This window comes from Falco rusticolus, chromosome 17 (assembly GCF_015220075.1).
Source record: "Falco rusticolus isolate bFalRus1 chromosome 17, bFalRus1.pri, whole genome shotgun sequence".
Classification (NCBI taxonomy): Eukaryota; Metazoa; Chordata; class Aves; order Falconiformes; family Falconidae; genus Falco; species Falco rusticolus.
This window is the reverse complement of record NC_051203.1, coordinates 1,797,176-1,902,342: the sequence shown is the minus strand read 5'-3', so window position 1 is coordinate 1,902,342 and position 105,167 is coordinate 1,797,176. Positions and strand designations below refer to the sequence as shown.

Sequence of the window (105,167 nt, the reverse complement as noted above, 5' to 3'; positions counted from 1 at the left end):
CACCGGGCAGGATCAGGCCCCAAGGACATCTCCTTTACCCAGTGAGAGGTGAAAGTGGGGGGCAGGCAAGGGAAGCAGAACAAATCCATTCTGCCAGGCACCTGCTCCCTGCCTGGCAAAAAAATGCCGACGGCGCATCGTTTGAGAGCGTAGCCTTTTCCGCTTAGGCACGGGGTTGTCTTCCACTGTCCTTTTATCCTTGGCTAATTAAAGGCAATCGCTGCTGAAGGAACACAGTTCTTCATAGTTGAGCCTTAATAACTAGAAAGTGGCTGCAAATGCTGGGAGGCAGCTGCAGAAATCCTGGGCAGAAATAGCATTTTTATCTTGCAGCTTACCAGCTTTGGCTGCGGGGATAATAAATTTCTGAGTTGTAGAAGGAGGCAACAGCGGATACAGCCCCGTATTGTCCGAGTTTACAAAAGGATCAGGTGGATGGACCGACTAAACTCCCAAGTCCTCCCCGGGGAGGACCTCCGAGGCGATGTGAGCATGAGGTCCCACCAGTCCCCAGGGATGCTGTGGGGAATGGCTTGGGTGAACCTGGTCTGAGCAAATGGAGGTGACTGCAGGTCTCTGGACAGGTGGCTCTAGGTACAAGTCCTCTCATCGCCAAGGAGATGTCTCCAGGCAGCTGGATCCCATCTGGAAAGGGCATCATCCCGCTCTAGCTGCTGTTGAGGAAGGTGAGAGAGGCTGGTCCCAGGTCCCTGATGTTGGGTGAGTTCTTTGAAATGGGTCCTGGGCGAGCACAAACCCAGGCTGGGAAGGTGGAAAGGGCAGAGGGAAGATGGGCCACTGCTCTTGTCTTCCCGTTCTGCTGCGGCCGCTCCCTGCCCCCTGCCCCACCGCGCGGCGGAGGGACTCTGCTCCCAGCTTTGTGTTTCATCTCCACGGGAGGGCTGGGCAGGCCCAGGGGAAAGGAGCAGGGCTGGAAGCTCTTTCTCCAGTGTCAGCTAAACCCAAGCTGTCTGCTCTGCTGGGGTCACCTGGGGCTCCGTGGAGAGACTGGCACCTTGGAGGGACGAGGTTCCCCTTGGCTCTTGGCCTCCCTCCAGCAGCCGCACAGGGGGTCCAGATGGCTGCAGCTTCTTCCACTTCCAGACGAGTCCGATCCATGCTCTTGAGCATTGGCGTGCTGGTTATTTCCACTCTTTAAAAGGCAGAAGGAGAATTTAACCCTGAAGGACCTTCATCAAACAAGAAGAATGCTCTGCACTTGTATAACAACTCCTAGCCAGGCAGCCCAGAGCACTTTACTCACAAATGTTTTTAAAGGTTTTGGCTTACTGTAATGCCCTGAAACCCTTCAGGATGAAAAAAACCAGCAGAGCATTTGGAATAGCAAGGCATAAATTTATGAAGACAGACACCAGAAAAAAAAAGAAGGTTGTGGCATCCAATAAGGCTGGCAAGAAACAGGCATTGATAGTAACTATTATTATTCTGATGATGATGTTACGTGGGTCTTACACAGTGCTTTTCATTAGTAGCTCTAAAGTGCTTTAGGAAAGAAGAAATTCTGATGTCTCAACCATCTGCAGTGATTTCAGCGGAGGAGCACAGGCAATGGTCTTATGCAGAAGCTCTTACTGCAGTTTTGCTGGTTGCAGGGGCCTCTTCTGCCCAGCTCCCAGCCACCCTAATGGCAGTTTATTTACTATTCGGCTTCTAGAAGTCTCCCTGTGCTGCACAGCCCAGGGACATGGTGCTGACAAAGCAGCACAGAGCCAGGAGGACACCCCTCTCCATGAGTAACCCCATCCCTTACAACCCCCACAACATTTCCATTCACCTGCAATGAATGCAGCAGACTGATGCTAAAATCCCAGTATTTTTGGCCATTTGGAGATTTATGTGAGCAGCAGCTTTCCCACGGTGGGAAGGGATGCAAGGTCCTTGGGGGGCACATCCCCATGGCTTGGTCTGCCACCCTGGAGGGCTTTTCTCCACACAGACTGTGCAAGGACGGAGAGAAAGGGCATTGCAAGACCTCCCTGGCACGGCTCTGCGGTGCAGATTCTCCTTCGATCATCCCTTCTCTGGCTGGGGGCCAGGCAGGTAACATTAGCCGCCCTGCACCATAGCCCTGCAGATGCGGGTAGAGCTTGGGCTCCAGGTGCCTGGGACCATCCCTGAAGTGGGAGTAGCTCCATCCTGGCAGCATCAGGCAGAGCAGGCTCCTCTGGGAAGGTCCATCCTGGCAGCACCGGGCAGAGCAGGCTCCTCCAAGAAGGTCCGTCCTTGCCTTCACGCTGCCTGCAGCATCCGTGGGCAGGGAGCAGCGGCTGCAGGTGAGCTGGCCTCACACACCGGCTCAGGAAAAATATTGCTTTAAAAACAGCAAAAGCCCAGCCCCAAGGCAGCTGGTGGCTGTCCCTCATTTTGGGGGTCCCTGGGTGCGCGTTGAACCCGTGTGAACGCTGCTGGGTGCTGCTGGCATTCAGCCTGCGCTGGAAGCAGCTCCAGGAGCCCCAGTTTGACATCAGGCAGCACACAGGCGCTGCTGGCTGTCTGGGGGGGGTGGGTTGCAGTGGGCTCAGCCTCAGCCAGGGGCTCCCCACTGCACGTAGCCCCCCACCACATGCAGGACCCCAGGTTTTGGTTGCCTTTGCTGTTTGGCTGCTTTAGCACTGGAGAAATCTCTGCGTTGGCTGGCTGGTGTGTGCCCCAGCGGTCCATGACCATGGGACGTGTGTGTGGACACACTCCCTTCCCCATGGACGTGCAAATACATCCATTAAATCCCAGCGAGCACTGGTTTCAGAGCCCTTACCCTCTGTGCCCCTGGTTCAGCCTTAGTGATGATGCTGTAGGGGAAAACAGCTCATGAGTTTAGCTCAAGCAGTTCCCAGGTGGGATGGTGGCACCTTGACCATGGTAGGAGCTGTCACTGGAAGAAAACAGCCCCTGACAGCTCCAGAAAGAGAAGCAAAAGCACATGTGACCACAACACAGGCTTTGCTTTGGTGCTGTGCAGGATAAATGGGATGGCACTGGGATGCTCTGCTGGAGGGAGGAAGGTTTTCTCGGGTGGCTTCTCCCTGGCAGGGGCTTGGGGGGCGGCTCGACTGGGTTCTGCTGTGCAATGTGGCTCCCACGAGCTCGTCCTCTCCCTCCCCACCAGCATCAGCAGAACCATCGGCTCAGCACAAAGCTGCAACGTCGCAGCTCAAGGATTAGACATTCATTTGCCATAAATAGAAAATTGGGGGAATGTGTTTTAGTGTATTAAATATATTCTGAGAGGTTGCTGATGCACAGGATGATGACTGTCCTATCGATCCCTGTCCTTATCCTGCTCCCCACCTTCCTCCGGGCAGAGAGGACCCAGAGCCTGATGCTGTGGCCAGGAGCTGAGGATTTGTCACCGTGGTGGTGCTCTTTGGGAACGAAGAACCCTAGAGCCAGGCTCCCCATGGGGCTGGTCCCTGGTGGGATGTCTCATGCTTAGGGAGGCATCCTCAGGAGGACCCCTGCATTCGGTCTCAGTGTTGGGAGCCCCGTTAGGGTCAGCAGAGAGAAACTCCTCCGCGTGATTCATCTGGCTTAATTTAGCCATTTGCCTCAGGGCCAGAAGAGGCATGCCTTAAAAGAACCCATTTTTCTGCATTCACGGTGAAAGGCATCAGGGAAACAAGCTCAGGGGGACGGTAGATGCTGGTGCAAGGGATGCCACTTGGATTTCCAAGGCACTGGTGCCTGAAACTTATGAAGACCGAGCTGTTGGGAGCTGTGTGGGATGGGATGGCTTTGAGATGTGCCCAGGCAGAGCCGTGCTGAGACATGGGTTCGCATGGCTGTAACTGCTTCCCATCACCAGCTCCATGCCTGCATCCATATTTTCACAGCGAAGCCATAAGGCCGTGCCCCCCGCTCTCTCAGCTGGTGCCTTTCACACCTACAGAGAAGAGAGAAGACCTCTCTGGATGCTCTTTTCTGGGCTGCTTGCCTTTGGCGTGCTGGGGATGTGCTTTCCCGGCTGCCTGCGCTCCCACCGTCTGCTGCGGTGGCACAATGCCTGCTCACGCCTTGGCCGAGCGGTTTCCCAAGGCGAGCTCTTGCCAAGCGAGGACGGGTCGGATGGCCAGCCAACACAGCACCCTGGGTGCCACCAGCCTCGGCGGCGGCACGGGGCTTGAAGGGGTTTGGGGGGTGATAGAAGAGCAGGGGGTCCTCCCCTGGCTCTGCTGAGCAGCATCCCTCGCACCAACAGCGGGCACCTGGGGTCCATCTGAGCTTGCTTCCCTGCCTCCCTTCACCGTGGATGCAGAGAACTGGGTCCTTTAAACTGGCCTGAAGACAAATATCTAAATGAAGCTGGATGATTGATGTGGAGGAGGGCCCCTTTCTCTCCTCAGAGGCATCCCCAGACGGTGCCCTTGGCAGCAAGACCCCATGAAGTTCTCCTGGGGATGCCTCCATGTGTGTGAGAGACGAAGAGATGAGTCAAGGGGCTCCAGGTTCCCATGGGTGCTGTCTTTCCCCCCCGCCCCCCGGCCCCCCAAATACAAGTCATCTTCTCATGTCCTCGAGTCATCAGTGCTTGTAGCAGCCGTTTCTGGCGCTGCAAGAGGAACCCAGAGGAGCACCAAGGTCCCGTGGCAATGCAAGGGTTGACAGGGCTTGGTGGCAGCTCAGCGCTGTATTTTATGAGGGGGTTCACCCCCAATGGCACAGCTCAGACCGCCTCTGGTTCCCCGTGCCCCAGCACCCCTCTGCCATCGCTCCAGTGCCCTGACCCTGCACGTGTCCCTGGATTTACTCCAGTTTTATGCCTGATGAAGCTCAGGCCTTACGTTGCCAGTTAATGGACCTTAAAATGCCTAGAGGTCCTGGTCCTGCTTCCCTGACTTCATCGAGGGTGGAATTTCGCTGCAGGGGGGGACGGCGAGGGTGTAGGTGCCTGAGTCCCATGGGAGCGGGGAGGCTCATCCCCACGGATCCCACAGAAGCTCTACCTCTGCCTGGAGGTGAATATTGTGCGTGTGTTGCCATGCAGACTCCTAAGTAGGAGCTACAAGATGTTCTTTTCCAGGGTATCCTCTATTCCTTGCTCTCTTAATGTTGGCTGAAGGCTATGCCCATGGGAACCACCCCGTGGCTACGCATTCCCAAGCCAAGAAGATGTGTCCTCTCCACCAGATCTATCTACACGAGGCTTGCCATGCCCAACAGAGGAGCAAAAGACGCTGCAGTGGACCTGATGAGGCATCCACAGGGACATCAGGCTGAACCTAAGTATCTCGGGAGTCGAGAACGTCCTTCTCAGCATGTCCTGCTGATTTTTCCACCCTGGAGCAAAGCCACTCCTTTTCAGTGACTCCCTGCTTGGTTCATAAAAGCATTGGGAAGGATGGGGAGATTTTCGGTGGCCTTAGGGGAGACAAGAAGTCTAGTATGGTTCTTCTCCCTATTGATCAGACCCTCCAGATAAGACCTTCCTCTGACAGCTATTGCCTTGCTTGTCCATTTTTCCTCCAAAATCCCTTTGCAACGACTGTAGCCGGCTGCTGCCTTCAGCGGTTCAGCTCACGCTCGCATCTGCCATTTTTATAAATAAATGATGAGTGGATTGATTAGTCACTTCCCTCCGACTCCAGGCCTCTCACCCCCGACCGTTTGTTGGCTGTAATGGAAACTTCTCCAAACTCTTCTAGACGGTACCAGAGCGCCATTCCCCTTGGGATGAGGTGGGAGTGTTTAAGCATCAGAAAAGTCTCTCCTTCATATTTTTCCCCACCTTGCTTAGACGTAGGGCTGGTTTTATCCTTGCTCACCCACGCACCCATGGGGTCCCACTCCAGACCACTGAAGTGGGGTGAAGAGGAGGTGTTAGTGGGATGGATGCGCCCCGTCTGGGGTCCCCGCTGATGGGTCGTGGCCAGGGTGGGGGGTACATTGAGGTAGGGTCATGGCCACAAGCCAGCCCCATGCACCACAGGGAAGGATGCTCTGCCTCTTTCCTCCCCCCTGCAAGGTCTTGGGCAAGTCCCTTCGGCACAGACCCTCCAAGACAAAGGGCTTGGTGTCCTGCGGGTGCTTTAAAAACTCCATCCCCCTGCAGCGTGTCACTGCCCCTGGTTACCTACAAGGTGGTTTTATTCTGGATTAGAGGGAGTGATTACTGGGGTGTCTCTCCCCATTAACCCCTCCCCTGTTGCGAAATGTGCTTGCTGGGGGAGAAAGGAGGAAGGGGCGAAGCCAGCAGCCCCTACCTCTGTCCCCTGCCTCCCTGTGCCAGGTTTGTACCCTTCTCGGTGTGGTACACCGGCAGCTGCATCCCCCTATTTAGAGGAAATCTATAAACCACTTTGTACAGAGTGAACCCACCAGCCTTCCAGCAGCCTTCTGCGGAAAATTGATCAGCCAAGGGTTTAATCCTGGTGTTTTCCTTTTTTGCCCCCTTTCTCTCTCTTTCTCTGTTTTCCTGAAGCCACCTGGGCAGCCCTCAGCACCCAGCACCCTGCGGGCTCCATCCTACTCCCATCTCTTGTGCAGCAGCACAAAGCCCCACAGCCAATGCCCCGGTTCTCAGGGGGCTGCCCCCATCACCCCGGGGGTTCTGGGATTCTGTTTGAGCCTGTTCAGTGGCCAAGGTCCCATGAAGCTGGTTCCTGAGCTGCCTGTGGGCTCCACTGCACTGGCCGCGCTCCCAGGGCTGAAAGAGGATGACATTCCCCCATGGGGTTCTTCTGTCCATACAGACTGGTAAAATCTCCCCAGTGCACGGAGATTTCCCTCTCTCTTTATTTCCAGAGGTGGAGAGAGCAACGAAAAGCTGGGAAACCATCCTCAGCTGATCTGCACATCGGTGCTTAGTCCCTCTGCACGCTCTCCTTCCCCTTTGCAGGCTCCAGAGTTTCTGGAGATGGGTGGGATAAGCCAACCAGGCAAAGCCTGCAATGCCAAAGAGGTTGTAGATCTTGCCATCAATGTCAGAGGAAGGAGCAAACCCTGCCCAGATGATCTGAACCTGCACCTGCACTCAGCAAACCCCACATCTGCCCAGGACCCACCACAGCTGCTTTGGCTGCAGGGGCTGGGGCAGAGATTAGAGCCATTCCTGAGCAGGAGCTGGGGGAATGTTGATTTTTTTTTCACAGAAAAATGATGACTCATTGACTGAATGCCTTTGTTGTTGTTGTTGTTGTTGTTGTAGTGGGAAACATACTGTTTTGATTAATATCTTGGCTTGGGAACGTAGATGCGGGAGAAGATTTGGAGTTTTCGAAGCATCCCATCGGGAAAAGAAAAACTCTTTTGTTTCAAATGTTCAGTTGATTGGGAAAAGTGAAACACTTGGCTTAAGAGCAACACTCATTCAAATATTCAAACTGCAAATTTTTTTTGGTGACCCAAACTCTTCATTTACTCTAATTCTGGGGAGGAAAACCAACCAACCCCCACAAAGTGCCTCCAGAGGTGCGGAAGCTGTTTCCAGCCCAGAAATTGTCTTTAAAAGAAGGATGACAGGGTCAGGCTCTGTGGAGGTACCTTGAAGCTGTTTTTTGTCCAGGGATGGTCCCAGCACCGCTGCGGCGATGGAGCTGTAGATCTGAGCCGCTGGTGGTGGCTGGTCCCTCCTGCCTGGGTGACAGCTTGGTGGGACTTCGAGCAAGGGCTGGAGCCAGCAGTAAAAACCCTCCTGGAATTTTTTTTTTTCCCACATTTTCACCGAGGATGATGAAGGGATTTGCAACCAGAGCCTCTCCAGGAGGAGGACCGACAGCACGATGAGCATGTCTTCACCCGCACGGGCTGGTGCAGAGAGAAATGCAAGAGCGAAAGGCACTCGGCGTGTTTAAAACTGCTCTTGCAAAGCTGGAAACCCCCAAACCTGGTCAAACCCACAGCATCTCCAGGAGGAAAATGCTCAAGAGTTTCAGCAGCCGAGTGCATCCCCAAAGGGGATGGGAGGCAGAGCCTTGGGGGGATGTAGGTTCACTGTGCGTGGGGAGGGGACGGACAAGGTGGCCAGCCAGGGACATGTCAGCTGAGGAGGCAGGAGCACCAGGGCTCTGCAGACACAGTGGCAATAATTGCTCCGAGCCATTACCTACGGGAAGGAATGCAAAATACCAAAGTGATGCTGAAGCTGAAGGAGACGCTCAGGCACGCAGCAGCTTCCCAGGGACGTGCTGTTCTCCTACACGTTGCAAATAAAAAGAAAATAAAACCAGCGTCAGCATGAGGTTTGTCCCTGGAGGGGATCCCTGATTCCTGCAGTGGGCTCCCAGATGCTCCCAATCCATTGGGATTAGGTGAATATTGCCAGTAGCTGCCCCTCATGCCTGGGCTGGATGCTGCACCGGGAGACGGGAGCTGGCACTGGGCCAAAAGTGATTTTCCTGCCAGCCATTGTTTTCTTGTTTTCCAGGTGGAGAGCCGAGCGCAGGGAGCTGCAGACCGGAGCAGAGGGGATTTGCTGATCGGTTTTTTTTTGGCAATCATAAATTCAGGTGAAATTCCACTGAGGTTTTGAGCCAGGGGAAGGCAGCGGAGGAGAGGGGAGGGGAGCGCCAGCAGTTGAACCATCTCCTTTGGATACTCCTTTCAATAAAACCTTCACTGCTTTCCTAGAGTGGAAATACCTCCCTTTCTGAACTGCCCTGGTTTTGGAAGGGCAGAAAGGCTTGGGTATTTGCTCCTTACCAAGATAAAAATATTTTTTTTTCCCTTGGGACTACCTGCCCCAGCGTACACACAGCCAGACGCCCCATCCTGTCCCCCCTGCCACCCTCCCCGTGCTCCATCCCCAGCTCGCCCCCCACCATAGGGCTGTCCCCCAAGCCGGGGACTCTGCTCGGGTTCATCTTCTTGAAGTTCAGCTCTAGACATCTTGGTGCTATTTAAATATTTACAACAGACGGTGGTAAAAAAGATTGAAACATGAATTATTCACAGCTTCGCTTTTATCTTGGCAGGGGCCGTTGTATTTAGCAGGGAGGATTCCTCTGGCGGAGGGAGGGGCCGTGGCTGGGAAAGTGGGGAAGGAGGGAGGGTCTGGGGGTGGCTGGGGGGAGATCAAGTGGGCACATATGGGGCACAGGGAGATGAACCTGGTACCAAGGCCAGATGTATTTTTTCCTCCTGGCGCATCTCTCGGAGTGGCACGGGGCTGGTGCCCCAGGACGATGCGCTGGCACCCGGCTGGAGGTCCCTGGGTGGGAGATGCTCTAGGACCGGGTACGGCTGTAAGTCCTGGCTCCAGGCTTGTCCCCAAGCTTGTGTGTCCCTGTGCCTCAGCAAGGTGGGGGGTGGGGGGTCAGAAGCATCCCACTGAGCTGCCGTCACTTTGGGCATCCCTGGCACCAGGCGGTTTTGCAACCCAGCCTGCATGGCTCGGAAGGGAGCGGTTTTCTGCAGGTAACTGCTGACCTAAGTGGTTTCTGCAAGGAATGTGCTGCAAATCCGCAAGGAATGTGCTGCAAAACCCTCCGTGCTCCTGGTCACCCCCGAGCAATTTACCCCAAGGATGCTCGAGCAATTTACCCCAAGGATGCTCCTGGAAAGCGTAAGGCAACCCCCTGCAAGACACTTTTTCTGGGGACTCAAAGGCTTCAGTCACACCCTCGAGGCAAAAATAAGTGTTTAAAACCTCAGCTGCACAAGGGGGATGGAAAATCCTCTTTGCTTTTTGTCCCTGGCAGCTTCTCCCCATCAGGACTGACTCCCACCAGCCTGCGGATGAATTTTGACACCGTTTTGGATCTAAAGGGGAGCAGGTGACGTAAACTGGAGTCGGTTTTTGGAGGGGAGGAGTGGGGGAGAAACACACTGGGGAAAAAAAACCCAACCCACAGCCCTGTGCCTCCTTTCTCTGGAATCAGGGCTTCTTCTCAAGCTGGTGGCATCTTGTTTGCAGCCAAATAAGCCTGAGCCCAGTGCCAGACTAGTCTCACCAGTATGGCCATGCAGGAGAAGCCAGGAGCATCCTGCCTGCGATGGCAGCGCCTGACCCAGCAGCCCAGCACGGCAGGATGATGCCCTGTGCGGGGGGAGGGGGCCAGCACCTGCTTTGCACCAGGACACCCCTGGCCCTCAACCCCACCGACCCCCACGGCGGGAGGATCTGGCCTTTTCCACCTTCCCAGGCTGTTGCGTTTTCTTTGCCTGCAGCGGGAGGTGCGGAGCGAGGCTGGTGGGTTTGCAGCTCTCTTTCCTTCGCCATCCCTGGCGAGAGCGAAATGAAAATGGGGTTTTATAGCTCCTGCCTCCCCGCGGAGGCTGCAAAGCCTTCACCGAGCGGCACCAGGGGAGCGGGTGGCCAAGCGGCAGCTCGGAGCAGGATCGGGCCCCGTGGGGCTGCCAGCCGGTCTCTCCTGCCAGTCTGCCCAGTGTCAAGCACCGGAGGCTTTTCCTAAATGATGCTTTCCCATTTTTCAGCCTAAAAACTTCCCTTCTGAGCCATCCCTGACCTGGGGGCCAGCCTGACTTGCTGGGAATACCCCGTGTTACCCCCTTCGCTGGGGATGTGGCCCCTCGACTCCACAGCTGCAGCTGGGGGGGGGGGGGGTTGCACCCTTTTGCCCCCAGGCTCAGCTCCCACGGCCCCACACCGGCAGAGCAATCCCTCTGTGCCTCAGTTTCCCCATACCCGAAACAACCACCATAGAAAGTTCTGGAGGATCAGTTTTGGAACTGATGGCAACACGGGGTATTTTTAGCTTTTCCTGGGAGGGTTTTTCCTTGTGTACATCCCCAGGGAGGAATTAAGGGCCAGGCAAGGGAGCACCTGGATGCCCGCACCCCGAAACCTGGGTGCTCTTACGGAGCAGCACCAGTTGCATGCACGGTTAGGGACTCAGCACCATCAGCCTGCAAATGGAGCATGCCCTGGGGTTTTTGCAGGTGGGAAAATCTGAGTTTCCCTGAGTGGGCACATACTATCACTGGCACTTCCCGAAGAGGTTATTCAGCCATTAAAAAAAAAAAGAAAATAAAAATTTAAATGATTGTGCATAATGAATCCCATGGAGATATCCCAGCACAGGCTGTGTTGTGCCAATGGGGTGGGAGAGTGGGATCATTCCCACTTAGCAGACGGAGAAATGAGGTGTGAGGAGCTCATTCGAGGAGGAGAGAAATTCAGAAGGTTACACCGAGTGTTTGCCCAGCCTTGTAATTAAGGGCTATCCATTCCCTGGGAAAGACCCATAATTATTTCCTTGCTCCCGGAGGAGAATTAGTCATTGTTGGCTCCAAAAAAGATATTTCTTATTTTGTCCTTCTCATCGCCAGCGAGGATGGGGGAATGCCCAGGCAGCTGCCCGAGAGCTGTCCCTGTCCCTGTGCCCAATTCAGAGGCAGCTCCAGGGAGATGTGGGTGGGATTTCATGGGGCTCCCCCAATGCCCACCCCCCACCCCCCCCAAAAGGCAACCTCTGGCTAGCCAAATTTCAGCCCCTCCTCAGGCTTTCAGCACGCTACATCACAGCTCTGTCCCAGCCAGGATTTCCTGGGGGAACAGCTTTAATATTTTGCTTGAAGTCTTTTCTAAGAATCCCCCCGGCTCTGGGGGATGGTGGCAGGTTGCAGGGCTGAGCGGGGTCGTGGGCTGCTATCGCAGCAGGTCATGTCAGGGTGAAAAGGAGTGTTTCTCCTTAATCCCAGCAAAGAAGGCCAGTGCTGGAGAGTGGACAATGCATGGAGCTGTTGGGAATTGCCTCTGGAGGCTCCCCAAGGTTTAGCTCTCCGAGGGGTGCAGCACATCTTGCAGTTTTATGGGTGCAAACGGAGGCTCATCTACCCCCAGGATCCTCCAGGATCATCCACATCAGCTGCCTGTGGAAGATAGGGAAGGGGACAGTATCTCCAGACATTTCCCACATCACATCTCCAGGGATGCGCGCCCTGGGGACAGCGCTGCAGAGCCCTGCCTGGTTCTGTGACGATTTGTCCCTGCGTGTGATGTGGGGGGCAGAGAGGATGGGCGAACCCTCAGCTACGGTCCAGCATCTTCCAGCGATGGTCCTGCATCTCCCTGCGATGGTCCAGCATCTTCCAGCGATGGTCCAGCATCTTCATCGCTCCTTTTCACCCTCTCAGCAAAGCAGTGGGGAACAGGGAGGGAGGGTGCTGCAACCAGCACCACATCTAGGGTCAGACAGGGTGCCCAACATCATGGGTGCTGATCACTTCCAAGATCCTTTTCCTTCCTATTCCCTGCCCAATTCCCAGATTTTCATCCAGATTTTCAGCCCAACCGGCACATCTGGTACCAACCAGCAGGAAAAGCTGCTCGTTAGCATCATCGGGGAGCTGCAGCCTCCCAAAGCTGTGGGCTAACTGGGCACCTGGGGGCTGAGGCTGATAATCTGGTGAACAGCTCCACCTGCCTGAGGTTACAAAAGGACCTTTGGCAAAGGCAAACCAGTCTGGGACCGTTGCTGGGGCTGCTGGTCTTACTGGGACAGCCAGATGTATGCTGGTCTTGGGTAAAAGCAGGTGAGCAAGGCTAGGCAGAGCTTGGAGGGGAGCAGGGCTTGTGTTTAGAGATTTAGACAGAAATAAAACCCAAGCTGAGACTATTTGAGGGTGAGGACCCGTATTTCGCATGCAGCAGTGCTGTGGCTGTTGTGACAGCTTTCTGGCAGCTCCTGTTCACATCGTCCTCCCCTGCGGGATCTGGGGAGGGAGAAGAGGTTTTGCTCATGGAAAGGATGAGGAGAGGTGGGTTTCTGTGGGTTGTTTTGTTTTATGCCAGGGAATTTTGCTGACTTGTCTCAGGGCACACGCTGTGGAAGCGGGGGTGCGGTGCTGCCTGCTGAGCTGGCAGGAGCAGGAGGGTTGGGGGGATGGAGGGGACCTTGCTAGGGCAGCAGTGAGAAACCAGCCCCCAGGAGCCTCCTGGAGTTAGGAGCAAACAGCTTGTTTATATTTTTTTCAAATGCTTATTTTTAGTATTTTACTCCAGGAAGGCTGTGGGGTACAAAGGCCATTGGGCTGATGAATATATTGATGTCCAAGAGCTCCTGGTGAGTGTATCTGTGTTTAAGAATGTCTAAGCGTAACCTCTCCCTGCTCAAGGGACTATATGAAGGTGCCAAGTGGGTGGGTTTTCCCTTTTTTTACCCCAAAGTGGGTAAATTTTGCAGAGAGCCCTTGTACCCCTTAATTTCCAGGAGCATCCCTGCACCGAGGCAGGCTTACGGCAGCTGAGGACCCACAGTAGGTTTCTAAACATCACATTGGGGATGGAAAAAGGAAAGAATGAATGAAGGGGAGCGAAGGGGCTTCTGTCTGTCAGGTCTTTTCCCATCACTTCTGCTCACTTGTGCTCAGCCACGGAGGGGACTTACGGAGCAGGATGTGACAGGTCATCACACCGATTTGCCAAGCTCTGGGATTTCTCTGAGAACTGGGTTTTGGATGGCAAGAGCTGAGCCTGGGGAAAGAAAACAGCATTTAAGGAGGATGCTGGAAAGCCTCACCTCCACCAGACTGTTCCTGAACCATATCTTTGCCCTTTGTGTCCAGCATCTCATCTCCATCATAGGAATGAAGTTTCGTGATCGAACGTGTAGTTGTCACCAAGGAGAGGGCCGGCCTTTCTCCCAGCTCTGGCACGAGCCCACCTGAGCTCTGAACCAGCAGAGAGGTGAGGGTTTTTGCAGCAGGTGAGCAAGCTGGGGGGGCTGGGAGAGGGGAAACAGGACCTTCCAGCACCTTCAGCAACCTGGCTGATGCAGGCATTGGTATCCATCACCATGCTCTCCCCCTGGCCTGGAGGAGCGGGGCTCAGAAAACACTTGCTATGGGACAAACCTGGCTTTTCATCCCAGGGATGTATGATTTTTAGAGGAATATATGTAGATGTGAGGTCCAGAATATGAAACAGCTGCGAACCAACCTCTTATTTGAGCTCCTGAGAGCTGGTGCCTAAACCCCTGCGGCATTTTGATCCCAGGTCCCTAAATACGGTGGTGTTTGTTAGCAGTAGGGTCCCTCCCTGTATTCCTGCCTCCCCAGAGTGAGAAGCATCACCAGGAGCCTGGTGCATGAGTGGGGCCTGGCAGGCTTCTAGCTCTACTTTCACCTAAACCCCTCAGCTTTTTAATTACAGACAAGAAATTACCTTGGCAGCCTGCGCCAGCCCCTCTGTGGTGGGCAGGTCTCACCTTTGGGGTCAGGTAACCGCAGCTTGGGGTTAGGAATATGCGTTGACATGCACGAAACAGCTTGAATACCTGTTCCTATGTAATTATACCCATATGCATATTGATATGTCAGTGTTTACATTCTGTTTTTTCTCTCTATAGGTGTGCAGGTAGAGGAATATATGCACGTGCTTCATCCCCTTCCCTAGGGAGCAGTGGCACCAGTGGAGGCAGCTCGCTCTACACCTTCCCAATCAGCCCAGTAAGTCTTGTTTTCATCTGAGGTGCAAGTTTTCCCCCAAAAGACCAATTTTTTTAGTCCCTAGGCTCAGCCTTTCTTGCAGCACATCCCTGCTCCCCCCCACACGCCCCCAAGAGGCTGTTGGAGCTGAGACCTGCTGCAGCCCACATCCCACTCAGCATCTCAGCGCGGTGGCTTTACCCGTATCTGTGACTGGATGGGGGTTTGCCCCTGGGAATAGCCTTGCCCCCCCCCTCAAACCCTGCTGTGTGTGTCGGAATGGGTGGGGTTTAATAGCGAAGAGGGCAACTAGAGCCCTTAAAATCCCCCCCCGGTGTGCCCATAGGTAGCGCATCCTGAAATAAAACATGTGCACCACTGTCCTCTTCTGGCTGGACCTCTTACATCCCAGCCGCTGCAGGACCGTTTGGGTTTTGGGGGTAAATTTGCCATGTGCCATCGCTCCCAGATGGGACTTGAGGAGGGGGTGGGGGGCTGACTTCAGCAGCACAGCCCTGGGTTTGGGCAGGGAGGGAGGGGGCTGGACACAGCCACGGGGTCCTGGAGACCATGGGGTGCACTGGTGGGTTGTCTCCCATCCTGGTGAGGTTTAAATAAATGCTGTGGCATGCTGTAAAAAATAATGTCTTGCTTTAAGCTGCCATATTTCCATCCCCCAGACAGGGGCACTCTTGGATTTATTTCCTGGTATAAGCTATTTTCATCTTTTTTGGTTTATGGTCCGCTAGAACTTCTCCAGGAGGGGCACAAATTCCCCTGCGAGGTAAATTTAAGATTACTGACAGTAACTTTAATTTTCTTGGTCATTTTTTTTTTTTTTTCAGAGCCAGCCTTATGCAGCGAGACCCAGTAACCACAGAGCAGACAGAAACCGCTGCTTTGGAGACACCAGCAAGCGGTTCCCAATGTCACCAGGCTTTGGCTGCCGCAGGGACCACATCTGGAGACTGGGATGGAGTAACCCGCAGAGGCAGAGCTGCTCCCTGTGGGTGCTGAGTGGGGGGAGCAGCCCCCCACCCCCCTCACCACCCAGTGCAAAGGCATGTTGTGGCATCTCAGCCCTCCTGTGTGCTCTGTGCCTCAGTTTCCCCATATATAACTGCACGTTGCACAGGGGTTTGAGGCAATAAAGTGATGCCGTGCTCGGCCTTTTGACTCTGTAAAGGCGGGATATCTGCTTGGGATGGGAGTTGCCTTATCCTCGTCTCCTGCACTTCGCAGGAGGGAGCCTTCCCCTCTGGTGAGCTGGTTACAGGGCACCGGAGCTGTCCCCTCGCCTTCCTCCTGGTTGTCCCCATCGTGTGCAGGGAGGAGAAAGGACCTAGCAGAGGTCCTAATCCCAGGCTTTCCCCCTTGTTCCTCCCTCTTCCCTAGTTTTCAGGGGCACCGAAGAGGAAGCATTTCATTACCACCCGCTGCAGCCTTTTATTTTCCATCCGTGTCTCTCTCTTTCCCTGCTTGCCTAAGAAGAAGCCATCTCCCCCTCCTTTGCTTCACTGCTCACCCCAAACTGTGGCACAGCCACATCTCCATCCCTGCGTCGGTCCAGCGGCAGAGACAAGGTGGGGGAGCACATCTCCTCCTCCCTTCGCTGTGGATTTGAGGTGGGGGGTTCTCCCCCTCTGCTCTGGTGAGACCCCCCTGCAGTACAGCATCCAGCTCTGGGGCCACCAACATAAGGGGGACATGGACCTGTCAGAGCAAGTCCAGAGGAGGCCACAAAGATGCTCAGAGGGCTGGGACACCTGTAAAGACAGGCTGGAAGAGTTGGGGTTGTCCAGCCTGGAGAAGAGCAGGCTCTGGGGAGACCTCCCAGTTCCTAATGGGGTTTGCAAGAAAGGTGGGGAGGGACTTTTTAGCAGGACCTGATGCAATAGGACAGGGGGTCATGGTGTTAAACTAAGAGGGAATCAGACTAGATGTAAGGAAGAAATTTTTTATGATGAGGGTGGCAAGGCACTGGCACAGGGTGCCCAGAGGTGGTAGATGCCCCATCCCTGGAACCATTCAAGCACAGGTTGGATGGAGCTTTGAGCAACCTGATCTGGTGGAAGATGTCACTGCCTGTGGCAGGGAGCTTGGACTGGATGGCCTTGAAAGGTCCCTTCCAACCCAAACTGTTCCACGATTCCCCATCCTTTGGCTGAAAGAAAACAGGCAAGGAACGGCCCCTTCCTGGCGGAGGCTGCTGGGGGTTAAGTGCTGGAGAGGGATGCTTTGTCATCCTTCGTGGATGCTGGGGTGAGATGCTGCTCTCCCCAGGGAGGAAGCAACGGTGTGAGCAGAGATGTGCTGTGGTGAGAGTTTCTTATTACTGATACAGAATAGCCTGATTTCGGTGACCAGGAGCTGCCGTGACGTGGGTTAGGGTTATGCAAACCCGTCAAGAAGGTGACAGGCGTGGAACAGGAGCTGGCAGCATCACGTTGGGCAATGGAGGCCCACAGGGTGGAACTTCATCGGGGTCAGCGTGGGGTCTGGGGTGATTAGTGACGGTGGATATAGCCAGCCTGATGAGGGGGTGGGGATCAGATTGCCCAGCACCGCCCAGGCACGAGGGATAGCATAGCACGGCCTAGTGAAATCAGAGTGGGCAGTGAAAGCGATAACGAACAATTAGAGAAGGGGGGGATTGCTGGGCGAAGGGGGCCTCGGGGTGCAGGGACAGTGATGGTGGGGCCATCATCTGTGGGCTGAAGATCTGGTCCAGGGGCTGGGATGCTGCTCCTGGCTTTGCCCTAACTGCTCTTCGCCTGCTCTGTGTGTTGGGGATGGGGCTGTACTGCAGCTCTGCCTGAGACCCCAACTCAAAGCCATACGGGGGGGTTGGCCCTTAGGAGCATCCCTTATTTTCTGTGCTCCTCTTGCCGCTGGGGGCCAGCCCTGAAGCACAGGGGCATGGTAGGCTCCAAGATGTTTAAGAAAATGCTCGTTCCGACAGACTTTGGCTTCCTCTAAAGGTGCTGTGTGTGTGCTCAGGAGCAGCAGGTAGAGCTCAGGGTGGCACCGAGCCTGCCCACAATCCAGAAGGGAAAAGCGGCTCAGGACGGCAAGAGGGGAACTTGCTGCTCCTGTTGAGATGGGAGCGGGTGGCAGCCCTGGCCAAGCGGCTGCTTGAGCCCCCTGGCACGTTATCCCGGCTGGGGCTGCGCTGTCAGGCAGATCTGTGCCTTCCCAGGGATGGGAGCAGCGGCTGGACCAGGGACATCCCCAAACCTCCTCTTACCGAGTTACCCTCAACTTTCCCTTCTCCTGCTCTGGGTTCTTGGTGTGCTGGGGACCCCGAATCCTGAGTGCATAGAGCAGCCCCCCCTCTTTCTCCACGTGCCGTGCCATCTCCCAGCTCTCCCCTTCCCTCTCTGCTGCCAGGGACCTGCTGGAGCGTGGCGGGCGCTTGGCTGCCAGCACCACCGGCTGCTCCTGCCAGCGCTGGGCAGATGGCAGGCAGGGCAGGTCGCAGCCACGGGGAGAGGCTTTTGTTGTGCTGCCTGGAGCTTCTCGATCAGGTTCAGCATCTCCAGGGCATTGAGGGTGCTCTGGGAGTGGGAGCAGCACTGGTGTGATGGGGGAGTATCTGACCCTGCTCAGAGAGGGCTCAGGGTGGCTGGTGGTCCCTTGTCCTGCTCTGGGTGGATGCAGGTAGGTGGGACCCTAGGGAGAGGCTGGATTCAACACGACAGCTTGGAATCTTTCAGTGATGAGCAAACGCACACGAGTCCAGCAAAGTAGGAAAATAAAGGAAAAACCAAGTGGGACAGAAACCAGGGAGAAAGGAGGTGATGGAGATGGCAGGATGCAGTGAGGAGGAGGAAACACAATCCACCCAAGTGGGTACATAATTTATTTGCCCATTAGCTATTAATAAGGTGGCCTTTTGTATCAAGTCTCCTGACGTCCTTGTAACAACTTCAGGCCTTTCTGTGGAGCATCACCCTTTCTGGGTGTTCCTGTGCCACTTGCCATGCTAACATGATTCTTGATATGTCCCGTGCCTTCGTTACCACCATTCAGCTGAACGAGTAATTAATGAGATTCCCCATTACTGCAGTGTAACAGGAACCTCTGGGAAATACCCACGAGGCAGTACCATCTCCTAGGGATACTGGGCATGCATGGCTTTGGGTGGTGCTTGAAGGGGGAGGTAAGTCTTTGGGGCTTCCTTGTGAGTTGGGTTAAAGCAGAACGGCCAGGGTGATGACTTGGGCAAGCCATGGACCTCTCCTTCCACCACCTGCTGTCCATGGTTACGGCGAGGTTGGATGTGGTACCTGATACCAAGATGCAAATCAGCTCAGCATAGCAAGGAGATGTGGAGAAGACCCATCCATCCTGGTCAACAAACCCATGGCTACCCTGCAGCCTCCAGCATGCACCTTCCTCCCACCCTCCTCACCAAGCAGAAGATAGATGGGCTGAATCCATCCCATGTATTCTTGGGATAAAGATGACCAGGACACCATACCAGAGACTTGGAAGGACCCATCAGAGCAACCACAACCTTCTACAGCTGGTTCTCGGTGGCTCAGGGAACGAGGTAGGTCTTTGCTAATGGGAAGCCCCTTCCCCAGCATCACCTGATGCTGCTGCTCAGAGCTGAATGCAGGGCTGCTCTTGGCGTTTGCCCACAGCCTGGGATGCTCAGCCTCTCCTGGCCACCCCCTTGAAAGGCTCCCAGGGCCTCCCTGGGACACGGAAGGACCACACATCAACATTCCCCAAAATATCGGCTTTGTTTCCCTCAGGCATCACGCGGGGAAGAGCGGTGAGGCCAGGAGCCAAGGCTGAAGCCATGCAGCTCCTGCAGAGGCAGCGATGCCCTCGGTGGGACCCCCATCTGGGCAGGTCAGAGCTGCTGGTGCCTTTTAGTCTTGCAACGTGAACGTCGCTTCTTGAAACAGATGTTGCTGCCAGGTGGGAAGCTCTTCATACCAAGGTGCATCCCTCTCCCCACATCCCATTTGTCCCCATGGAGCAATGCTGGGGACAGATCTGCTCCCAAGTAATGAAGCTATCACCTGGGGGGGGGGTTCAGCTCGGCTGCTGAGCTTTTGGGGGTACACCCCGGCTCTCAGGGCTGGTTGCCAAAGGGTTTGGGGTTGTTACCCCCACATGTGAAGGTGCACCACAGCCTTGCTTGCAGCACCGCGTTTCTTCCCCGTGTTTCCTTTAAAGCCAAGGACAGCAAGGCGAGGTAGGGTTTCACAAGGGTATAGAATTTCCGAATCTGAGTCTTTCCTGAGACAAACTCTTTCTAATCCTTACCTGCGTGTCGGAGAGATGCAGGCGCTGGCCACGTCCCTGCCCACCCAAGAGACTCCTATTGCTTGAGGAAGGGCTGTAATTTAGCCTGGCCGAACGGGGCTGCAGGTGAGTGACCGGGTTTAATTTTATTTACGGTGCTTATAAAAGTTTGTGTAGCATTGGTGATAGAAATGTAAGTGGCCCCAACACCCGTGGAGAGTTCTCACCTGTATTAAGCCAGTCCTTTTATTTTACTTGATTATTGCTAGGATGTAGAAGAATCACCTGGTTGAAAATTATCACCTGGTTTCCATTTATCTCCAGCTAAAACAGCGCTTGGCTCATGGTTTTATACCAAGTTGTGCTGATACAGGATTTCTGGATGCTCTTGGGTTTGTGCCTGAACCCAGATACGCTCTGTGCTTTGAGCATTTACAGCCTTTGTTTCTCTTCCAAGTCTTAAATAAAGTAGTTACTCTTGGCTGTGATCTTTTTAATGGGTTTGAATGCTTTGCAAGGCTTCCATTAGAAAATCATCAACCGTTGCAATCTGCTTTATTGGAGCACATGCAAGACATGTCGAAGGCACTGAAACACATGCAAGGTAAGATCAGTTGCCTTCAGCCTGCTCGAATTAAACCGTGAGGAGCTGGAGTGAAATAACTCATCACGATTTCTGACAGCCTGAAATCTACGGCTGCCAAATAGTCACTTAAAACCTAAAACAGTGGTGGGAGCATCCGTTCTGCGGGGATGAATTAAATGGCGAGGGGATGAGATGCAGAAGCAGACGACGTCGGCTTCAGACTGCAGTAATAATAAACGGGATCTTTCTTTTTTGGTTGGCTTGGTTTTGCCTGGAAATGAAAGGGATGTTTTAGGTGATCCCGAGGGACTGAGCGTGGGAATCCCCACTGCACAGAGCTTACCCCAGTGATGTAGAGCAGGCTGTGGAGAGGGTTAATGGGGATACTGGGTCAAAACGGCTTCTAGTTCCAGCGGATTCAGTATGGTTTGCATTTAGTGGTGAAGAATAACATGTTTTTCAGAAAGTCTGGTTTAGGTCGTCTTCCCTGGTTTTGTGTGTTGGTGCAGGAGCGCAGATGGAGCTGCTCCTGGCCCTGCCTCGGTGCTCACTGCAGCTCTGGTGCTAATGAACGTTTCTTTCCTCCAAACACTAATGAAAAAGCCCATGGAAACCAGTGACCGGGGGCGAAGGTTGGGTGGAAGGGCTCAGAAGGGGCCGAAGAGACTTTCCTTGGTATCAGGTCTGGGTCCAAGCAGGCATCACCTCAGAGTTACTCCATAAAGTTGTTTCACGTTTGATGTGTGATGAGTTTCAGGGTCTTAGGGGGGAGGCAGTCTCTACAGAGATCATAAAAGTTTCCACATGAGCAAAGCCTCAACCAAATAAAGCCTAACTTTTAATGGGGGGAAATATGATTGCATTGCTGATTCCCAGAGAAATATAGTTTGGCTTCCTCAGCTGAGCTGTTCCCTTTGCATCTCCCCCAGCCCTGAAGTGGCTGGTGTGTCTGTGCCCCCGTGAATGGTTTCCCATTGTATCCCGGGATGAGACTGAGCTCATGGCACGTGGTTAGGGAAACCGTGGCTTTGCCATGGTCGCTGGAGCCCTGCCCTGGACACAGTGGATCTGCACCCCTCTGGGCTTGGCTGCCCTGGGGCTCGGCTGTATCCGTTTTCAAAGGTCATGGGAAGGAGATCGGGAAATTTCTCCGGGGCAAAATCAGCTCCAAAGCAAAATCAGCTCCAACTTTGCACGAGGAGCCTGGGGCTGCTGGGGGAAGATGACCCCAAGGGGCAGCTTTTTGCTTTGCCTGAGCCTTGAGATCTCCTTTCCCCACAGCTGGGGGGATTTTCCAGACCTGATTTTCCAAGATGTTGTTTTCTTTTTATTTCCTTGGTTTATTTCTTGAGCAGCACCTCAGGGAGACCTCGACTTCGCACACCCCGCTGCTGGGATGCTGCTGAAAGAGCTCAGTGCCGGCTGATCTCGATATTTGCCTTTCGCAATTCAACAGCGCGGCATGGAAACCTGCCCCAATTACACAGGCTGGAATAAAGCTTGAGGGAAAGGCTCAGCATCCTGAGCTGCTGGCAGGAGGATTCAGGATGCGGGTGAGGGCTGGGGCCAGCTTTTGGAGGTCACTCGGGAAATACCCTGGCTGGTACTTGCTCCGTTCCTGTGTGATAGGTCCCTTTCCAAGGTGATGCTCTTGTTTTTGCCTTTGCTTGTGAAGTTTTGGGGCAGGGAGGGAAAGCAATGCTCTCTGCAGGGGCTGAGGGAAGAAATGGAAAGGGAAATAGCTGTGGGTTCATCAAATCCTGCTGGCAAAGCAGCCTGAGGCTTGAAACAGCAGCTCAGATACCTTTGCTGGAGGCAGTAGGTGATGCTCACGGTCCCGATGGCCCTTTGGACTAAGAGGGGGGTTATGGCTGAATCCAGCAACCTCTGCTCTGCACGTGGCTGGGGTACGGCCAGGACCCAGTGTTGTACGGACAAGTGTGAGCCTTCCCCACAGAGGCTTGTGGAGGAACAGGCACACTGGCCATACAAAACCGGGATGGAAAAAGCACCTGGGGGGGCAGTTCTTGCTCCTGAAGCTTCGCCAGTTTGGGAGCTCCCCAAACGGCAATCGCAGGCTCCCAGGAATGGATTTTTTCCCATGCACTGAAGCTGAGGAAATGCATGGCTAAAGGGACCTGTGGCCGGAGGAGCCCTGGATGTCTCTGCCCGGCTGGTACCTCAGTGTGCAGCCGTGCCGGCAGCAGGAGCAACGGAGGGTCCTGTTTTCCCAGCCTCTCTCTCCTTTCAAGCAGGTGCAAAGGACCAGGGTCCCTGTGAAACTGGCACTGTCCTGGATGGTGCGGCAGAGCATCCCAGTGAGCAGCTCTGCGTGGAGGGGACAGAAACAGTCGTGTCTGAGCATCACCTCCTCTTCCTCTGCTCCGGGCTGCTCCTTCCTCACCCTCGCTCAGACAGCGAAGGCCGTGCATGCATTTGTGGACACAAAAGTGGTGGGTTGGGGTCCTGGCTGCTGCTGCTGCTGCTTATGGGAAGGACCAAGCGAAGGAGCAAAAACCCATTTCAGGCACAAGGAGAATGAGGGCAAGGAGTCCCACCGGGCTCACGTGGGTACCGGCATCGCCTTTCCGCCCAGTGCAGGAGAGGTACGAGCATCCCCACGCTGCCACGGCCATGCGCCCGCAAGAGGCGAAGGGGCAGCACCTCCGGGCAGCCCCCGGGCAGCAGAGCTGAAGGAGGAGGAGGAGGATGGAGCCAGGGGCACCAGGCGCCCTGCACGCTGGAGGAGGATGAGGATGATGCAAAAGCCGGGTTTGTTACTCCCTTCTTTGCAGCAGCCTTGGCGGCAGGGTGAAGTTGGGGATGGAGGAGCGGAGGGGTTGGCAAGTGGGTTTGGGGCAGTCTGGTGCTGCGCTTCTATTTTTTGAGTATTTTTTGGGTGATGGTGACCAGGGGAGAAGTTTAGTTCGTCCTTGGAGGAAAAGGGAGGGTGAAACACTCCTGATCAGCTTTGCCGGGAGCTGGAGGGTCCTCCTGGCATCACCCCAATCACTTTAAGTCTTAATTACTTTTTGCTGCTGGGTCCAAATTATAATGCCCTCACCTGGATGGGACCATGGGGTGATGGCTGCTGTGATGTGCTCGGGAGAGCTGCCCTGATCCCTGCAGTGGCTCCGGCTTAGCACACGATGCCGTGAGACCAGGACCCTGGACTCTGCCGCCGGCTCCTAGCTGCTGCTGTTGCAAAAATCGGGATCAATGCAGGTATCCGTCTGACCTGATTAGTGGCTTCCTATTGCTTTCCATTTATACCATATATCCAATTTTGGCTCTGGCTGACAACCTCCTAGCAGGGTTTGCTGCCAGTGCGGATTTTGAGGGGGCACAAAGTCATTTCTTTGTCCCTAGGAGCAGACTGAGGTTACAGCACTGAGCTCTGGATGCTGGGGCGGGGGAGGGGGGGCTCTGCCTCTATCCCGATGCTTTTGGGCAGACTGGAAAAGTTTCCCATTGATTCGGGATCGAATTGTCTTTATCGTGTTACAGCCGTAGTAAGCAGGAGGGTGAGAGCAGGGAGGATGGCTGCCTCCCCCTGTCCCCATCCAGGCGCCCTGACGGAGCCGGGATGCTCGGGGGTGGGGGAGAGAGGTCACTCCATGCACTTTCTTGCATCTTTTTCTGGTGCACGTTAATCAAAGCACTTTAAAAGTGCTTTGTGTCCACCTGTCCACCCGCCAGCCGCTTCCTAAAGTGAGTCAAACACTTTGCAGTGGCGGTTGCTCGGTGGGTCCCAGCAGAAAGCAAACCACCGGCCTTCAAAAAAGCCTGCTCAGCATCCCTAAAAGCCACCACAGCACCATCATAGGCAAAACCCCATTCAAATCTTTTCCTGAATCAGGCTAAAAGCCCAACTCCGAGTGCCAGGAGGTAAGGAGGGCTCAGCTGCAGCAACGCCTGGCTCGGACCCAGGCCATCAGCAGCATCCTTCGGCGAGCAGCCTGCATCACCGCAGAGCTCATCTCACCCCATCTGGCTTTTCCTGCTACCTGTGCTGGGCTGCGGCAGCTTTCCTGGTGCACCAGGACTACGTTGGCTCCCTCCTAGCAGGAACTCACCCTGGCTTGTTATTAAATTACATCCTGACCCGGTTAATCCATAGCTGATTAATTTGGGACTCTATGGCTGGGTATCAGAAAGGTTTCATCTGTCTCATGGCATGTACTGTATGTACTGGGTTCTCTGCTAATCTGATTTTTTAATATAAAGGAAATATGGGTGGAAAAATAAAGAATGAGGTATGCAAACGAGGGAGGATTAAAGGGGTCCGGCTGGGCACACTTCTCTGCCTGCTGTGGGGGTCAGCAGTGAGGGATCCCTCCATCCCAGCACCAGAAATCCAGGCTGGGATCTTCCACCCGTGCATCTTTTCCCACAGGGCTCCTGTTTGGCTGTATAGCATGTCACCGGTTCTGGGGAAACTGAGGCACGGAGCTGGAAGTAGCTTATAGGAGCTGGTGGCTGCTGGTTAAAGCTGATCATTCCTTTGCTGGTGCAGTTTGTGGGTTTAAATGTTGGGGCTCATCCTGCACCCCTTGCCTAGGACACACGTGAACGTCTCCTTTCGAAAGGAAAGGGGGTCTCAGACTGGGCTGCTCCTGAGCTCTGGGCTCCTTTGGTGCCCTGGGCTTGCTCTAAGCCACTGTTATTTCAGCATATTTTGGCTCCTTTTCCCTTTTTCCGCTGTTCCTGCACGGAGGGCTTGAAAGCAGAGGCAGCTTTTGCCAGATCCCCATCATCCCCTCAAAGGTTTGAATTATTCTTTCCATTATTTTTTTTTTTTTATTGCTCATAAACTACCAGCATCTCCCCTCCTGTTTATTCCCTTGCAGCTGCACGCATTTGCCTTAAATTTAAAGAGTTTGATTTGCAAATGTCTTTCCCAAGGAGGGGGATGAGCTGCAAACTTTTGCAGGATCTTCCCCGGGAGCAAGCCCAGAACCTCTTTGTCGGGTTTTTTTGGGGGGTTTTTTGTTGTGGGTTTTTTTTTTTTTTTTCCCAGGGATGGTTCCTGCCCTGCTCCCAGCCGTGGCAGATGCCCCCAGGGATGCTCCATGTCTGAATCAGAGCTCAAATACTCCCTTAAAATTCTCGCCATCCCTCGTTTCATTAACCCCAGTGCCAGGGCTGGAGTCAGTCCATCATCCCTATAACTGAGGATGCTGGAGGGTTTGGGTTGTGCTTTTGCATATTGCACCCCCACCCCAAACCCAGCCCTCCCTGATGCTGGGGGCGGGGGTGGGGGGTTGCTAATTGAGGGGCACTTCATGCAGGGCTGAGAAATAAGAAAAATTCACCCCAATATCTCAAGCGGCCGCAGAAGTGCCGTGGAGCCAACCCAGCTCCACCTAAGAGCATTGTAGCTGAAATAGTAGTGCTGAACCCCAGCTAATTAGTTCTGCTAAGAAAGAGGAAAATTAACAGGGGCTCATTACTGCAGTAAATTGCTCTGTGGGCTGAAGCGCGTGCCTGGTGCAGGGCAGAGCCCAGCAGACGCGCCGCTTTGCAGAAGTCTCTGCAGGCACCGTTTTGCTTGAGAATTAGGGAAAAATCAAATTAAGCGCCGCTGCTTCATTACATGGGAGCGGCGATTGGGGTCTACAGGACCCTTTCTGTCTTCTCCTTGTTCCCACCCTGCTGTGGTTCATCCCACGTCAGCTCAAGGGGAAATGGGGTGTGATGAGCTGGTCAGTTCTCTGCCCTATTCCCCACAGGGGAAATTCAGCTCCCTGTGCAAACCCAGGTCCAAGCAGTAACCCAGGGACCTGCTGCAACAACCCCCCCCAACCCACCCCCCCTTTTCCAACTAATCCCCCTCTGCGGCGGGACAGCCTGCGGGGTGCTTGATCCAGTCTCAGAGCTGTGCGTGCGGAGTTGCTGGGCAGCGATCCCGTACCAGTGCTTACTGGGTGCCTGTCCATCCCGGATGCAGGGCACCCTTGGGGGCCAAATTGGTCCATGGGATAAATCCCAGCAGATTCGGTGATGCCAGGAGCATGGAGTGGAGGATTAAAGAGAAAGAAGTGCAGGAGGAGTGCCTGGGGCAGCCTGGCTTTGGGGGGCATTTAAATCCTTAGGGAGAAAACGATGTTTCAAGTCACCTTGGCTGAACGCAAAGGCAGAACTTTCCCGAGGGTGTCCAGGGTGTAGACGAAATCTCCAGAGATGAGAGAGTTGTGTAACCGTCCTGCTTCTTGGAGACAACGATGTTATTCCGGGCACCTCCCCCTGTATCCGTCTCCCCTGGACCGCAACCCTGCTTTGACTTCAGGGATATTCCCATCAGCAGCGAGTTTTTGCTGGAGCTGACTTCCCAGCACGAACCAGACAATCGGCTTCTGCGGATGGTTTTCACACTCCGTGTTTCCCTCGGCCACAGATGCTCTTTGCCCCGGCGCAGGACGTGACCCTGGTTAGTGTCAGGGAGATTTTTTTTGGGGGAAAAAAAGCCAAGCGAAAGACTTTTGCCTACAAATACCATCACCCTGTGGTCAAAGTTGGGTGTGGAGGGGAGATGGGCACAGGCTGAGGCTGAATTTAGGTTCCAGGAGTATGGATTTAATGCCTTTTTGTTAGTAGATCTCCAACCGCCCCACCAGGGTGGATAAATATAAGTACTGGGATCTATAAGGGTGCAGAAGGGGGCATAAAAAATGTAATACCAGACCTGAAGGGCTTGATCAAAGGTCTGGTTAATGTTGTGTCCCTTTTCTGTCACAGACGGCTGGAGATGAGTATAAGATGCTCCAAGCCAACGGGTCCCAGGATCTCCTCCGGGACAGGGCGGTTTAATGTGCTCATTAACGTCATGGGGGGGGGGGGGGGGAGAAATAGCTCAGAGGACGGACAAGGATGCTGGAGGGAGGGAAATTGAGGTGACCGGGTCCCTCAAGAGCAAAGGAGCGTCACCACGGAGGAATTCAGGCTGAAGCACGCGGGCAGAAATGTGCCACCCCCTCCTCTGCTTTCCCTAAATGAGGAGGTCTGGGGGGAGGAGGAGATGGAGGAGGGTGAAGAGGAGGAGGGTGGGAAGGTAACCCGGGTGAAGGTAGAGGTGGGACCCAGCCTTGTGTGAGGCCACCCAACAGAGATGAAACTACCTGAGGGCACCCAAGGTGAGGATGCCGGCGAGTGTAAACAACCTCTGGAAAGGAAAAAAAAAAAAAAAAAAAGAAAAGCAAAAAATGGGGAAAGAAAAGAAAAAAAAAATTAAAATCCAGTTATTTCAGTGAGTCGTGCCAGCTTGCCCGGTCCCATCCACCCAGGGCATTTATTTATTTATTTATCCCCGGCGGTTATAAGCCCAGCGGCTCTGGGGTCCGAGCCAGAGGCCGGCCAGCAGCCAGGCGTGACTCAGGGGCACGTCCCCTCTCTCCCTCGTCCCCCACGGATGCCCTCCGCGGGGCTATGCTGGCTGCACCCGCTGCTCCAACTGGTCCCAGCCACCCCGGGGAGGGACAGAGATGTCCCACGTGGCGGTGGCACTGTGGCCGTCACCTCCTGGAAAGGAGCCTGCTGCACCTGCGGCCACAGGCAGGAGGTAGGTGGGCAACGGGGGATGCTCCAACCCTTGGGCTTTCCCCTCCCCTCCTCTTTTTAATATCATTATTATATATTAAGAATAAAAAGAGCCCTATCACCTGCTGTCAATCTCTCTCCCGGTACCAGCGGCGTGTGGGTCCCCGTCCTCCCTCTCTGCCTCCCTCCTGGGGACCAGCTCAGACCTCACCACGTCACGGACAAGACTTGTCCCCGCCGGACCATCCGGAGCATTATTGGGGATTAAAGGTGGCATCCGCCAGAAGGGCACGTCCTCCTCCGTCTCGCTCACCGACGAGCGGGTGGGGGCAGGAGGTGGGTGGCAGGGTCCCCCTTCCCCGGGCGAGAGGGGCATGGGGGTAGGGTGTCCCCTGCACCCCACCAGCCACTCCTGGCTCTTTTTAGGGCTCCCAGGGCGATGGCAGGGCCGAGGCTCCAAACCGTGCCGGATCCTGCCACCGTGCCTGCCAAAGCCCATCCCCGGCACGCTGGGCTGCCCATTATACCGTGAATCAAATAGAGAAGAGCCTTTTAAATGACATTGCCTGCGTTATCCCAAAGGGACCTTCCGAGGGTATGGCTGGACTTTTTTTTTTTTTTTTTTTATCTCCGCTTTCCCTACACATCCCTATGTGTCTTTAATAACTCTCTTCCCAGATGCAGAGAGCGTTGGCACTTCCATGCCCTGTGCGGGTAAGTCCCTGTAGGTGATGGCTTAGGGGGGCTATGGGGGGAACCACCTCCTTTCTCATCCCAGTGCCGGGGTGATGGGAAGGGGATGGGGGGCAGAGAGGCTCAGCATCCCTGATTTTCTGGCAAAACCGTGGAAACGGCTGTTGTTGGCCCCAGGAGCATGAGGGGTCACTGGGGATGAAGGGGCGATGGGTAGGAAGCAGCAGGGAATTGCCAACGGGGAGGTGGCGATGGTTGCAGCCCCAATTTACTGGGGTGTAATGGGCAAAACACATTCTCTCCCTCAAAATGACCTTTCTCTTCCACCGTCTCTCTCCCTTGCATGTTTTTTTTATTATTATTATTTTCCACAGCCAGGGATTTCAGCTGAAGGGTATTAGTTAATCAGATTCTGAGAAGCAGATGTTAGGTGATTTAGGAGGAAAAAACGAGGCAACTTTCTAGTTCAAGCCTCCGCTGGAGCCTGGAGGGCGTGTTGCAAAGCTTTGGGTGGATGTTTTGTGGCTTTGGGCAGCGCCATGAATTTTGGTCTAAATTAAAAATGAGACAGACAGGGCGGGCTGGGGGGTTGGGGGTAGGTGGGACACCTCTCTCCGGTGACGGACAGGCAGGCGTCAGCACGTCTGGGGGCTTTGAAAGCAAGAAAAGGAAAGTCAGAGCCCTGCAACCCTTGGGCAGCTGTTCTGAGGGCTTGACACGGAGCTAAAAAGCACCCTTCTGCGTCCCAATGGGGAGGATGAGCACAGCTTCCCACTCTCAACCTGACCACGCACGTGAATCAGCCCGTCGTAGCTCCGTGCCTCAGTTTCCCCATGAGGGATGCTGCTGGGGGGGTGGGGTGGGCTCAGTTCGCTGTGCACAGAGGCTCCAGAGCAAAGCCAGGGTTTGATATATCACAATTTCTACCGCGACCAAAAGTCTCGGGTTAAAGCCACCCTGCCCGGCAAGGGCTGGGGGATTTTCTTGCCCGCGGTGCTCAGCGTACCCAGATCATCTCCCGGCGCTGACTTAGGATGCAATTTTGTGGTCGGCTTTAGCTGCTCTAAATTTGCTCTGTTGTTGAGAGGAGCTCCTGGGCACGTGTTCCCCTCTGGGCTCTCCCACCAGGATGGATGGGTGGGATGTGTGCTGGGCCAGGTCAGCGCCCCCCCCACCCCTCAGCTGAACACTAAATGCTCCTGCTCTCCCCGTTCAAACTGATTTTCTTTACTTTTTTCTGATTTAAACATCCTCCTGGGGTGTTTATCGCAAGAAAAAGTAAGAAACCAAGAGGGGAAAGACATGTGCTGTTTTTCTTTTTATTCTTTGATGCTTGTTCCTCCATTGAACAATTCAGAAGAGCTTTGTTCAGGCTGGGCTCATCGCAGTGCCCCTTCACGCCCCTCCCGCTGCTACCCGGGTGCTGAGCATCGCTCACCCGCAGCTCTCGCTTGCTGTCTCCCCGCAGAGATTCTGTTGCATTTTCTGCACCCAGCATTGCTCTGACGGTCCATCATCTCCTGCCTGCAACAACTTTCCAGCAGAGCCACAGAAAGGTCGAGCCTGAGCCGAACCTGGCCCCACGGAGAGCTGCGGTGCCTTGGGCATGTCCCAGCAGGACGTCACTGGGGCTGGGGGAGTCGGGTTTGGAGTCACTGGGGCTTCTCAGTTCTGCAACTGGTTTGCTCTGGGGGGCAGAACTGCAACGCTGCTGTGTCCTCCAAGCATCATTCCTGCCCCGTTGTCCCAAATACTCCTCCATGCATGTCCTCAAGTGGGAAAATTGGCACGCAGCCAGCCAGGAGCAGCTCTATGGAGATGGGTGCCTAAGCACAACCACGCTCCGTGGCTTTTTTCTTGAGCAAAGAAACATGATATTTAAGTAGTTTATGATAAATTGTGGGATTTGTCCCCAAATCCAGAATCTCATGGCTCTGCTGGGGGAAGACCGAGGTTGAGCCCTCATCCGGGATATGGATGCTGGCTCCTAGATGAAGTTTTGCTTTTGGGATTTATAATGCTGAGAGCAGAAGAGAGAGGATTTGTAGCAAGCCGAGATGTTGCCATCTACTTCTGCCATGGATTTGGGTTTCTAGCTTGTCCTACCCAACTTCACTAGCAGTGCACCAGCACGGATGGATGAGTTCGCTTCTGGGGAAAGGGGAAGGAAAGAATTCAGAGCCCTGCAGGACTCCAGCTGGGCAGGGGGGTGAAGCAGCCGGTGCAACTCAGTCCCTGCGGGCAGGATGGGTCCCATCCCAGCACCTGGTTGTACAAAGCAAAGCCTGCGGTGGAGAGCATCCTCATCGCGGCGCTGGCCCCAGCGCCGCTGCTGCTCCGTGCAGACGTGGCCTAAATTGCGATGCTATTATTGGCAGCCGAGGGCATTTGGGTTTTTTCGCTCCCTCTCTCTGAACTTTGCTGGGTAAGAAAGCCAGCGTGCCCTTGGTGATTAGCGGTCACGCACAGCAGCTCTGCGCGTCCTTCTGTGGTTTCTCATGTCCGGAAAATATATTTGTGGGGGAAAGAGCTGGAGGGGAAATAAATCAGGAGGTTGAATTTACTTGGCACATCTCCCCAGAACTGTTCCCCGTTAACCTCTAATTTCTCTTTGTGCCTCTCCCTGAGGCGGGACAGGTAATTTCCCAGCTCTGTAACTTGGCCTGGTCCCTCGGCGCCTTTTTGACTTTGCCTCCAAGTTCAGCACGACAGCAGCGGCGTGTCGGGGAGCCGTGTGCCCAGCAGCGTTTTGGGGACGTGGTGGCTGTTGCTGAGCGCCTGACAGAACCGCTCTAGGGAAAAATCCACCCCGTGGCCTGAAGGATGCTCGGCCAGTGGCCTGAGCGCTTAGCCCTTGTCTTCTTCCCATGGCTGGGAATGTCATGTCTGCTGTGAAGGAGACCTAGGAGAGCTCTGGAGGACATCGCCTCAGCCACTGCCTGCCCCAGTCTGGCTGAAGGCAAGGGGTCCCAGCAAGGGGTCTCAGCTGGGACCCCTTTTCACGCCATGCAAAGGGGTTCTCCAAGGCTGGTGGACATAGCCTTCTTCTCCTGACCTGCCTTCCTCCTGGGCTGTGCTTCCCAAATCCCAGCATGGCCCTGAGTTTGGGAATTGCTTTCTGCCCACCAGTTGACCCAGCTGCAACATGCCCAGGACCTCCTGGGGTTTGACCCAATGCCTCTCCCAGCTGAAGCAAGGGCTGCCACTAACCAGGACACCCATGGTTAATACCTCCAAATCCTGCTCCAGACTCTGGACCCGCACCTGGAAATGTCTGAAAGGGCTGGGAATGCTGGGGAAAGGCTGGGTGGGACCCCTGGGATCACCCCCATCCTCTGCCACTGCCTGACCTTTTATCCTTGGGTGCTGCAAACGGTATCGGGAGGTTTAATGATGCTCATGAAGCCATGCCAAAAGGGCTTGCAGGATCCGGAGATGAACGACTTGCTAGAAGTATAAGGCTTTTGCCAGTCAATGAAATTAATGTTTCCATTAGAAAAAAAAAAAACCAAAAAACGGGTTTTCCAACCTCAGGTTTGTTTTATTCTTTTCAGTCAAGCCAAGCGCTTGATATGCGCAATTCAGCTCTGTCTCCCTGTCCATTCACTTGCAGATCCTCATAGCGTGGGAAAGACGCAAGCTGCCGGCATCCGACCCGGGGATTTATGCTGCTAATCTGATTAGTGTATGATGGACGTGTCCAGTTGGAAGGAGATGGAGGTGGCACTAGTCAGTTTTGACAACGCTGATCAGATCGTGGAGGATCCCTGTTATTCAAACGACCTCAGCCCCGCCAGCCAGTCGCGGAAAGGCCATCCCAGCTGCGCCAACCTCCTCTCCAACTTGAGAATCCTTATCAACAGTGAAAACGCCAACAATGAGACCATTTTCTCCAGGTTCTCCGCCGAGTTCAGTGAGCACCTGGTGGGGGAGAGGGTGGGCATGGATGAGGGGGACCAACGAGTCATCATCAACATCGCTGGGCTGAGGTTTGAGACGTGGCTCAAGACCCTCAACCAGTTCCCTGAGACCTTGCTTGGGGACCCGGAAAAGAGGATGCGTTACTTCGACTCCATGAGGAATGAATATTTCTTTGATAGGAACAGGCCCAGTTTTGATGGGATCCTGTACTATTACCAGTCCGGTGGGAAAATACGGCGCCCGGCCAACGTCCCCATTGACGTCTTTGCTGATGAAATCACTTTCTACGAGCTGGGTGATGAAGCCATGGACCAGTTCAGGGAGGATGAAGGGTTCATCAAGGACCCTGAGACCCTCTTACCAACCAATGACTTTCATAGGCAATTCTGGCTGCTCTTTGAGTACCCTGAAAGCTCCAGTGCGGCCAGGGGTGTAGCTTTGGTCTCTGTCCTGGTCATTGTCATCTCCATCATCATCTTCTGCATGGAGACCTTGCCAGAGTTCAGGGAGGAAAGGGAGTTTAAATCCGCCCAGGAGCTTTCTAAGAACCTGACAGACACCTTGCTGGCCCACAGTACCTTCACGGACCCTTTCTTCGTCATAGAGACTGCCTGCATCATCTGGTTCTCCTTTGAGCTGTTCGTCCGGTTCATCGTGTGCCCCAGCAAGACCGAGTTCTTCAGGAACATCATGAACATTATCGACATTGTGTCCATCATCCCCTACTTCGTGACGCTCACCACCGAGCTGATCCAGCAGAGCGAACTCAACGGGCAGCAGAACATGTCCTTGGCCATCCTGCGGATCATCCGGCTGGTCAGGGTCTTCCGCATCTTCAAGCTCTCCCGGCACTCCAAGGGGCTGCAGATCCTGGGGCAGACCCTCAAGGCCAGCATGCGGGAGCTGGGCTTGCTCATCTTCTTCCTCTTCATCGGCGTCATCCTCTTCTCCAGCGCCGTCTACTTCGCCGAAGTGGATGAGCCGCAATCCCATTTCTCCAGCATCCCTGACGGCTTCTGGTGGGCCGTGGTCACGATGACGACCGTTGGCTATGGAGACATGTGTCCCACCACCTTGGGGGGGAAGATCGTGGGGACTTTGTGTGCCATTGCAGGGGTATTGACCATTGCGCTGCCCGTCCCCGTCATCGTCTCGAACTTCAACTATTTCTACCACCGGGAGACAGAGAATGAAGAGAAGCAGATCCTGCCTGGGGAGGTGGAGCGGATACTCACCAGTGTGGTGACGGGGAACGGCAGCATGGAGTCGCTCAATAAGACCAATGGGGGTTACCCTCGAGACAAGGCCAAAAAGTGATGTTTGAGGCCGTGGCGGGACTGGGCACTGCCAGGTGGGATTGGCTGGATAAGGTATAAGACATCTGTATGCTGTGGTTTTGGTTTTTTTTTAAACCAAATGTGCTGCTGCTTTTTTTTTTTCTTTTCCTAGACATGTTTCAATCTCTGATTTCCTGTGGCTGTTCAAATAAACACCATCTTTCTTATCTCTCTGCCCTGCCCATCAGTCTGCTTTTTTTTTTTTTATTATTTTATTTTTTATTTGATGCTCATCTGCTTGACGTTTAGCTTCTCTCTCCATGGGGTCAGAGTGGGGTTCCCCGTACACAGAGATTTCCCCCATTTACTGGAGGGGAAAAAAGGGGCAAAGTGACACGAAATGCTTTGCTCGGTGGTACCCAGCTGTCCAGAGACGAAGGTGGGTCCAGCTCCCTGTTTTTCTTCATCCATTTTAAACCATTCCTCCCCACCCACCACTTAGTATCTGGGGGTCTGAACAATTCCCAGACCCGGGACTGCTCTGGCTGAAAAATAAGCTGGCAAAAAAAAAAATTAATATTTTTAGCTGGATGAGTTCCCTGGCCTGCCTGCCTAATAAACTTTGTCGGCACGGTAGGGTGGGCAGTGATGGATGGAAGCAAGCCACCAGGTGAGGGGATTAGGAGGAGGATGGGGACCCGTCACGGTGGCACGGTCACCAGGAAAAGTCCAGGGCACCGTGGCTCGGTGCCCTCTGGGGTTTCTGATCGAAAACCAAGCTCTGAGAGAGGGATGGGGATTTCCCCTGCAACAAATGCTTGACTTGGGGGTTACCTGGTGTGCAAATGCCCTTGGGGACGAGTCACCATGACCTCACCGATTTGGTTGTCCCTCCTGTTGCTGCAAATGGGGCGCAGAGTAAGAAGGGCTGGCGATTCCCCACAGCTTCGAGTTGCAAAAAGGCACTTCTGGCTTCTAAAAGCTGCAAATTCCCACCGGCACTTTTCATGAGAGAAACCAGCAACAGATCATTTTGCCATTCTCTCTCATGCCAGCAGGTTTTCTGCCGACAAAAACATTTTGTTCCAACTTCTCTGTTTCACTTGGCTTTTTTTTTTCTTTTTTTTTTGATGTTTCTGCCTACATTAAGATCACAGTTTCTCATGCAGTGTCTACACATCCGCTTTTATATCCCACATCTGTTATACTCCGTGTCTTATCTCCTAAGGATTCGACACGATCATTATGCAACATGCCAGCATCTCTGGTTTGCAATTTCATTCAGAAAGGAGCTATGAAAGATGGATTATTTTCATTCCTGGTCTGTTGGAAAATGCAAGTTTGGGCTTGCTGGGATTTTTCCTGTGGCAGATATCCTGCAATCGTGGTCGGGGGGTGGGGGTGGGGGTGTTATTTTGGTTTTGTGGGGGTCTTTTTTTTTTTTTTTTGCAGACTTACTGCAATGAGGTCTTTTCCACCCCAGGCAGATGGATCTGGGTTGTGACCAGCACAACTCCTTCAGGAGAGGTTTTTTCCCTCTGGGACAAATTCCCTTTTCCCTGCTCTCCGTCTTTTTTCCCATCCCTCCTCCATCCTCTTCCTCACGCCGCCCCTTGCAACCCCAGACCATCATCCCGGATGGGAGAAGGAGCTGTGAGAGCTATTTCATCTCCTTCCCACCGTGTTCAACTTCTCATCGTCTGTGGGGATGGCTGGAGGGCGCACAGCTGGGCACAGCTGGAGCGCAGCACCCTGAGACACCCCCAGTCCCTCTCCATTCACCCCTCAGTCCTCTCCAGCAGCTCTGCCATGTCACTATTTTTATTTTATAGCTGCTTCTTTCTCCTTTTCCTCTAGAACGCTTGAATTTTTTACAATCTTTTATTTTTTTAGCACTCCCCTCCCCAAACTTCACTCCCAACCTGTCAAAGCTGAAGCCCTTTTGCTCTTTGTTCCTTGGGAAGTCACCACGAGAAACCCTGGGGAAAAGGATTTGGGCTGGGAAATATTCAGCCTGATCAGCTGTGAGCACATCTTTGCTGCTCCTGCTTCCCAGAAAACAGGGACTGAAACGGTGCTGGGGTGGGTGGATGGATGGATGGATGGAAGGATGGATGGATGGAAGGATGGATGGATGGAAGGATGGATGGATGGATAGATGCAAGGATGAACAACCTGATTCTTATGAACTTGTAAACTTTATTCTCAAATAAAAGAATAGATGCGTCAAAGTGTGGCATGCAGAAAATATTATTTGGATACAACTTTTTTTGTTCTTGGCTTTGCGCTGCTCCATGGGAGCCGGTGCCCAGCTGAGAATCGTGTGTGTGGGTTGAGGCATGAGACGTTATAGTTCTCCAGATTTGTGAGCCGAGGACAAACTCCCCAGGGGGTTCCCCAGCAGGTTGGCTTACACCATCCCTTGTGGGAGGCCAGGTCCGAGGGGTGGCCCTGATTTATGCTGGGAGGACGGGGTCAGAGGTCTTAAACCTCTCCATAAATTAGCTTATTTCTGATTCATCCTAAAGCGAAGGAAAACGAGCTATGAATACCCAGTGCCAAGACCCAGCTGGTGCTTGATGAAAACCTGCCAGAAAACCCATTTTCCTGCACAATTTGCAGCTTAGTACCATCCCAAACACAGACCCAAAGCTCAAAGCTCAAGGAAATCCATACAAGGCTCTTCCCAACTGTACTATTCTCGAGTCAAGCCCTAATGAGCCAATCTGTCATGTCCTCTAGCACACAGGCTGAATTCCCACTTGGAATTTTGTACTGCCACCAAAAAAGCTAAAAAGAAGACAAGAAACCTCTTTGCTTTATTAGAAAGATGTCCTGGCTGCTCTTTATCCCTGGAGCAAGCTGGAACCTGTGGGCACGGGTGAAATATTTCCCAGCTAGAAGCATCTCCCTCCTCTATGGAGCTGAAATTTCCAAGGAAGCCCTGGAGCATCCTTTTTGCCACCAGATATTCCTGCGCTTCCCCAAAGCACAGGGGTACAGTTTTGGCACCACAGCCAGGAGATGGCACTCCAGGACAGACATTTCCCTGGATGCAGGCAGTGGCGATGTGTTTCATCCTTTCTTAATTCATGCTTGGAAGCTTTTAGCTGATTTATTTCTTTATTGCATGTGTCAACACAGATGTGGGAAGGGATGCTTTGGCCCTCAAGGATGCTCTCACGGAGGAAGCCCATAGCAGGGGGTTGTTTGGGGGGAGGAATTTTGGCACTGGTGCAGAATAGCCGTGCCAGGAGGGTTTAGGAGCATCGTGGCACGGCATTTGGGCTGTTGGTCCTGCCTGGGGCAAGGACATGGCTTCTCCCATCCCACTCACCCAGAGCACAGCTACAGCCCCTGGGTGCTCCAGGTGGTCCATCCTGGCAAGGGCTGGTCCATGGGCTGCTGGTCCTCAGAGCTACAGTTCCCACTGCATCAGGCTCCTTTCTTCTTGCTCATAACAAGGAGAAAATTCCCGTGATGGAGCTGAGGGAATCCCATCTGCCCAAAATCCGGGCTTGGGTCCCTCCTGGGCACAGGGGGTTTCCACCCACCAGGGCTGAGGGATCTCAGGGAGCTGCAGGGGGATAAATCCCATTTCCACCATCCCATATCATCTGCTCCTTTCTAGGCGGCTCAAAAAGCAACTTCTGCACAGTGAGAGGAAAGAAAAATTAATTTCCAACCCCAATTGCTTGGATCTCTGCTTCCTGTTCCCATCGGGTAAGCAATCTCTGGGTCCCACCGGTGATGGAGCCTCATTTATCAATCAATAATGCAAATAGCCCCTTATCCCTGAGCACAGTGGAGATGAACCAGCAGCAGGGACTCTTGGATCTCTCTCCCAGCCACCTGCTGAGAGCTTCCACTGCAGCTGCTCGAAAGGAGAGAGGCAGGCTCCATTTTTAATGGGGTTTTATATGGATGAAGGTAATTTCCAGAAGGAACCATCCAGACCTTTGAGAGGGAAAATGATCATCAAATAAATATGTTGGGTCTTGAGGTGGGGGGGGTGTTGCACAGCAGTAAAGACTATAATTGAGGACTAGCTGGTGTTCCCAGGCTCTTGGTGACCATCTCACAGCACAGACTGGTTATTGGGAAAGGGGGATTTAATTGAGATTCTTTATGGGGAAACAAAGAAGTCTAACTGGATTGTTCTAAACGATGGAAACTAAAATAAGACATCACCTCTGCACATGTGCAGCTGTGGATGCCGTTCAGTAAAAGCCCCGTGATGGGAGGGCACGCGCTGGGTGAGCACCTTCTTCTGCCCTGCTCTCCTGGATGGTCTGAGGGAAATCTCCAGCCGAGCCCCATCCTCCCACGGGACTCGCTGCCATCAGATGTCTTTGGGCTATCAGACACCACGTAAGGGACATGAGGGTGAACCTTGGGCCCAGGGACGGAGAGCTACTAAGTGACCCACGAGTGCGACATGATTGTGGGTCTGCAGGGATCTGCTCTGATCCTGATCTGCCTCTGGGATGGCGAGTTCATCCTCCCTGGATGGAAATGTGGGTTTCCCAGAATCTCTCACTTGATGTAGCCCCGACAGAAGAGCTGCTCTTGACTCCCTAGGGACCCACCTCTCAGCCCCTGCAGGCTGTGACTCCCAAAAGCCTTAGACTGTGTTGACCAAGTGCTCCTGAGCCACCACGAAGCAGCAAGTGCTGGGCAGCTCCTTCCTAATTCCTGCTGTTTTATCACAAATAAATGGGCAGCCACCAACTCTGAATCATCCACGCTTTATTCATGCATGAGTGAGAGATTCCTCAGGGACCAAAAAAACATGGTTGGTTTGGTTGTGTGATAAAACCAAAGTACCGCTGGCATCGTGGTGGATCTAAATAGCCTTGGCCAGCCCAACACGGTTATTGTCCCGGTCAAAGATGCTGTAGTACACCCTGATGAAGACATCTCCCAAGATCCAGAGATCCCCGGAGGTGTTCTGGAAGCTGCTGATGCAAGGTCCTTGGTCGTTCTGCGTTTGAGCAAGGAAAGGCAAATCGGAGAAATGTGGGCTAGTGTCTTTTCTTGGCAATGCTCTGGAGACCCATGGGCATCCACCCCCTATCTCCCACGGGAACGGGAGAAGCCAAGGCAACCAGAGCCATTGCAGAAAGTAGAAGGACCTCCAGAAAGGCTCCAGAAACCTGGACCACCTGATTCCCCCTTACCTGCTCCGTGTAAGCCAAGGGGGACACAGGATACTGCACCCCATCGATGACAAAGATGACATCAGGCATGGTGGCAATGGAGCTGCAGTTCACGTTGTACTGCAGAGAGCAGGGAAAAGAGGCTCTTAGGTGAGAAACAACATGTTCACAGGCCAAGGAGTGAAGGGGTTTGATTTCACCGGTATAAATTAGAGACTGGGAGTGTCTCACAGTGGTCTCTGTTGGAGGTACCAGAAGAGCAGGGCTGATTTGCCATGAGCAGAGGCACGGTTTCCCCATGCATGGAAGCTCTCAGCACTGGGCTCAGCAGTGCCGGGCTGCCTCCAGGGTGAGCAGAGCAAGCCATGGGTGCTCTTACCTCTCCGTATGTGTCCTGCCTGGCCCCGACTGCCCTCTGGATGTTGCTAATGCTGGAGGGTGGCCCAGCCACCAGGGAAGTGCCGGTGTCAACGATGGCTTGGCAGCCACCACCGCATGCAACCTCCTGGCTGTTGACGATGATGCTGGGAGGACAGACAAAGCACGGGGCTGTTAAATAACCAGCTGGATCTTGGTGATGTTATTGAACTTCTTTGACAGGAGTGAAAGGTGGGTAACCCAGGGTGCTGCCCTTGAGCCTTTTGCTCCTGGGAGGCTGCAACGTCAGCTGGTATCACAGCCCCGATGGCACACATGGGGACTGAAGCACTGAACACAACCCAGCAGCTGGGATCCAACCGAGCCCAACAAAGTGGTGTTTGGACCATGATTTTACTCGGCTCGTCTACAGGAATGTCCCCAAAGAGCACAAGCTTTGTGCAGAGAAGAAGCAGACACAACGTGTCCCCATGTTGGGTGGCAGTTACCAAAGTACTATGGATTTTGGCCCCTTAACCTTCCGCATCACTCAGCCGTGGGGTGTTAGATGCCGGTGGAAAGCCCCTGATGTTGTTGGGTCCAAGGTCTCTTCAGAAACGATGGTTAGAAATGAATGTAGGCCAGCAGAGCTGGTTTGTTACCTGTCCATGGAGATCTGCCAGTAACCTTGGTAAGAGACGGAGATCCAGTTGATGGAGCCGGTGAAATAAGACTCATCGATTCCCCCGAAGATGACCACACTGCCTGTTGTCTCGCTGGATGATGCAGAAAGGAAAAACAGTGCAGGGTTTGCCACGTGTCTTCAGTGCACGCAGCTTAAAACAGCAGGGCTGTGTGTCCCATGGGGCGAGATGCTGCTCGCGATGCCATGGTTGCACCTGCTCCCCTCCTCATTACAGAGCGTCAGTGAGGCAGTGGCAAACAACAGCGTGTGCCAGGTCCTTTGGACCCAGAAAAAAGGAAGAGGGGAGCTATGGTGAAAGTATGTGCCAGGAAACTAGAGCTGCTCCATAGAGTCATTGAGGTTGGAAAAGGCCTTGAAGATCATCAAGTGCAACCGTTAAGCCAGCGCTGCCAAGCCCACCACTAAGCCATGCCCCTAAGCACTGCATCTACACATTTTTTAAACACTTCCAGGGATGGTGACTCCCCAGCAAGCCATAAGTCTGGTGGCCACCTGCTACGAGCCCCCTGTCCTTTGCATGCCATGCACAACACAGAGCCAGAGCCCAATGGCAGCAGTGACAGCAGAGGAGTTGGAGCTACCAGGCAACGCAACGACATGCACGAGATGCATCTGCTGCCTCCCTTGGCCCTTGAGATTCACATGGCTTACCGGGACAGATAGATGGAAAAGACGTTCTCCTCCAGCAACCTCTCATTCACCATGTTATCGAAGACTGGTGTGATCTCATCAGCAGCCAGATTTGGGTAACCCAAACCCAGGATCCCATCAAATGCAACATGGACAAAGAATTGGCCAGGCTCGGTGGTGCTCAAGCCAAAAAGCTGGTCAGTGTCCACCAGAGATGCAACCTAGGGACAGGGAGGGTGCACAGGGAGGTTGTCCTGAGACCTGGATCAGGCACTGCAGTGCTGGCGTTAATCAGGTGGAGAAGACACAAGGGACCCCCCCAAGATGCCATCGTGGCACTCACGCTGACGGTGTCAGAGCCCACGATGCCCTCCATCTTGCCAGTGCCATACTGAATAGTCAGGTTCTGCCCTGTGCTTTTGTACGTGGAGGACACCAATGGGTTAAACATCTTATGGTTTTCTAGAAGGTAAGTGGGAAAACCAGAAATGAAGCCTTTCAGTGAGGCTAAGCCGTAAGGGAAGCATGGGAGGAGGCACCCTGCTGAATTGCTGGTTAGACCTCCGTTTATTATCTTGCTTTCAAGAAAAATTTAGCTGTGAGCATTTGCTGTACATCCCCGCCCCTCCTCCAGCAACCTGCAGGAAATCCCACCACCCCCTTTAGAAAGATGGGGAAACTGAGGCACGGAGCACTAAGCATATCCCATCACCCTGTGGAGTACAACACTGAGCAAGCCCTACACCCCAAACACCCATCTCTCCGGTGCATTGCAGAGATGCTACGGACCCAGCACCAGGGGGCTGCTCGCTGCACTGGCCGGGTGGCCCCCAGTCCCCTGGCCATATCACCCCGTCTTGGGGCTTGATCACACAGTTATAAGCCCAGGGTGTGCTGCTGGACCCGGCTCTGCTGGAATGGGGAGCCCTGCCTGCTCCTACTTACGGCAAGCCAGGCTGGTACAGGAGATGGAGGGAACCCAGAGGTTGGAGGAGCCGGTGTCAAAGACCACAGTGAAGTTCTGCGGTGGGGTGCCGATGGAGATGGTCCCGTAGTACTCCACCTGTGAGGCAGCAGGACCAAGGGTGGCTTTTAAGGCATGAAACCAAATCGGGGGCTTCCCCAGGCTTGCAGCCTTCATGGTCCCCCTCTTCATGGGGACACCCTGATTCTAGGAGAGCTGCTGAGGGGACATCTCAGTGTCCTGGCTCTGCCCAGGGCCACCAGCGTGGGCAAAAAGGGGCAAAGGTTGCGAGCTGAAGGCTTTGGGGTAAAAGGATCTGGATTTGGTCCATGCACAGCACAGATGTGGGGCTGGGCAGCCCACAAATCACCCCAGGGCTGCGCTGCTGGCATCAAAGCCAATACTCACGTCCAGGGTGTTCAGCAGGGGCTCGGTGGCCACTTTGGTCCCGTTGGGAAAAGCATGTGGGAATTTGGTGCCGATGTCGTAGTGGTGACGCTGGAAGAAGCTGTGCAGCAAACCCTTCTCCCTGAGGACCTCTCTCAGCTTCTTCCCCCTTTCCAAGGGCAGCCTGGCACAAGCACCCAGGAAAAAATAAGAGTTAGGCAGGATTTTGTCAGCGTTCGGCACCTTCCATACTGGTGCTGATCCAACAGCAGAAGCACAGCAGGCTCCCCCAAAACTGAGTCGGGGCGATTCCTGCCAAACCTCAAAGCACCTCTAGAAACCAGACCCCCACCTCAGGTACCCCCAGCTCCTCTGCACCCCTGGAACCACTTCCCCAAGCCTCAGCCTTCACCTCTGCTTCCCAAAGCCATTAAAATTCCCAAAGCCACAAAAATAAGCTCCGATTGCTCATTTTCCCCTTTAATTTTGACTCAGGTGGCCCACGAGAGCGACGCGGCGGTGTCTTACCTGGTGACACCCTGGGAGAGGGCAGAGGCAGCGCAGAGAAGCACGAGGAACCGCATGGTGCTGGGGCAGCCGGAGCAAACGCCGGGTGGTTTATATAGCCCCCGCGCCCCCAACCTGCGGTGCCAAGAGCCGCCAGGACCACCGCCCCCCCCCCCCCCACACCCCCTCTGGCAGGCACCCAACCAAGGCAGGTGGCACCCAGGGACCCAAGGACATGGCAAACATCGGCTGGTATCAACACGTCACCTGGCAAGGTGGGGGGGACACTCACACTGTGCTGACCATGTTGCTGTACCCCAAACCCTGTGCTCCCCTCCCTGTATCCCCCCTCCGGACCCTCCATCCTTTAGCACCCCAAATTCTTCATCACAACCAGGCGCTGCCTGTTCATAGGCATCATTTTGGCATCCAAAGCCATCGCAAGCAGCAGTGGGACCCCCCCACCGCCACCCCAAACTGATGGGTGTCTCTCCCTAGCTGGGAACGGGAAGGGGCCCCCGCTGGGTGGCAGGGGGTGTGTAGAAGAAAAAAGAAAATACGCACGTTTTGGTGCTCTGGGACCCACCGTTATCTGCAAAAACCAATTAGTACGGTGGGATGCAAACAGGCTGTGGGAAAGGTGACCCTGCAGCAGGCTGACCCCTCTCCATCTGGTTTGCCCAGCGATACGAGGACCATTAAAACAGGATTAAAACTCCTAATGAGCGCCTCGGTATCGCCTGCCACGATAATGGCTCCAGGCATCAGCTGGCCTTTCGCGGTGTGTGAAGGGGAGAGCACGAGGGACGCGGCGGGCGAAGGACATGGGGCGATGCTGAACGATGCAGGATAAGGATCCTGGTACCCACTCTGTGCTGCTTTAATTTGAGCAGCATCTCCCAAGCCACTACATCTTGTCCAGCCCCCCAGAAAACTTGGTGGCAGCTGCTGGTATCGTGGCAGGAGAGTTTCAGTTGGGTTTCTCTGGCGACAGCATGGAAAAGCCGGCGGATCCTGGTTTTTTGGTCTTTATTGTTGCCACTTTTTAGAAAGGATGCTGCGGGCAGAGCTACTGCATCCCTGTGCCACCAGGGCGGTCTCCGCTGCTGCGGGGGGAAGGTGGGATTCTGTGATGGGGCTGGCTCTTGTGGTGGGGTAAAACAAGAATTAATTGTGATTTTTTTTCGGCAGCAAGAAGGGAACCGGCTAGAATCACCCGATTGCTTTGTGCAGGCGTGGGAAGGGGCTGAGCTGTGGCCACCATAAAGGCAACAAGGTGCAGCACAGTTTGGGCTCAGACCGGAGTTCGAGCTGGATTTGAAATGAGGAAAGCTGGTGGGATGAGCCACAGAAACCACCTCAGGAACAAAAACTTGCTCCAAGCCTCCCCCGAAAGAATAAAAAATATAAATACAAAATATCTAAATTACAAAATAATAAATAGCAAAGAGATAACAGGAATAATATGGATATATAATGCATAATGTGAATAATATGGATATATAATGCATAATGTAAATAATTAAAATTCAAAAGATGAATAATATCTCCTACATTTTTATATAATTATAAATAGATGAAGCTCACAAAGTCCAGCCTTAACCCCGTCATTCCCTAAGCGCCTTCCCGAGGTTGCTCCTGGGGTCCAGGGCACCCTGACGGTCCCTGCAGGAGGGAGGGGTGGGCTGGGAGCACTGGTTTGGGCTTGTGGTGGGTGTGGGGTGGGCTTGCTGGGAAGTGTAGGGGGAAATCAGGACACAGTGGAATGGAAAAGGGAAGGGAAGGGAAGGGAAGGGAAGGGAAGGGAAGGGAAAAGGGAAAAGGGAAAAGGGAAAAGGGAAAAGGGAAAAGGGAAAAGGGAAAAGGGAAGGGAAGGGAAGGGAAGGGAAGGGAAGGGAAGGGAAGGGAAGGGAAGGGAAGGGAAGGGAAGGGAAGGGAAGGGAAGGGAAGGGAAGGGAAGGGAAGGGAAGGGAAGGGAAGGGAAGGGAAGGGAAGGGAAGGGAAGGGAAGGGAAGGGAAGGGAAGGGAAGGGAAGGGGAAGGGAAGGGAAGGGAAGGAGAAAATAAGATAGAGCATAATAGAATAGAAAATAGAAAAGAATATAGAATAGAACAGAAAAAAGAAAGGAAAGGGGAAAGGAAAGGGAAAGCGAAAGGGAAAGGGAAAGGGAAAAGAATAAAGAAAGAAAAAAGAAAGAAAAAAGAAAGAAGAAAATAGAAAAAAGACACGCCCCCCCCCCCCCCCCAAAAAAAAAAAAAAGAATAGTTTCCTGCTGTTTGGGAACCATACGTGCAGTTATGTTGTGTTGACTGTTCGGAGCTGGGACCCCCCGCCAAGGACATGGTGCTGGGTTTGTGACACCGCAGCCACGTCCCAGCCCTCACCGGCTGGTGCCACCGGGCTCGGGTCACCTTGGAGCCAGAACATTAAACAGCCGATGGGGAAACGCACGTGCGGGAGGCCGAGGGGGCACTCGGCAGCGTGCTGGGGGGAGCAGCCCCCCATCCTCCTGATTACGAGCTTGTGTTGACTTTTCCCCAGCCCCGCAGGAGGACGTGAGCTTTTGCTTGGCTGCTTGTGCTTTTTCTCCTGCACAGAGTTTTCCACCTCTGGGGAAAAAAATAAAAGGGGTGGGGTGGGGAAAGGAGCTTTGCTGGGTTTTACTCCCCTAAATGCAATTTTAAAGCAGCTTTAAAGTGTTTTTTCCTGCAGGTAAAACCATGCAGGGCACGTCCCCAGTGGGAGTGGGGAGCAACGGCAGGGACCTGCTCAGGCGGCGCATCCCTCGCCTGGATGCGTACCATGTGAAACCAAGGGGAGCCTGCTCTTGCCATGGGGGTGTCCCTCTGTTTATGCCAGAATCAAGTGATTTTCCACTAAATTGTCACCTCTTGTGGTTGAAAGCCACTGGGAGATTGGTACATCCCCCTGAACTGGGAATTAAGGATGGTAAGAAGCTGTTTAGTGCTTTATTTCCTTTTTGCTGTTGTTTCTGCTGGAAGAAAATCGCTTGCAATGTTTTCCACTGGGAGATGTCTAAAAATTGATGAAGAAAAAAAAAAAAAACCAACAGCCCCTTCTGCACATTTCCAAGCTTGAGGGAAGGCCAGAGGCAGCGAATGAGGTAAGGTAGCTTAACAAAAAAACCCAAACCATGAAACTATATGTATTTTTAACACTATTACAAAATGTTGTGCTTTTTTCCTGAGTTTTCCCCCTTCCCTGTATTGCTTTGGGACCCCTTTCTATTTGGCAACCCACCGCATCCCCAGAGCCCTTCTGCCAGGGTCCCCAGCGCCAAGTGTCGGGAATCACAAACCCCTGCCTGGGCCAGCGCAGCATCCCCGGTGCATCATTACGTGGTAAATAAAAACCAAAACTGTTGTGCAAAAAAACCACCCCAAACCACAAAAAACCTAAGTAATACCAACCTAGTCATTGCTTTGCTTTATTTTCACCAAATCTACAATATTTTGTTGGGGGAGAAACAGGTGTGGGGAGGCTTTTACCCAGCAGCAAACCAAATCTCAGTGGTTTTACTCTCCATGGAAACGCAGCGTCTGCCACAGCCATTGCTTTGGGGTCCTTTGGGGTCTTTAGAAATACAAACAGTTGCTGCTATGGCACCAAAACCCCCCAAAACCCCCCAAACCTACCAAACAGGGAAGATCCCCGAGCACCGGGGGTGCCACAGCTCCCAGCACTGAACCCCAGGGGCTTCCCGGGACTGGCTCGGCACATTCAAACCCCCAAAATCAGCTTTCTGTTGTAGCACTGCTTCTGCCTGACAGGACCCCATTCGGGGGGGTTTTAGGTGTTTGGGGTTCCCCCCCCCCCCCCCCCCCCCCCCCCCCCCCCCCCGTAAATGCTGATAAGTCTTCTTTTTTCTTTTCTTTATTTCTTTTTATTCATTATTGCCGGGGGTCGCTGTAGGAAGCAGGATTGATGCTCAAGTATACACATTTTTTCCACAATATGTTTCCAAGAGGGGAACAGAAAGCACGTGTCGGAGAGAACTTTTAGGGCATTTAATTAACTTTAATATCCTATTCCCCACTCAAATTCAACTGATATGAAGAGAAACTCCCAACCCTCATACGGTGCCTAAACCTCAGGCAGATGCTGAGGCTGGAAAACATTTTCCAACATCCCAAAGTTCCACATCTGGCACAACACGGCTCCAGCCAGCCCCGCTTCAGCCTCTGCCAAACACATGGCATTGCTCAAATTCTAGGGAAATCCCTTCCCTAATTCCCCATCGCTACTTGATATTAATTTCTTTTAATTGCAGCCTAGATTAGATCATCCATCACCAGCTTGAAGAGCTGCTTCCAGGGAAGAAATATGCTGATAAGACACAACCGGGCGATATCACAATGGGAATTACCATGACAGAAATGCTTTATCCCGTAGGAATCGCAGGGGAGTTGAAGCAGCTCAGAGGATGCAGGGGGGTTGTGGAGGATTCAGCTCTGGGTTACTTTGGGCAGAAGCTGAAGTTTTGCTTGGTGACCCAAACGCTCAAACTCCCCACAAAATGAAGTTTCTGCCCCTCTTGACTTGTGTTTTTCCTAGCGCACAACTGAAAGTGTCAAAATAATTCAAGTCAGGTCTCCACCGCCCCTGCGCCGTCCTGCAGACGCTTTGGCAGATGAAACGATGCTGATCAGCTTCACGTCCCAAATTTGATCATGCACCCGGATAAAAGCCACGGAGGAAGCTCTTGGCTGCCGGGTGCTCAGGTTTTACTGTATAAAATAAAGGGGGGAGGTGAACACTAGCTGACAGCATCCATTACATGCAGACAACATCTTGTGAAAGGGGTTTTGGAGGCCACAGATATTTGCCATACGCACTCTGCACAGGATGCTGGAGCCGGGTCCTGCTCCGAGCTGGGGCAGAGCTTTGCTAAGCTCCATGTCAGAGCAGCTTGGCCTGACCGTGCCTCAGTTTCCCCATAGAACATACAGCTCATAACAACACTGTCTACCTTGGAAAAGCACTTTTAAGATTGCCTGGTGCTATGTGGGCACCCGGTGGCCATAGGAGAGGGCAAGAAAGGAGTGCTGGGAGCTCATGGATGGAAAGTTGGGAGCATCACCCTAAAAATCGATGTTCTTGAAGTCGGCAGAGCAGCGGTAGCGGCTGTCGAGGAACCTGGCGCATATGAAGTTGGGTAAACACGGGCAGGTGTGGTGCTGACGCTTCCCGAAGAAAGGGACCTGCGGAGACATGTGGCAGAGACGAGGATGTCAGGGCTCTGCCGCAACCAAAAAATTATGAGATGGGATCAAAGCCCTGAGAAAATCTCCGGCTATTCCCAGGTTTAATGGTGATACGCCTGAAATTAATTTTTGATCCCTCTCAAGCCCTTCGCTCCTTCTCTGTGTGGGCAGAAGGTGCAGCATCACTAAATCTTGCTCCCGCTGCATAAAATCAATATGGGAGCACGGAGTGGGATGCTGCCCCCGAGGCCGGGATGTTGCTGCTAAATCCTCACGGAGGAGGGATCGCAGCAGTGTCACGGTTGGGAGTAATCCCAGCGCGCAGGGGGTCTTATCGGGCAGAAATCACGGGGCTGGGGCAGCTCTGTGGCATTAACGCAGCTTTTCCTCGCTTGGCAGAGCGTTTATGGCTCCGTTTGGAGCGGTGTGACATCACGCACTTTTCTTTAAATGCATGGGCCAGGCAGCTCGGTCCCAGCGCTGGGTCAAGGTCCGCAGCACCCACAGGGCGTCCCGAGGATTTTGTAAAAAAGAGCCTGTAGTGATAGGGCAAGAGGAATGGATTTGAGCTGACAGAGGGTCGGTTTAGACGAGATATTGGGAAGAAATTGTTTACTGTGAGGGTGGCGAGGCGCTGGCACAGGGTGCCCCGAGCAGCTGTGGGTGCCTCATCCTTGAAGTTCAAGGCCAGGCTGGACGGGGCTCGGAGCAACCTGGGCTGGTGGCAGCTGTCCCTGCCCTGGGCAGGGGGTGGAACTGGATGGTGTTTCGGGTCCCTTCCAACCCGAACCGTTCTGTGATTCCCTATGGGATTTAGGGTAGTGTGGACAGCCAGGGGGTTGCTCAAAATATTTTAGAGGCTGGAACCAGCTGCCACTGGTGCACTGGCGCACGTGGACCACCACGACACTGCCTGGACCCTCATCCCAAATCCACCCCAGCCCCCCGACACTGCCCCCCTTCTCCATCCCAGAGCTTTAATGGAGCTTTTCTCCCATGCGAGGAGCTCGGTGCCCTTTGCCTGGTCCTCGCCCCCCATCCCAGCCCCACTGGGCATCCCCCCCCCCAGTACCTTGTGACTGAAGGGGTGGCACTCGTCCCCCTCCTGCCCCAGGGGGGTGCACATCCGCAGCCCCCGCAGCCAGAGGCTGACGGCACAGCAGGTCCCACTGCCGCACTGGGGGTCCCGCTCGCAGGCCTGGGGAGAGGGACCACGGTGGGTTAGTGAGACCACCCGGGAAAGCATCGCTACCCCTCTTCTGGAGGGGGGGCAGTGGGGAAACCAGCCCGCACCAAGCTGGTTTCAAGCAGTTACAAGCTGCTGCGTGAAACCCCGGAGTGGGGATTTAAGGGAGGGGGATTTGCTGTTCCCAGCTCTCCCATTTGGGGTTTGGAGCAGGGCACAGGTTGGGTTGGGGGTGCTGGGGTTTGCAGGAGGTGGGGGGAAATCAGGAAAAGTTTGCAGCTGCCCAAGTGCCAAGTCAGAGCAGTGGCAGGGAGGGATAAACTCACTGACTGGACCCCCCCCTTGCATACACGTCGCCCTTCTGAGCCTGCAAAACCTGCTGAATAACGCAGGTGCCCAGTGCTGGGGGGGGTATTAGCAGGGAGCAGGGTAACGCCAACAGCTCAGCCTCTCCCACCCAGGGAGGCGGCAAATGGAAAACGGTCACCTCTTCCCCCGGGATGGGGAAACTGAGGCACGGGTGGCACTGCTGCACCAGCTCACCACCACACCTGGAAGCCCCTGAGGGTGCTGAGGAGAGGCAGCCGGGGGCATCCCAAGCACCAAGCAGGTCCTATCCTGCCCCCCCGGCTCTGTTGGGCAACACCAGAGCAGCTCATCGCACCCCCAACCCCTTCTCTGACCCATTTTCCTGACGTCGGGTTGGTAGCATAAGAAGAATCAATGTGACTCACCCAACCCCCCTGGGGTTACCCCCTGCTTGGGGTACCTCGCTCCCAGGAGCTCCCCGCCCTAAATCCATTGCTCGAAATTGCAGCTGGGGAAAAAAATCAATGGATAGAGCACAATCTTGGGGTGCAGCTCTCTCACAGGGGGGCAATAAGGGGATTTTTGCAGAATCCTCCCTGTCCTGAAGGGAACCTGATTCTGCTTAAGCATCCAAAGTACCTCGTAACACCCAAATACCATTAAAAACCAGATCTCAGCGATGATGGACCCTCACCTGCAAATGCTGGGGGGGGGGGGGGGGGGGGGCGGGGCGGATGGGGGCTACAGGCAGCCAGGGAGCTGCACATCCCACCGCTCTCCTCTGGTTATGCAAAATGAGTCACTGAAGCCCTGGGAATAATTTCAAGAGCTGCTGGATCTATCGGGCTGTGGCTCCCCCCGACCTGGTGTATGTAGAGGTTGGGGGGACTGGGGGGGGGACGGGACATCCAGCCAAAAATGTCATGGGCTTGAAAGAAATAGGTCTGACTATAAGGGTGCCTGGGAAAAAGAGAAGTCAAGAGCCAGCCGAAGTCAACCACTAAATTTCCATCGGCTGGGAAAAGCTGGGAGGCAGAGAGGCACCCGGGAGGCGAATGCTTCGCCTTGGTTTTAACCAGAACATTTTTTTCACTGCCAGGGGAAAAAAGGGGGAGGTTTGGCCAAGCTCAGCTCTGCTGAAAGCAGCATCTGGATTCCTGAAGCACCACAAACGCCTGATTCTGTCCCCCAAACTCACTGCTCCTCTTGCTTTTAGCATCACTCTTGGTCCAGCACCTGCTCAGCAGCACCGAGCTCCTGGCCACACCAAGCCCCAAGAGCCCACTAACACAGCAGGGTAAAGCACCGTACCTGTCCTTTGCATTCCAAAGTTCCCCCCCTCTTTTAATAATTTCTCTTAATTTGGGAGGGAGAAAGACAACCTGGGGTGCTCAAGCCCTTGTCCCAACTGGGAACACGCTCTGGGGGATGCCCATTATGCCCATAAGATACATTTTTTTCCCCTGCTGGAAAACTTCCTAAAATCCCTTGTTTCCCTGACACGGTGCTAGAAGAGAAGCAGGAGGAGCAGCCCACCCATACGACTTCACACTCACGTGAGCTGGGGCTGGCTGCGGGATCAGCATCCACACATCTGAAAAATAAGTAAAAAACTGGGGGGAAAAAAAAACAACCAAAGCCAACAGCGAAAGGGACCGATTCCTGCTTTATTTACCCCAACAACATAAAAATAAATAAACCTGCCAGGCTGGGGATGGAGCTGGCACTTACCCCGGTGATAATGGCGCAGGGGCAGGAGGTGAGGAGCAGGAGCAAGCAGAGGGTGTGCAGGAGCCAGCCCATGGTGCCACTGCGCTCTGCCGCAGCCCCGCGCCGCCCGCCCTATATAGCCCCTTCCAGCTCCGCCACCGTGGGGTCTGATGGGTTTTCCCCCTCCCCGATGATCTCAGAATAAACAGACGAGACGTGAATCTCTAATGGTATAAAAGAAATATTAATAAACCACATAGGAAAGGGAAAAAAAACACCCCACACCACCCGCACCCGCGTCCCAGGGTTATTTTTCAGCTAAGCCAACACAGCTGGATTTTCCAACTACACCTCTATATCCATATTTATCCTTGACGGGCGTACTTAAGAATTGAATTAAGAATTTGTGATTATTTAGCTAAAAGAAAACACAGGAATAAACTTAGCCTGCTACTTCTCGGCTCGTAAGAGCACAATGTGCAATAATGTGGCTCTGTGATAAATATCCTGTAGAAACTGAGACTTGGCTGCATTTATTTGGGAGAATAAAAGGCGGCAGAGAGGGGATAATATCTTTTTCAGTAATGAGGGTGTGTTTGAATCTGAATATAATGTGTAAATCTGTTGATTTATGGTTTGAAGTATATCCCCCATACCTCAAACTGCATTTGGTGCATCTCCTGGGAGCGCAAGGGAATAAGACCAGGGATTGCTAAAGTGGCTAAAAAGGTAGGAAAAGCTAGAAATACTGGCTTCTTCTTTAATTTGTACATCCTGAGGGGATGCGAGGGACAACATCCCAATGTGCTCGGGGATGGGGGGCCTCGACAAAAACACCCACTGGCCCCCACGGCCGCATCCATCAGGTGAGAGAGAAGCAAGAAACCCCTGAGCATCTGTGACGCTGGGGCTGTTCGCCACCCGCTGCCTCATCCCGTGCAGTGCCTTTGGGAGTCCAGCTATAAAAAAATAAAACTAATTAAAAAGTTAAATACCTTCCGTGGCCAGTGCATGGTCCTGGGCTCCCTGGATTTTTCTGGGACTCCCTGGACCAAGCTCCCAGCACCTGCAAGCAGAGACCATGGCTAAGACGCTTTGCACAACAAGGGCAGGAAATAAAACTCCATTTTTTGTTCCCAAAAATAAAGCTGGGTTTGCAATTCTGACCCAGAAAGATGGATTTTTCCAGCCCTGGATAGCTAGGTAGATTGCTATCATCCCCATCACGTCAGGGCTCCTCACCAGCATTATGAATTTAGTCCTTCCTGGCTTTTCCCATCAGGAATAAACATCCCCAAGTCTGATTTTGGGGCTAATTCATGCCTGACTGGGTCCATGGGGACAAATTAGGGGCCAGGAGCAGCTGGGGGGGCTTAGCCCCAGGGGGGAAACATGGCCCGAGGTGATGGGCTGGGATTTGAAATATGGGTTTGATCAAAGCCCCGCGGTTTAATCAGACTTTTGTGTTCAATTTTTTTGGTAAAGTATCAGCCTGGTGCTAAATCATCTATTTAATTAGTTAAAAATAGCCCCGGCATTTCCCTGCCCGGAGAGCAGCACTTCTTTTGATGTGGCAGCTGTTCTGCTGCTTCGCTGAAGTCTCCTCTACCTGGGCTTGAATTAATTAATCCCAACTCTCCCCAAAATCCCTGTTTCCAGAAATCCTGCAGCCGGGAACGGTTCAGGAGAGGTTGTTGCAGAGAAGTTTCCTTGTGGAGGTGCTGATGCGACAGGGAGGATGCAGCCCCCGTCCTCCATAGAGGTCCTGCATTGCTTCCTAGGGCCGGGTTGGGGGGCGGGGGGGATGGGCGGAATTCCACAAAAAAAAGGCAATATAAATCCAAGCTATCCCAGTGTGATAGGATGCAGTGGGGAGCGCCGGGGCAGTCAGGGTCAGATGCTGCCTGGGAGAGCTCCCAGCTCAAGGAAGAAGAAAAATAAAATAGAAAATAAAAAATCCTGCTGCACTTCACTTCGCCCATCAATAATATTTTAATTTTTGGACCTGACAAGCCAAGATCTATCACCAGGCGCAGTCGGGAACAGCTTCAGCCGGTACCTTATTAGCGCCGCAGAGCTTCGCCATGTACCCACCATAAATTACCTCCCACTCCCGCTGGCAGCGGAGCTCGGGTTTGGGGGGGCTCCTGGCACAGATGCCGGGCTGAGCCTCGCTTTTAGCACCTCTCTGCCCCATGGGAACAGGATGGAGGTCCTGACCCCCCAACACCATATGCACGAATCCAGCGTGGTCCTTCTCGCTGCAAACATTGGGCTCCAGCCCGTGTCCCCGCATCCCCCAGCCTGCATCCCTCGGCGTGGTCCAGCTGTGAGGGGATGCTCTGGCTGTGGGGTGGGGGTTGCTGTTAAAACACCCCTTGAATTTCATCTTGCCATGCAAATGCTGAGTGGTGCTGGGTGGGGGGGAGGGAAATAGAAATAAAAAGTTGAAAGGTGGGGGAAAAAAAACCAAGTAAGAGCACCGATTGTGCCGCCTGCCCTGCAGGGGGGCAGGGGCTGGGTTTGCTCTCTGAGGGTACCAGGCCCTGTCCTGCATGCACCCCCCCGCGAGGGCACCAGGCCTTGCCCTGCATGAGCCCCCCTCTCTGTGGGCACCAGGCCTCGTCCTGCACACACCCCCCCCTCTCTTTGTGGGCATCAGGCCTTGTTCTGCAAGGGCCTCCCCCATTTTTGAGGGCATCAGGCCTTGTTCTGCATGGCCCCCCCTTTCTGAGAGCACCAGGCCTTGTCCTGCATGCCCCCCCCCTTTTTGAGGACACCAGGCCTCGTCCTGCATGCCCCCCCCCTCCCATCTTTATGGGCATCAGGCCTTGTTCTGCAAGGGCCCCCCCCCTTCTTTTTGTGGGCATCAGGCCTTGTTCTGCATGCCCCCCCCCCCCTTTTTGAGAGCACCAGGCCTTGCCCTGCATGCCCCCCCCCCTTTTTGAAGGCACCAGGCCTCATCCTGCATGCCCCCCCGGCCCCTTGTGGGCATCAGGCCTTGTTCTGCAAGGGCCCCCCCTCTCTGGGGGCACCAGGCCTTGCCCTGCATGGCCCCCCAGGATTAGGGGTGGTGTGTGTGAGCCTGCAGCGGCTGCCCCATGGCAGGGAGCCCCGGGGGGCTGCCGGAGGGACGGGGGCCGTTCGGGGCGCCCCCCCCCCTCAGGGCGCCTTCGCGCAGCGAGGCCTTTTGGCCCTGCGGAGCCGCCGCCCGCGCGTCACGTGGGCGAAGCCGCTGCCAGGAGCGGCCGCGCAGGGCGGAAGTGGGGGCGCGGGGCCCGGCGGCATGGAGGGGACGCTGGAGCAGCACCTGGAGGACACGTACGGACACGGGGCGGGCCGGGACGGGACACGGGGGGCCGGGACAGGGCTGGCCGTGCGCCCCCAGGGCCGTGGGGGTGGCGCTGGGCCGGCCCGAGGCCTGGCGGCGGAGGGGGGGCCCGGCCCTGACCGCCGCTGTCTCTCCCTGCCCCCCCCGCAGCATGAAGAGCCCGGCCGTGGTGGGCGTCCTCTGCACCGACTCGCAGGGGCTCAACCTGGGCTGTGAGTAACCGAGCGCCGCCGGGGGTGGGGGCACGGGGGGCTGCCACACTGGAGACCCCTAGCCGGAGGGCACCGGGCCCTGTCCTACTCGACCCCTCCCTGTTTGGGGGGTACCAGGTCTCGTCCTGCATGGCCCCCTCCCCCTCTTTGAGGGCACCAGGCCTTATCCTCCATGGCTCCCCCCTCTCTGAGGGCACCAGGCCATGTTCTGCAAGGGCCCCCCCCCCTTTTTGAGGGCACCAGGCCTTGCCTTGCATGGGCCCTCCTCTCTTTGTGGGCACCAGGCCTTGCCCTTCATGGCCCGCCCCCCCCCCCCCCTCTCTGAGGGCACCAGGCCTTGCCCTGCATGGGGGCCCCCCTCTCTGAGGGCCCCCCTCTCTGAGGGCACCAGCCCCTGCTCTACTGTACTTTTCCCTCCCCTGCCCTGCCACCTTTGGGTGTCCCCAGGCCCCCCCAGCACCCACCTGCCCCAGGGTGCTTGGCTTTCCCCACACACCAGAGGAAAGCTGAGCCACCTCTCCCTGCCACTGGAATTCAGGCTTTTTGGTGTTTGAGGGCAACAGTCTGTGGAGACCCTGCATCAGCCCACGGGGGAGGCAAAGGGGCGCAGGCAGGAGCAGCCCCCCTTGGTCCTGAGGGGGGGCTATGCTGTCATGGCACGCGTGGCTTGTCTCCCACCTCTCACAGGCCGAGGAACCCTCTCGGATGAGCATGCTGGCATCATCTCCGTCCTCGCCCAGCAGGCAGCCAAGCTCACCTCCGACCCGACTGATACGCCCGTGGTGTGCCTGGAGTCAGACAGCGGGTGAGTTTCAAGCCTGGGGGTGTTACTTTTCCCCCTGTTTGCCTTCACCCCTCCCCTTCCCTCCCTGGGGTCCTCCTCAGAGTCGGATCCCTAGAGCAGCGGTCCTCATCTTGGGTTAAACTGGCAGCCGTGGAGGAAGCCCCATCTCTGAAGCCACAGGGGGGACGGCAGTCACTTCGACAGGCATGTGAATCATTAGATTAGTGGGACCTCAAGAAGCAGGAACTGTAAAAGCAGAAGGAAACCTTTCAGGGCAGGGTGGTTACTGCAGCTCTGTACTTCCTCCACGTTTGGGGTCCCTACAGATAATAAATCCCATGCTGTAGTCAGCCAGTGTGGTGGGCAGAGTCTTCTCTAGCACCGTTCGTGGGAGGGGGCGGGAGAGATGCAGCAACCGACAGGTCTAGCACAGAGCTGGGGGTTGCTGCGGCCACTGAATGGTACCCTGCCCAGTTCCCCACCCCCATCAGCTCCTCCTCAGCACAGCTGGCCCCTCAACTGCCTCAGCACTTTTCTTGTTCTAGGAATATCATGATCCAGAAGCATGACAGCATCACTGTAGCAGTGCACAAGCTGGCATCCTGACCCTCGGGAACCTGTGCAGCACTCCACTCCCACCTCCGGCCCAGCTCCTCCTCACTGGACAACCACTTTCCTCTGCTGCTCCAGCGCAGAATGTGCTTGTAGTACCAAACCTGGGCTGATGGCTCTCCCTCTCCACTTAACAGCTTCTGTGCAGCTATCGGGCTCTCCAACTCACATTTTAGTACTTGTGCTGGTGAGGGTGAAGTGTGGGTCACTCACCAAGCGTGTGTAATCATCAGATACTACAAGGTGTATGTGTGGTGTGGCCTTATTTGTTGGAGAAATCAATAAATGACCTGCAAAAACACATCTTTGCTTCTCTTTGCTCCAGTGTGAAAACTGTGCTCGTTGCTTTGCCTTGTTTCCAAAGCCAGGCAAGGCAGCTTCTCCCAGTCGCTTCCTCATTAGCATTTCTCATGAGGAATATTGCACAAAAATTTGAATTAATGGAGGCTCCTCCAGTAGAAAAGGTAGACTTTCTGAGGAATTTCTCCTAGGAAACGTTTACCCTCCTCTAGTTAAACGTTCTGTGTGAGAGTTACTTGCTTACTACACCCTGGATTGAAGTTCAAACCTATACATGCTGGCCTGCCCCCTCCCTCTGTGAACTGTAAATGAGTGTTGACAACATCCTCACAAATCCAGGCCTCTCTCCCTCTTACAGATTTGAGCATTTCAAATGTTGTAGGGAAACAACCCTGCAAAAAGGCTTTCCCTTTGAAAAAATGCTGCACTCGAATTCTTCCTGTGTGTAAGGGAATAAAAAGGAGCTAGCCTGCAGCTGTCCTCACACGTGGAAGGGAAGCTTCACAGCGGAGCATGAGCTAAAAAGTTGGGCTGGGTCAGAGATAAAACATTCACGCTACTTTGACTTTACTACTAGGAGCAGCTCCATTTATCAGCGATGTTCAGAGTCTTGCAGTTGTTGCTGCGTATGAACCAGGCAGTTGGGATGAGCCCACCCTGCGTGGCTGGGCTCTGTGCTCCTGTCCGGGTCAGCGTTGATTCTGCCCTGACAGCCTGGCCCCAGCAGCAGGAGTTGGTGCTCTTGAAGGGGTCCTCCTCCCCCTCTCCCCGACAGCTCCCTGCGAGCTGGGAGCAGCTGGAGCTCCAGACATTCGACAGCTCCCAGTGCAGATGCTGCACCAGATGCTGCTGCCAGCACCAGCACCCCCAGCCCCCACGTCCTTCCAGCCCTTAAACCGTACTCGCTGCAAAAATCATTCCACTTCAATAAAAGCGTCGCGCACACACTGAAATTCCTACTATAGGGAAAGCTCCTCCGTAGGCTCAGATGTATCCTGGGCTCCTCCGGTAAGATGGAGCATTGCCTCCTCTGCTAGGGGAGGGGAGCAGGGATCGGTATCACCATCCTGCAGTTTTATCTGACCTCAGGAACGCGGTTGGGGTGACAGGTCAACCGAAACGCGGGGGAGGAAGCGTGAGGGCTGTATTTACCCGGCAGTTTGTGCATATTTACAATAGAGGCGCGGAGCCAACTCAAATCCTGCTCAACTACCAGCTCTGCTCAAGAGCTGCTCTGCTCCAGCTGCTGGGCATCTTCAGGCTGGAAAGCCTAAAGCTTTCCAGACTTATCCCCTCCTAAATGACGCCGCTTCCCAGGCCAAGGGCTGCGCAGCAGAGGCAGGACAGGCAGGGATGGGGCTCCGCTCCCCGCCACCAGCAGCCCCAGGCTTCTCTTCAGTCCACCATTGCCACCTACTGCTCTGCTCAACGGCTGGCGAGACCCAGGGCTCTGCCTGCAGCTACAACCCTCGCAGGCTTCCCCTCCTCTTTCCTCCCAACAGGATTTCTGCTCCCAAAGCCCTGGGTTTCCTGCTGCCGGCTGGGGAAGGGGAGGGACTCCTGGTTTTGCTCCCAGTAGCGGAGGAGGACGGGCTCTGCCCACCCGGCCCTGGTGGTGCCGGGCTCCATGTGCCGCTTCGGGGCTCCTTGGGAAGGACAAACACCTTTGGCCTCACCAGCACGGAGTGAAGGACCAGACTTCGGGCTGCCAGGTCAGGAAGGGGGGATTTAGCCTCTGGAGTAAATGAAGAGACGATTCCTCTTTGCAATCCACCATTGCGGGGCGGATTTTCCGGCATGCAGCAGCAAGGCGGTAAGGAAAAGCTTCAGGTTCCTCAGCAGGACCCTGCCGCTGCCAAACGGGATGTTCCCGCTGCACAGGACGGGTGAGAGGATGGAAGGGAGCCCAGCAGGGAAGGATGGGGTAGGGAGAACTTCCCACAAGAACTCCAAGCTGGATACAGACAGACGGTGCCCCCCTGGCTTCTGGCACAAACCAACCAAACTATCGATGCTCGAGCAGCAGTAAGGTGCTTGTCCCTTGAAATGCATTAAAGTCGAAGTGGTTACAGTAATTTGCTGGGAAAGAGAAAGGATATTAAACTGTTTTCAGGCAGTGATAACATGCAACTTAACATCTGTTGGCAAAAAGGTGGGGAAAAGCTTCGCTCACCCTCACAAGCTGAATGCAAAATCCCGGTGCCCACCCTGTTAACAGCCAAGAGGCTCAGGGGTTCCCAGGCAGGCGATGCCTTCACGGGAATGGTTTTTCAATTGAAACAGCAACAGAGCAAGTTGTTAACGTGTTCTGAAATTCTCTTCACCAGGAGAAAGAAGGGAGGAAGAGCCGGAGGCTCTGGCAGCCGGGAGGAGCCCAGGCGCCGTGGACGGAGGGTGGGCATGGGGAGTGGTGCTCCACTTCTTCCTGGTAAGCAGAGAAGGGACCCAACCGAACCCTCCCGGCTGGGGCGGATGGAAAACCTCGAGTCCCACTCACAGAGAGGAGGGGACAGGCTGATCCCACCGGCCTAAGGGTGCTGCACCGAGTGCCATCGCCCGTTCCACAGGGGGCCGAGCACAGACACACACCTTCCCTATAGCAATAAGGTGACTTTCCCTGCTGGTGCACAGCACCACGGTGGTGTCAAGCCCCAGAGGGGTGTCTCGTACCTTTAGGAAGGGCATCCTGGGGCAGCGGAGGAGCGGAGCTGCGATGGGTCCCAGGGACCGACTGCAGGAGTGGCACAGGGTGCAGGCAGCACACGCACACTTGGCTGCTCTCTCCCGGGAAGACCGGGCATCTTGCCACCACTTAAAAGCACTACTTCTCCATGCTACAGGCTTTAATAGCACACACCATCCTCCCAGCAGTGACGAAGACAATGCCATCTCCCAGCTAGGAAAGCTGGGAAGAGCAGGACAGCTTTCCCCATTCCCACTCCATCCAAAGTAACGCGCTGCCAATCATTAACCGCCTGCTACCATGGAGGAGGCAGAGTTAAAATTAAGGACACAAAGCGTCCTTTGGCCCCGTGGCAGGACAAGCCTGGGAAACTGCACCGGCTAACGTCCATCCCCAGTTCACACAAAAGCTTTGAAGAGTCCCTTAAAATGAAACCGCAGCGTGGCCACCGCCAGGCCACCCTGCTGATACTCTCCCAGAGCCACCCCCACCCCCACCCCCCAGTTAATGTGTCCCAGTCAGTTTCTCCCACAACCCAACAAGTTAACCACACAAGAAAAGCAGAAGGAAAAGCTTTTCCTGCCCCGACCCCTGCGGCATCTCCCCTCCTTCCAATGCAGGTCAACGTCCTCGTGATAGGGATGCTCAAGACCTTTGGGATTTTCTTCGTGGCTTTCCAAGAGGAGGTGGGGGGCTCCTCCGAGCAAGTCAGCTGGATCGGCTCCATCATGTCCTCCCTGCGCTTCCTCGGAGGTGAGCTGGCATCTGTAAGGACTGGGGCAGCACTTCAACCTCAAACCCATTTGCTTTGATATAAAGGGCCCCAAGGACGCTCTGCGGATCCCATTTCCATCCCAGACTCTGCAAGCTGGACACGGCTGGTACCCACACGTGTCTTAGCGGGAGCGTGGTGCAAGGATGGGGATCGTGTGTGTCACATCTCGCTGTAGCGGGTTTATCACGTACATCCAGAGCAAAACCTCCCCCTAACACCGGTATTATCGCCTCCGACAAGCCAGCTGCTGAGCAGATCGCAGTCACTGAGCATGGAGTGCATTAGGCTCACAGGATCACGCAGGTTGGAAAAGACCTTTAAGATCCTCAAATCCAGCCAGGAACCCCTAACATTGCCAAGCCCACCACCAAACCCTGTCCCTCAAGGCCACAGTTTTGCTAGATGATGCAGCTTTCTCAGGACGTCTGAAAGTTTGGGCTTCGATTCCTTCCCCTGCCCTGTCCCCCGAGCTCCCAGCAAGGTCTCTTGGCTGCTCTCCTGAGCATTAGCCCATCCCAAATTTCTTGTCATTCCCTCCCTCCCACGGTGGCATGTGGACCACTTGCCGGGGCACCAGATGCACCGAGCCCCGTGCAAGCCCCCAAGCCCTGCAGAGCAGCGTTTGCCACCCTCATCCCGAGATGTTCTCCTTCCTCTCCCTTCCAGCCCCGCTCGTGGCCGTGGTCTGCCGGAGGCTGGGCGAGCGGCCGACCTCCATCATCGGGGCCGGCTTGGTCGGCGGGGGCTGCCTGCTCAGCACGCTGGCCACCAGCGTCCCCTTCCTCTGCGTCTCCATGGGACTTCTCCTGGGTGAGCAGCCTGCGATGCGCGGGCGGGCAGGGATTTTCCTGGGCACCACCAGTAAAAGCAGCTCCTTTACCATTACACCAGGCACCCTTTCATAGTAAAACATGCCCCGCTCCTTTCTAGACGTGTGAAACCCCAAAGCTTCGTGCTCAGGAGCATAAAATACCAATTTCAACATGCTAGTCCCAACTAACCTTGATTTTTTTTTTTTCCCAGACCTAACATGAATCCTGACCTTTTAAAATCCCTTGCTAAAAGCACACATCCTCAAAACCCCCAGATACTAAATACCATGCATGAAATCTTGTTTCTGCCGGTTGCAACAGCGCAAGTCCCCCCCCACTTCCAGCCCACCAACCCCCCCCGAGCAGCCCCACTACGCAGGCAACAAGCTTGGGGTGGCACGGCTTTGAATCCCTAGAGCTCACGACACCAAGCAGCCACTTTTGGGGCACAAACATCTTCTTTCTGTCCCTTACCCACAGGTGTGGGGTTCGCCTGCCTGTACCAGGCGGCGGCAGTGATGACGGCCAAGTGCTGCAGGACACGGCTGGCTTTCTCCAATGCCATCGCCCGCTCCGGGATGGGGCTGACGTTTCTGATAGCGCCGTTCACTCAGCTGCTCATCGATTTTTACGGCTGGCAAGGTGAGCGCATCTCCCGTTTACTCAAATTCATCAGCACTGAAAGGGCGTGTGAGGACATCTGGGCAGGGTAAGAGGCTCTTTTTTAGAACTGGATGCACCGAGGAACGGCTCTGCCTCCTCTAGGATAGTTTGGGGACATGATGTTAATGATTAAACACTTCATCAGTCATTAAAGTCAGAGTCAAAACAGAGACCTCAGAAGCCAAAAGCAAAACTGAAAATCCCTACTTTTACTGCACCGTTTCAAGCCACCTGGAAGGTCTGTCAGGCGTAATGGACTTCTAATGAGGGAAAACAAACGAAATTCCCAGATCCCAGGGGTAGCTCAGGATTTATTGCATGCACCCGTGTGGAAGGGGCTTCCCGCTAGAAAACCAGGAATAAAAGCTCCTGTAACACACCTCCTCCTTACGGCACAGCTTTCGCCGCGTTCAATGCAAACTACCCCCTGTTCTAAAAGATCATTTCCTACTGCCTCTCCCCTCGCATCCCAAGGAAATTGCACCTTCTCTCTTCCCTCAGGTACCCTCCTGATTTTTGGAGGCATCATGTTAAACCTCGTGCCTTCCAGCATGCTGCTGCGACCCATCAGCACCCAGCCGCCTCAACGCTGCTCTGCTAACGACCAAGACGGTGGGTTTTTGATGGCAAAGAAGGATTCAGACACCCTCGGTGGATGCTTAGATGAAACCACTCGTGGGCAAACACGGCTCCGCAGTGCGCAGGACCTTTCTGCCACAGAGGGACTCATGATGTCCCATGGCAGAGATGTTTCTGGTCCAGGAAATACATCTGCTTTGGGAAGGCTTGAGAAGTCGCCCAAGGACAGCTGCTCACCAGAAATAGCCACCGAGGCCAAGAGAAGCCACCCATCCCTTCCAGCGACCGAAAAAAAGAATTCACAGCCTCTCCTCGACTTCTCCCCACTGAAGGATCCCGTCTTCTGCATTTTCACGTGGTCTTTTTTGTTCAGCCACTTGGCTTACTTTGTGCCCATCTTCCACCTGGTAGCAAGAGCCAAGACGCTGGGCATCAGCAGCATGGATGCCTCTTACCTCATCTCAGTGGCTGGTAGGCAAAAAGAATCTTTTCAACCCATTTATAATTACAATGAGACCAAAACAGAAAAGAAAAGCAACACACATCTTGCCAAGAAATAGTCCCAAATACATCCTAGAATAAATCTTCATGGAAAAGGTTTAGCTCGCAGCCCTTGCCCCCCTTCTGTATATATAGCGTCGCCTTCTGTACATGTACAAAGTCGCTCTCACATGGTGGGTGGTTCTCTCAACCTAACCTACATGATCCCCCATCGCTGCACCCAACACACACACGTTTCCAATTACATAGGTGCTATCTGTCCTCCTAAAGCCTTCCCACCACAGTCCCTGCTTTGCTTAAACCCACGAGCCACAGACATCCGGAGCCACCCTGCATTCAAAGACCTCCCATTTGATCCAGGAATGCGTGCAGAGAGAGAAAAATTCAGTAGGGGGGGGGGGGGGGGGGGAAACATTAACTTGCATCTAGCTATTTGGATTTGGCACGTTCACCCCTGAGAGGGAGAAAAAAACCAACCTACAACCCCCCAAAACCCAAACCCATACCTGATTATAAGCAGGGATTAACACTAAAGTCGCATTGGATTAAGAAAGCAGCTCCAACCTCAGTCATCATCAAATATTTTATTGTACAAAAATAAATCTTACTTCTACACTGCTGTATAATATTTAGAAATGACGTACGCTGTCAAGGCATCCAAAAGGAGAGTGCAGCAATGAATCTGACATTTTGAATTAAGAGTAGGAGGGACACAGCGGTCAGCAAGATATTAGCTGGCAGCGAGCACTCCTCTGATCTTTAGTTCATAAAAATGTATCGAGAAATGTAATAACCAAGTATCAAAAGTTTGCTGAGCCTTTAGAAATAATGCCAGGCTTCTGTACGCCTTTGCTTCTTTATAAAAATTAAAATGTCATAAGCATATTTCTGCTCAATATTCTGCTTTTTCTCTATCTTGAAAAAGAGATCAAACAGCGAGCTTATTTTCACTGAAGGGCATTTCAGAATTTTCTGCTGAGTGCACAGCCCTTAATTGAATTTTTACAGACCACTTTGGTGCACCCACAGGCACTTGGCAACAGCAGGCACCGAGGTAAAGAAAAAAAATAAATAATAGTATGAATTTTACAACAGGCTAAAAATGCCTTCTCGTGTAACTTCCCAGCACCTCGGCCCTTTGCAGTCACGCTCTTAGAGCGAGCGGCAGGTGGAATTGGGAGGCGCTTCAGAGCAGAGCAGTGCAAAAGAGAAAAAAAAAAAAATTAAAAAAAATTCTTCTTTGAGGCTCCAGTGAACTCCTCTTCCCCCCAGGCATCACAGAGACTGTCAGCCAGCTGCTCTCGGGCTGGGTCGCCGACCAGAACTGGACCAAGAAGTATCACTACCACGTGGCTTACCTGGTCCTGGGTGGCATCACCAACCTGCTCTGTCCTCTGGCCACCACCTTCCCCTTGCTCATGACCTACGCGGTGGCCTTCGCCATCTTCTGCGGTGGCTTCATGGCTCTGATCCTCCCTGTGCTGGTGAGTAGGAGATTTCATTCAAAAAAAAAAAAAAAAAAAAAGACGCAGTAGGTGGCATTTCCCACAGTATTCCAAAATTATCCCAACCCCCTTTCATGAAGGCTAAATACCCCGGGGCTGCTGCAGACCTGCACGACAGGGCTCTGCCCCCCAGCCTGCCCACTCTGAGCCCCACATCTCTCCCAACCGGGATCCATGGCCCAGATGCAACAGAAGCATTGGGAGCTCGTTGCAGATTTTTAATGACCTGGCTCTGCTAATTGCCTTCCACATCCTCCTTTCCGAAGGAGACTGCTCCAGCTCACAGGAGCCACAATGAAGCCATTCATTGCCTAATGTGAAGACAGAGGGTTGAGCCTATCTGCTCCCCATCCCAGAATTATCTTTAACATGCACAGCTCGGTTATGGCAGGATCCGGAGAAGGAGGCATCGTTGTAATTTGGCATTTCTTCCTGGGAAATAATTCAGGAGTTGAAAATACCTTCCCCAAAGCCTTAGCAGCATGACTACTTTCAGGAGATGCCGAAGCCCTGGAAGGCAGAAAAGCATCTCACATCCCGGTAATTTCTATGCTGGCCTTAAGGAGGCAAGCAGTTTCCGGGCTGGATCAGACCTACAGCTGTAAAGTTGTTTCAGAGGAAACTCCCCAGGGGAGAAAAAAAAATAATCTTAGTAAATAATAATAATTAAAAAAAAAAAATCAATCTCTTGTGCTTGCACATTCTCCTGAATTCAATCAATAATGATGCACTTTGTTTGACGAACAGGTAGATCTTGTGGGTGTGCAAAAACTCCACAGCTACTTGGGGTTTGCTGCTTTCTTTGCTGGGATAGCAGCCGTCGGCGGCCCTCCACTAGCAGGTAATTCTTTTAAAAGTTATACATAATATATACCCACTGCACGCATCCAGGGATAAACCGTGGCTGGTTCATTCTCCTGCCCATATGCATTCCAAGGATGGTTTTTCTGTCCAAGTGGGAAAAAAAAACCCAAACCAACAAACATATTTCAATTTGCAGCAATTTATCTTTACAGACAGGCAATATTTGTCTCGTGAATTTGCAAAACACAACTAGCAGCTTGGAAAACAGCTGCATGGATAAAAGGCAGCTAAACCCCAGGGGCACCTCTTAACCCTGACCACAGCAGAAGAGCAACGACCACGTTTACCGTGGATTTTACCCCAAATGGGGCGTTACAGCACTGAACCCGGAACAGAGGGACTGGAGGGGAGACAGGGGGAGGCAGGTACGGCCAAGGACAGGCTCAGCAGCAGTCCCACCAAGCAGAGACACTGAAATATAAGGAGAAGCCTCAGTAATCTCGTTGTTGAAGAAGATTACACAGCTCAGCCCCAGGAGCTCCTGGGCCCAGAGATAAGGAGGACAAACAGCCTTTCCTCCTCTTTCTCTGCCAGAAAACCAAGGCAGTCTTGAGTATCTGGCAGATTTCAAGCGCTTAGAAGTCAGTCTTCAGTCTCTGCTTATGAGCAAGGGACTTGTTTTCGTAAACCATCTTGGCCAGGACAAAGCTTTTCCTTCCCTGCTGTCCCTTTAGCCATACCTCACTGCTGGAAACAGGACTGGAGCTCTTCCTAGGTCCTCATGATGCAAACAAACTAGAAAAAGCCACAAGGTCAAACACCAGCGTGAACAACGCCCCATCACCCACCTAGCAAATGTAGCCTGAATAAATTAAGAACAAGTTGCCAGCTTTTATTGCTCCGTGCCCTCCGCTGCCCCACGCCTGCAGGGGTGCTTTGCTCGAAGCTCCCAAGGATTCTGCAAACACCAGCTCCATGCAAAGTTTTAGCGATGCTGCTGTACCACAAGCACGGGGGAAAATTGATTTCCCCAATCGATATTTCTAGGTTGGTAAAACACTGTATATGGATGCAATTTCGAGCAACCAAAGCGTTTCATTGACAGGGTGCTTTACGCTGTGACGGTGATAGATGCCCTACAGGGGACACGATCTCTTCTACTGATAGAAGACAGACATCCACCAGAAAGCAACACCCCCACCGCAGTAAATCCCCTGACACAGTAAAATCCAGTTTGAAGAGAGCTAAAGAACTTGGCTACCTCTTCTCCATGCATCACGTACGCTGAGATAGTGGTTAGACTTTCATCCGCTTCCGATATATTTTCACTAATTGGAAACCGTTTGCTTTCTGCCAGCGCTAGTCCCCTTGCCACGCAAACGCCTCTGAGTTTTGTGAAGCAAGCAGGTTTCCTGCAAAAAGCCTTAGACAGAAATCGGTCTTCTTAATCCTGGTGGGATAAACAAAGGCCACGCAAAGCCAAGAAGCAAAACTCCGTCGGATCCGTCTCACTGTAGGGCAGAGTGAGAGGGAAACGATTCCGAGTTCAGGATCGAGGTTTGTGATCCCAGATAAATTCTGCAGTTTTCTCTTCCAATACAGCTGTCCTAAGCGTGAAAACCAAATGTGACCATAACCTACTGATTACCCCAAGTGTCCAAACGCACCAGCTACTTTCAAAATACGGAACAAGATCCCAATGCCGTGTGAGACCCTGGGGTTCAGTGCCTCTGACTGCTGCTGGCCTCCCCAAAACCTTGACTTAATTACAATTTTATAAAACTCCAGGATTTTTATGCAGCGAAACCCAACAATGAGAACTGCAAAGGTTAAAAATGCTTATTTTGCGTACTAGAACAAAGCCTGACCACAATGGAATGAAAAGGTGACTTACCTGCAAATCTGTTTAACTAAAATCCCTTCAATCCAGAGGCAGATGGCCCGACCCAAAGCCCAGGGTGACAAGTTTGAAGGTTCCTTCACAGCTCCTCACCTGCCAGCACTGCTGGGTGCTTCTGCCACGCTGAGAAAAAACCCCACCCAAACCAGAACAAGACAGAATAAACACTATTTCAGCAAGCCATCAGCAAGCTAAGGAGAGAAGAGTCCCTTCGACTTCCATAAGCAGCACAAATCAGTCGCTCAGACTGCAAAAGAAATCGAACCAACGACGTAATCCAAAATTACAAACCAGATTCCAGCAGCCAGGGCGCAAACGCCAGCCCCGGCAGATCTGGGTGGTGAAGGGGGAGAGGACGCAGTGGTTTGAAAGCTCTGCTGGTACACGGACTTCGACGCTCTCATCTAAATTTTACCTGCAATCCTCACACTAGGTGCTGCTAATTAGGGTGTCAGGAATATGCAAAACGCTCGATTACGGACAGGCAGCACAATTCAAACAGCCTGACCGCAGCCTGCAGCACCAGTGTGCGCCGTGGACAGTTAGTGTGGAACACTCAGGGATTTACCAGCGTTGCTTACAAAACTGCTGCTCCGCTGAAGTTTGCACACCATGAGCTTCCAATTCAGCTTCTGCAGCAACAATGATTTTATTTTTTTTTTGGAGGGTGAGAAGTGGGGGCACAGACACTGTGCTTTAAAAGCGCTTTAAAAGGCTGGGGTGTGATGCAGTGGAAGGTGGTCGCTGTGCTGCCAGCGAGGAGGCAAGGCTGGTCTTTCAGTGCTAAAAAAACCTAGAAAAATTAAAAAATACCCTAAGGATATTTAATAAATAAGTTAAATAAATCAGAGCTCAACTGGAGCACTCTGTCCTACAGACCTTACAAACGACTGTGTTAGCATCCCTGCTCCTGTCCAAATCCCAGAAACTTTCAGACAGCAGGAACAGATCCCACCTTGGTAGGAACAAGATCCCACCTTGGAGAATAAACCACTCCACAAAAACCTACGGGTCCCAGGAGAGCCACCCACGTCACCAAGTCCGGCACCACGGGATCCTCCTTTCCAACAGCGCGCTCCATCCTTGCCTGCACCATGGCTTACACTATCCCTGAGGAAAAAAAAAAATAAAAAAAACAACAGAGCTGAAACACCCCTGAGAAAGACACGAGCCAACAGAAACTGGAAGCGGGGCAGAGCAAAGCAGCCCGCAGCTTTCCCTCTGTTTTATAAAACCTTCCTGCTGCAACGTAAATCTACAGCAAGGGAATGTCACCCCCTCCGCTTTGTCACAGACCCCCCCACGTTACCAGCCCTGTTCCTTTCCCAACCCAGAGCTCGCAGGGAACAGCGGCAGCTCTGCTCCCACGCAGCGAGACTGGCATCTTCGGGGACCACGTTATCCCCCCTCCTAACCACAGCTGCTCTTAAGAATTCCAAATTTGGGCCAGATGGTGCAAGTTCACGGAGGAATTCCAGTTTATGCCAGCAGAAGATCTGGCTCAGCTGCAAACCCACCCCAGATACCCACCATCCCGTGCCAGATTTGGGAGTAAATTAAGGTTTTTATTACGTGCAGCAGCAACTCCCGTGGCTTTGTATCTTTTAGATTCAAATGGATGAATCACCCGCTTTGAAAATTATTGTCTAGCCACGAGATGTTATGCCATAACTAAACAAAACACTTCAAGGTCATTTTAAAAGGTGACCTGCTCTCCTTGCAGATTCCAGAGCCTTTATGGAATGTAGGTTTTCCTTTTAAGTGCTCACAAAGTTACTTTTAAGTGAGTTTGCTTCCAGCTCCTGGCCCGGGATCTCTCACTTTAGACAGTTGTATTAAATTGGGGCTGCTCACGAGAAGGCGATGCTGGAGAATCTGGAGTTTGCAGCCCAGATGTTGCAAACACCAACACATGCAAGTCATCTCATTAGCCCAACGGGATCTCCCATCTGCCGCAGCAGCTACTTTTGGCCCACTTATTTAAACAGGAAAAAGAGCCAGGGATTAAATCAATCAAAATTAAGACCCGTGTCCGCTATACGGATCAGGAGAATTTAGCTCTGGGAAGAACGACCTCCAAGTCTGCCTGTTGCACCAACGGCAACGGCCCAAAGCATCCACATAAATGCTGCACAGCGGCAGGCATACGAGAGCTTAAGATAATTCAAAGAAAATACCCGAGGAATTCTTAAATAAGAACACACATCCTTTGCTTCCCGCCCACCTCCCCAAAAGATATATTTTATTTTTTTTTTCAGTGAGAAAAATCCAACAGCTTTAATAACAATCTTTTCTCCTGCAGGGTGGCTGTATGACTACACGCAGACATATGTCTGCTCTTTCCTCTTCGCTGGAGCCTGTGCTCTCGTCTCACCTATTTCTTTCTTCTTTGAGCCTTCAGCCCAGAAATGGAAGCTAAAAAAAGCCAACCTGAGCAATGGCCCCAGGCTCGGCTGAAGCAATTCCTCAGTAGAAATCTTAAAGGATGCTCTTTGGCTGCATCTGTGGTTCGAAAGCGATCGCCAGCACAGACCTGCTGTACTGGGAAACACGAACAGCAGCAAAAATGAAAATAGGGATTTTTAGATGACAGATTCACAGTTTGCATATCTAGATTATTTCTCCTGCACGCGTGATTAAAGCCATCTGAGAAATACACAGTGTAAAGCATTATTTGATGGGACAAAAGAAGTCCTGCAGCCCCAACGGACGTGGGCTTCCCTTCGACTCTGCTCCTGAGCCGTGTCTTTCTGTACCCCAGCCTGTATCTGTATCCGAGTCTGCCAGCTCGGCATCGCAGCGGCAGAGCCCCCCCGGCCCCCCCATCCCCCCAGAGAGCAAAGCTGACTCACCTCTTGGCACCAGGCAGCCCAGGACCTCCAAAGTGCCAAACCCCAGCAGGAGGTTTTAGCTTATTCTATTCGGATATAAATAATTAGCCCCCGGGAGGGATGCGAGGACAGAGGCAGTACAGGGAGATAAGGATTAAACTTCCGTGAGGATCCAGCCGTTCCACCAAAGCCTCTTTTTCTGCGAGAAGGATGCTGCAGCACGGCCACTCACTCTCCCAGGCACGGTGTTATTTGCCACAGCACAGAGGACCTGGAAGCAAACCCAATTCTAATTAAAGCCAGTACCACAACCCAGCAAGTTGCAAGATCAGACCCAGCTCTCAGGCTCCTCTCCCCTCCTCCCCACCCTCCCAACCACCCAGCAATCCCCTGGGGTTCCACGAACGCACAAAGACAGCTTCCAGAGGTAGGCAGCACCGCTGAGCCTGTGTTCAACCAGCACCCTACGGATTTAATCCGGATGGGCAACGTGGAACACTGTTCCTTTGATCCTCTTGTCAGTAGCGAGATCGCAATTTTTTGCATTATCACCAGGTATTTTAAATTATTACATGGATCTGGCATACGATAAGGGGTTTACATGCAACCATCCCAGCCACTGGCACTGACTTTTTTTTTTCCCCTCCCCTTTTTTAAAAATACCAAACTGTCAAGTTGTTTCCCCTATAGAAACACTCCTAACTGTCAAATGGGTTATCTCGAGCACGGAATTAAGTGGTCTGTATTTAATAAAAAGCTACAAAATATTACAGCGGTATTAAGAAGCTAAAATATTGCCACAGGCAAGAAAGTTTGCTCGCAGATAACGGGTCAAATTCCGCAGTTGCACAACTACACAACGCCAAAGAAACTAGAGCTGCTTAAACAAGGGGAAAATTTAGCCTTGAATTTGCAGTAGATGGGCAACATCAGAGCTACAAAATGGTTAATTTTTCAGGTGCTAATTCACGGTCTGAACTCCTGCGGGAATCCGCGGGCAGCCAGCGCTTCCCAAGTTGTCCTTTTACACCACATCACGCACAGTATGCCCGTCAGCTGTACCAGTTAGTATCTGTACCCACCACAGGATCTCCAGTGGGTTATTTTCTGAGCCACTGGGGTTTAAGGATAAGACGACAATTTAAGAAGCGTTTAAAGCACTGGGAGTTGGAGAGGGGCGAGTGGGCACGGTGTGATTTGGCTTAAGCCAGTCCCACACGAAGCCTTCAGCTGAGACCTTCGGTAGCAGGGATGAAGCTTTTATTTGCAAATTTGGGTTTTCACCTCTTGAAAAGTTACAGTTCATCGCTCTCCTGCTGAACAACTTAAAGACGACCAGCAGCGCTGCTTTGCTGTCCTAACAGGAACTGTTAGGAACACCGGGCTTCAGGTTTTCCAACCCAAAAAGCTTAAACTCCCCTCTTATTCTGCATCTTTTTAACAGGTATTTGAGCTCAGCAGTGATTTTCACTATTAACAGCGCGAGACCCAGCGACTAAAGCAATGTGGGGATGAAGAGCAGCCAATACACCACAGCTTCGTCCCACTGCTCTTGCTCCACACGATTTATAGCACCTATCTCCATGCTCTGATCTCTGCCTCTCCCTGTAAATAAAGCCACTCTGCTCAACACCATCCGCCTTTCAGCGCCAGCCCTGTTACATCTTCCCCCATTTTGCCACCAAGAAACGAGTTGCAGTGGGATGCGGTGTCCACACCTCCCATCCCATCTGCTCCAACAAACAGGCTCCCTTCCAAACCTCCAGGTTTTTGAGGAGGAGAGTCCTCCCCTGTCCTCTCCACCAGGCTAACACATCCCACCAATTCTTTACCTTATTTAAAGAAATTGGTTTCCCACTGTACCCCCTCTTGCCTTCTGCAAGCAAATAGCTGAGCTCCCACTTCCCACAGCACCTTACCCCATGGATGGGCACCACCAGCCTTTATTTGCCCCCCAAAATAATTTTGCACAGGAATAATTAATCCCTAGCCCAAATTACCTCTTGTCTATCAAAAGAGGTCGAGGAAACCGGTCCCCACAACGAGGAACTCCTCCCAGCTGCCCTGCACAGTCCTGCCGTCGGGCTGGGAGGTGGGAAAAGTGTCTTCAAGCCTTTGTCTTTGCAACCGAGCAGGCTCAGGACAACGTCTGCCAGCCAGGACCCTTCTCTCCTCTCGCAGCTTTTGCTGAGAAGGCAAGCACAGAACAGATGCTTTAGTTCTCCTCGCAGCTCTGAAAACTAAAGGCATTTATTTACTTGCAAAATACACGCAACACACACGTTAGAGAAACAAACGGCTGTGACGATGGGAACACCTGCCCGGAGGAAGACTTTTCTGTCCCATTGAAGTCATCTTGCAAATAACTTCATAAAGCCAGTTTTGCATAGCAAAAGAGCATCATGTGCTGTTTGGATAAACACAAAACCAGGGTTTGCTGGGACGCAAACGAGTTTAAAAGCTGTCACCTCTTAGGTTGACCAGCAAATCCCCTTCGTGCCCGTTCCCTCGCTCAACCATAGGACACAGGGTAGGGAAAATGAGCAGCAATGGCTTAATATGATTTGCAGCATGAAAAACACTTTGCTTAAATGCGGTGTCCTCCCAGCCCTCCCTGGTCCTGGGAAAGCAGCAGCCCAACAGCAGAGGACTGGATCCCCTCGGGCTTTCCAACCCATGTGCACCTCTCCAGCATCATCTCTGCACCTTGCGTGGGAAAGAAACTGCTAACAACCTCCTAGAGATCTTCCCAAGAAAATAACTGAACTCACAAGAAATAAGAAAAATATTGTAACACTAACGACAACCTCAGCACTCCGTGCTGAGTCACTCGGCGTAACCTTTTCCTGCCCCAAGCTCCTTCTGTGCCTGCGTGATGCCCGGGGTAACGCGCTATGGCAGGCGGCACTGCACCTGTATCTCCATGAGAAATCGGGTTTGGAAGCATTCTAAAAGATCTGTGGGTTCAAAAATCTTCTAAAATTCATGCCAGGAAAACGGGGCAGAGAAACCAAATGCTAAGGATCTCTCCAAAAGATACAGTGGCATGGCACAGTGACATGCAGGCTCCCAGCACACGCTGGTGAAGCACCCGAGTGACAAAAGGCTTTTGCACGAAGCCCAAGGAAACAGCCTCCAGTTTTCCCTGAAACCTGGCACAACACCCCAAGTAACTCTGAAGAAAAAAAAACAACCAAAAAACCAAACAACAAAACACTTCATTCAGATAAACAGTTTTCTGAGTACCGATGGATGGGGGACCGTTACCCCAAATCCTGATTAATTTTAGCACCGAAAGATGAAGAAAGCAAGAAGAAAATGTGGAATTGGCTTCTCCAAGGCACGGCAGCACACTCTGCTGCAGTTAAGGATTAGTCACTCCTGGGTTTGTTTCATCCAAACAACCCTGCTGCCAGGCGGCCACCCTTCCCAGGCGCTGCGGGGCGGGGGAAATGCTTTTCCCTCATTATTCAGTGATTTATTCCCAGGTATAATCCTGGAGCTCCGGCCAGAAAGGGAGCCAGCAGTCACCCCGGAGCGTGGGGACTTTGCTTCCATCCCAGCCGTGCCCAGAAGAGCCTGGTGTCCCCTTCTCGCCTGCCGGGACCCGCTCCCAGCACCCGTGCCAGGGATTTCGGCAGGGCTGATTTACGGGATGGGCACCTGCTGCATCTTAATCCCCACTGCAACCGAGTTTACACAAGCCAGGATAAAAAGCTGCTAAGACTCAGCTCGGGTCCATCAAAGCCACGGAAGTCGGTGCAATCGGAGAAGCACGCCACCCAAGTCCTTCCCTCACCCTGGAATTATTTTATATTATTATTTAATACAGTCATCGTACTGTATTAAATAATAATATATTTTATTTGCACGCTCCCCTTCCTTGCCCTGTACCTGCGGGAACCTGCTTTGGGTGACGGAAAGTCAGGGCAGATATTTTAAGAAGTGGATTTAGCCCTTGCTCAGTACAGAAAATAAACCTCTCCCTGCCTCGTGCTCTCCATGGTCAGAGTCTCTCCTCGATAAAAAAAAATAAATAATAAAAATCTACCAATAACCAAAGCTGGGACTTCCCCACCGCTCTGCTCAGATGCCAACAACAGATAAATCCAGGCACTGAACACATAGAAAATTGATCCTGACATTTATCATATAAGAAGGGATGATCCTTTTCTCACAATAAAATCCCATTCCCATGCTGGAAAGGGACCGTTTCACTCCTTGCTCCAATGTGCTGGAGCCAGCCAGGAGCCACGCAGCCCCTCGGAGGTCCGACACCGGTAGAGGGGCAAAAAATTTTGGGTTTAACCCATCACCCGGGATCTCACGTCGACCCTTTCTCAGCACCTCAGTCGCTTCCTGCACAAAACCACTGCCAGACCTCGCGCCAAAGGTGACACGACGAGAAACCCCAGCGCTGCAACACGCTCAAGACAGGGCGAGGGGGGCAGCTCCGTAATTCAGATTTTAAAGCAGAAGGAGAAGCTTTTGGATGACTGCAGCAGGCACAGGTCTGGTCCTTGGGCTGTGCCACACAGCGCAGCCCAGACGGGACGCACCAGCCACCAGCGCTCCTCAGGTTTCTGCTTTTACCTTAAGCCGCAGGAAGCAAACAAAAAGCAATTTAAAATAGCTGGGTAAGGATATGACAACCCGGCCTTCCAGCAACAGGAAACAAGGCTGTTCTTCCTCCAGCCGCTTGTTTGGCAGATACCATGTGCGGTTTCGGCTGTTTACTTGCCCTTACGCATGCTGATAACAGGGACACCCGGCTTGTTTTGGTGCTTGCTTCCCTCCCTGCCTGGAACATGTCCCACAGCCGTGTTTGCCCGCTGAAACTCAGCAAAGCCTGAATTAAAAAGTTTCACTTCCAGGGAGATGAAAGCCTTCCCAGGAGGTGGAGAGGTTTGGGTTGGTTGGTTGGTTGGTTTTTTTTGGTTTTTTTTTTCAAAAACAAACCCATCTTTAAAGGTAGTGTAACTGTTTTCATTGAAGCAGATGGGAATTTATCAGCTACCCTAACAAAAAAAACCCTTAAACCAGATGTTGGCAAAGCCAGAAGTTTTAGCTTGAGCTAAGAGATCCTGACAGAAAAGCTTTCCAGCCTGCAGTAACCACAAAGATGGGAGCTCTTGCTCACAGCCACGGACAATTTCAGAAGCAATTCATGGGTCAAAGTCTCCACTTCCAAAGCGATACAGACTTTGCCTCTGAAGTCACCACCGAGCTTTTGCAAAACTTTCCCCTACCAATATTTCTCATGTGGGCAAGACAGGGCACGGATTGCACTCTGCTTCGGGAGAGGCAGCGAGTGTCTCTGCAATGCCTCGGTGACTAATACAGCACCAATAAATCGGTCTCCAACCCCTCCAGCCTTTGCCCGAGCAGGGAAAGGGAGCGACAGCCACGCTGGCTGAGACAAGGATGGTTGCAGGGATGGGTTTATCGAGGACCAGGCTCTGCCAGCCTCAACCTGCTGCTGGGACACCAGCCTGCGTGCGATGAGGAAGAGCAAAAACAATTCTTAAAAGATACCTGCCAGCCGGGAACGCACCCATGCCGGTACGCCTTAGCAAGAGCAGAAAGCTGAGCTGGTGGAGGTGAAACATGGCATCTTGGATTCATCCACCCAAGAGGAGCAGCACCAGAAACAATGAGGTCCCCTTCCTCGCCGTGCCCACCCTGCAAGCCTCAACGGCAGCAGCTCGGGGGGGTTCAGGAGTTTATCCTGCACCAAACCTCTGGCCAGGCTAGCAGCAGCAGGGGGCTCCAGGCTGGAGCACCCGGGGGTGCCGTGCCCACGCTGCCCCCCAGCCAGCTGGGCTGCACCCCCCATCACCGCCCAAAGGGCAGCACCTCCCCACGGGCAGCCAGAGCCCAACAAGCACCCTGGTGAGACCTCATTAGCTTCCCTTAATGAGCAACCCGCCTGCACCCTGCGTGCGTCCCCAGGCATACCTAAACCATCTAATTTTACAGGCTTGGAATGCAGTACCCGTGGGTGAAAGGAGAGGCAGGGTGAAGGATCCAAGTGCTCGCTGGCTACAAATGGCAGAAATGACAGGGAAAAGTGCCAGTTGGGGACGGCCCGCAGGATCAGGCTGCACGCCTCGCTGGAAGCCAGCCTGACCCGTCCCCGGAGCTGGGGACAGGAAATACTGAGGATAACTAAAAATCTACAGAGCCATGGTCAGATCCGATTGCAGAACTGGGTATGAAGGTCAAGGCAGGGAGATAAGTAGCTGGAATATGTTACCCGCAGCAAACCTACGGCTCACCTGCTCATCTGTGCAAGCCGAGCACAGGCGTGCACACCCCATCTCCCAGTCCTGGGACAACACCGAGGAGCTCAAACCCAAAAGCACAAGCACAGGAGCTGGGCTAGGAGGTAGCAACTCGTTAACCCACAGCAACACCATCACGTTTGATAGCATCCGTATCTCCATTTTTCAACCACATTTAATTAATGCATCCCTGGAGCGGGATACAGAGGACTGACAAAACAGCAGACCTTTGTGCCACCACGTACACATTCCCTGCTCCTACCAGAGACACCTCAGCTCCACTAGGACATGAACAAATAGGATGAAGACCAGCAGGCTCTTGTTAATCTGCTCCAAGTAACCCATCACACCGAGTTCTTCAGCAGCTTACCCTGCCTTAAGAGTTTTTACTTCACCCAGTTCTCAAGTCAGCTATAATTAAACTCAGGCACACAGCTACTAGACAATAACCCAAGCAGAGACAATAGGAATGACAAAGCCATCAGCCCAAAAGACTTTCCACTTCTCTCCCCGGCCCTTCTGCAGATGCCTTGTCTGATCGACTCGCACCAAAAACCAGGACACATGGTGAGAGCGTATTCTCAAAGAGCATTTGCCATTCCATAGCAAACCGGCAGCACGAGGCGAACATAAGCTTGTTATTAGCAAAGAGCAGAATCTGGGCCATCTGATGTTTTAAACTTATTAATTCAGCCGTGGCTGGTAAAAGCACAATTCTAAAAAAAATGTGTGAATTCAAATAACCGGTTCCCTTGTCTAATCCACTCGCATCGCTTTCCACCGCAGTGCAGTTAATTAAATGGTTCTCTTTATAAACCCACTTTCCCCAGAAGTCTCATTAGCCAAATTAATATGATGCATATAGAGCACTTAACCCTTCAGAGAGACTAGTTTTAACAAAAGCCTGGTTTACCTGGCAGCCGAAGCATCCCTCTATCCAATTCTGAGGGCAGAGGGGCAGAACCAGTGCACGAAAACCAACTCGCTATCACAAAGCAGCCATAGGAGAATCATCCCACGATACCTCCAAGTTTCCAGCATAAATACGGAATGTAAAGGAGACAGTTAAATACACAGTGAAACGTGAGTCAGAGAGGCAGACATCTCCTGGAAGAGCCACCAACAGCCCTGTTTGCCCTCACGCAAGCCAAAGCATACCCGACAAGTGGGAGAGTGCTCGGCTAGCCAAGAGGCTAGCCAGCTTGTCAAACCCACCTCCTTTAGCTGAGTTATGCTGATAGATCACTCCTCGCCTCTTGGCATCAACCACCCGGCCCTGTCAAAGAGGCTGAAACACGCCGCCCGTTCCTACCAGCCCCAGAACGTTCGTCCACCGCTTCCCATTATACCTGATTCAGAGGTCATATCTCAACAGAACATGAAATACATTGCAAAAATATGAATTTTAACTACAAACAGCAACTTCTAGAGATAAAAGGCATCTCATGAGCCTCCCCTCCCCGCTTCCCTCCCCTCATTACCATCAACATCTACAATTATGCCCATTTACAATAAAAGGCTTAATTTAAACGCTTACACCAGCACCCCCAAATGCATAGACAGCTTTGCCTAATCATCAGCTTGGCTTTCTGTATCAACACAGACAAATTACAAACAGTATTCTGGGTTAAAGCAGTGTTAATTCAAGCAGCTCACAAAATCAAAACAACAGCTTCAGCCTGCCAAGCGGAAAACCTGTACTTTTATCCGTGCACCACCTTGCCCCAGGTGGGCAGAGAAACCTCGGGTTCCTCACCGGGAGCCCCCAAAGCAAACACAGAAGCTACATCCAAGACTTCGCTCCTTCGCTGCCATCCCAGAGAGCAGCCGGAGCAACACGTTGACCAAAGCAAACACGTTAGTAAAACGTTAGTAGACCGGAGAATCAAAAAAACAAAAGAAAACAAAAAAAAAAAAAAAAAAAAGGCAAACAACAAAACCATCTTCTTTTACATGACAATTCAGTTCAACCTCTTAAACCCCCTTACCTGTTTCAGGGATTTACTCAGCTCTCTGCCCCAGGAGCAGCCACCTTGCAGAGCACAACCGTGGCATCCTTTCGTTGAAAGGCACCTGCAGCCTAGCAATGATCCTGCAGGGCTGCAGGACAGCACTAGGTTCGTTATCCACGGGAGGTTAAAGTATGTCAAGGCAATCAGGGCAAGGCTTGCATTTCAAGGTGTCTTCATCTGCATGTCACATTAATTCTAACAGACCGGCAAGAATAACACGAGAGGTTTCTGAAGCCAACGATGCAGCAGTGTTAGCTTCCTCTTGATGTCTGCAGTTGTCAAATGCGCCCCGAAGTCTCCTGCAGCAAACATGGAGTTGTGCTCCTGCACTGGAACAGCCTTTCCACAGCTCAGGAGCCCCCAGTACAGGAGAACGCAGCAACTACAGCACACAACATTTTCAGGCCGCCTCCATTTTTTTCCTCTCACCATCTGTACTACACCGTGCGGCGACTGCAAGCAAACATGCAGCCGTACCTGGGACGCGATCAGGGTGCATGCACATCCGAGGCGTGTGGAACCATTTGCTTCAAAACCGGTCAAAATAAGGCACTGAGACACCAACGCAAAGGTTTTAAATTACCGACTCTATCGCTCTCGGGAACTCTTCATCCATTCAGCACTAAACCCATAACTGCTGAAAAGCCCCTGGAGATGGAGGAGCGCCTCACGTATGTCAGGAATGGCTTTATTAACAGCATTTAAACACTTTTAAGGACTCATTTCTCTTTTTCTTTTGGCAATTTGGTTGCAAAGGTTTACGTGCAAGATTCAACGCAATCTCAAACTTTTTCTTCGAAATTAAAAAAAAAAAAATAATCAAAACTAAAGCCAAACATGTTGGGTGAACAAAATAAATCAGAAACTTAAAATTCAGGAACTCCAGCTCTTCAAACCAGCGAAGCCCCAGACTTGTACACCGTTCTGAGATGCAGGGTGGTGCTTCCCTGCTTCTTGCATGCCAGCATCAGCACCGCTTCCCCGTCAAGGTGAGGAGTAAAGCAGCAAGTGACCCCCTTTTTCACTGCAAACAAAGGGGGTGCCACAGCAAGACAATCAACTAGATTTCTTCAGATTTGGTACACCAGGATGGTCAACGCGAAAGTGTCGGTTCTCCCTGCTTCTTGCTCAAGACCCACAACTATCAGATCAAACATTGAGCAGCAGCAGCAAGTAACCCCTCCGCTGCAAACAAAGGGGTCAAAACGTTTGTCGTCAATTCACTTCCAGGCAGAAAAACCATTTTCCTCAAAAGAAACAATTTATTTAGAATGAAACAAAATCAGCTCAACTGTGAGCGCATGTTTGAGTGACAGCTACTTTTAAGCTGTGTGAGCCATAAAAAGGGTATTCCTTTACTTTTCCAGCAATCTTGTGTACACAGCACAAAGCAAAGAGGTCATTTTTTTTTTCCACTTAAAACACGGGCATTGGCATCACAATAGCAGATACACAACTTTTTTTTTTTTTTTTTAAAGCTGCCATTTTAGTAAAATGCACAAATACTAAACAGATAAGCTTTCTTCCATCGAGAGGCCCATGTAAATTCCACATAAGCCACAGCTTCTCTTCCCAAAGGTCCATTAGAGCTTGGTATCCTATGCGGTTGTCTTCTGCAGTCCACCAGCTTTGCTTGCAGGAGGAAAGAAAATGTTATTTCAATACAAATGTATACAACAGGGTTTTGTTTGTTTTTGTTTTTCCCCCTCCCTACATTATACAGGTGAACATAAAGAGCTACAAGGCCTTTCTGAATATTCTACTTGGACTTCAAAAAGCACCAATACCACCCACGGGCACGAAACCTTGAAATGAAGTCACCTTCTATGTATAGATGCATAACAAGTAGTGCAGGGCTTCTTTTTGGACCAAGGTTAAACTAGACTTACAGTACTGCTGATTATTCAACTTTCAGTAACAGTTAATGGGACGCACGAAAATAACCATGAGAAAAACCAACCAAATTATTGATAATTGGGTTGACTTTCCTCAAAGACCATTTCCTGAAGGCAACTGATCAACAAAAATGTGAAATGTAGTGTTAACACGTTTCTCTTTTGTTCTCATTTTGCTGCGCAATTCTAACAGCGGACAACTCCAATACTAAAGGAAAGTTCAAATCAAAGACACACCTAATATAATTTAAAGTTGTTACTATTCAAGTAGTATTTCTCATCCATCGTTTTCACACAACTAAAACTGTATGAAGTTGAATATTCAATTAAGCATTCTCTGAACCATATGGTCTGCTTTAAGCCCGATACAAAAGTCACCTCATCATTTTGTTTATAAATCATTGGAATATCTGTCCTTCGGTGCTATCTGCAGAAAGTAATAAAGGGGCAGACGAAGGGGAAAGAACCCCAAAAGCTCAATCACACGGCAATTATTTCTTCCACTCTTGTTTCTGTTCAACAAGCATACAGCAGACTCCCCAGGAGTACTGCCCTCAACACTGTTTTTCTTAAAAGCCAGGAACTATGATTTTCCAAGCCATTTTTCCCTGAGTCCTCAGAGTTTTTGAACCTGTCTTCACAATTTTGATTCACTCCTCCTCCCCATTAATACTTAAGGCCTTTCACCTCAGTTACCATCAACCAGATGGTTCCCCCAGCCAATGCAAGAAATCTAAAACTCTTCTCCGCTCTCCACAGGGGGGCTGAGCAAGTTGTTACCAAAACATTTCAATCCTTTAACATCCTTGTTAAAAAAACAAACAGACAAAAAACCAAAAAAACCACCAAAAAAACCCCAACCAAACAAACTACCACCAAAGAACAAAAACCAAAGAGAGAGGGGAAGATTTGTCTGCCTGGCACAGAATGCCCTTCTCTCTCGACAAAGCTTACAAGGATGCGTCGGTATTTGTAACCAAGGAGCCTGAAACCTCTGGATTTGAGGGTAACCTCAGTGCTCACGCTGCAGCCCCAGCGTACAGCAGGCTGTACGCTAGATGGGAGCAAACAAAGCCACTGGCCGGCAGCCAAGGAAGTTGCATAAAGTTTCCAATTAAAAAAAAAAAAAAAAACAACAACCAAAAAACAAAAAACCAAAACCAACAACAAAACACAACCAACAATCAAACCCAACAAAATACTAAAAATCTTAAAACAAAAGTATGAGTCATTTGAGGTTCTTTCCCCAAAGCATAAAGCACAACTATGAAATGATTCAGGAAAAGGACATCCTTTTTCCATGCTAATTCAATAAACTAATGAAATATAGGAACATCAACTGCACACAATGTTTAGAAGAAATACTGAGCTCTCGCTAGAGCAACATAATGCCAAACACGACGAGAGAGCTAAAGTCTGCTACATCTGTTTTGCTCTATACAGAAGTGGTATTACACACGGACTTCTACTCGTGTTCAGCCCTGGCCAAGACAACTTTGAGTGGACAGTTACTCCAATGGTGCACACTTCAGAACCTAGAAGAAAAGCACAGCCGACCAAGCTGTACCAGTTTTGATGGCAGCACGTGAACTTAAGTGCCAGCAAAAAACCCCCAACGTTGCCAGTCAACTATGTTTTGACATTAAGAACCCTCAAAGGGTGTTAAAAATCCTTGCTTACAAAACAGAGCAGCAACCACAAATAAACCAGATTTAAAGAAGCAGGTACTCCATTAAATAAGGAACCAGAAAACCTGGAGTCAAATTCAGCCTCGCCTGTTCCTTATTACCCTCCAGCGCAGCACAACTTTGACTCATAAAAGCCCGTGGCAGGTATAACCACCGCTATTTTACAAGGAAAAAAAAAAATATGGAAGTGCACCTAGGATGCTCTTTCCAAAAGGGTTCCCACACTGAGTTTGCTTTGACAAGCTATGTTGACCCCAAGTTTTATGGGTTTTATAAACAGGTGCCTACTGCGTATCAGCGTAACAAACACCGTTCTCAGCACATGTAAGTGTTGAACACAAACAACATTAGTGCTTCTCTTTTCTTCTTCTTTTTTTTTTTTTTTTTTCCTAATTTTTGGGCAGATTTGAATTCCCTGCAGTTCAAGTTTCTTTCCTTTAAAACTCTGCGCTTGCAAGTGACTCAAGTCAGATGCAAGGAGAAAACTCGCTCTAAATGCAAGCAGCACTTCAAGGGAGTTAGCAGCAGTGTTGGTTACTTGCTGACACGCAACAGACACCTGCTAGAATTAAAACAGACATTCTTTGCAATAAGTGATAAATACGCTGTATCTTTTAAAACACAGTTATTTGCGTTATCGGTGTCATTTCAAAATATTCTCATTGTTAATAGGAAGATGAACAGCTGAATTCTGCCATCTATTACATTCACGCTGAAGGACAACCCAGAAATCCTGGATGTTACCCTCAAACATTTAAAAGCATTAAATGAGGCTTCGATGTTTCTATTCAGAAAGAAAAGTAGCTATAAAAACAAAACCATCCGTTTTCAAGATTATGTGGCCACATTCAAGTTCTCAGATCATCGCGATGCTTGGGATATTACATCTACTCATTCCGGTCAGATAAAGGAAATCAAAGCCCACGCAAACCAAAGCACTCTCTGACGAGTGGTTCTGTAAAGCGGGTATTAGAGGTTCATATTTTTGACAGTGACTCTCAAGCAACTACAGTCACACTTCAGAACTGTTGTGCCCGTAAAACACATTCAAGATATTTCCTCCTTCACCTGCTACTCGCAACTGATTCCGCATTTTGAACTCAATTTTTGCTGCGGAAGTTGAAACAGAAATCAACTTGTCCCTGCACCAGTTGCCCAAGGAACGTATCAGAGGACTGACCGAGCAAAGCAGCATCGTGTTTACGTTGCCCAAGCCTCTGAAAATGTGGCTAAGTGCAAGATTACATTCTGGGTTTAAGTGCAAGATTACAATTTTGGGGCCTGTAAGTAGAGAACAGTCAGATTTACGCTTCAGTTCAGAAGCTAGCTGCAACATCCTTTCGGTTGTTAAGCCAAACAACAGGGATTTTAGATCCTTTCTCACCTCCTAAATGCCTGCATTAGCAAGGTGGCCAAGACAGCGGGGAAAAAAGTGCCCAAGGAGCGGGCAAAAAAACATTAAACGAACCAAGTTTTTGGGGGGAAAAAAAAAAAAAAAAAGCGCAAACTGTTTTCTCTTAGAATTACAGGAACAAGAGCTCAAACCTCAGCATCCCAGACTACTTTTAAGACTTATCCAAGATGCCAAAAACCACTTTACTCCAAATGCCTATAAAATGATAAACCTCATGTAATGCCCACTGTACTGTACCTGAAAAGTCCCTAGCAGACAGCAGTTTCTTGCTATTAACAAAGAGGTAAAATGTTAATGAGAACTTTTATGTAATTAAATTATCACAGAATTAAAACCATCTCTGGAGAGAAGCACACTTGCTCAGAGTTTGCACTGTGGAACCAGACCCCACTGTACCTGCAACTCTTTGAAAAAAAGGCAGTAAAAACAAAAAACCACAATATAACTAAAGTTATTCTTAAAGCACCTCCTTGTTTCTTGCATACCAGAGTAAGCACAAGACATTCACGGTTTGTAACAAAGTCCTCAGCTATTTACCCAACATTGTCACTGCTACAAACCCAAAGTGCATATATGGGATACAACAGAACTCAGAGAAATAGGAGAAATACACCTGTTAAAAAAGCATACCTTCAGTGCATGCATTTTGAGGGGCTGGATGAAATTATCAAACACCCAATAAAGGAATTCAATGTTCTGCAGTGTACCCGAGAGCAGGTGCTGGTCACCTGAAAGACATCAACCTTGAGCCGTGCAACTCAAAGGGAAACCGTTCAGGCTCCCGAGGAAAGGGATCACGCGTGCCAAAGGGCCGCTGGCCTGAGGCCATCACAGGATTTCAAGGACTCGAAAAAATGAGTTGACACCAGTCCGCTAGTACGTCTGTGGTTTTCCATTTCAACTGAGTGCTTTAAATCTGGTCTTTTAGGTTTGAAACTCTTATCGAGGATGAGCTATTGAACTCGCTTTAAAATACATGAAATGAAAAAAGGACATGAATCAAAATTAAGAAGACGGGAGTTTGTTCTTTCCACAACGCACACCCCCCTCCCAGTTTTTTTTCCTCTTTTTTCTTTTTTTTTTTTTTTCTTTTTTTTTTTCTGTAAATCAAAGCAGGCCTAGCCTCCCTGCTGTCCCCACTGATGGGGGATTTTCAAAATATCCTATTCACGCTAATGACTAACCAACCTTCCTGGGTCCTAACTTTATAGAAAAATGTAGTAACAGAAAAACGGGCAGGGAAAGTCACCTACAAACAAAGATCTAATTTAAAATAACGACAGGGCTGGCTAAGGCTGTATCCCATAGCACCTGGCACACGCTGGAGGGGCTGTGTGGAGGAGTAGGCAGGGTTGGGTACAGAGAACACGAGGGCCTTAGGACGCCCCACGGACAATGATCATGACCAGATAGTCGTCCTCCGATTTGGCCAGCGCCTTGGCCGTGGAGTCCAGGAACTGCTGGGAGAAATCGCAGGGTGGAAAGGCGTGCAGGACCCCGCTGTTCTCCTTGTCTTTGTTACCCCCCACAGGGAGGCTGATCACCCCAGCAGCCTGCTTTTGCTTTAGATAGGACACCAGATTCCTGAGTGGCCTCTGGGTGGAGGTGGTGGCGGCCTCGCTAGCTCCGGCTGCGGAGCGGTTGTCTGATGCGCCAGGCACAGCCAAAAGGATGGCGTATCCGTTGGGACCCGCCACTTTGATGCGACGATTGACCTCGTCCAGCTTGGGCTGGTCCAGACGAAGACGTTGGGTGATCTTGAGCTGAGCTACTTTCCCACCAGTCGCTCCCTCCACGAGGAGACTGCTGGCAACACCGAGGTCCCCCTGAAGCAGATGCATGTTGGACGGGAAGTTGCTGTTCTTCAGCAGAAGCATCCCCTGCCAAGCCAAGCACAGCTTGGGGGCTCCCCCAGCCTGCGACGCTCCATCCTGCTGCTGTTTCTGAGGAGGAGGTTTGAGGCGGGAGCCTCCGCCACCTCCTTCCGTAGCACGCTCGTCCTTTTTGGCTGGACTTTTGCACTCCTGTGCGGCAGCGGCCACAGAAGCACGATGCTTCCGCTCCCGTTCAGCGGAGTTCTTGCGGTCACGCTTTTCATTCTGCCCCCGCTCCAGGCTGCCCCTGCGTGATTCCCGGATGGGCGAAGGCCGCTCCAACAAGAGCAAGCGGGAGGACGAGCGCTCAGGGTCACTACTGTAACGCTCCCTCCCTCCGAGGAGCTCGGGGCTGCGGTCCGGTGGAGAGGTCGTGGCTAAACAGTGGCGCTTACGGGAGGAAGAAGAGCGCTCGCTGTCTGGAGAGCGGTCCAAGTGCCGGCCTCCATCCTCCGCCAGTCTCCGTTTCCTAGGCTGATCCCTGCTACTACTGCCCAACTCCCTCTCCCCTCGGTCCCGCTCCAAGGACCAACCATCCCGGCGGCGCTCTAGGCTTTCCAGTGGGTCATAGGCAACTGCCCGATTACTCCTATCCCGTACAGGGGGTGGGGGGGGCACCCACTCTGTGTCAGGATAAAGGTCTCTGTCGCGGTCTCTATAGAGTAACGGTGGCGTCCTGTCCCGGGCCCCCCGAAGAGGATCAGGTGGGGCTCCCCGGTGAGCCCCAAAAGCAGCCGCCTCCGCCACGAGCTCGTAATGAGCAGGGGGCGGCAAGGGTAGAGGCTGCAGGTAGGGCTGCTGGTACCGATGCTCAGTGTCAGCAAAGTCTACACGGAGCCGGCGATCTGGCCCGCCCAAGGGAAAACCACGCATGTGGGTGCACGCTGCCTGCGCCGCATCCAAGCTCTCATACTGGATATAAGCCCACGAATCCCCTTTGCGGTAATCGATCGTGCGGATGGTGCCAAACCGATCAAACTCCCTGGCCAGGGCAGCAAGGGGCACCCAGGGCCCAAGGCCACCCACCCAGAGCCTGGTAGTCGGAGTGGCTTTCCCATACCCAATCTTGATGGGGTTGCGCAGCAGCACCTTCCCTGACATGGCCAACTTGGCCCGGTGTGCCATGTCCAGATTCTCAAATTTAAGAAAACCATAGGTGCTGGTCTGCCCGCGCCCCGGCCTTTTGATGTCCACCTCAGTGATGACCCCAAAACGGTCAAAAGCTCGCCGTAAATCTGACTCGCTGACCGTGATGTCCAGGTTGCCCAGGAACAACGTGCGGTTGGCCCTCTGGTCATCCTCGGGGCTGATCTCCTCCTCGCCAGCGGCTCCGGCACCCCCTCCTCCTCCACGAAAGCCCCCAGCAGCTGCCACGCCAGCCACCCGCTCCAGCCCGTAGGCTGGCCGCACTCGCGCTTCGTAGAACCCCCCGTAGTCCCTCTCCCTCTCCAGCTCCCTGGGCAGAGGGGGCGGAGGCGGCAAGCGGCCCAGGGCGAGCTGCTGCAGCCGGTAGTCTCGATAACCCAGGGCCCCGCCACTGCCAGCGGGTGACAGCGCCCGCTGCGTCGCCCCAGCTGGGGGGTGCCGCACGGCCGCCGCCGCCGCTGCCGCCACCCCGACAGCCGCTGTGCCGTAGGGAGACTCCTTGTCCAGCAGCGCCGGGGAACGGCTGCTGCGACGCCGGCTGCTCCCTCCGCCGCCCCCGACGTAGACGGCCTCGATCTTCAGCGGGCGGTCGTAGAGCACGAGGCGGCCGCGGGCATGCTTGGCGGCGCGGGCGTCCTCGGGCCGGCGGAAGTTGACGAAGGCCACGCGCTCATCGGCAGCGCCGGTGCCGGGCGGGAGGCGGCTGATTTTGACGCTCACGTCGCCGAAGCGCTTGAACTCGTGGAAAAGCCCGTCCTCCACCGCCTCGTCGCTCAGCGCCGAGCCCAGCTCGCTGATCTTCAGCGTCTTGTACTCCCCGCCGCCGCCCGCCTCCGAGGAGGAGGAGGAGGAGGACGGGGCCGCCGCCGCCGCCCGGGACTCACCCCCACCGCCGCGGCTGCTGCTGCTCCGCGACGCCTCCGCCGTTTTGCCGCCGCCGTAGCCGTGCCGGCTGCCCCCGCCGCCCGCCGCCGCCGCCCCGGCCTCGTACTCGCGGCTGCCGGCGCGGGCGGCCTTGTCGGGGTGCGGGCCGCGCCGGCTGCTCCCGCTGTTGCTCTCGTTGGAGGCCGCCGCCGCCGCCGCTTTCCCGCCGCTGCCGTTGGAGCCGCCGGAGCCGCTCGGCTTCTTGCTGCTCCGCTCGCCCCGCGCCGACGAGGAGGAGGACGCCGAGTCCTCGCCGCCCCCACCGCCCCGTGAACGCTTGGCTTTGGCCGGCGAGCGCTCCTTGCCCTTCATGGCGGCGGGCAGCGGGGCCCCCTCCCGCCCCCGGCCCTGCTCCCGCCGGCGGCCTCACCGACTGACTGACCGCCGCGCTCACGCACCCGCCGCCATCTTGGAAGCCGCGGCGGCAGCGAGCCCCGCCCCCCCGGCACCCATTGGCCGTCCGGCTGCAGCCCGCCGCCCTCGTTGGCCGCCGAACGCGTCACCCCCACCCCCTCTCCCCCGCCGACCGGAAGGCCCGCCCCCTCCCCCTCGCCGCCCTCTTCGATTGGCTCGGTCAGCTGTCCTTCCGCCGGCCGGCCTCGCGCGCCCGCGAGGAGGGGGCGGGAAGAGTTCCCCCCTCCATTCCGCCCAGTCCCGCTCGCTCATTGGGCGATTAGAAAGGGCGCGGCCTTCTGATTGGTCACTGTTCCCTGTCAATCGTAGTGGTTCAACCACGGGCGGCCTTCCCCTGTTCATTGGCCATTGGGCCGGCCTCACCCCCTCCCTCTGATTGGCTTTCTTACCTGCCACTTATAATTGTCCCGCTGCGGCCCCGCCCCGCCCTTCCCCATTGGCCCGCTCGTTGAGACGCGGGTTCCCGTCGTTCCTCTCAAATTCTCGCGAGCTGCTCTTTCCCCTCTCCCTTTCCTCATTGGTCACTGCGAACCTGACTGCGCTGCTCTGATTGGCTAAGCTCTACGCCGCTCCCGAAGAAGCGCGGGCTGCTGCCCAAGCTCCGCTCTTCGTTTATCATTGGGCGAGAAAAATCTCCCCAGGCATCTGACTGGGTGCCGTCCGAACGCTTGCGGATAGGCTAAAGCGGAGATCAGTCACGCTGACTCTGACTCTGATTGGTCTCGGGGGAAAGAGGGCGGTTCCCCGGCAGCGTCGGCCGTGCCGTCGCGGCTGCAGGCCCAGATCGCGCTGGGCTGCGGCGCAGGGCGGAGCTTGTGGGTGTCCTGAGCTCCTCCCGTCTCCTCAGCCCGCAGGGACGCGCCAGCGGCCGGGGAATAAACGTTGTCGGGGTGGGCTGGGGCTCAGCTTCACCGGAGGGAAGGGCCGCGGGGGAAGGGACAGAGCGTTCAAGCGGCTCGCAACACTTGGGCCTACAAGGCGGTGCCTGTTGTGCCCCCGCCTGCTTCCTTGTACGCGCCCGTACCAGGACGTACAGGGAAGCGGGTCCCTGTGTGGCTGCGGGAGCCCCTCTGGGCTGTGGGCTGCCAGCGGGTCGGGGCCTGCCCGGGGCCTGGCCCACCCTCCCGGGTGCGGGGAGCAGGCCAGGGCTGCCCACATGTCACGGTTACACCTCGCCCTTCACTGCCTCACTCGAGGCCTTCGAACCATTGGCAATAATCCCCATGGGAAGCGTCACAGAAAATAGTTACGCTGATACATTTCCCTTTTTATCGCCAGCTTTCCCACCTTTTGCTCAGGAGCTGGAGCTGAGAAGGTGGCCGGGAACGGGAAGGAACAGCTTTGGCTTCTGTCTGCTGAGGCGAAGGGTTTGGAGCCGCTGTGAGCCCCAGGGCAGGGAAGGCCAGACCCCCTGAACAGAAGCAGCTCTAATCGGGGTATGTCGTGAGGGTCCCACTGCCCTGAGCACTGCCAGGTGGGCTCTGGCACTTGCTCTTCTGCTCCCCCTGCTCTGCCGGTGCATAGTGCAGAAGGGGAAAGAGCAAGGCTCAAAGGGTGAGAAAGCTGTGGCAGGGGGAGATTACACCATCCCCAGTGGAAGCGCTGCCCCTGTATCCTATTATCCCATAAATCATCCCCCCCAAACCCTAATTTCACACCCTCGGAGCTGTGCTGGAGAATTCCTGTTCGTTCTTTTCAGCTGCCATCGAAATGCATCAAAATCAAATGAATTGAACCGTTCTATGATTCTGTGAAATCCGGCAGTACCGGAGGAGCAAGAAAAACTGCAACCACACTGCAGTGGGAAGAACTTCATTTAACCCAGCGATGCTACGGCCCCCCTGAGCCATGTTTTATAATCACAGCCTAAGTGGTTTGAAATAAGCAGAGCAGAAAGCACAATGTTCCCTCCCTGTGCCTCTGAGTGAAATGTCCTCGCGTCTCTGTGTCACCCCCTGGAAATAAGATCGCTCCCCAGGAACGTCTTCATCCAACAGAAGGAGAATTGAATCAGCTTTTTTAATAGCGGTCCATTAGGCTGCATTTCTCCCCGTCATATCATCTTCTGACAGAGATGGTACACAGAAGCTCCTGAAATTGTGGGTGGGTTTTCAGCGGTGGGTAAATAGATGATGTCTAAATATAGACCTAGGAGTGATAGAAATTGTGTTTGAAATATATGTTGAGCTTCTGAAAATGAGATCGTCCTATGTAACAACATGGAGTTAACCTAACAGGCGTATCGGAGACAGACCCGCAATGATACAGGAGCTCGGCTCATGTGGATATAATTAGCGTAAAGTATATGGAAGACAGACACAATTAGGTGGATGTGGATCATCCAGATGAAGTGATACAAAGGTATGTGCAGGAGGGGCGGCATCAACCAGCGTGGAGGAGCCTCGGCTGAGGGGGACATGGAGTCTGTCAGACAGGCTTATCGCAACCGCTGCTCTTGTCTGGGTCAAGCCACTTTCCTGGGGAGACACCACCAAAGGATAAAGCTCAGGCATTACTGTTTTCCCCTAGAAAAGTTGCTATTCTGTCAAGGTGTTACCATTTTACAGAAATATCCCACTTCCAGGGCCAGGGTTGCTCAAAAGGTTTCTGGAGGCTGAGTTGGAATTAATTGAGGAAGGAGGCCCAGCCCACAGCATGCTTTGGGGAGCAGAATATCCTAGTTTACAACTAAAAAAAGCATCGCTTTAGTCTGGATCAGATGCGCCCATATCCCATGCAGATACCCCTTCCTGCCACCTCCCCTCCTGCGTGTCCCATGGCATCCATCAGAGCATCACAGAGGAGCTGAGAAATCCCTCCTCAGCTAGGTAAGATAGAACTGAGGGGAAAACCCAATTTTTCCGTATTTCAGCTTCACCTTCGAGGTTACATCTGGTTAAACCTGGCACAGCTCCACCGGCTTGAGAGGAAATGCATCACTTTAAACAGCTAGTGATAGAGACTTCTATCTGCCAAGGTCCTAACCACTTCCTCGTGGTGCCTCGAGTTGGGAACGAAAGACAGAAATTAAAATTCCTCAGCTGATGAGTCACAGCGTAAAAGACACCTTGGGGGATCGCTGGGCCACATCACTGCAGGGACAGGCCCTCCTGATGGACGTTTAGTGTGATTTCGGTCCTCCTGACCCGCTCCTTCCAAGGAGGAACTCTTCTCCTGGATTTTTCCACCTCCGCATCAGCCGCCATCAACGGGGATCTCTGCAGCACCCAACTGGGTGGCACTGGTGTGTTTTGGAGCAGGTTTTGGCACTGGGATGGGCACCAGGAACAGGCAACACAGCACCAGAAAGGAGCCCTGGAGAGGATCATGCTTTGTCAGGCCATGAGAAACAGCCCAGCATAAGCGGGACTCTCCCCGCAGGCCCAGGCTAGATCAAGAGCACTCTGTCTGCGCTTATATATGTGTGTATGAATAATTAAGGTGCCAGATGGCCCTTGAGCCCCTGGCCTAGATATAAACATCTAATTACATTTGGTGTCCATGGGAGTTGGGCATCCAGGTACCTCTGTGGAGATGGGCTCATCCTAGAGGATGCTTGGGGGTTGCGGAACCAAAGAAACTTGCTGTTTTCCTGAAAAAAAAATTCTCTAGGGGTTTAACTGTGCATCTTCCTTTCAAAACCTGGCTGAAGATGGTTGCGGAAGAACAGGTCAGTCTGACAGAGGAGGAAGAAGCAAAGAGGGCTGCCTGGCAGGACCCCAAAGCCCCCGCTCGGAGCCCTACAAGCATCTCGGCTGGGGAGGCAACAGCTGGTTTGCAGTTTTGCATTCAGACAAGCTGCTTTTCTTCCTGGAGATGCACTTGTATCCCAGTTGGCCATTAGAGATGTCGAAATACATTAGCTTCAGTTAGGCGAGGCCACGAGAGCCCTCCCGGGACCAGAGCTGCCAGCCCTGAAGTGAGCTGTCACGCACTTTGACCCAGCAAAGAGGCAAAAGCTTCCCCCAAACGCTCGCTGCAGTTCTTGTCACGATCTCCGCAGCAGCCCAGACCTTGCCTTCGCCAGCAGGAGAAAAAAAAAAAACAACAAAAAAAACCGCACCACAACAACAAAAAAACCTGGAGAACATCCACCCTGCAGGATGATGGTGAAGTTTGGCAGCGAACACCAAGGCAACTCCCAGCACCTCGAGGAAAGCTGGGAGAGAGCAGATTTCTTCCTGCGGCTGGGAAAGCGGGCTCCGGCCTGGCTGGCAGCATGGCAATGGGGTCAAGTTCAAGGGTCCTCACCCTGCCCCGTGCTTCTGCTGGAGTTAACCGCTGCCAGGCTCCCTTTGCCGTGGTCCAGCTCTGCTCAGCATCATCCCCGCGGGCCGCAGGGACAGCTTTTGCAGCATCTCCCCAGGCAGGGAGCTCCCTGAGCCCCATCCTGCCCGTGCTCTCCTGGGAGCATCCTCGCAAAGCGCAGCCCCGGGCCCCCCGGGGTCCCCCAGCTCCCTGCCCCCGGGGACCCCAGCCGCATGCCCCGGGGCTCTGCCCGCTCCTGCCCGTCCCGCTGCCGGCAGAGGGCAACGGCAGCCCACGAATTGCCGGGGCCCGATCCGGCCCTGCTGCCGCAACCCAGCCCCGGGTGGCTGCAGGAGCAGGGCCCCCTGCCCTGGTCCAGCCCCTCCTAACCCCCCCTCCGCTCCCTTTTCTTCTCCATTTCATCTCTTTTCCTCTGCTGCGTGGGGAGTGCTCAGGTTTAATAAGTAATGAAGGAATTTATGGAGTCATTAGCACAGTAATTGTTCGCTTTCCACCTAATATTGGGAGATTAATGGAGAGGGAAGAATAAACGCCCAACGTACAGAGAGAATTAAGGCAGGATTGGGCATCCAGCATCACACCGCAGGGCCACATCCTTCACCAAAGCCCTGTGTCCTGAGGACAGCGGGTGCACTGACATGAATCTATAATTACAAACATCTGAGCACCCAGGGACCCTCCTGCCCTTTCCAGTCCCCACCTTCAACCCCTGGAGACTTGCCAAGGATGGCCCCACTCAGGACAGCGATGTCTGAACAGGATGGAGGCACCCAATTTTGGGTGCCCGCTCCTGGTCCCTCCTGGCAGGGCCCCGTAGCTCCTCCTGTGGGGATGCAGTCCGAGGAAGCCAAGCAGGGCCCTGGGAAGCTGCGTACATCCATGGCCTTCAGGTGGTTTGGCTGGTGACCATCCATCTGGTTTCCAGTCCATCTGCCCCCTGCAAGCTGGTGCCTTTGCCTTCCAATCGCCACCAGTGCTCGGAGGAGCCCAATCTTGCATCCTGCTCGGCTCAGAGACCCTTTCAGTGGGAGGCAGCGATCTGGTCCATCATCACTCTGTGCCTCAGTTCCTCTCCCTCCTCGAAGCTCGGAGGAGCAGCACGGCCCAGAAGGGCTCAGCCCGGCTGTGCTCCCACCAAGCAAAGACAAGACCCGTCACGATCCCGGTAGGCAGGCGCCTTTAAACGGTGGCGCCTCTGTTTGAGCCATTGCCATGTCACCGCACAGTGACATGTCACCGCACAGTGACACGGCTGAGACACAACGAGCATGCAGCAGCCTCGCATGAGCTGGGTCTGGCTGAGCAGATGGCAAACAGGTGGTAGCTCTGGAGGAGGGGGACTTCACATACCCAACGGGGCCCCAAAACGACCCAGACACCCGAGATGTGACTTGTTCTCAGCCAGGGCTCTTGGGTGTGTTTGGTGGAGGAGGCTTCTCCTTGGAGAGAGACAAGGGAAATATGGGGGGGAACCTGAGGGGGGGAAACCCCCCATCTCTGCTCTGAGCTATAATGTCACCACCGAGTGTGACATGTTTGCAGAGTGAGTGGCACTTGCTCTGGCAGGGAGAGGCAGTGCTGAGGGCTGCTGTGAAAAACCAGCATCGTCTGGCTCCCAGCTGAGACCTGCACCCATTCCCTGTGTCCCAGCGGGGAGGAAAGCAGGGACACAGCCTGTGGCAAAAGCCATTTCCCAACCATTTGCACAAGCAGCTGGGAAGGCAGAAGCTGGACAGAAGCTTGCAGAGAGCCCAGCACTCACACGGGGACACCGAGGAGATGGCCCTGTGTGCCAGCCAGCTCCCAGGCACCTGGCACCTCTGCTCCGCACCTGTAAGGATCAGTACCTTGTCTCCTGCTGTGCTGAGCACTGTCACAACAAGTCCCCCATCTCCTGTCAGTCTTCAAGGCGGTGTGTGTCACGTTCTCATAGCTCTTCCCTGTGACACGCACCAGCTGTGGTGGGAGCAGAGAGCATCATGCCAAACAGCACGTCCTCTCCTGGCCCATCAGGGCATCTTTGCAGCCCTAGAGGAGAAAAGACTTGGTCTTCACGACATCTTCCTTCCAACATCTTCCCAAGCAGAAAAGGTGTCGTGCTGAAATGCATTGCCCTGTGCGGCAGGCGAGAGCTCAGGAGGTGCCTGGAGCTCCTCTGCTCTGAGGACACATGTGCTAACCACAAAACTCTGGGTTTTTTCCCTAGTTACTCCCTTTCCCACCCTGACACCCCCCACCATGCACGGGCAGCCCAGTGCCAGTTCCGGTTCCCTGTTACCGGTGCACAATTTCCCACCTGCTCCTAACCAGCCTCAGTTTCCCCACGCTGCGGGTTTTTGGAGAAGAGTTTTTCTTCCAAGGCAGGTGGGGATGGACGATGCCCACAAATGCCCCACAGCACATCCCAGCTTAGGTCCTCCAGCACAGGTTTGTCACGTCTTTGTGTAGCTAGCAGGAGGGAAAGATAGCAATTAAAATAAATCAGAGGCTGGCAGCTCCATTTGTCGTCTCAAGGGGAACAGTTACAAGCTGGATGGGGTGGAAACTCGGGCAGAAGATAATCAATAAACCTGCAAGTCTGTAAGGAGACACCCACCAACCTTCAGCCGGGGCCCCAAAGTCAAAACCCCGCCTGACTCTGCTGTCGGAGCGATGCTGGACCTGAGGAAGGAACGTACGTGTTGGATTCCCTCAAGCTCTTGGGTTTCCAAGCTGCCAGCTCTGGGCAAGGCTTTGCTGCTCAAGGAGACCCTTCTCCACATCGTAACGGGATCTTGCACACCACGGAGGAGCGGTGAATAATTCACGGGCTCTGGCTGATCACACAGCTCCTGGGGCAGAGCTGGGCAATGAGGGCTGCTCCCCAGATGGGGTCTTTAGCCCAGGGTGCTCCTAGGAACAAGGGGGTCTTGTAACTTCTAAAGGACTGGGAGCTGGAAAACACTTTGGAATCTCAATGCCAATGGACCAGCTGCTGCAAGGAGCATAGGGCTGCCCCCGGCCATCCCGGAGCTTCACACCCATCCAGCATCATCCCCGTGGTGCCATCGTACTCTTCCTCCGGTGTGACCATACCTGCCACTTGTGTCTCCTTACGGGCGCTGTGTTACGCATTTAGCGCCCTGCCTTTCCATCCCTCGAGCTGGTCCATCAGCAGTTCACTTCCACAAGGGCTGGGCTCTGTCCAGCACCTCCTCATCCCCTCTCAGCCTTCATGGGGACAAGGACCCAAGCCGGGCTGTCCTCACTCAGGCAGAGGGACTAGAGCAGGTTATTTCCGAAGAAGGAAAACCATGATGGACGGGACGGTGGCATCACAAACCTGCCACACAGGGGCTGGTGAGAGCCCGCAGGGCTCCGAGGGTTGCATTGCCAGCCCTATCCCATCAGCAGGAATCCTGAGTCTGGCCTGTGGGGGGTCCTTGTTTTAGAGACCCAAAAGGCTCAACACATGGCTTTATGCAGCAGGGGGGCAGTTTGTGGGCACGGGAGGGTGGCTGAGGGCAACCCTGCAGCCTCCTGCCCCTGAATCTCCCCCGTCTCTGTCCCACTAAGAGATCCCACTATCCTTCCCCTCTAAGCTGCGCTAGCTCCCATGGGTCTTTATCAAAAACCGCTCTGTACATTTGGTGCCTGGAGCTCCCTCAGCCATGGACTATGAATTCTTGCTAAATATATATTTAAGGGAGTTATGGGGATATTTTTAAATGACCCCTGAAGCTATTTCTGCTTAATTTCCCTCACTTTTTCCTCCATGCCTCTCCCTGATCTTCTCCTCCACAAAGGACAAGAGCTCATTTTCATCTCTCCTGTCTGGGAGACAGGGTGCCTGGCTGGCTGAAGACAAAAAAACAGTCCAAAAAAAGAGCAGACACGGCTGAGCAAGAATAGCAGCTGGGGCCCAGGGCAGAGCGCGGCGGGGTCCGTCCCCCCTCCTGCTTCAGGGTGCTGCTAATCACCAGCCAAGAACAGCCAGGTGAAATATTCCCCTCCACAGCCCTGCCCAGGTACCCAACAGGGCTGTTAGCCCCTCTGTAGTCTTAAATTAAATTAAACCTACACAGTCAGGAAAAGATCTGCTTGCAGACCTGATGCTTTGGGCCAGTCTTTAGTCCCCGCTCAAGAGCGAAGGCATGTGCCCGCCACACTCAGCTTGCTGCAAGAAACTGCAGGTCCATCCATAGCCCCAAAACCAATTTACTTTCCACCCTGGGCCAAACCCTTTCACTGCTTTACATCTTCAGTTTTCCCACCTGACACCTGTGGATAATCACCCGTTCCTGGAGCTACTAAGAGCCCGGTGCCTCCTGGCCATGAGCCACGCACGGACCCCGCAGATGGAAGAGGTTATTTTCCAAGGCAGCCCTCAGGGGAAGGGCAACGTGTATGTACACACATGTGGCTTTATTGCATCTAAACACTGCCAGGAGAGAAATACAAACGTGGAAAACCGAAGTCTTTGCTGCTGCTGAGAATCTGTTTTGTTAGGTTAACCTTTCCATCTCTGCCATGGTCTCCTGCCCGATCATCTTCCTGCTGACGCCCTTGAGAAGCCACCATCATTCATCTTGGCCCATTGGCTCGTTCATCTTCCATGCAGGTGTGATTTACCCTTCAGGTTCTGCCCCTCACCCTCACCATCGGTCCTTGCACAGGCGATTAACTCCCAGCAGTCTGCTCCATCCCACCTACTGGTGGCCATCTCCCCTCGCATCAGACTCCCCTCATCCTGCCTGCTTTGATGTGGCCATCGGGATTCTGTCTGGCTCCTTTGGGTGGGCTAGGTGGAAAGCAGCGGGATTGCCTGCTGGCTTCCAACAGAAAAGGGGGAAATGCTCCTTGCTTCTTCTCCATGGCTTTCCATCCCTGTTTCCCCTCCCAAATTTCCTCACCTGCAGCCCACTTTTAGCTTTCTTTTTGGTTTTGGCACTTCCCCAGCTGCTCAGGCATCTCCAGCCCTTGCGAAGTGGTGACTCACTGGGATCCCTCAGAAAATATGGACAAGAGCATGTAGTAGACCAGGAAACAGGGATCCCAAGAAAGGAATGGGTCCCTGCCAAGGTCCTGCCTCCCGGGGAGCCCCCCCAGCCCGGGGGCAGGATTTTAATCTATGCCTGCACCATCCCAGGTGAGCAGCCCCAGGATTTCACCGGTGAGATTTAACCACCAGGGTCCAGCCTGGATTTCCCACCCAGGCTCCTCCAAACTGTCCCACAAGGCAGGTGGAGCAGCACAGATACAGGAGCAAACACATCTCAGAGTCTGAGGACACTCAGAGCTTCAATTTTGGTCCAGAACTCTCCAGAAAGCTTTAAGGGACCCCAATTGCTCTTTCCTGGTGTTTAATGACCCCAAGGTAGAGGCTGCTGGTTAACATGTTACCATCGCTCCACTGAGACGCAATAACCATCACCAACACTCTCGGTGCATTCACAGCAAACTAAATTGCATGAGCTGGTGCAACCCCTTCCTCCCTGGGTGCTTGCTACACGTCCAGGTTTTGGCACTGAGGTTGTTTCTCACACCTCACTCAAAATGCAGGCTGGAGCTGCCGTGAATATTTGTCTGCTTGTTGGAAAAAAAATTTCCCCAGGTTCTGGCTGGGAGGTGGGACAGAGGAGCCGAGAGCAGGGGAAAGTGCATGGCTCACTGCAAAACTTCTCAGCCAAGGTCCTCTGAAAGTCCTGTTGCACTTGCAGTCCTGGAGATGCTCCATCAACTCCTGCATCTGTATTTCCACACAGGATGGATCCGGGATCCTTCTCTGTTAGGAGCTCTGCGGCACACTGAGACCAAGCACGGATGGGGCGAGATGCCCTGAAATACCTCTAAGAGGGGGAACCAGGAGACAACCGAGACGTGGAGAGGACACCCTACAGCTTCAGAAAACATTATACCAACTAAGAAAAGTTAAGTGCCACGATCCACGCACCAGATCTAATCACCCTCCCCAGCATCACGCGGATGGCCACAAAGCCCTGGGTGTTCCTGCTGGGCTGGGACAGCCCCGGCCCGCAGCCTCGGACCAGCCAGGCCGGCTGCCAAGGGCTTCTGCGAAGGCGAATTGTTTGCAGATGCTCTTGGTGCTGGTCCAGGACACCCCGAGCTGCTGCAAACCAGAGCCAGGCACGCGGCACAGAGCAGACCCACGCTGCCCGCTCCTGGCTCCCGCTGGGCTTAAAGCCACGCGGATGCCAGAGGGATGCAAGAGGTTGAGTGACGGAAAGGCAGAGGGAGAAAAAAGCCTGGAGAATTGGTTGCATCACTATTTTCTCAGTTTTAACCGAGGGAGAGCAGTTGTCCTTTGCAATTCTCCGAGCTGGTGGCTGCCATCGCACAGCAGGGCAGAGGCGGTCTCCAAGGGCCCTTAGCCGGGATGCTGTGCACTGGGCAGGCTTTTCCCTCGAGTACCAGCACCCATCCCTTCCCCGGCTCCTCAGGGGAGCCCAAGTACATGGGCTGGGGTTTTGCCAGTGACCAGACTGGCAGCCCCTAACGCCGCCTCTACCTCCTGATGCTTTTTCTTCTCACCTGCTTCTTTCACCCCAATCCTGTCCCCCAGCACCGATGGTCTCCCACCGCATCCCCAGCAAACCACAGCCCCCCAGCTCTCCCCTTCCAGTGATCCCTGCTCCTGCAAAGACGGTGCTTGTGGCAGAAGGTGGCTTACAGTGGGCTGTGCCCAGTCACCCAGCATGTCCTTGACCCAGTCCTGGGCCCCCCCCCCCAAGACCTCACAACTCATTACAGCAATGACAAGAGCCAGGTCTCAGCAAGAAGCCGGCAATAGGCACCAAGAGCCCACGTCCTCCCCAGGGCCAGCAGCTATGCAGAGAGGGTGACTGGTTTTGGGGTGCTGGCACAGCACTGAGTGCTGCACAGAGGGCGAGGTGGCAGTTGTGTGTGTTGCTAAATGGTGGCGCTGCCACAGGAGACCAGCCAGTGTGCAGGAGCAGAGGGGACAAGTGAAGCTGAATCCGCTGCTGGCAGCCCACAATCAGGGTTCGCAGAGCTGGGACCCTTCAGCAGGGTTGGAGACTGGCTCCGAGCTGCCCAAAGGGAAGAAGGTCCCCCGACCTTGACTGTGGGTGCTCACCCAGAGCAGGCTTCACCTCTGAAGACATCCTGAGGACCAGGAAGATCTTTCCAAGCTGAACAACATGGAGAAAAGGTCCTTCCTCAGCCACCAGACCAATTCATATCTCCCCTCTCTGCAGGTACCACTTGCAAAAGCAGAAATGAAGCAAAATCCCACCCTGAGGTAATCCGGGTCCGGCTCAGCCCCAGTTTGCCATTCCCCATGGTGGCTGCAGACCCTCCGTCCTGGTACACTGCATCCCTCCTTCCTCCGAGCCACAGCATCACAGTGAGAGCTCTTATCATCAAGCAGGTGCTGCTGCTCAGAAAAGGACTCCCAAGGACACGAGCCAAGGAAGGTCACACCCCGCTCGGCTTGATTAGATGCATTAGAGACCAGCTCCTCACCCTCCTCCAAGGCCAGGGGAGCTGGGCTGTGATCTCCCTGAGTGACCGGCTCCGGTTTGCCTGGAGCTGATTGCCGGGGTCCAGAAGGGGAGATGACACCTACCTCCATGGGAGCCACATTTTCCCCAGGTCCAAAGGTGCAGCCCTGCAGAGTTCACCCTCTCCCCCAGCTCCTCTGGTCACTGTCCCCCCAGGGAGACAGGCAGCAGCTGAGATAATTTACCATTTAATGTGGGCAGATGGCTTAATTTAAACAAAATCAGACAGGAGGGAAGCCAGTCTGTGAATATCTTGATGCACTCAGCCTGTTCTCCCATCTCCCCACCTCCCTGCACTGCCCTTCTCCAGCAGCAGGTAAGGTCCCCACGCTGCCCAGGACATGGCAAGCACCTTGCTGCAGGGCTGGATCTGGCCCCAAAGGCTCCTCAGGTCCTTTCATCCTTTCTCCTCTCCAAGCTTTGCTATGCAGGAGGGAGAAAAAAAAAAATTCCAGGTGCAGCAAAAATGCCAGCCTCCCCCCAGCCCCTTTGCAACTCAGTTTGGTCTACAGAAGCTCTTGAGATCTTCACTTTGGGGGCTGCGTTGACCAATGACAGGTATTGGTGTGGTTAGAGGTGGTGGCTGTAGGGGCAGAGACCACCCAGCCAGTGATGGAGAGAGGGGCTGAGGTGGGCAGAGTCAAGGGAAAACTTGCTGGGGTGGGAGGTGGGTGTGGGGAAGCTGCTGAGCAGAAGAAGGGTGGGATAGAGACCAATAGGACTGCAGCTTCTCTGCTGTACCAGGCTAAATCCCTTCTTCCTTCTGTCCTGCTCCTCGGGGACACCCCAGTGACCATGATGCCCAGTAATCCCTTCCTAAACTCCGCTCCAAGCTGTGCCCCTCAGACTCTGCACTTCCACCCAAGACTTCATCATGCTTCTAGCTCTTCCCCATCTCAAGGTCCTCCTCCATCTCAGGGCACCTCCTGGCTTTTGCCTTCCACCCGAAACCCAAGCCTGCTCCGATACTCAGGTCCTATTTTATGCCCATCGAGCCCCTTGGACAGCAGGGTCCTGCCCAGGCTGTAGCTTCCAGTGCTAAAATACACCAGTGCCCCCCTGGCCAGACTGGTCAGCAGGGGCGGAGGCGGCAGATCTGAGCCAAAACCATCACCAGAACCCACTGGCAACCGCAGAGGATGATCAGGCAAAAGTATGATCAGGTGTTCAGCACTGCAGTTTGCTACCCAAGAGTTAACCCAGCACGGCTCCCCGTGCTCACGAGGAGAGCCAGGCAGCCAGCCCCAGGCTGGGCAGGCATCGCAGAAGCAAACACAACACCTTGGGTTGCCAACCACCATCCCCGCCTGCACAAGCAAAGCAACCCTGAGACGGAGGGGGGGGGGGGGAACACCCACAGTAACTGCACCGACCCCCCTAATTTCCAGAACAAACACGGCAGGCTCTTATCTGTCAAGAGATGGTGATTTTCCTATAATTACCCCCATCCCCTATGCACATAACAAATCCATCCTGGTTATGCGGAGAGTTTTCATAACAGGTTGCATGGCCGTAGGTGATTGCTTTAAAAAGCTCCCCACCCATGGAGCCGCGCTTTCCGTGCCTGTTCCCTCTGCAGTAATAAACGGTAATAATAAGGCTGGGTACCACGCAGCATTTTATGGCCTGTCTAATGCAGGAAGTCAAAGTTACTGAACACAATGGTCTCTTCTAGCCACAAAAATAAGCATAATCCCAAAGAAAAAGACCAAACAGCCCTTTGGAAGTGGCAGAGCCTGCTGGCAGCCTTGATTTGGAATATCAAAGCTGTGTCTGGGAATTAAGCGATGTGTCTGAAGCTCAATGGTGCACCAGTGGCAGAACCCATGGCTGGTGATTTGCTCCTCTCCCACCCATGTCCATGAGCCTGCCTTGGGCACGATGGGTTTATGCCAAATGTGGCTGGATTATTCCCATCCCCCCCAAGCAATTTTCTCCCCCATTAGACTAATTAGACTCCTCCCAGCCCCAGCGAGTTGCTGTTGTTCCCAGCCTGATCGCGTGGCTCTGCCAAGGCTGGGGGGTCTTGGGGAGCTGCTCGGTGCCATATCAGCAAGAAGCAGCTGCTCTGCAGCGGCTCAGGGCGGTGATTAGCAGGGCTGATAGTCAGCCAGGACACACTGATCCGAATTTCAATCAGGCCAAGCAAAACCCATCCATCTGCATCCTCCACAGGGGAAATTTGGGGGGAGAAACCCAGAAAATGCTTCATCCTGCATCTTGGGAAGATGCTGATCCCTTGGAAGGGCAGTCGGCATGGGATGCTGAGGTGACACAGGGTGTGGGTACTGGCTGGGGTGGCAGGGTAGAGGGCAGCTGCAGAGGGGATGGTTTTGTCCTGCAGGCTGGAAACTAGGAGGGTAAAAGCAGCAAGGAAATGTGGGGAGAAGAGCCAGGAGCAAAGGTGATGGGGCTCACTAAAACTTCTCTTTTTTTCCTTCCTCCTGGTGAGGTTTTGAGAAGGATGGGCACAGACTGCGACCACAAGACCTTCCCTCAACAGCACAGGCAGCTTCTTGCTCACTGTGGAAGTTGGGGATCCCCACCGGCAGCAGCGAGGGACCCAAGTGCCTCAGAGAGACGCAAGCCACCCTGATTTACACCTACACTTCAGCTCCCCCTGCACCCCCTTCGTCCCTGCCCAGCCCATCGCCCTCCGCCTGCCGGGGTGGTGCCATCTCTGCAGCAGAGACAACGGGATTAGCATCGATTTGCCAAGAGCAGCAACCTCAGCACGGGCTCTGCCTGCTTCCACGAGCAGGCGAGAGCACCCACCGCCCCCATGGCTCCCTCCCCACCCCTCTTCCCCTCCAGCCACCAGCAGATGCTTTTGCAAAGCACCTGGGTTCCACATTGCCCATCAGAGGGTAAAACAGTGGGTCCTGACCCAAATATTCTATGCAGCTTTGAGACCTGAGCCCGACATGTACATCACCTCCCTCCTGCTGGCTTGGCTTTCTGGATACAGCCGATACAGGAAAAAACTGTTTTCTTATACCAGAGAGAGAAAAACATCCCTGGGACCAAAGCAGCCTGTTTCATCCCCAAATGGCTCCCTGGCTCCAGTAACGTCTGTACACAGAGGGGTTGAATGTGCAAACGAGACAACTCCTGGTGCATGTGCTGCCGTTTGGGATGGGGAGATGCCTGCAGCCCAGATTGCTCCTGCATTTAAATTGCTTTTCATAGGAGCCCAGTCCCCGTTGCGGTCCCTGGGGGCTGGTGTGGAGGGGAAGCTGCAGCACAAGGCAGCTCCCCACCACCACGCGGAGGCCAGGCAGTCACCAGTGATTTCAAAGAGGTGCTGGGGAACCGAGGCACTTGAACATTTTTAATGATGCATGTCCCCGTCGGCTCTGGGAAGCCTTTAAAGTCAGGCTCCCTTTGATTAGACAATGGACCTGGAGAGACAAATGCTTCCCCTCCTCCCCCCCCATCCACCCCCCTCCGTACCCGTCCTGCCCCAGAAGGGCTACATTTAGAAGCAAAACCACCCATGAATTGTGAGTAAGGGGCGAGGGATGCTGCCGGAGAGCCGAGCAGCAGCCTTACATCCAGGTGCATTTAGCCCACGGTGTCTCCTGATGGGTTTTAGCAGATGGGGGACACCGAGGGGGCTCCTCACCATCCACCCCTAATTTATGCCCATCATTTTCTGGACTACAGGAGCCCTCGTTCTGCTGCACAGAGCCACCACACTTCCCCTGCCACAGCCAAGCGCAGAGAGAACCTTCACCTCTCCCAGCTTCTCCCCAGCGCTCCCGAAGCTCTGCTCTGGAAGGGTTGTTTCAGTTCAGCCCCAGCTTCTTAAAAGGCCATTTCTCCCCACAAAACCCAGCTCTGACCAGCTCGTCAGCTCACTCTGGCTTTCAACACGCCAGTCAGCACCAAGGGCACGTTTGAGCCAGTTACGGGAATGTGACGTCCTTCTCCAAGAGGGACAAGCGCTCGGGAAGTGTGAAGAGCCCCCAGCTCCAGCTGACTCCCAATTATTCTGCTCAGAAATTGCTCTGTGGTATTTTTTGAGTCGTTAACGTCCCATTAAAAGCATCCCGTTAAGCAGAGCTGGCTGGCAGGGAGCTGGGCAGATGCAAGGCTGGAAGGAACCCCAGCTCTCCCATTATGGTAAGTTTTCCAAAACCCACTAGTTATGTCCCTAAATAGTTTCCTTCCACAAACAGCGAGATGGTGTCAGCTGCTTTTTTTAAATGAACAGCAGAAAATAACAAAAGAGCTGCAAATGGCAGCTATAAATGCAAAGCAGAGGCTGAAGTGTGGGGGTCCCACAGAGAGGGACTTGGGGGGGGGCTGTTGCAGGGAGAAGGGACATGTTCAGAGAGGATGATGCTGGCAGTGACCCTGCGAGGTGCCACCACAGCCTGGCAACGCTGCTTGGCCACAGCTTGCTGGCAGTCTGGAAGGAGCTGGTATTTACTCCAGCTGGAAGCAAGCAGAGCATCCTTACTGCAAGCTGCTCTCAGGGCTTCTCCCTTCCTGCCCTGGCCAAGCCCCCCACAGCCTCCATGCACAGGGGAGGGCACGATGCTCTCCTGCACACAGGGCGATGCTTCCCCAACAGGTTTAGGATGTATCTCTGCTCCCCCCCATGTGCTACCCACCCCCTGCCTGACCATCCCCGCTTCCCACCTGTGCTGGGAGCCAAGGTGCACGAGTCCTCTCCCAAATGATGGCCACAGGCTCCTGTGGGAATGCAGCCAGGTTACCGCAATAAAGTCAATAGATAGCTGGAGTGCTGCAGTTTGTTTGGGGTTTTGTTTGTTATTTCTTTAGGGTTTTGGTTTGGTTTGGGGTTTTTTGGTTTGGTTTGTTGTTGGGGTTTTTTTTTTTTGTTGTTTGTTTGGTTTTTTTTTCTCCTGCAGGCTGTTCCACAAATACCATTTTTCTGTGAGCAGAAAGCAAAGATGAACGCTAGCTCACCCCAGGAAAAAAAAAAAGCCTGATGATGGAGCAGCCCGGGCAGCTGGCAGTGATAAGAGGCAATTCATTTGCATGTGTTTCATGCAGCCTTCAAGATACACGTGGAAAAAAAGCCCCTTGTTACCACCGAGCAGCTGACAGGGTCAAGAGCCTGGCCGCAAGCACATGGTCCCCAAGCCCAGGGACACCAGGGACTCCCTGGGACACTCCGGCTGTGCTGTGACACCATCCCCAGGCACCCAGCCCTGTCACATCTTGCATCCCAGCAGCATGGCGAGTGCCGGGGTGTTAGTCCTCTCCCAACCCGTGCCAAACACTGGCCAAGACCAAGCTCCATGAGCTGAACCACGAACCTCAGGCGACAAAGTCCCCCTAGTAACACCCCCATGACTCCATGGGGAAAGACACCGTTTCCAGGACTATGCAAAACCAAGGAACTGGGCTGAAATATGACTTTTTCTCCATTTATTACCCATAAAAAGGTAGACAGACCATTTTCTGAAAGCAGCCTGAATAGGAACAAGTCTGCCTAAAATCGCTGTGGACACAGATAAAAGCCCATCGTGTCGGCTGCTTCCAATCCTGGAAAATCACCCCTTGGACAGGAGCTGTTTCAGGCATGCTGAGTGCAGGCTAGGGGTGGGAGAACAGCTATTAATGAAAGTGGAAGTGGTTTTCAATTTAAAAAAAGCAGATGACAACAGGTTTTTAGATCAAAAGAAGCCTTCTCACAGAAAGTATTCTGCTCGGGCAAAAAAATATTAATCAATCAGGCTGAGAAATGCTGCAGTAAAAATAGTTTTGTTTGGTACAATTTCTCAACTCTGATTTTGCTGGGAGGACATGGGGTTTTAAACATCCATTTCTTTTTTCATGAAAATGCCTTTGAGAAACCAAAAAAGTCTTAATGCAGATAGGATTTTCCCCCCCCCCCCTTAGGTGAAGGATAGGCAAACACAAACTCTGCTTTGAAATCTGAGTAGATTTGCTCAACCGTGGCTGCTCTCGACTGGTTTGAAAACATTAAAATGCCAAACCATGTTGCAGAGAACGTGGCCTTGAGGTACCCGATTGCATCGTGGGTTTGGTGGCTCATGCCTGTCTGTGGTTGCAAAATCTCCATCTCCCTGTGAAGCTCATCTGCCCTCAGATCCAGCTGTAGGACAATATCTCACCAGGAGCAGCTCATCCCTCCAGAGATGCTCCATCCCAACCCTGGCCAGAAGTGGCACCACGTCACCCATCACCCATGGACCTGTCCCTGCAGATCCAAGGGAGCACGGATGGGGCCGGTCACTCCAAGAGCTGCCTTTGCTTTGTGCTGTGCAGCATCGTGCTTTACTGGAGGGGTTCAGCCCCTGCTGGGGGGGGTCCCAGCCTGGGGTTTTGAGGTTTCTACACACTGGATCACCACATGGAAATGTCTCATCATAGTAAAGAGAACGCAACTCTGAGGAAACACCTTGGCTCCAGCTTGGATCTCGGTGGGTTCAAGGATGGGGTTTGCTTGGAAAACTGATGACCAAGGCAGGATGATGACCACAGCCCCTACTGCTGGGGGCCATATGAGCAGAGACCAGCTCCTGGGGTCCCCCACAGAACCCACATCCACATCCCTATCAAAAGATTATCTCCAGGGGTGCCACCAAATGCATCCACAGAGCTCGTGGTTATTAGGACAAACAAATGACCATCCCGTTGCTGCATACCAGCCAGTCCTGGGTCTGGCTTGCCAA

At 53.3% G+C, this 105,167-nt stretch overlaps 6 protein-coding genes across 9 annotated transcripts; 3 read left to right on the top strand and 3 right to left on the bottom strand.

Moving 5' to 3' along the window:
- Positions 1-28,418: 28,418 nt before the first annotated feature.
- KCNA10 (potassium voltage-gated channel subfamily A member 10) lies at positions 28,419-33,851 on the top strand. The gene is made up of 2 exons (XM_037410462.1): positions 28,419-28,441; positions 32,034-33,851. The coding sequence occupies exon 2, from the start codon at positions 32,108-32,110 to the stop codon at positions 33,656-33,658; it is 1,551 nt and encodes a 516-aa protein (XP_037266359.1). The 5' UTR covers positions 28,419-28,441; positions 32,034-32,107; the 3' UTR covers positions 33,659-33,851.
- Positions 33,852-38,352: 4,501 nt separating this feature from the next.
- On the bottom strand, positions 38,353-42,413 carry LOC119158479 (embryonic pepsinogen-like). The gene is made up of 9 exons (XM_037410471.1): positions 42,350-42,413; positions 41,843-42,005; positions 41,416-41,533; positions 40,814-40,932; positions 40,492-40,691; positions 39,797-39,910; positions 39,157-39,301; positions 38,799-38,897; positions 38,353-38,602 (listed from the first exon to the last, which is right to left on the bottom strand). Exons 1-9 carry the CDS (start codon positions 42,403-42,405, stop codon positions 38,465-38,467), a joined length of 1,152 nt encoding a protein of 383 aa, XP_037266368.1. The 5' UTR covers positions 42,406-42,413; the 3' UTR covers positions 38,353-38,464.
- Positions 42,414-45,813: 3,400 nt separating this feature from the next.
- On the bottom strand, positions 45,814-54,982 carry PROK1 (prokineticin 1). The gene is made up of 6 exons (XM_037410211.1): positions 54,766-54,982; positions 52,863-53,172; positions 50,780-51,717; positions 48,626-48,751; positions 47,430-47,550; positions 45,814-47,076 (listed from the first exon to the last, which is right to left on the bottom strand). The coding sequence occupies exons 3-5, from the start codon at positions 50,849-50,851 to the stop codon at positions 47,431-47,433; spliced, it is 318 nt and encodes a 105-aa protein (XP_037266108.1). The 5' UTR covers positions 50,852-51,717; positions 52,863-53,172; positions 54,766-54,982; the 3' UTR covers positions 45,814-47,076; position 47,430.
- On the top strand, positions 53,945-56,000 carry LAMTOR5 (late endosomal/lysosomal adaptor, MAPK and MTOR activator 5). Its single transcript, XM_037410212.1, has 4 exons — positions 53,945-54,079; positions 54,240-54,301; positions 54,989-55,106; positions 55,631-56,000. The coding sequence occupies exons 1-4, from the start codon at positions 54,045-54,047 to the stop codon at positions 55,689-55,691; spliced, it is 276 nt and encodes a 91-aa protein (XP_037266109.1). The 5' UTR covers positions 53,945-54,044; the 3' UTR covers positions 55,692-56,000.
- A 763-nt stretch (positions 56,001-56,763) lies between these two features.
- SLC16A4 (solute carrier family 16 member 4) lies at positions 56,764-68,875 on the top strand. Of its 3 annotated transcripts, none has more exons than XM_037410207.1 (9): positions 56,764-57,709; positions 58,325-58,425; positions 59,301-59,433; positions 60,122-60,265; positions 60,748-60,909; positions 61,432-61,980; positions 63,283-63,494; positions 64,263-64,356; positions 68,522-68,875. In XM_037410207.1, the coding sequence occupies exons 1-9, from the start codon at positions 57,625-57,627 to the stop codon at positions 68,674-68,676; spliced, it is 1,635 nt and encodes a 544-aa protein (XP_037266104.1). In that variant the 5' UTR covers positions 56,764-57,624; the 3' UTR covers positions 68,677-68,875. The 3 variants fall into 3 exon arrangements, with proteins under 3 accessions (XP_037266104.1, XP_037266106.1, XP_037266107.1); XM_037410209.1 differs by having other exon boundaries at positions 57,619-57,810; XM_037410210.1 differs by lacking the exon at positions 56,764-57,709 and adding an exon at positions 57,938-58,027.
- RBM15 (RNA binding motif protein 15) lies at positions 62,580-86,715 on the bottom strand. 2 transcript variants are annotated; one of them, XM_037410206.1, is made up of 6 exons: positions 77,323-86,715; positions 71,051-71,237; positions 69,072-69,321; positions 67,099-67,329; positions 64,390-67,012; positions 62,580-63,491 (listed from the first exon to the last, which is right to left on the bottom strand). In XM_037410206.1, exon 1 carries the CDS (start codon positions 86,597-86,599, stop codon positions 83,720-83,722), a length of 2,880 nt encoding a protein of 959 aa, XP_037266103.1. In that variant the 5' UTR covers positions 86,600-86,715; the 3' UTR covers positions 62,580-63,491; positions 64,390-67,012; positions 67,099-67,329; positions 69,072-69,321; positions 71,051-71,237; positions 77,323-83,719. The 2 variants fall into 2 exon arrangements, with proteins under 2 accessions (XP_037266103.1, XP_037266102.1); XM_037410205.1 differs by having other exon boundaries at positions 64,390-67,329.
- Positions 86,716-105,167: the final 18,452 nt, after the last annotated feature.

Coding starts and splice junctions, on each gene's coding strand:
- KCNA10 (XM_037410462.1), top strand. CDS start 32,108: ATGATGGACGTGTCCAGTTGGAAGGAGATGGAGGTGGCACTAGTCAGT.
- LOC119158479 (XM_037410471.1), bottom strand. CDS start 42,405: ATGCGGTTCCTCGTGCTTCTCTGCGCTGCCTCTGCCCTCTCCCAGGGT. Junction 39,302..39,796: donor TGGCAGATCTCCATGGACAG/GTAACAAACCAG, acceptor CTGTCCTCCCAG/CATCATCGTCAACAGCCAGG. Junction 38,898..39,156: donor GGCAGGACACATACGGAGAG/GTAAGAGCACCC, acceptor TGCTCTCTGCAG/TACAACGTGAACTGCAGCTC.
- PROK1 (XM_037410211.1), bottom strand. CDS start 50,851: ATGGGCTGGCTCCTGCACACCCTCTGCTTGCTCCTGCTCCTCACCTCC. Junction 48,752..50,779: donor CCTGCGCCATTATCACCGGG/GTAAGTGCCAGC, acceptor CCCTCTCCCCAG/GCCTGCGAGCGGGACCCCCA. Junction 47,551..48,625: donor GCCACCCCTTCAGTCACAAG/GTACTGGGGGGG, acceptor ATGTCTCCGCAG/GTCCCTTTCTTCGGGAAGCG.
- LAMTOR5 (XM_037410212.1), top strand. CDS start 54,045: ATGGAGGGGACGCTGGAGCAGCACCTGGAGGACAC. Junction 54,080..54,239: donor GAGCAGCACCTGGAGGACAC/GTACGGACACGG, acceptor CCCCCCCCGCAG/CATGAAGAGCCCGGCCGTGG. Junction 55,107..55,630: donor TGCCTGGAGTCAGACAGCGG/GTGAGTTTCAAG, acceptor TTCTTGTTCTAG/GAATATCATGATCCAGAAGC.
- SLC16A4 (XM_037410207.1), top strand. CDS start 57,625: ATGTGCCGCTTCGGGGCTCCTTGGGAAGGACAAACACCTTTGGCCTCA. Junction 60,266..60,747: donor CTCCATGGGACTTCTCCTGG/GTGAGCAGCCTG, acceptor CCTTACCCACAG/GTGTGGGGTTCGCCTGCCTG. Junction 63,495..64,262: donor CTCTGATCCTCCCTGTGCTG/GTGAGTAGGAGA, acceptor TTTGACGAACAG/GTAGATCTTGTGGGTGTGCA.
- RBM15 (XM_037410205.1), bottom strand. CDS start 86,599: ATGAAGGGCAAGGAGCGCTCGCCGGCCAAAGCCAAGCGTTCACGGGGC.